The sequence below is a fragment of the Diadema setosum genome, chromosome 21, assembly GCF_964275005.1.
Source record: "Diadema setosum chromosome 21, eeDiaSeto1, whole genome shotgun sequence".
Taxonomy (NCBI): Eukaryota; Metazoa; Echinodermata; class Echinoidea; order Diadematoida; family Diadematidae; genus Diadema; species Diadema setosum.
Genome location: NC_092705.1, coordinates 30,995,019 through 31,109,010, shown reverse-complemented (window position 1 = coordinate 31,109,010; position 113,992 = coordinate 30,995,019). Strand labels below are relative to the sequence as shown.

General features: G+C 38.1%; 5 protein-coding genes across 5 annotated transcripts; 4 read left to right on the top strand and 1 right to left on the bottom strand.

The window, feature by feature from the left end:
* The first annotated feature begins 5,919 nt into the window (after nucleotides 1-5,919).
* Nucleotides 5,920-10,832, top strand: LOC140244491 (arylacetamide deacetylase-like). Its single transcript, XM_072324121.1, has 4 exons — nucleotides 5,920-6,057; nucleotides 8,099-8,339; nucleotides 9,029-9,092; nucleotides 10,028-10,832. The coding sequence occupies exons 1-4, from the start codon at nucleotides 5,920-5,922 to the stop codon at nucleotides 10,830-10,832; spliced, it is 1,248 nt and encodes a 415-aa protein (XP_072180222.1).
* A 4,684-nt stretch (nucleotides 10,833-15,516) lies between these two features.
* On the top strand, nucleotides 15,517-21,395 carry LOC140244490 (neutral cholesterol ester hydrolase 1-like). Its single transcript, XM_072324120.1, has 4 exons — nucleotides 15,517-15,658; nucleotides 18,812-19,048; nucleotides 19,627-19,690; nucleotides 20,588-21,395. Exons 1-4 carry the CDS (start codon nucleotides 15,517-15,519, stop codon nucleotides 21,393-21,395), a joined length of 1,251 nt encoding a protein of 416 aa, XP_072180221.1.
* An 8,135-nt stretch (nucleotides 21,396-29,530) lies between these two features.
* Nucleotides 29,531-35,232, top strand: LOC140244489 (neutral cholesterol ester hydrolase 1-like). Its single transcript, XM_072324119.1, has 4 exons — nucleotides 29,531-29,671; nucleotides 30,745-30,985; nucleotides 31,285-31,348; nucleotides 34,425-35,232. The coding sequence occupies exons 1-4, from the start codon at nucleotides 29,531-29,533 to the stop codon at nucleotides 35,230-35,232; spliced, it is 1,254 nt and encodes a 417-aa protein (XP_072180220.1).
* A 3,963-nt stretch (nucleotides 35,233-39,195) lies between these two features.
* On the bottom strand, nucleotides 39,196-42,534 carry LOC140244656 (arylacetamide deacetylase-like). Its single transcript, XM_072324276.1, has 4 exons — nucleotides 42,385-42,534; nucleotides 41,109-41,355; nucleotides 40,792-40,855; nucleotides 39,196-40,150 (listed from the first exon to the last, which is right to left on the bottom strand). Exons 1-4 carry the CDS (start codon nucleotides 42,532-42,534, stop codon nucleotides 39,355-39,357), a joined length of 1,257 nt encoding a protein of 418 aa, XP_072180377.1. The 3' UTR covers nucleotides 39,196-39,354.
* A 1,890-nt stretch (nucleotides 42,535-44,424) lies between these two features.
* Nucleotides 44,425-80,824, top strand: LOC140244960 (uncharacterized). Its single transcript, XM_072324568.1, has 8 exons — nucleotides 44,425-44,554; nucleotides 47,407-47,569; nucleotides 50,428-50,462; nucleotides 55,087-55,154; nucleotides 74,653-74,758; nucleotides 75,066-75,184; nucleotides 78,230-78,375; nucleotides 80,659-80,824. Exons 1-8 carry the CDS (start codon nucleotides 44,494-44,496, stop codon nucleotides 80,762-80,764), a joined length of 804 nt encoding a protein of 267 aa, XP_072180669.1. The 5' UTR covers nucleotides 44,425-44,493; the 3' UTR covers nucleotides 80,765-80,824.
* Nucleotides 80,825-113,992: the final 33,168 nt, after the last annotated feature.

Genomic DNA, 113,992 nt, shown 5'->3' with positions numbered 1-113,992 from the left:
GTAAATACTTTATGTCGTTAGTAATTTGTTACTTTATAACTTATAAAGTATTCAGTCAATATTCTTGCATCTTGCTATTCTTGGCACAAGTTGTGGTATGTAGGGCTGGGAGTGTAATGATACACATATTTACAGTGAAATAATCATGTGCACCTTTACTTACTATGGGACATTATTATGTTGTGTATTGCTTTTGTGAATTGTATGATGTTTCCCTAACACATGTGTACAGGCCTGTTCAAAGACTGTGATGAATGTTTCCACGCTGTATTTTTTATTTCTTTCTCTCTCTCTCTTTTTTTTTTTGTTTTGTTTTGTGTTTTTTTTTGGGGGGGGGGGCAGTTGAAACAAATCTGAGAACACAAAATACATGCAAAGAAAATTTTTGCCATGATATAGCCATGTCCAAATATTCATTTGAAGGTTTAGCAGGGATTTGTATCTGACCACTTCAGTAATGAAGGAATGTTATGTTTGTTAGCTACAGACCAAATCACAAAGATGGATTCTGAGGGCAATGACAAGCTCATCACAATTTTTTTATTTATAATCAGTGTGTATTGGATAATGATTTAAGCATACAAATTGTCAAGTCAAGATTTGTTTTGAAGGGTATCATTTATTTTTCTCGACTATAATTAAGCACCATCTGTTGATGAGATTAATGTGAATATTGTATAATGCATGTATGATGTAGCTTTAGTGGAAATGTCAAGCTACCTGTACTTGATGGATAACCTGCAACTTCATAATATTTCAAGAGAAACATGACAGCCAAAGTACCATAACAAATATGATCACCATTGCTTTGACATGCTGTTATAGCTTCACTTTTGAGGTTTTTAAAGACAGCTAGGATTTGGACATGACATCACTTGACTGCTTATCTGACAATTGATGTTTTAACAAAAGAAGATTTTTACCAAAATTTGAGATACAAGGTGTTGTAACCCCAGAAACGTTATGCTTTATTGTCAGATAATCTTACAATCTGTTGATCGTTGTACATTATACAACATATAATTACAAGTGCAATTTCTGTTGAGCGAGTGGATTCATATCAAATCTATAAAAATAAATTGTTATCATGTTTGTTGGAATTGATGCACAATCACTAATGTGGAATATTTCAAACGGTACAATGAGTATAATGTTAATTGCTATGAAGGGTGCACGTCACGAGACCGACACCCATGAGTCATATAGCCTACAAGTCGTACAGCTCACAAGTCATACAGCCCACAAGTCATACAGCCCACAAGTCATACAGCCCACAAGTCATACAGCCCATGAGCCGGACACTAAGCCAACAAGGCCCACGAGACCGACACATTAAGCCCCATGTTGTATCTGTCGAACTTGTGGGCTGTTTTTTACCTAGTGTCAAACTCATGAGCTTTATTTGTCTAGTGCTGTACTCGTGGGATGTATGACTCGTGGACCTGTTTTCGGTGTCGACTCGTGGGCTGTATGACTCATGGCTGTCGGTCTCGTGGGATAACCCCAGTATGAAGACTTGCTTTGAGTACCTTTCAATGTCATATCTGTAGTGTGTCTCTCTCTCATTCTTTTTACACTACCTCCTATTGTTATCTGTGACATAAAGTCTGTTTGTTGAAGTGAATGGTAAAGCAAATTCTGGCACAATGTATACACCGTGTACTTGACCAGAACCCAACCTTCACATGTTGACAACCATAGAAGGGATATAAGGCCTACCTTACTACTGTATCTCTTTGAAAAGTTTTGCAGACCAGTGCCCTGTTGCATAAAACCCTTACCACTGGACTTACCGCTCCTTTCTAGCGGTAAGTCTTCAAATTAGCGGTAAAGCTTATAATCCTTGATGCTGATTGGCTGTGACACCTAATTTTGACGGTAGTTACCATTGAAATTCAACGGTAAGTTTTATGCAGTGGGCCACAGATACATGAATTTATTATTGTTTAAGATAGCAATGGATCTTTATGTGAAGGAAAAGTTACTAAGTAGCTCTAGGTTACTGTATAAGCTGTTATTTTCACAAGGGCTTATTCTTTTTTTCTTTTCTTTTTTGCGAATTTTGCAAATTACAGTGGACCGCAAATTTAACAACACGTGAAAATGTCACCATTTGCTAAGGTAATACATGTAGTTCGCTTAAGGTGGCCTCTGTGTCAATTCGTAAAAACAATATCTTGTGAAACTGTTCGTGACCACCTCATTCGCGAAAATATCTGTATGCAAAAGTAACATCATATACAGTACACTTGTGTATGATTGCTCCTCTTTTTGATAAGCCCTGAATATTTTATCTCACTTTCGCATCGTCATTGTTGATATCTGTGCTATATTCAGGATTACCAAGTTTAGAAAAAGACTTTTTGTTCTTCTGATGTACCACAAACCTCAAGAAAATATTTTTGTGCAAAGTGAAAGTGTTGTTGGTCACATGCTAAAGATTGCAGTGTGGGGAACTTCTTCATTAGCCTGTGTATTAGCTGTCATATTTATTATGATGGGTTGAATGTTAATATAGTGATAGTCAAATTTGATAGAAGTATTTCCTATCTTGCCCAGACCTCAGTTTATCAAAACGTTGGATTAAAACATTTTGAAGACTCTGTAGAGATCAGATTGGCTGTAAAAGAGTACCAAAACTTGAATACCTCTAGATTTTTTTTTTTTTTTTTTTTTGTAGATTAGCCAGTCGCAAACCATAAGACATCTTATTTTGAAACTTGAAGGCTTGTTGTTTAATTATTTCAAAATGTATCAAATGCAGCTCACAGTTAATTATTATTTTGGTGGATTTTTGAAATATGTGTGGATTTTCTCCACAGTATATTATAGGCTTCTGAAGAGGCTGCATGCATTCATGTCTACCGGACAGTCTACGATCTGCTGCAACATCTATTCACCCATATTCCATAAGATCATGTTTCTTCTAGTATGTGAATGAATTAATAATTAATCTCAATTTGGTGGAATTTGATTGCAGTGTTGCATGAATAGAATTATAGCTGGAGTCGATTTACCCATGTTAAAGTGTGCAATATTGAAAGCGCACAATAGGCATGAAAGATTTTCCCTTCAATTTTACCAAATTCAACACGTTTGCTCTGCAGCGAGTTTGTCATAGCAGTGTAGGTCACGTGTGTGGGATTCGTAGAAATTGCCTTCGTGTTCGTGCAAAGAAGCAGACGTTAGACTAGGTCCAGGTTTGTGTTCAACAGCGCCATCTTCCGTTCAAAGGGCGTTCATGTTTTGGTGTCAATAGCGCAGGGATTTATGGGCTTGTTCCAATTAAAGTCAATTTGCTTGTTCTATGATCATCTCAAATCTAAGTGTGTGATTCTGTTCATTAATCGATGAATGTCACTGGAAAAAAAAAAGTATATTGAATCTGTTCATGAGTGTGAAAAACACATATTGTATCCATGTCTTCATTGTGTGATCCATTAAATGAAATAATGCAAAGCATGACGTAATATTGACACGATGTGTTTCTTTGTCAGTCCAGTAATTTTCATCAAGGGTATCATGATGAGATGCTATTCAAAAGAGAGGAAGTGATTTTTTTTTTAATTATTATTATTATTACCAAGAAGTTATCTGATAAACGATAGAGGTTGCAATTCTTCTTAGTAGGACCGACATGTTACTATAAACGCAGTAGATTAAAGTGGGTACCGGTCGAGTTCATTCAGCGTGTTCTTTTTCTTTCATTAAGCATACACCTGTATCAGTAGAAATACAAGGAAACTAAATTCTTGGACTAGGATTACGTACTTTTATATATATATATATATATATATATATATATATATATATATATATATATATATATAAAGAAAGTTTGTTATATAACTACATGTATCGATGTTCTTTCTTTGAAAATGTCGCTATTCTTCCTCGTGCTTCTGGGAATTAGAACGTGACGCCAAGACCCAATAACAACCATTTCACATTCATTTTTACACCACCCAAAAAGATTTCCAGCTGACTTCTGCTTCACATTATGATCCCAATATACTTTATACCAAAAAATGGCATTTTCAAAACTTCAGAGACATTTTACAAGACCTATAGATTCTCGACAGGAGTTTTCAAGTCTTGTAACAACAGTTACTCTCCGTTCCTAACTATTAAATCTAAACAACACTTTTTGTTCTCGGAGTATACCAGTATATCATGATAAAAGATGTGCGCTGTGTTCACGTGTGTGTGCGTGTGTGTGTGTGTGTGTGTGTGTGTGTGTGTGTGTGTGTGTGTGTGTGGATGGATGGGTCCTACATAGATGGATAATGATGTAACTTTAAACTCGCTCAAAATTCCACCATCGAAATTCAAGATTATCCCATGCCTTAAAATGTCGTTCCCCTCTATCCCCCCCCCCAAAAAAAAAGAAGAAAAAAAAAAAGACACAGAAACAAACAAACTCACTTGCTACGCCAAAGGGAAGTTTATAAACGTCTGCAGGGTTGAAAGAAATATGCAGCGATCACAACATTCACTCTCCGTAAATATATATATTTTTTCTCACATGTGTGTTCTCGTGAAACAGTGCCATACAATAAATCTCATCGTTAAAAAAGGAAAAGAAAACGAAAATCGAAAGAGCATAGTAAAACCTGATGGCGTCAGAATGCTTATTTATTATAGTGACGCATTTTGATAACAACTTTCTTCTAACCATCTGTCCATTCATCTATTTAATCTTCTAAAGCAATCTTGTTTATCAGTCTGTCGATCAATCTACATATCAATCTTTTGATTAATGTCTATTCAGTTCAATCAGTTAATTTTTATTTTCCTTTTCCATTTCAAAGTAATATAAAAGATATCAGTGTTGGCATAGTTATCTTAATTATTTATGACCATGTACATTACACTGCTGTATGTATTGTACAATCGTTACCATGGTTACGGTAGCAGAGAATTAGATGTGATACAGAGAGAACTGTAAATTCAGAAGATTTCGCAGCGAAAGAATAAAAAACAATAAATGAATTATGATATGGACGAATATCGAAACTGTAATATATTCTCAGGTACAAATATGCCGAAAATTGAATTTTAAAAGTTAAAAAGGTCAGATTTAAGCAGGTCTGAGGTTAAAATGCTGAATGAAAAAACAACAACAACAACAACAAGAATGTCAGTGACAAAGTCGGGCGTATAATGATAATTAGCCAAAGGTAGAAATGTCAGAGGTACAAACAGAAGCAGATGATTATATTAATAATAACAAAATAGCAAATTGAACACCTATGCGCAGTTCATTATTGTATTCACATGTCATCGGCACCACCAATGACAATAGCATGCTATTTGCGGAGTACTTTTAGTTATCAAAGTCCCACAGGAAACGATCCCACATTTTCATCTCCGGCAGGTGTTTTTCCATTTCATTTTTGTTTTGTGGTTTGTTTTATTTTCCTATGTCCGATCATATTATGGTAAACTACCCTTTATAGCAATAACATTGTTGAAATACAGTGCACTCCCGTTATTACGAAGTCCGTGGGACCGGCGGTTTTCTATCGTTATATCGAAATTTCGCCATAGCCGAACATTTGAGTGTATAAAGATGTATAGATGACAATTTTGTGACCTGAATTTTTGCTTCGTTGTAAAGAGAATTTCGTTGTAATCGTGTTTGCTGTAGCGGGAGTGCACTGTATCGTATCACTGAAACAATGGGACAGTTACACACAGACCACGTTACAGTGTATTTGCCAGCCGGCTTCAAATGAGCAGGCGTAACATTATCAAAGCTGTAAATGGGCAACAACTACAGGGCTTTGCTGCTTTCTTTTGTAGATCACCACCCGCTTCCATTTGATAGGTTTGTAAGCAAGGACAATAAGTCAAAACAAAAGAGAAACTACAGTAAACGTGGACAGATAGGCTGGACGACGTCTCGGGTCATACAACATGAAGTCTCCGTGGATTTTATTAGCAATCTCTGGCGCTGCCCTGGCGTTCCTCCTTCGCATCCCCGTGCCCGAGGGCCTGGCGGAGCCATGGAAGTACCGCATGTTGGTGGCTTGCATGTCGATCTCCACCTTAGCAGTAAGTATAAATATGCCCCGCTAGGACCAATCGGAAAAACAATAACCCGAGATGATTGGTATCATTTGGGACGTGGAATCAATATGCCTTGTCAAAATGACTCTGACGTCATTTGAATATCATTGTTGGTCAACTGTGTATGATTTAACAACGAAAGGAAAGTTATATTTGAAGAGAGAATATTCACTCTGCGGTTAAACTTTGTTCCCGCTTAACTCAATCTATACTTCTATCTATCTATCTATCTATCTATCTATCTATCTACCTCCCTATAAGTCCTTCTATTGCATGGGGATTAAAGAAATAATAACCATAGTTATTGTAAGCTGTATAAACTCTCATGGTGACGAATATCAATGGCTAAAGATGAACACAATAATAAGAAATCATCCACGCCAGAGGATGAGAACGCAGGAATAAGATACTGATTAATTCAAGTTCAGTGAAATGTAATTCTGTCTGTTGATGTGTGATCTTACAATTGTATGTCCAGAAAACAAAAGGATCTATTGACGCTTCCGGCGTCCGTTGTATATACTTTAAACCCTATTCTTGTAGGACACAAGACACCTCAATTTGTGTTGTTAAAAAGCACACAATTTCTGCTGTTATAATGATGGCATTGCTATTATTCTTGAGTTGTCTGTGTCCACCTATGCATTTACCCTGTGCATGTACATTGTACTCTGATCACTAGCAGTTTACAAACTGTTTAAACGCGCATTGTTGTTGTGATATCGTCACCTTTGAACTTTGATCACCTTCCTGGCTTACATCCCAAGTCGACCAGCAAATAGACAGCAACGTTGTATTTGTGTGCACGAGAACTATTTTAGTCTGTTTACTCTATTTATGTCCATACATACGATGATATGTTCTTTGGATACAAAGAGTAAAATTCAGACAAAATTTAGACAAAATAACTCCCACGCTTTCAAAGGGAATACTATATAATACACACACACACACACACACACTTATATATATACACACATATATATATATATATATATATATATACACACACACACACATATATAATATATATACAAATAAATTATATATTCATGTATGATATATATAATATATCATACATGTATATAATTATATAATATATTTGTATATACATGTATATTATGTATATTGTGTGTATAATAATTTATATCTATTCATGTGTGTGCACCTGCTTGTGCGTCTGCCTGTGTATCTATGAGTCCATGGAAGAGCGATATTAGTCTCAGCAACAAATGTGAACTACACACACACACACACACGCGCACAAATTCAATATCCTCATTTTCACGGTGGCGTTGTAATTTCTACTTCAGAAGTCAACCTGCCCATGGAGCAGCATTGCACTTTCATGAATCAAAATGAATCAAGCATTGTCCTTTTATATTTCTAGACATAACTATTCAGTATTATATTTTGGATCAAACATTTATCATCTAGTGACTGGTTGAAAGAGCTTCACGTGATTATAGGTATTTACAGATATGCCATGATAGTGTTGGCATGTTTGACACTCCATGAAGTACTATTGCAAAAGTTAATGATGTAACAAAGCAATTCTAAAATTGTGCGCAGCTTTGCACCTTCACTCTGTGAAATGTAACAATAATTTTAACAAAACAACTGTGACATCGCTGCGTCGTACCGTCACTCGTGAAATGTAACCGTTTCTTACAAAACAATTGTGACGTCACAAAGCACTTCCGACTTCGTGCGCTGCAAAGATCTGATGGTCCCTTCACAACATCGCATCCATCACACGACTTCTCGCCTCTCTTTTTTTTCCGTTTTCCCTTTCTTTTGTTCATTTTTTGATCCAAAATACTAAACAAATATATTTTGCCTAATTTCAAATTTCTGGTTAAACTATAGGCCTCGGTACCTCCAAAAGAACTATTCTTTTCGGGGCTGTCTCCCTCGGTTGATAGTTCTTTTGGAGTCACCTCTGCCCATAGTTTTAACCAGAAACTCGCAAGGCAAAGTATATTAATTATGTATACTATCATATTCTTTACGGTCTGCTTTGAAGGGGAAACTTAGTACCTACATCCATCCGGACAACGAAAATGCTTACATCCAGACGGTGAGAGCGGTTCGGGACATGCAGAACTATCCACTGCCTTTCGAAGTCCCGGGTTCAAATATCCGTTCCAAGGTCACGACCTTCGATGGAGTGAGAGTACGTGTCTATGAGACCATCAAAAGAGGAAAGGAATCACTTCCGGGTATGATTTACATCCACGGGGGAGGATTTGCGCTCGGATCGGCAGGTTCGTCATTTATTTCTCATGAATGTTTTCAAGAAAACTTTGAAGTTATGAAAATTTGTCAGATGAATAAGCTGATAACATTATTTCCATCTGCTCTCTTCCGTCTCCATTTCCTTTCCCTTTATAATATAGCTCTATATATAGCTCTATGTTTATTCACGTACGTGGTATGTAACTACAAATGATAATAGCAGGCGTATGTAAAATAATGTACTCATTATGCCAAAAACAAAGAGAGGGGGTATTGATGATTTTCTATGAAATTCCATGATTTGATGAATAACTTCTCACGAGGAGGAATGTTTTACAGAGGGTCTAAAACAGATGGGGGATATTAGTAGTCTGAAGAATCATAGCTCCACCAAATCCATCAACTTGAAAACATCCTTCTGTTTCCCAGTTTTGAACAATGTAGATTGCCGAAAAGATACTTCAAACTCAAAATGATGAAGACTGTCGTTTTGCCGCATTGAGGAAAAGTGTAACATTATAAAATTATGCAAAATGCAACATAGAAATCATTATGTTCTAAAAACTCTTTTATATCGAATCTGAGATTATTTAGCTATCAAACGCTTAGTTTCTTCATTATTAAGCCGCATTGTTATCATTACAAAACAAACCATTTTTATCCTTCTTCATCTTCGATCAAAGCGTTTCGCCGTTTCCTGATTTATTTCGTCCTCCAGATGGCTACGACAGATTTACCCGGTACTTGGCGGAGCGTCTTGATATGTTCGTGATGTCTATTGAGTAAGTTTGTTTGTTTGTTTGTTTTTTACAAGCCACAACTTTTCTAGGAGTGAACCTCCCTCAAAAATAGAATAAGATAAAATAAGTCGACGCGGAACATTTAGAAGTGTACCAACAGGCTGTTTCTCTTAAGTTAACAGATTCAATGATATTTGTATATCCTTGAATTTTTTTTTCTTACTTTATTATCTGGACACCATCAAGCGTGTTCGCTTGCTTTCACAATTTATGCAGTGATCCATTTTATCAAAAAGAAAAAGTGAACAATACAACAGTTTACCACTTGGATGTACTTTATATTTCTGGTTTGTTTAATTGAAGATGTACCTCATGGTTTTATATAATCATCTTTCAACATGGTGAGCCATAATTGATTTAATTTCATGATTTACTATGAGGGGATGTCTACGTTCATTAAGAGGATGAGTATTTTTATTTTCGGTCACATGTACGAGAAGGCCATTAAAGGGACTGTACAGTACTGGTTGAGGTAGGGATTCATGTTTTGAACATTCCTAAGTGAGATAATGAAAAGCCTCTTATGAAATATGAAAGAGCATGTAATTTTAAGAAGGATTCAACGTTTATTTGATGAAAATTGGTTTTCAAATGGCTGAGATATCCCAAAAAGTGCTAATAATAAAAGGCGACATGCCACAACTTTATTAGGATCTCTTTGTTTCACCTTGTTTTTGGATATCTCAGCCATTTCAAAACCGATTTTCATCGAATAAACTTTTGATACCCCTTAGAACTGCATGCTCTTTGACATCTCATAGAGTGGTGTATGAATATCTCACAAAACGTTAAAGCTAAATCTTCACCTCGACCAGAACTGTACACACCCTTTAATTTTGCATCAAGATCTAATTCTTTTCAACTTCGTAAACAGACAGTGTCACTTGACTAGGCCCCCCCCCCCCTTTCCTCCCCAGCTATCGTCTGAGTCCCGAACATCCATTCCCGGCGGGGCTCGAGGACTGCCTGGCGGCCACCAGGTACCTCCTTCGACACGCCTCCGAGTTCGGACTCGACGCCGAACGTATCGGCATCTCTGGCGACAGCGCCGGCGGTCAACTCTCCGCCGTCATCTCGCAGATTATCCATGATGACGATTCAATGCCAGATTTAAAGCTCCAAGTCCTCATCTACCCCGCCACACAGTCGATGGACTTTCAAACGCCGTCATATCAGAGATACGCTGAAGATTTCGGGAACCAGGGAATACTACCTGCTACCCGAGTTGCAGCGTTCTACAGCATGTATCATCTAGGACGAGCAGATCCACTGTACATCCATCAGCTCATTTCAAACCAACACTTAATGGCGTCCTTCAAGGACAGTTCACGGTTAATGCAATATCTCAACCATGACGTCATACCCGAGACGATACGCGCAAAAACGAAATCCTACGTAACCCCCGCGCAGCGGACGGACGCAGGAAATTCGACTCTATGGGAATCCCTTGCGCATCTTTACTTGGACCCGCGATGGACGCCCCTATTCCGCGAGGACATGATTGGTCTCCCGCCAGCTTTTATTGCGACTTGCGGATTTGACTCCATACGAGACGATGGTATATTTTACGCTAAAAGACTGAAAGCGGCTGGGGTCGAGACTAACTGGAAGAACTACGAATCAGGTTTCCATGGTGTTATGTTCATCTCTCATCCTTTCTGGTTCCAGGTTGGAGAAGAGATTACAAAAGACCTTGTCAATTTTGTCAAGGAGAAAATATAATGTAAAGATCATAGTTTACCTTCATGTCTCTCGCAATCTCTGATTCATTGTAACATCTCTGCTCGAAAAATGAAAACAAAGAAAATCAAACTTTCACTTTTCATACTCCCGTAACGCAGATGAAATCCAACTGTTAAGACAAAAAGTCTTGTCCGTCGAAGCTTTACGTCTGACTTTAAAATGAACATTTGATAGCCACATTCAAAGTCTGTAGATGTATTTTGCTTACTCTGATCATTGAGCTATGTTCTTATTAATATCTGCCATTTGGGCAAAATATGTGTGTTTTTCCCTTTTTCATGGTTGATGATTTTATCAACATTAGTCTAAGGTTGGGAAAATGTTAGTGAAAAAAAAAAACCACACACGCATGTTTTAATTGCTATTTAGGAGTTTTCATCACTTTTTCATACCACCAAATTATGATCACCTGTAACCCTAGCCCAAGGGGGTGTGTGTGTGTGTGGGGGGGGGGGGGTGGGGGCACATTGTGCCCCTACCATATTTTCGTTTGCCACTCCTACACCCTTTACTCGATGTCAACCAAATTTGGTGACTTTTCCTAAAATCTTGTTGCGAACATTTTGACATATATAATCTAGCTATGTCCGATATTGCTGGTTGCCATGGCAACCGTAAACTGGCAACCATGTACGTCAGATTTTGCATGATTTTCTGTTCCAATTTCAGTTAACAATATAACAATGGATGAAATGGGGGTTTTCTTGGCTGTAATCTGCTGAAGAACCAAAATGTGAAGTAATTATGGTTGTGAACTACCCTGAAATGCTCTTCTTATTATTTCCTTTATTTTTATATGACATAGGCAACAAACAATAGATATGATAGAAATAATCGAAAATACAGCATTTTCCAAAGACTACCCTTTTATTTTGTGTCATCTTCACACAAGCTTTGCCTGTAATACCATTTGTTTATCATAATATTATCAATCTGCAAACTCAATATTTCAATATTTTGGAAAAATGAAATGTGATACCAATACATATATGTACCCATTCCAAGCAATACATTCTAGGTTTCATATATTTTTTTATTGAATAGCGCCCCCACATGTTGACCTTGAGATATTTCAACCATAACAAATATTGAAGGTTGACTTGCTTTTTCTTTGGGGTAAATATGAAAATAATTGATATAAAATAGAAACATATATACTGGGGATAAAGAAATAAAAAGAAAAAAAACATGATTTTACCGTATTTCCTATATATTTCTCTATATTTTGGTAAATAGCGCCCTCAGTGGATGACCCCGAGAAATTTCAAATGTTGGGTCATGTAGAGTACATCGTATAAGTTGCTTTACCCATGTGCCAAATATGACAGTCATACGCCATATAATAAAGAAGCTATATAGGGTTATCGTGTTATCCTGAAGGTACGTTAATCCGAAAACGCTAAAAGGTTCATAATTCCAAAGATTCAAAAGTACGCACCTTCTTTTCATATTTGGGTTGACGAACTTTTTTTTTTCATTTTTGGATTAATGAACCTTCGGAATAACGAACCTTATTTTATTTTCATTTTCGAAATTACAAACCGGAATATAATGAACCTTTGGAATAATACCACAAAACGTGCAGATTAACAAATTCTCTTTCATTGTCGGATTAACGAACCTTTGGAATAACAACACCTCTTTTTCACTTTCGGAATAAAGAAGCGAATCCAAGATTCGCTAACCTTTGGAAGCTTATAAATCTGATCCCCAAATGCATATCCCGGCTTTCCGATGAGTTCTAAGGAAATCACTGAGTTACAAGCTCTATTTCAACTCAAAATTTAACCTAGATCATAGAGTTGTTGTTGTTGGTGTTTTTTTTTTTTTTAAGAAAAGCGTATATAGGAAAGAATTCAAAGTTATTAACATGTATTTCTTTACTTAAAGTGCAACTCGAAAATAATGAAATGAGAATCATAGGTCTTCTTAAGAATATATACGCTATTAAGCGTGTTCCTGAGTGTTTTTCTACCTTTTGCTATTGAAACTGTATTTTTACAGGACATTTTGTTTCGCTTCTCTAATTAAATGCACATGCATTCATTGCTGCCACCAATAAAATAGTAATAATAATATTGTTCACGAGTAATTGGTCCAGTAAACAATGACATGTAATTAGTTGTTATAAATTTCTCTCGCTTTCATTCATTTGTTTTTAAATTCTGCTTGTTAACACTTAATTTCCTCCTCATCCCCCTTCTTAGTATTTTCCTTTTGTTCGCCTTATGTAAATAAACTAATAGTGAATGCAGAAGCAATTAGTAGCACACAGTTATGAGAAAAGTGTGACATGTCATTCAAAAGTGACTATAAGTCAAGGTTTGGTTATTATAGATATACTGTCATCACTGGATGGCAAGGCTACAACATTCCAGGTGTCACAATGGTGTAAAGATATAAAAGTGAAAATAAATACAATTCCACAAAAAAGTATGTTAAGAAAAGAATACATTCCTCGACTCCCTTGCCTTCTGAAGGGGGGGGGGGGGGGCAGAGGGGGAAAATGAATTCTCTCTGTATTTCTTATTGTAGTTTTTGTTTTTGTTCTTATTTCCATCTTCAGATGAAATATACATAATTTGCAAGAGAAATACATATACGGTATAACAAAAACGGGTAATTGCCCGTTCAGCCATATTTGCAAAATACGATTGTTCTTCCACATAGGGTCCCATATTTATAGCACAAAGATAATACACTTGTTACGACCAAAATCACTCTGAGAATGATCGCACAAAAGATACCATCAACTAATGTTCAGGCGGTTTATTAACATGATATTGTGGGTACAGACTCGTAATCGGTTTTCACAACAGTACAATAATGATCACTAAAACACTTAACAGTTATAAATCGGTAGTACAATCACTTACACGTATTAAGTAATCCTTTGAATATGTCCAGATCTGATGTTCGATGCACAGATGAATGATCCGTGACGCACCAATGAATGATTCCTCCGACGTAATTCCAGAAGCACAGGTTGCATTAATCCACAGTATAAATCCGGGGTAAAGTCCACGATATAGGTCCACAGCGAAACATGCAAAATCCAAATGTTATGACGACCACGTCCAGTTGATGCGTTGAATGATGATTCACTTTATAATGTCCAGCAAGGAATCCAGCCCGTCACAGCTTTGCCGTAATAATGCCCGTTGACACTAAAATATGGAGTCTATCTCCAACGTAGGCAAATTAATTCTCTGCAGGCAAAATGTCTCCCAGGCCTTATCTCCACAAACACAGTTTGTATAGCAGGTCAGCAGGTAACACAGGACTGACTATAACAAGTCGCTTCAGAGCCAGAAGTGACGTAACTCTCAGAGCAGAGGTGTTAGGTACTCTGCCTACCTCAGAATTTCTCCTGCTTATATACTATCCATTTACCCCTTTCTAGTACATTCTGTAATTTTCTCCAACCTGGGGCCACATACCTGAACATACTAGCAAGTCCAAATTCCAGGAATCCTGGATGACTCACTGCCTAATATGTGCATAACATCATTGCCAAAATTAACTACCAATCACATTGGGTTACAAGGGCAGTGCCTCACTCAGCCAGCACTTCCTAGAATTTTCTGGAATGGGTTAAATCATTCTAGATTGAGTGAGCTATAATGTATTTCCTGTCACATGCATACATGTACTGTAGCTACATTGTATACCATGTAGAAAATTCTCCACTGATCTGGTCAGCCTGTATGTACTATATCTATATCATATAGAATGTTCTCCATTAATCTGGTCAACCTGTGTACATACACATTAAAACAACCATGCATACAGCCTTGATACCTGTACATAACTACTTGTGTGTACATTTGTGACACACTGTATACACAAAACATGGGAAATAATAATGCAAAATCAAATACAGGACTGATACAGTGAGTCTTAAATGATTAGAGATAAGTAGAGAATAGAAGAGTATTATCATGAAGGAAAAGGAAAGGGAAAAAAAAAGATTTGCGAACCATGCCGGTCTTCACGAGATACGTGTTGCAGATATCCATACGTGTATGAGAATAACGTATATTTGTTTGAGCAGATGATGGCTTTTTTCAATGAATTGTATGTATCTTGCCACGACGGTGGGCTTGAGAAAGTCAACCTTGGTCGTGGTCCGATTATAAACGCACAAAATTGCGAGGCTCGGTCCCGCAATATTGGACCCAGGCAGAGTCGCCTCTCGGCCCATGCCTTTTGGAGTAAACAGGGACACTTCTGATATTACGAAAGACACCGAATCTTTCGTATATTATTTCTATTCATTTTGTGTCTATGTTGATTTATTCATAGGTGATGTGACACCACTACGGTGCCCATGGTCACGATCCCATCTGTAGGTATGATAATTTGGAGATTTAACGCGATTTGCTTGCAGCCAGACTGGCATCCTTTTCTTTCTTTTTTGTTTGAGTGTCATAGTGTGTTAACGCGATCTACAAACTGTATAAACTCATGTGTGTTAATGGGTCTTTATTTAACGTGGATAACGGACAGAAATAGTTTACTCTTGAACTTTAGAAGTAAACAGAAACATGAAAAGTAAGTAACTTGCTTTTTATATTTGTGGTATAAATACACTCAACTCTACTATGCTGATTTAATGTCCTCGCCAAGTATCGATCCAGCCATAGTAGGTTTCATCCCCATCATGAGATCTTTTTGGGTGTTGTTGGCAATTCTTGCCGCTGCCCTGGCCTTTATTCTCCGTGTCCCCGTACCCGACGGCCTGGCGGAGCCATGGAAGTACCGCATGTTTGTGGCATACTTGTCGATTCCGGTACTAGCCGTAAGTTCATTAACTCCCTCTTGTTTAGTTATGTCAGTTATGTACTTTACTTAACTTTATTTTACTTTATACTTTATTTCTACCAATAAAAGATCATACATGATGAAAGTATACAATTGACAAAATAATGTTCTCTTGGTATAACAATGCGTGAGAAGAACGAATCATATAGAGCATAATACCAAATATGTGTAGGAATGAAGGCTACTGGCATCATGAGAAAAAAAAAAGTATGAATGAATCAAACAACCCAAAATAAGGCTAGGGTATTTCAAAGAGGTAAATTTGTTATTTCCTTCTTTACTGTGAAAAGTTAACACGCCTTTGTAGTACTAATATCATTAAATCTTGTTATTGCTTGATTAAAAGTCCGCAGATATTGAGAACATCAGTCTCAATTATTCTCAAGAACTTACTGAGGCTGATTTTGCAATTGCAGTACTCCTGACGGTTTTGAACAAGGGGCGAAAAGTTTTGAAAGGAAATACTGTACTCGGAAGACTCCTCGGAGTCCTACAAATCTCAGAGAACCATTACTTATGCCCTTTTCTACTCTAACCAGAGGTTTCTTGAAAAATATGAGGATTGCTTGATCCCATTTAGGTTGTTTCTGACAGACTATAGAGATTCAGTTTGATTTCTGTGGACATTTGAATATCTTAATGAGGGTGTATGCAGCCTGCGTATGCGTAAATTTCTTTAAGACATTATTGCATTCACTGGGATTATTGACAGAAGAATTCCATACATGCAAATTGTTAAAGGGATGATATAGTATTGGTTGAGGAGATGATTCAGCTTGTAACATTTTGCAAGATACTTAGAATTCACTCTATACTTAATGTTAAAAAGCTTGCAATGTTCAGACGAATTAAAAGTTTATTTGATGAAAATCGGTTTTAAAATGGCTGAGAAATTAAAAAAATAAAAGTTAAACAAAGCGATCCTAATAAAAGGTTGGTCCCACCGTTTTTTTTTTTTTAGGATCGCTTTGGATATATCAGTCATTTCAAAACCAATTTTCATCTTAAACTCTGAATTCCTCTTAGAATTACATTTATGCTCTTTCATATGCATACGAGATTTCTCATTATCTCACAAAATGGGTGAAAACCCCAACCCTATCTCAACCGATATAATAATAATGATTTAAAAAACACAAAAAAAAAACCCTAAGGGTCTTATTTATCAAGGGTAACCTCTTCAGTGTCGTCACTGCTCTACCAGAGGGACCTGCCATTATTATTACCAAAGCGTTGCCAGGTACCCATTTATACACCTGAGTCGAGAGGGACATCATGGGTGGGTAAAAAACATCTTGTCCAAGGACGCAAGCACTATGTCACAGCGCCCCCTACCAAAACTACACCATCCCTTTAACAATTCATAACGTTTATAAATACTAGTAGATTCCTTAGCGTCCTGACTTTTCAAGAGGAACTTTACGATGATATGAATCTATAAATAAATGCATAGATTAGGAATAAACAAATCTATAATAGACCTACTTGAGTCAAGTATCACCCTAAAATAGGACGAATGCATTCTGAGGCTTATTTTCCTTACAAGTAGCTATTTTAAAATACATCCTGATAACACTTACAGCAAGACAAGTGTTTCAGGTATGTTCGAAACACACACACAAACACACACGCACACACGCATACACGCATACATACGCAGAACTCATTTATAATAATTATACGAATCAGGACTCGATAATAACTTGTTTTTTTCTCTAGTGGCCCATTCGAGGACCTGAAACCTTTGAAATTTCAAATAATTTTGATGTTCAGTGGGAGAAAATGTAGTCGTGCACAATATTAAGGCCCCCATCTCACTAGGAAGGCGACCATGGCAACCATGGCGATCTGTGACGATTTAACAAATCGTGGCGCGATCGCCGTCCGTCTCCATTTTTTGGCCTCCGAGGCGATTTTACACTACGGTTTCTCGACGCTCAACCTGCGCTGTAGGCGATAGTGCCACGATGATAATACGACTCTGTCACGTTGCTGCCGCATTTCCAGGCCGACGAGACGCGCTGGTTCTGCGATCGAACCGACTGTGTTGCGATATTCGTACGCTTTCAAGACCTCGCTACAACAGTGATACGATCGGAGCGACAATGATACGTTTACGCCGGGCTCATGCTACGATCTCAAGCGATCGGGGTATAAAATGGGTTTCATGATTGAATTTCTTCAGGCAGATGTCAGTGTCAAACCAACATGGATATGCAGAATATGATTTTACCCTTTATACATCTTAGCATTCTAGAACACACCAGTTAGAACCTGATGTGAAATTGCACTATTAGTTAAGTCATCCATTCCATTAAAAGGGTAAAATGAGTATATAATATTAAAGAACCGGCTTACAAGCAAACTACAAATCTTATCCTACAATGAGACAATTTTATGAAGATGTATTTGAAAATATTACAACTTAATTTTTATTTTCATGGACTTGCAATGGTATATGACAAACAAACAATTTAATAAACAAAGTAGATACGTGTACTTAGTGTACGTTGAAAAATTAAGTTTATACGTTTTTCTCCATGTCCACCTTCCTGGTCTGTGCATCAATTTCTATCCTTCATGGTTGGTTCCTGTAACGTAATACTGTAAAAAGTGGTAATTTTCATGGGCGATGGGAGCCGCTCTTGATGCGCTTGAGTTACGCTTTGCGCAATGCTACCCCGTCAAAGCTACGAATGCGGAGCTTTTAATGCGCTCGTGAGGCGATGGCGATACGCTCTAAAACCACGGCGATCGGTCGCGACCTCGCTACGGAAGTTTTGGACATGTTCAAAACTTCCGTAACGAGGTCGCCGACCATGGCGATGGTGGCGATCCTCCGCGCTTCTGAACCGATCAAGATACGATGGAGAAGATTTAAAGCGATCAAGCCACGATCCGCCGCGCTTTGTCGATTTTTGATGATCGTAGCGGAATCGCCGTTTAGTGAGATGGGGATATTAGCAACAATTATTGGTGGCAAGTGTAAACTTGTCGCGTACAGTATCCCTTTCTGATGCACTTTATCGCGTCCTGAATCTATGTCAAAGACACCGGAGAGCGACATAAAGGACCGAGTGTTCCATTGATATGGGTAGCTTACATCATCCTTCCGCCTTTCTTCTTGCAGGGAGGACTGAATGCATACTTCCACCCGGATAACGAGAATGCCTACATTCAGGCGGTGAGGGCGGTTCGAAACATCCCCAACTTTCCTCTACCCTCGGAAGTTCCGGGTTCAAACATTAGGTCAAAGGTCACGGACTTCGATGGGGTTCGGGTCCGCGTCTACGAAACTATCGTGAAAGGGAAAAGTCCACTTCCGGGTCTGATCTTCATTCATGGAGGAGGGTTTGCCCTGGGCTCGGCAGGTTTGAATCTCTTTAATTTATAATCTATTATACTGATAAATTCTCATTTTACTGTAGGCCTACCATGTTGAAAATTCATGAAAGATAGCTTAAATGACAGCCCAGTCGTAGTTTATAGGCTTGCTCTACAGTGAAAGGCAATACAGATAGCCAAATGTGATATGAATCCCACTGTAGAAACATTGTGTTATGATTTGATATTGTAAATCATCAAACATGAACTAAAAAACAAAAATGATGATGACGAGGAGGAAAATTTAACGTTCTCAGTTTCATTAATGTCATTAACCATGTTTGTTTCCAGTTAACAGCATTATATCATGCACAAACGTGTGTCATGAAAAAGCTGTCACATTTTTCATGTTCTGGTACTGTTTTTATCGATTCTCTTTCATAGTATGCCATATAGCGTCTTTAAATTGCGAGTAAGCATATTATCATACACATGAATTTGAATACACTGCAACAACATCCATATGATTATCAAAGTTGATTATGATCATAATGGTGATAATATATTTTGATAGATTAATAATCGATCTGTTATTAATACGTGTCCATGTTTCTTCTGTACACAGATAGCTACGATAGGTTCGCCCGGGATCTTGCGGAGCGTCTCGACATGTTCTTGGTGTCTATCGAGTGAGCTCATAGTAGATAAGAATTTTGTCAATACCTTTGTCTAAACAGTAGATAAACCATATCATTACAATATACAATATAGTAAGCAATATGACATTGTGTGTGGATCAATCCACTCAACCTATGTACTTTTGGCGGCGTGAATGACGCTTAACTCGCCATGCCTCCTTTGTTGAAGACGTTCTTCTATACCATCAGTGAAGGATAGAAGAAGAAGAAGAAGAAGAAGAAGAAGAAGAAGAAGAAGAAGAACCAAAATGACTAAATGAATAGATGAATGAGTAAACAAACAAATGAATGAATGAATGGGTAATGAATGAATGAATGAATGAATGAATGAGTGAATGAAAAAAAAAACCGATAAATGAATAAATAAATACTCGAGGGAGAAGATATTAAACTCGAGACTAAATTTGCGGTGAACAAAGCAATAGTGTCAGTGCAAGAATCTTGATGCAAACAAATTGTCAATAACTAGGCCTTCTTAAGTTATCATTGTTCATTAATTGCTGTTTGAAAGTTGACCATTTTTAACATAAACTCCGGTCTTTATTGTGCTTTGTCTAAACGAGTATGTGATACAAAAGTCATCATTGCCTGATGTGACATAAAAGTTACATCACGTACTAAGTACTAACATAACGATATAGCAATGGTTCCTTCAGATGGTTACTGAAAACTGTCTAACGATCCCAGAAAATAAAACTTCACGGGGAAGAAAGGAGAAGATCAATGTGCAAACATGTAAATTTCAATATGCATTTTGGTACAAATTTATCTTGAAAATACCTCTTTCGTACAATTTTCATACAACTTTAATTTTGTGGTAGCAAATCTGTTCATTATTCAATTTGCCTTGAATGTTATCATTCTGGCGTGACATAATTTTCCTCATAGCTATCGTCTGAGTCCCGAACATCCATTCCCGGCGGGACTCGAGGACTGCTTGGCGGCCACCAGGTACCTCCTTCGACACGCCTCCGAGTTCGGACTCGATCCCGAACGTATTGGTATCTCTGGCGACAGTGCCGGCGGTCAACTCTCCGCCGTCATCTCGCAGATTATCCATGATGATGATTCCATGCCGGATTTGAAGCTCCAAGTCCTTGTTTATCCTGCCACGCAGACGATGGACTTTCAAACACCGTCATATCAAAAATATGAAGAGGCTTTCGGGGACCAAGGGATCTTGCCTGCGAAGCGAGTTGCGGCGTTCTGCAGCATGTACCATCAGGGGAGGCTGGACCCAGCTTATATTGGGCAGCTTGTGTCCAACCAGCACTTCAAGGCGTCTTCCGGGAAAAACACACCGTTCCTGAAATACATAAGCCATGACATTATCCCAGAGTCAAAGCGGAAACAAGCGGTAAACTACGTGTCCCCATCGCAGCGCTCAAACGATGTGGGAAACGCAACCTTCTGGAAATTCATTGAGCGTACATACCTGGATCCGCGCTGGGCACCTCTGTTCCGCGAAGACTTGACTGGTCTCCCGCCAGCCTTTATTGCGACTTGCGGATTTGACTCCGTACGAGACGACGGCATATTCTACGCTAAGCGCTTGGAAGCAGCTGGCGTGAAGACTACATGGAAAGACTATGAATCGGGATTCCACGCAGTGATGTACGTTTTGTATCCATTCAAATTTCAGGTTGGGGAGGAGATGATAACGGATTTTGTTACTTTTGTCAAGCATAATATCTAATAGCAGCAAGCGTCTTTGATATTAATATATCGGTGTGTTTGAAAAACAGCAGGAAGAAGACAGATCCAGCTTTTACGAACAGATTCGTGCAACCAAACTCAAATGGTCTTGAGCACTTGATTTAGCTTATGCCATCTTATTCGGCATCATGATCCTCCCGGAGGCAATATTTCTCAATTATTGTCTTTATTATGGCTATGAGGGACAGAAATAATAATTATATAAAACGAAAGCATAAACAAGAATAAGGGCATACGGAGATAAAAGTATTGATATTAAGAATAATGACGTTGACGATTAAAACGCAATCGTTTTGGTATCAAATACAAAAAAAGTATGTACATAATAATATGACGCCTATGTATTCGGAGCTGCCATTCCTTTTAAACTCAGACATTGTGCCGTAATGGCCTAAAGACGATGTACGCAATGTGAAATCATTACGTTGTAGCAATTAAAAAAGACAAACAAAAACAGACAATGGATTTCAGTTTATTTTATGAGCAATTCAACATTGTGTGTGCGTATGGTGAACAGGTTACTCCATGTACATTGTATATGACTTCACTCCCGTACTATGTTCAATAATCTTTATTAACGGTGGACACTTAAAGGGGAAATCCAGTCCAAATAATATTTGGACTGGATTTCCCCTTATTTATATTATAAATGAGTCTGGTAAAAAGAGTAAAATCGAGTAAAAAAGAGTAAAAGTTTGACTAAAATCGGATGAAAAAAAGAAGTTACTACATTTTAAAGTTTTGTTAATTTCTGCAAAACAGTTCAATATTTTTGTTATTGAAGTCTGAAACATGATGTTATTGCTGGTTGAATAACTTCAGAATAGTGATGAGTTAGATATACCAGGATTTGAGCCTCGGGCATAATTGCGTTTGAATGAAAAACTGGAAATTTCAAATTCAAATGGTAAGTTTTGAGGGAATGACGTGCTCACTTTACCATTTGCATATTCATATTGACTGTTCAAGAACTGTTCCCCCGAAAATAGCGAAACTTCAAAATGTCATAACCTCTTTATTTTTCATCCGATTTCGATCAAAATTTTACCGTTAAACTTGTGATACCAGTTACTCTTTGTTATCAGACTAAGTTATATTTGGACTGGATTTCCCCTTTAATAAAGGAATTCTGAAAAAAAAAAAGAAACTACCAGGGAGGGGCCGAAGCAAATTAGCTACATAGGGCCTACTAAGCCATCGCTCAAGACTTGCTTTAAAGTTACATTACTCGTTATTATTGCTGCTATATCCATCAGATCCGGTTTCAGGTGGTGGAGCGCCATCTGTAGTTTTGAAGAGTTTAACAATAAAAAACACGGATACAAAAGGTCTCAAACATCTAAACGTAGTGATCATTCAGGGTTTGAAGTCCTTATGTTCGCCGATCAGAGAGCAAAAAAAAAAAAAAAAAAAAATGTGCGTGAGAAATAGAAAGGGCATTGTGTTGGGAGTGTGTATGGGTTAATTCGCTGCCGAGGTTTGAGGTTTTGAAGGCCTTAGCACTGCTTAGTTGTCGGGTCTGACCAAAGAGATACTAGGTGAGCCCCGTACCTTCTTGGTCTGACCGAGGAGGTGCAAGAAATGGAGTAACAACTGTGTTATTCCCTTTGATCCCATGTTTGATGCGGTCACTAAGTAATATGTGCTAAACTGGAGATGCCTCACAGACATGACAGATAGGAAGACAATTGATTCATGTGGCATTGCATCATGACTCGTCACTCTCAATGGAAGATATGTCTTTATGATGGTAATTACTTTTCGCTGTCTCTTCTTATGAAACATCAGCGGTACATAAAGGTACAGACACAGGGATGTGTGAATAAAAATTCCATAAAAATTGACTTTACATGTTTTTACACTAATCTAACGTATACATGAATAAAGAACTACACTTGAAGATTATACCATATCAGTTTCATTTGTCGGAAGTGATCGGGAAGATGATAAAATCGACTTTCCAGTAAGGGTGCAGTTCATATATTTTTACAACGTACGGCTCAGATTTACACTTTTTGACATAATCCTGGACAGGAGTTACTTTCTTTTTTATATGCCTTATCATTAGCTGAAATTTAATTTCCTTCAATACAAAAACAGCAAAATATAGCCGACATTATGTTAGCGTTCCAAATCAATCATCTCTTTGCTCGGAAAGACGGTGGAATCTAACCCCGATAATCAAAGTGACAAATGCACCTGTGTGATTCTTTTGTACGTCAAAAGAAAACTGACAGCTGTTTGAATGTTAACAGCCAGTTGGAACTCCATTTCTCAAACCTCCTTGGTCTGACTTGGTTCTCTTTCATAAAAGGTAGGCCTAATTCTGTGCTTTCTTACTTCACCGCCACCTGGAATGGGCTGCTTAGGAACTATAGCATAGTGGACATTGACATTGTAGGCGCCAGGTTGAATTGGGGTGAAGATAACTTGACATGTGACCTTGACCTTGGAGGCGTCGCCAACCTGCAGGGTGTCGACGATGATCTTGAATGGGCTGATGGGGATGCGCTGGCTGCGTATCTTCGCGCTAATTTAGCGCTCACCTATACATCTCCTTGGTGGGGAAAGGTGATACACGTGTACCAGTTCAGAGTGACAAGCTTCTTCATTTTGTCTCCCTCTACAAATTAGATTTGTTAAGATCGCAAATGCTGATCTGTAAACATGTCGGAAACAAGGAATCAGTGGGACTCGAACCTGTCATCTACTGCTTTCCGGGCAGCGACACTACCACCAGGCTGTTCCTATTGCCGGCAGTGACACGATGAACATGGAATAAATATCCAAGCTCCGAAATTCCGACATTGAAGAAGTTTGCATCTGAACCTACACCCCTCTGAATAATATCTTTCTTTCATTTAAGTGTACCGGTGTTTTCATTAGAAAGAAGTTTGGAGCTGGCTTTAATAAATTGGCCATCCATTCACAGTTACAAGGATTTGTGTTATATTTCATTTCTAAGCTCAATTGAATGGATTGAATCGAATTATATTTGTAAATAGTATATAAGATTATTAAAAAAAAATCGTTTTATGTAGAAGAAACAACACAAGATAGTTGTCTTGTGAAATTATTCAGTTTTTTTTTTCTAGTTTTTAATTGTGTCTTGGGAGGTTTGTAGATTTAGAGCCACGGTATAATTACTGGTGCATGTCATCAAAGTAACCATACTTTCGAAAACATGCAAGTTCTATTGTTTGCTGGAAAAAAATATGCGAGGTTTACATTAACAATTACTAATATTATTCAGTTGTTTATTACAATGATGATAATTATGTGTAATTTTAGAAACACATCACACTTTAGGCCCCTATATTCACAAGAAACATACTATTTGAACGACAGGAAAACTCGAATTTTGAGGTTTTTCTTGAAAGGGAATTATAACCACACATGTACAGTATTGGCAAACTATGCTCTGTGTGAAATGATTACACGGTAGAAAGTGAAGCAAGCTCAATGTACAACATGACATCATTGCGCACTTATAGTACACTTTGTATTCAACAGTGTGTATAGTTATTATGTGAAGTTAACGTTTTCATTGTAAAGGAAAGGTGTTACAGTTTCTAGAGCGCTACCTTTAGATTTGAAGGATTTGATGTGAGAAAAACATGGTTACCAATTGATAACTCAGCAAATACCTGATGAATTAGCATGATCATATTCATAGTGATGAAAATGAAATGATCACATTTCTTTTCCTGTAAATTGGATTTAAAACCACAATAAATATACGCAATGTTTCTGTGTCTATCATTTCATTTCTTTCTCATTATCTTCAGCATCACCACTATCACTTTCATCTTCATTATCACATTTTTCTTCATCATTACCCTGTCAACATCATCATACATCACCATCATCATCATCATCATCATCATCATCATCATCATCATCATCATATTTCACGTTACTCTTATTCGTACCTATGCACTATACATATGTAAAAAAAAAATGTATTTACAGTGTTTTATATTTGTAGTATTCAAGTTCTCCATTCCGCAAACAATATAATTTTTTGTGTATTATGTAGATAGGTCCCTGGGCTGCCACGTGCTCAAGCTTTTGCTTATAGTGGCAGTCCTTCTTCCGCATAATGTCTCAGATAATTGTTTGGAAAATTGGTAATACGATTTATAATTTGTTAATGAAATTAATTTACACATCGATTTTCCTTCTTTGAATCATGTACTTGTAATCTGCTTACTGATATTCCATGTGATATTACTGAAAATAATTTTGATTTATGTATGAAATTGTGTTGGAAGAAAAATAAATCAAACAAACAAACAAACAAACAAACAAATTCCCGGATGCACGCAGATCAGAGGGCAAAGTATTTGGGTGAGGCAGAGATAAACAGCTCCTATTATACCAAATTATTATTTCTATTCGTACTGCTGCTTGCTTTGTAGTGACTGCCATGATTGAGTAAATCTCTCTTGAATGCGGTACCTTCCATTGCGTCCCTTTAAAACATGAAAATAGCATACAGGCTTTGCACATTGACCACCAGAGTGAAAGTGACCTTCAAGAGCGAATACGTAATTATGACAGCGCCGCACGTAAACGCCGCTGCGCACTGACGGCAAAGGCTAGCGGGCCTCGATCTACGGCGAAGTCAACATAGAACGTGAGTATAATCTGAAATGAAATGTGCTGTTTCAGTTATTTTAGCTGATTATATGCCATTTTGACAGTGCTTGGTATGTGTGATAGTATTAACCATCGTATAGGGTCGAGCTAAACGATAACGTTATAGGTGCAGGGGAGCCAAACTGATGTTTGAACCCACCCATTGCACACATTGCACACAGTATACACCGTAGCAGACGGTTCTACAGAGCAGCCGACGACATGCACATGACATCTCATTTTCTCTGCGGATGCGAACAGCAAGAAATCGTGACTCATAGACGCTATTTTAGGTAATGAGGGAAATCTGAATTTCATAGACATCAATCGCCATGATGTTCTTCTCCGGGTTTACAGAATACGACTGCCTATACGCTCTTGGCGCAGATCACTCGTCGATCTCCATGTATATAATTATCGTCAAGCGCTGTCATTTTTCATCCAATTTTATTTTGATACGTTACTTTGTATACTGCGCTTGCCGCCGGACAGCAAACAGTAAACATAACGTGATGTGAGCATCGTGGGGCGCCGTGGTCTGCTTTCCCGTAGAGTGCCTTTACAGAAAAGGACTCTACTTTCCCTTGCCATATATTAGAGTGTCCTTTACACAGGTGCAGGATAATAGCACGGGTGTCCTTCTCTGAGTATAGGACCCTTGGTTGGCAGCGCCCTTTTCTTCTTATGTGTACAATAGCGAATTACCTAATACTAATTCGGTTCATGGTAAAGATCTGAGTCGGCGACGCAGCGTTTGGCAGAGAGGCGCACGGCGGTGTAACTATGGCTTGCAGGGAAGTTATAGGCTACTATTATAGGGTAACTATTACAGTGCTGCAGATGTCACTTTTTATTGTATTTTGTTTGAAGCTATTATACCGATAATATAATGTTAGGTGCCTAGAATTATAGCTGGTGATATAGGCCTATATGCGTTTGGTAAACATATTAAATTTGAAAATGAAATAATGACTATGTGTTTAGCTCTTTATACTTTTTTTGATATTTTTTCGTGAATGTACGAAGGTATATACAGTATACTGGATATTCTTTCTTGAATTTTTGCATTTTCCCTGCTTTCTTGATTTTAGCCATCAATCAACAGGCAAGGCGATCATTCGCAGTATAATAGCAATGTAATAGATAGGAAGAAGATTGTCCTGAATCTTCTGAAAAGGAATAACTTGTTTTGTATACGGAAAATTAGAGACAATGTGCGCAAAAAAAACAACAACAAAAAACATGGATATTCATAACTATGTAGTCATAACACTTATTGATAACCAAAAAGTCTAAAAGTTTCCAGTAAAACAAACAAACAAACAAACAAACAACGGTGTATTGACGATTTGAAACTTGTGGCCTGGGTTGATAGGTCTATCACGTAACAATCATGCTTCGGCCTTTAGATATGATTATAGCCTATGGGCAATCGAAACAGTCGTCCTTGTCATTGTGATATAGTATGGCGTGTTTTGGTAGTATTCCTTTGCTTAGATTTACACAAAACGCCCGTGTTGGTTTTCATTGCTTTGCTCAAAGGCTTTCAATATTCCATGCCTACGAAGTATTGCATGAATGATATGCCTTTTTAATTTTACATCAGTATCCCATGACTTAACAGAGTAACTAAAACAAAACTTTCTTCTTACAAAACGCCCAATGACTATAAACGGTTTTCATGGCTTTGCTCAAGGGTTTATAATTCCCCTATGTGCGAAGTACTTGAAGGGATCGTATAGTTTTGATTGAGACATAACTTCAGATTTCTCTTTTTTTTTGTGAGATAGTGAAAAACCTTTTGCAAAATATAAAAGAGCATGTGATTCAAAAAGGAACTCAACATTTATTTGATGAAAATCGGTTATGAAATGGCAGAGATATCTAAAACAGAGCAATCCTAATGAAAGGTGGGACCCACCTTTAATCACGAAAGCTTTGTCTTACTTTGTTTTTTGATGTCTCAGCAATTCCAAAACCGATTTTCATCAAAATATAGAATTTGTAATCCTCTCAGGAGGGTATGCATTATTCTATTCTTCCTAAGTGGTTTCTCGGTATCTCACAAAAAGTTTAAAGTCCAATTCTCAGTTACACCAATAATAATTAATGTAACATAATAATAATGATAATAATAATAACAATAATAATAATAATAATAATAATAATAATAATAATAATAATAATAATGATAATAATAATAACAATGATAATAATGATAATGATAATAATTAAAATAATAAGAATATGATGATAATAATAGGTGCATTTATAAGGCGCTTTATACTGGTGATTCGAAGCGCACAAAAAGACTAAAAACAAAATAACATTTACACAATGCAATACTCTATACCATCCCTTTAAAGATATGCCTTTTTAGCTTTACATTTAAGTCATTGTTGAATGACTTTAGAGAGTAACTACACCAATTTGTCCATAGAGAGACACTGATATCTCGATGCCTACTCCAGATTTGTCACAAGCTCGAAACCGTAATAGCTATCTTTAGAATACACGATTAGTTTATGTACATTAATATGATGAGAAAGTAATCCCATTCCTATGCATTAATCCTTTCTCGGCCGGTGAGTCAAATGTGCATACATTTCACTCACTTATATGGACATCTAATATATATTATGGCATGCAGAGTATTAAAGCACGTCAGCTAGTGTTTGCTGTCTGTCGAATCATCATGATCAATTATTAGTTTTAGTTTTGTTCAAATGCTGGTGTTTTTTTTTTTTCGAGATTACTTCCTTATTGCAACATATTGTACTTTAAAGGCCTGCCGCAGGTTATTGGCATGGGTAGCTATATATAACGTAAATATAGATGCCATTTAACAGAGATTTACTAAACTGTAACTGTTCAATTCTTGTCTTCAGCTTCTGTGTTAACTGTTCAATCTCTGTATTCTGCTATAGCCCAAAGAAATAACAGAAGCTTCTCATAATATTTCTCCGCTCCCTTGAGTCCTTGGTATTTCACGATTTTGTTTGTTTGGTGTCGTCAATGTATGAGCAAGATAGAACAATCATGATACGCATGAATACCATTTTACCAGAAAAAAAGTTGATAGTATTGCCGCCTACAGTGTCTGATGAATTTGCAGTGTTTCTCCGTATTTTCTCCACACAAAATGCTTCACAACATAACTATTTGCACACAGATCTATAATTGCCAATGAGTAAACTCAACACAATGTATTGTCATTCTCTATATTATATTATGTCATTCCATTTTCATCATCATAGTGTGTGGTGTGTATGTGTGTTTACATGAAGTACAGTCATGGAGGTTCCTACTTGGATTTTTAACATGTCGTAGAAGTTGAGTTGTTCATGATTAATATGACTCACTGTCAAATCCTGTAATAACAAACGACCCTGGACATTGCTTGAACTCGTTCATTTTCTTCCAGGATTTCCGTGACATTCTGAGGAGGGAGAGTGAAGACGTGATATTGAAACCATGTCAATCTCGTTGATGTTATCGTGTGCTGCAGCCACTGCCCTGGTGGTGCTGGTGAGACGGATACGTGTGCCTGCTGGGATGACTGAGCCTTGGAAATACCGCCTCATGATCAGCCTTTTTGTTCTCCCTCGAATCTTGGTAAGTAGGTTTATATGTCATAATAGATCAAAACTATAAAGATAGCTATGGTAACCTTGAGGGAAAGGGGAGGTGGGTGGAGATCTCGATCGTGGCCTCAATAAAAGGAAACTATAAGATTTAAAAAAAAAATCCTGAGCAAATACTGAGAAGATATCAAAGTCAACTGAATATTACAACAACGATCATTCACATAAAAGAATATGGCATAAACCCTGCTGAAAGAAATGTGTTTGTGGACGATTACTCTGAAGCAGGTGTTCAGCACACATAAATATCTGGTCACCAAATGTTGTATTAAAAAGAGGGGAGGGAGATGGGGAGAATAATTAAATGGTGCATAGTTTTGGGTGGTTTTTTTTAACTTCAGATATTATATGCTTTTGATACTTGACAGTGATTTAATTTAGAGCAACACCAAGTAAGGATTTGCAAGCCACAGAGGTATCGCTACACTACACAAAAGACTTACAATAATTGCAATGTTACAATGGCAGCAATCAAACGCCTACCCATCAAATTCACACGTCAACGTTAATGTGATTAAACATTGTTTTCCTATGTTAGTTAATATTTATGAACTGGGCTGTATGAGAAAAATCTACAAATTTTACTCCGGTTTTTGTTTTCTTGCTATACTGCGCATTTGTTAAACCTTTGGGTTAGTTATCAGGTATGGTTTTTATAAAAGTGAATGGCGATGACTGTTGTGCCTCGTAAAGCGATGAGGTCGTTATGGAAAACTTTGAGATGATTATTTTCACGCTGTTTTGTGGGTCAAACACTAAGTCAGACAGGTCGCGGTATGACTGTGAAGAAAGAGAATGTCACTTGAAAATATATTATAACAAAATGATCTACAAAAATAAAACTTGAAGTTTGATCCAAAAGCAGAAATCGTGCCATGCCGAAAAATGTGTTGAGGTATGTCATTTTGCATCCGTAAACGCCCATCTTTTTGTGGGGGATTCCACGTCTAAATAAATGACATAACCTATTATAATTATAGATATATTCTTCTTTTTGTAACTGTTTTCATTTTGTTTTCGTTTGATAAACACACAACACAACAGGAATATGTTTATGTGCTGCTAAATCGACGAAAGCCGTTCGCGCCCGTGCATGCAAAGCGACTGATATATGAGAGCACTGAGGCACGGCCGAAAGAAACCAGAAAGGGTTCCAATATAAGGTCAAGGGTCACGGACTTCGACGGGGTCAGGGTTAGGCTGTACGAACCAATCAGAAAGAAGAACGGGCTACACCCGGGAATTCTTTTCTTCCACGGCGGTGGTATGGTCTATGGATCGGCAGGTGGGTCAACGAACATCAGCGCTGCCATGACTGCGATAACTTCAAACCTTTTGCTCGCAAGTCAGTGATCTACTGTAGGTTTTAAGTTAATGAAAGATTGATAAAGAGTTCCATCAATGTAATGCCAATGGTTGTTGCCTTAAATGTAGTATTATTTTGTTTCATGTTTGTTTATTTGTTTGTTTGTTTTCCTGACCCAGATCTGTTTATTTACCCATTTTCTCTCCAGTTTATCGTCTCATTTTTTAAATTCATTCTTCTACTTCTTTCCTCGTTTCCTCTTTCTTTTTCCGTCTTAGATTTTTACAACCACTTGACACGTAAAATCGCCGAAGAACTAGACACATTTGTAGCTTCTATTGAGTAAGTAGGCATATCTTTCCTATTTTGTGTCCTTTGAGAGCAATATCAATTGAGTATACCCATTATGTTTCATGTTTCGTCTTTTTGCTTGCCAGTTAAAATGAAATAGTATTGTTGTTCCATGGAAATAAATCTAATTGAATCGAATGATTACAGAACGTCTGGGTATGAAAAGTAATTCTAATTTTAGTTTACAATTGTTTTTTTTTTTTTGGTTTTTTTTTTTTTCAACAGCACATCGATTGACGATGTCAAGCTACATAGTTTGAATAATATGCATGATATAACTTGTGATACTAATCACGGTCTGCAAAAAAAAAAAAAAAAAAAACGGAGGACCCAGTATTGTAATGCAAGACACTTTGAAAATTACGGTTCGTCAAAAGATTGATTATTTCTATGAAACGAAGAAAGTAAAAATTAAAGTCCGTCTCATTCCCTTATTGTATTTCCCGTTAAGCCAGTTAGTATGGGTTACCCAACCCAATTTCAACTGCAAATTGATTTCAATCAGTCATTATTCTAATAGAAGACGTACAAGGACATGGTATTCACTAAATTGGTCAAGGAGGCCATTTATCATTATTATTTTTATTTGATGTTGGATTATAAAGTTCGTAATTATAGAGTGGCGTCACACAAGATGTCAGACAATACAAGATAAGTATCATACCATACCAAAGTATTCCTTGAGAAAAGGTTTCATCCCCAACAATTTGGAGTGTGATGGTCTTAAAGAAAAAAAAAACTTATGTTAGGCAAGAAAGATGCCTGGTCACATACATTATATTTTAAATCAATCGTTTGCTTAGGATCCGCTTCATCATTTTATGATAACTAACTCCATTGTTAAATGTGATTATGAATAGTCCTAATTGTTTGTCATTAGACATACGACCATCGTGTAAAGTAATAGTGCAGCCAATGTAACAACGTTAGTTGTACATTTGGTTTACACAAGTCCATGACACTATATTGTCATTCCTATGCATCCCTATAAAGCAAGTATTGGCACTGGCATAGCCGGGGGGGGGGGGGGGCGGCGATGGGGGCGGTCGCCCCCCCCCCCCCCAAGATTTGGACCGGGGATTTGGGAGGCGGAAAAAAAAATGCGTGTATACTGTATGCATGCACACGAAGCGGGTCTCCTTTGCAACCTTTCATCAAATGAGATCATATTTTTTGAATATTTCACTCAAAGTGTGCACCAGATCGTTGAATTTCAATACAAAATATGCAAAATCGCTCGTGCTTGGGAGGGGGTATCCCCCTCCCAAACCCTCCCCCTCTCTGCCTCTTTCCCTATCTAGTACACTTTTTAGATTTACAAAAAATTATGAATAATTCTGAGCGCACAAGACTTATCACTTATATTCCGAAAACTCAAAGTTCCCTCATGTACAAGGGGAATTTCCCTTTTAATCGACCATTTCCTCTCTCAGTTCCCCCCCCCATCATTTTTTTAATTTTCCAAATATTTCATGAAATTTATGCGTATACGAGATATCTCAATTTCAACCTTAAAAAGGCAAAAGCTCCATCGTACGGGAAGGGTGGAGATAACACTCGCCCACGCCTTCTCCCTGCTCGCCCGCCCCTCCCCCATGCATAGAAGTAGACTGTGGCTACACTTTGAACATAAACAGTTTTCCAAATATGACACAAAATGTGTGCACCAAAACGTTTAACTGCAATCAGAAAATTATACAGAATCTCTTTCCATAGACTTGCTACACTTCTCTTCTGATTGACAAATTTCCAGATATTCCAACAAAAGTGAGCGCCAGCTTGTTGAATTTCAGTTCTAAAAGCTTAAAACTGAAAAAAAAAAAAGCTCCCTTGAATATGGGAGAGGTATCATGCCACCCTTCCATTGTTTAATTGTTACCCACTATAGACTTAGTACATTTTTGGGAATGACAATTTCCGAATTTTCCACAAAAAAGTGTGCTCCAGATCGCTTTATTTCAATTCTAAAAACGCAAAAGCTCTACGAGTGGGAGGGGGAATCCCCCTTCCCTTAAGCTCTACCTTACTAGACTTTGTACATGTACATACACACAGATGATGCACATTCGGAATAAGAGCTGAATTCCGTGATTTTAACACTTCGGTGAAAAAGTATTGCACCAAAAATTTGCACCAGATCACTGAATTTCAGATCTGAAAATGAAAAATCACCTTCGTGTGGGAAGGGATATGTTCCTATCTACACCCTCGTCTTCATGCTTTTTCTGTTTGATTGCTGAACAGACAGCGTTCATGATATTCAGTGTAAGAATTAATACAAGAAGATTATTTAATGACACCATTTTATAGGCAAATTGTTCAATAATAATCTACACTAAACTAATACTGCAACCTTAGGCAAGTGGGACTGTTTCAACTCGTTAAAACACGCAAAAACATGCATCAAATTGCACCATTTGCAACATCAAAATGCAAAAAGTTCTCACCGTGGGAGGGGGGACACCCCCCTCCCACACCCTCCTCTCCACCGTCGCTCGCTCCGCTTGCTCGGGTTCAGTCTTGTTCATGATATTCAGTGAAAAAAAATTAATACAAGAAGTGTATTTAATTATACCATTATTTTTATAGGCAAATTGCTCAATAATAATCTACATCAAAATATACTGCAATCTTAAACAAGTGGGACTGTTTCACGTCGATAAAATGCGGAAAAACATGCATCAAATTGCACCATTTACAACATCAAAATGCAAAAAGTTTTTACCGTGGGAGGGGGGGGGACACCTCCTCCCACACCCTCCCCCCCCCCCCCCCTCGCTCGCTCCGCTCGCTCGGGCTCCGTCGCTTCGCTCCCTCGCAGACTAACCGCCCCCCCCCCCCCCCCATCAAATCCTGGCTACGCCGTTGAGTATTGGTCACAAACACTCGTGATATGGATTTCCTGTCTCTATTTTAAAATTATGTTGTGTTTTTTTTTTTGGGGGGGGGGGGAGGGGGAGGGAGGGTGGGCTCTCTCTCTCCATTTCACTCTCTTTCCCTCTGTCTAGCATGTTCTTTTCGTTTGATTGTTTGATTGTTGTTTTTTTCTCCATTTTAACTTGTTTAGCTATCGCCTAGCACCGGAACACCCTTTTCCTGTCGGGTTCAATGATAATCTTCGCGCTGTAAAATGGTTTCTGAACAACGCGAGGGATTTTGACGTGGACGCGCATCGAGTGTGCGCTGTCGGCGACAGCGCAGGAGGATGCTTCGCAGCGGGCCTTTCGCAGGTCGTTTATGATGACGTCACAATCCCCAACTTCAAATTACAGGTACTCATATATCCAGCCCTGCAGCAGTTGGACTTCAAGACACATTCGTACCAGAAGTACGAAGCGGAGTTCGGCGACGGGGGTTTCCTCTCAAAACTCGATGTCTGTAAGTATGTGTCAATGTACTTACATGGTCTGGTCGACCCTGTGACTACGAGTCGCTCTATGCAAAATGAACACATTTCGCCAAGTGTTCGATCATCTTCTCCGTTCATCCAGTACGTAGATCGGAATTTGATCCCCGAGGAGCTGCGTCTGTCTGGAAAGTATGCGAAGCTGAAAGAAGATATGGAGAAGTGCACAGGATCTGACGAGGTTTGGAATGAAGTCGAAAAGTACTACACAGACCCCCGCTTTTCACCTCTCGTTAGGAGCAACATGCAAGGCCTCCCTAGTGCGATGATTCTAACGTGCGAATTCGATTGTTTACGCGACGACGGGATATTGTATGCGCGAAGACTTGCGGACGCGGGAGTAAGCACTGTATGGAAAAACTACGAGAACGCGTTCCACGGCATTATGTGGTTTGCGACAAGTGGGCGATTCGAAGTTGGCAGGCAAATGTTTGAGGACATGATTGCTTTCATTCAACAAAATATTTAGGCAATACTATAGTATCATTCGCAATTTGTATTCGTTATTAGCTGACATACAATATTATTATCATTGTAATTCATTAGCACAAAATGGTTGAATAATGTCTTACAAAGCCATGTATACTGTTAAGACAATTCTTTTATTGCAATGTCACCAATTGAGGTTTTTTTTTTTTTTCATCTGGTCTTTGATATAGGTGTTACATGCTCCGTGAATTCGCTTCGAAATCGCTATGGAACTTTGATAGCTAACTGATGTTCGTGATCTGTGAATGAGACATGTGAAATGTAAATTGTTTGTGTTGGCAAGCTGCTTGGACAAATGTCGATGACAGGCATGTTTTATATCGTCTTGATTAAGTCATTGTCCAGCATTTTGGTATTCCATGCATGCATGCAGCTGAGATTAAACTCACTTTTTAAGGTGATGATGTTTAGGATGATAATAAAGTTAGTATAGCTAAAAAGTCTTGCTGAATATTTATCAACTTTACAATGTATACTGCAGCTGAACTTGTCTAATTGATCTTGCAATGACATCATCGACACTATCCTTCCTTGTTCATCACAGCACAAAGCAAGGAATGAATGATGCTAAATACTGTTCATCTTGAGTCGTGAAATTATTTAATTATTGAATTCTTTGATGGTTGTATTCATCAAGTGGTTAATAGTCAATGCCTGATATCGAAACATATTTTTGAAGTCGAAATCACCTTTTATTACCAAATAGATACATGAAAAATAGATACATAAATGATTGAATGAATCAACAAATACCTAAAGCGCAATGAAAATAGTGTTTGAACCTTTATTATAGGGATATTATTTTCTTTCTCATGTTTTACGTCTTTCAGTCAGACCTTTAACGCGTCTGGGGTAAATTTTACTTTCATAGTGGCAATATTGTTCAACAAAATTTATAACAGATTCTACGAAAAGTGTTAGATGATTGCTTTGTTTTAAGATTTTTCTGTCTTTCTTCTTTCTGTTGTTATTTTGGTATAATTGATAAGTTATTACTGTAAATTAATTGTGTTAATGTCAGAGACGGGTGTAGTAATGAATGCAAAATGAAACCTTATATCGACGGATACCAGGCTGATAGCAGTGTTGATGGTGGATTGCACTCGGGGAAGATTGGGGGTAGATGAGCGGGACATTATCAACCCACTGGTGTCATCAGTTCACCCTACCTTCTCCAGTTTAATGTTCCCTCCTTCATTCTATCTGTTAAGCGTAGTGCCGCTCTATCAATAACATGAAATGTCTAAGGAGCACAAAGATAATGATTGTGTGCCCATGATAGTCATAATTACCTCAAGTTACATTATTTTATTCTATCAACACTGAAATGTTTAAGTTACAGGTACAGTGACATTGCCATTAGGCAATGCTGAGAACAGTTTACGGGTTGTATTATTGCCAGTGTACTAACATGCGTGTCACTCGGTTTTGTGTAGGAGTGCAATGTTAACGTTCAAAATAGAGTGTGCATGTGTCCGAGTTGCTGTCTCGAACTGTATTCATTTGTATCATTTTATTATGAGGAGTATTCTAACCGATGTTAAAAAAAGTTTTTCAAAAAAAAAATTTCAAGTTCGGTGCTAGTGCTAGTGCTAGTGCTAGCCGCCAAATAACAGCGTTATATCGAGCTCCAACACCGACGGTCAGATTAACGAGGCGATACCGATCAAAATTATCGATCACCAGCACTAGGTGTTGGAATCACAGCACCGCGAGCTCCGCGGGAATTGCGCGACGAAGAAAGTGATGGCGCGTGATTACAGCCAGATATTAAAAGATTTAGCCAAAACTGCTTAGTTTAAGACATATAGTAAGGAAGACGGATTAAAATGCCACAAATTTCATCCATTCCCCAAAATACAACTATCTTAATTTTGCTCCCAGGCTCAGATTTATATAGCCATGTCTGGAGTGTTCGTGTACGTTACGTGGGCAACCACTGCATTAGCATAGACTTTGCACGTAAAACGTGCATCTATTATGGAAGTGAATACGGGTCTCGCACGGCAACGCTAACACCAGCACCGAACTTGAAATGAAGAAAATGATAATCCCTAGGGGCTAGTGTTAGTCAATGGGGAAAAAGCACATAAATCGCTAACACAAACGGCGGAGCTCAGTTCAGCAGACGACATTCGACACCGAGCCCAGCACCAACTACCAGAAATACGTCATAATTTTGAGGTCAACTCCCAACACCGACGTGATTTCAAGTTCGGTTTTATCGCCGGTGCTAGTGCTGAGATAGCACTAGCACTAGCACTAGCACCGAACTTGAAATCACTCAATGAAATGACCATAAATTATGTCCAAATTATACTTGCTGATATAGTTCTTTGATACATGGAATAGAACGACCTGTACGTGTATTTTAAAAGTAGGTATAGTAAATTGATCACTTGCATGAATTCAGAACTAGAATCCGTACTGCACCTTACTAAAATTGACAGAGTTTAGGTTACATGCACGAATAGATACTAAATCGTATTACTAGTAAGAAGGTTGTGGAGTAACGCGATATAAAAATGAGCGTGTTCTCTGTGTTACGATGAGATGACCAAAAACCACCTGAGGAACTGAATTCATATATACCCCACAGTTAATACTTTACTGTTAATACTTTGAGTGATGCATGTATTAGACTTTTCTCCTTTCAATATTTACAATAACTTGGCGTAGTAGTGTTCATAATTTGAGTGACTGAATTGCAAAGGAAGATGATAAACGCGCGTGTCAAGTGCACAATGTTTCACTTTGAGATAATTTTACGTGCAAATTACAGTATAAGTGCGAAAGCGTTTATGACATCTCTCTCATCTTACTCTGACAGGATGTCGATGAGTACATGCAACCTGTGAGGCTCAGGAGGGAAGACTAGTTGTAAAACTATGACAGCTATCAATGGTTCTGCATGCAGTCATTATAAACTAATAAAGTTACCGATCCATGACATTTCAAATTCAAGTGTGTACATTGCATCTCTGTTTGATTTTCTCATCTAACAGGTTTCTCATCCCAATTGCCGCGTTGCTGACGTCATAACGTGACCATACTGCGCCACTTCTGTATATCTGTTACATCTGCTTCCACAAAAACGAACTCAACCTAATGAATTGAAGGGCTCAATATTTCCATTTAAAGGCAAGAACATGGAATAGTCTGGTATAGGACCTGTTGTCCCCATCACCACAAAACCAAATACATTCAGAGAGGCTGATATATCACTATTTTCATTACTATTATCATTATCATAATGATAATAATGATTATTATTATTATCATCACTTTAATTATGTTAATACAAACGTGAATTACTACAAATCGTCATTATTATCATCACTGCTATACCACTTAACTACTACGCTACTTGCATGGACACACTTTATGTTAAATAATGAAGTCTATTATACCAAACGTGAGATTGCAAATTGGAGATTTTGACATCGCATTGTAATAGAACTTCACATCACATCATGGAACCCGCGTGGAGAGTTAGAGAAGTGGATATGTAGAATTAGAGACTTGTCACACGTGAGAAAAAAAAAAATAACCGTTACTGCTATAACTTCATTAACACCTGTAATTGTAATCAACGTTAACCATCAACGCTTCTACAACAGTCGTTACCAGTGTGGCAGTTATTGCATTTGAAATCCAATTTCATTCAAGCTCGGACAGAGCACCTACAGATTGGAATTTTTTGTCTTGAGCTTGAATTGGAATCTCACTGGTTCGTCTATCTTCCCATTATCCTTGGGAAGATGTTCTTATGAGGGAAAGTGAGTCAGTACGCAAAAGGGTGTCCGTGCATTCATGGGTTGGGTCCAATATCTTATACCTGAGTTTGCGAGAATTATTTATAAGACACAGACACAATAGCACAAAGACACACACTAACACACATACATACACGCAAATATGCTAACTGCATTAGTGGCAGCAATCATACCATAAATAAATTGATATGAAAGTTTTTAATAATCCGACCATTGCTCTGAACAACGCAATTTTTACACGCATAAGATTATCGTTCTTTCCCTCCCTCGCATAAAGCTTTTCTTTCAAGAGCAACCGGTAACTTGAAAGCACTTTGCATTTACTCCTAAAGGTTTTCTTTCACGAATTCGATGATGTCATCGATGATAGTATGTCCAAGCTGGAACGGTAACCCTGACAACGACATTACGCCGTGGAAGGCATCTTCGTAATGGACCCATTTCACGGCCACCCTGGCCTCTTCCAAACGATGCTTGTAGAATACACCGTCATCTCGCAAAGCATCAAATCCACATGTGACGATGTATGCTGGTGGGAGTCCGGAAAGGTCTCGCCTCAGCAGGGGCGCGCTGCGCGGATCTAAGAGATTATGCGACATGCGCTCCCAGAGCGCGTCGTTTCCGTCACTGGGATCGGTGCGCGTCTTGTAAAACCGCGGATCGCGAAACTCGGCTGGAAGGATGGTATGATCCACGTAAGTATTCTCCAGCGACTTAGTCTTAAAGTCAGATGACGTGTGGTTATTTCTTAACAGCTGTTCGAAGACGTAAGGATCTACTTCACCAAATTCGGTCAGAGTCACAAAGGTGATGATACTTGAAATTGAGAGTATACCGCCATCGCCGAAATCCGAGGCGTATTTTTGATAGGACGGGGTGTTGAGATCGATTTTCTGCATAGATGGATAGATAAGAACCTGAAGTTTTAGGTTTGGAAGACTGGGATCATCGTTGATTGCTTGTGCTACCGATGCAGAAAGATGACCCCCCGCGCTGTCGCCCCCGATGCCGATGCGACGCTGATCGACGCCGTGCTCCTCGGCGTGCTCCATGAAGAATCGAGTGGCTCTCTCGCAGTCCTCGTATCCGGCAGGAAATGGGTGCTCGGGAGCCAATCGATAACTGTAGTTAATAAAGGAAGAGAAAGATTGGAAACGTGAGGGGAAAGTGATCCACAATGCGACGTGTTTCCCACTTTTGATAAACCACTCCACTGATGAACTGGAATTTATGGCAATCACTGTAATGGCTGTCTGAGTGATGAACGTTTTGTTCTACCTCTTTCATGAATGTCTACTTCTATATAATAGCTGAACTCCACTTTACCGATAATGTCGATAAGTAAGTAATGCCAAGTAGACAATAATCTTGCAAAATTATCATGGCTGGGGTCGACATTTTAGGCAAGAGGAAGGCGTGGCGTTCGGTGGTATGAAACTTGTTTATATTAATTACCTGCACAATAGACAGACGTTGTTGAGCAGCCTTTTCACCTCTTCTATGGGTGCATGGGGATGATGGAAATGTTAGTGACAGGAAGTGATTAAAAAAAAAACCAGATTAGATATAGTTATCACACTTCGCAAGGTGTCTTTTCTTGGTCGTGAATCAAAAGGCATCGCGTGTTTTGTAATAAGTTTTCATTTGAATGGCCTGCTTCTATTTTGATGACATACACTGTACTTCCAGCGACCGACATAAGCTTTCTACAAAAATGACTGCAGTTAATAAGTTAATTGACACAATAATGATTATGAACTTACTTGATAGATACGACCACTGCGTTTAAACCCTCAGCAATCTTCCGAGTCTGCGTGTCGTAGGAATCTATAATGAACAAACAAAATAACAAATTAAACTCATACACCATCCCCTCACAAACCTAACAATCCTGATAAGAAGCAGCGTAATTTCAGAAAATAATATCACATTGCTATACTGTTGTTTCCTTATGGTTTGTTAGGTATAATCCCAACAAGCCATAGTTGCTCATTCCCTATTGTTGTATAATAACAGTGTCGTCGTCGTCGTCGTTGTTGTTGGTGGTGGTGGTGGTTAACCATTACACTATAGATCTCACCTGCGCTCCCGAGCACCATTCCGCCACCGTGGAGGTAGACGAAGCCCGGCTGCTTTTCTTCGCTCCTTCTGATTGGCTCGTAGATGCGCGCGCTAACCCCGTCGAGGTCAAGGACCCTGGATCTTATGTTTGACCCTGCGATTTCAGACCTGGGACTGGGTGCGGCGTATTCCTGGATGTTACGTAATCTCTTGACGTAGAAATTGGGGTAAGGTTCGTCTCGATGAAGCAAATAAGTAGCAGAAATCTAATTGAAAATACAAAGCAGCAATAATAGTGATAGCAATAGGAACATTGGTATTCTAATCATCATCATTATCATCATCAAAGTATTTAATTAGTGTGATGAGACTACGATGTAACTACCATAACTGTTGACGTAATTCACCGATTAATGATCAGAGGAGAATCTCGAGAGCGAAAAATTGATATTAATTTGTGAGGGGCATCAGCAGGCATCGGATGCTGCTTTTCACTTTGTTTTGCATACTTAAAATCTTGTTTTGAACCTTTGATATTCCGAGAAACGACAATACTATTACACTTTAATTAACAATGTAATCAATTATAATTACGTGTGGTAATAATCAGTTACCCCAATGATCATGATTGTTATGATTATCATAATAAGCATATCGATAATGTTTTAAAATTATGCATTATTCCAAACCATTATCAAGCAGAATTAGAAAACCAGATTAGCATTCAATAGGCCCCTACATGCCACACATGACTAAGAAAGTTAAACAGTTTAAGAGAGAATGTAAAGTAACATGTGTATTTATTTTGTATCAAGCTTATCGATATTATGGTTTGTTCACGAGAAAATTGAGAGAGATATAGAGAGAAAAAAAGGAGAGAGAAGATATTATAGACGACTTCGTTGTACTGAAAAAAAAAATCAATTTTGATATCTTTCTTCTCAACATTGGTGAAGCTTAAAATAATATGAATGAGGGAAAAATTGAACATGTTAAAACCTTTGAGTGGGGATCCTACGTATTTTGATTTATATAACTCATTGATTTTCGAAGTAGGAGCGATTTGACTACGAAAGTTTATCCAACCATCAAAAAGGCATTTAAATCTTGTACCAAGTCTGCGTCGTATATACAGCATAATCTATGAATTGGCACCACACTGACACGATGAGCTGTGTACAATAATTAAGCTTCTGATGACATGAGCTCTCGTAAAGCAACCTCGCAGACAATGGATATCGATGCCTTATACAGCCAGCATAGGATACAACTCAATGATAATACCTACAGCTTACCAGCAGCTTTGTCAGGCGAATCGATGTCATGAACAGACGGTATTTCACCGGCTCCGTGATGCCTCGAGGAACCGGCTCGTTCAGGGTGTATGCGCACAGGAATCCCAACAATGCCACAACAATACCGCAAAACATTGCATTACCCTTCATTATGGACCTGCTTTGAAACGTTTTTCACAGGTTGTAAAAAAAAAAAAAAAAAAAAAAAAACCCGAGGCTTTTCTACAAAGTATACAAAGCCAGCCGCGGGACCAGTCAACCGAAGGTGTTCTCAGGCGCAAGCATACTAAGCAGTACTCTTGTATAATACTGGTCGGACAATAATGTGTTTGCCCGTCCGATGCACAGTGTACAGACGAGGGGCACTCAATGGTGTGGTCTTCCAGGGATCGGACCATGGTCTCTACAAATCAAACAACAACTTAGACTTTGACTTAAGCTTAGAAGGGTTCTCATTACTGTGATAAGCCAGTTAGTTCACGTGCACATTGGTATAAATGAACCTTATATTTTTTTCGGTATTATTTACAGCGATAGATGCAAAGAGATACACCACTGTATTTAGATATTCTGATAATAATCATGATCAATGGACATTCCAAAACACGGGTGGAATATTATTTGAACGACTTGCCAGGTATACACTAGTCAGCTTTCTGTAACATTCTCCCTGGGAACAGTGTGTGTGTGTGTGTGTCATGGGGGTAGATCTGTGTTGCAATCATAGAGCTGTATTATACAGCACCTGCTCTATGGTTGCAATCTTGCCTGAAAATCCGTCGTAGTCTAGCAACGGGCACCGTGTATATAATTTCATGCACCTTGCATCCAGGCATTGCACACTCGGGTGCCCTTGTGATACGCACACACACAATGTAAAAAGCGGCTGCAGAAGAACGAAACCGTCACCTGAGGGCAGCCTCCAATATTTTGTAGCACCACCAAAGAGACAGAGGAGAAAAATCTCTGAGCACCACACACATACTAGTGCACTAGTACCAAAGAGATTATACCTATAGAGTAAGTAGTCGCCATACGCGTGCGTACAAATAGTGCGTCCAAAATTGAAGAGGTAGCGCACACTCAGCTCCTGGCACGGTAAGCACTATTTGGGCACCCGTCCCGCTTCATCATGAATATTCATCAGGCAGTAAGATACTGTACTAGTAAATGGCAGAACGCTGGATACGTGTAAAACGTATCGCCGGGAAATGTGAGAATCTCGAAAAATTGCATCAACGGGGAATGTTAAAACGTCTCGCCGGGGGATGGAAAAATGTTCAGTTTTGCCGAGAAATGTAAAAACGCTGCTGGGAAATGAAAAAAATTATGTATTTCCACGGTATTACGGATACATGTAGATGATGAATATTCATGATGAAGCGGGACGGGTGCCCAGATAGTGCTTACCTCCTGGGGCACTGGATCTAAGTCTACGTTCAAGTCATATCTTCTCATATCATATCTGGAATGATATGTTATTCTTCATTACACATTTTTATTTTCAGAATCACAATGTGGTTAATTGTTTAGATATTAGTTTCTACAATGATATCATATCATTTGAACCATTTGGTAGAGTCCAGACCTTTTTGTTGTTCGCAAAATAAACAGTGGGAACTTGGGTGTAGACTAGACAGTACTTGAGCATTATGACGTTTGTTTCGCGTACATTCCCACTCACGCCATAAAATCAAACAACATCAGCACCATTATGACGCTTAAACATGACCATTGTGACGTCACAATAAAACAACGCAAGGTCACTGCGCCGAATATTCAAGTCGAGCGCAGTAAAGAGTGCGCTGCCATCTACTGATTGATAACAATAGTTACTGTACAGGATACGTGCAATGGCGGCTCCCACAACGCGAAATGGCAGCTCCCTCGCGCGGCTGCCTCCCCACTGGACTACGCCCTCTTGTGGTATAATCTCTTTGACTAGTACTCAGTCCCCGTACCACTTGTACAACATAACGTACAGTCGTGGATGGATGCATGCGCTATTCATTCATTGGGTTTTTGCATTGCACTACCTAGCCTTGCGCATTCATTCACACACGTTCTTCGTCGTCTGTAGTTCTAAATACGAATAAAAATTATCGCAATATGGTTGATATCCTTGGACCTCCGATTGCATTTTCCTGCTCATATGATCCATCATACAAAGGTATGTATCATAATGTGCAATGATCTTTGCGTAAACCCTCGCCTAATGGACGAATATCAATTATCGTATACGCGGTAATACGTACAATGGGATATGAACGGCCCCACATACTGTAAATTTTGTTGGCAGTCTGTGACTGCGCTGATATCATATAAATTTTAGCCTAACCATGGTTTGTGTGTCTAGAACTATGCCATAACATCATTGACCTCATTGATGAATAGTGGCATGTCAACTTCGTTTCTTTTTCCTCCAATTTTTCTCGGTCAAATTTTCAGTGACTGAGCAGTCCTCGGAATAAATTTACTATAGGGTCTAGATCTAGGCCTAGTTCAATATTATAATCATTAGGCCTAAGCAAGGCCAAGGGGCCATGTATGTTACTACTCTACAGTAAAGTTTACTCGGTCGTTCTAATATCAAAATGGCTTTAGATCTATATTTTTTCATAATATATTTAAGACCTCTGGCTCTACTACTACAATACTTCTGTCTTCAGACCGGTTCAGTAGCGTAGTACCATACCAGGTACCACCAGAAGTCAGTCCGTACTTTAAATAATCAGTAGGTTTCACTTTCAATCAGAATGTTGTGAATGATAGTAAATTTGTATTAAACATTGACTTGTGATTCTTAGAATGTAACATAAAATGTATCTATAAATCGATAAATGGTCTAGACCTCTAGTCTAGATAAGGCTAACATTACATTTAAGAATCGTAACAGTTTGTGAGTTTTAATATTTTGTTTTCTGTTTTTTTTTTTCTCACTCCGGTCTAGATAAGGCTAACATTACATTTAAGAATCGTAACAGTTTGTGAGTTTTAATATTTTGTTTTCTGTTTTTTTTTTCTCACTCCGGTGGAAAGACATGAATAATCTACAAGTTGTATTGCTATAGTATTTCTATTCTATGTCTCCTGATTTGAGAGACACAAAAGGGGCAAAAACAACAAAAAGGTATATTTTCCAACATGTTAATATTTTATGTCAGAAAAATTGTAATATATATGACACATATTTAGATTTTCTTTTAACCATGCAGTAATGATGACCAGGCTATTGTGAATCAAATAAGTCAACATGCATTTGCATCTCATAGTTTTTATAATCTTATTTTGTATCCTTAATCTTATTTGTGTGTGTGTGGATAGGTGTTGTGTTTGACTATGTTGTGTATGTGTCTCATCAGAACTTTTCCCAAAGAAATAGCTTGTAGCACATTTACCAATTTTTGTCTCTTGCCTGAATAGATTTCTGTAGTGTATTTATAATATGTGCAGTGTGTTCTGCTGAAGCACATGAAATTTGTACACATTTGTACAAGTGAAAACCTAGCTGTATCTCAACTTTTAGAACCATATCTTGGGCATATTAAGGGTTCTAGCTGTTTGAACTATTGAAGCTACTTGAATGCATGGATTAAAGGCACATGGACCCGGTGGTTTAGTCGAATGCGTACACGGGCGCACGGCGCAAGTTTCCTATAGAGACCTACGTATGCCATCGACTCCTTTTTAGCGCTAACGACACTCGTACGCTTTGACCCATTTCCATGAGTCCGAAGAAGTCGGATCCACTGTAGTCAGTGGTCTGATCATACAATGTAGTTCAGCTCATGATTCGACTGAGGGGGATGACAGCTTTAGCAAACTTCTTTTGTGACTCCACACTCAGAAGCACAATAAGCATGCACCCTGGCATCACTACAGACTGCGTGATGCACAGAGAAGACAAAGAAGGCACCGTTACCTACTTGTAGCAACACCTACACGCTTTACTCTTGATGACAGCTCAACTTCGGCAATCTTCATACCAATGCTACTGTGATCGGCAGTATCATTCAAGGCCGCCCCCGCACCCACCGGGTCTATGCGCCTTTAAGTTAGACACATAAGTCTGCATGTTACATTAGGATGCACTTTTCAAAATTCATAAATATGTTTTGAGTCAATATAAACAAAACGTAATATTGACACTGTATAGAGCCATGTAGCCCGTTTGCCACACTGACACGATACAGGTTTGCCTGATTTTAAGAATTCATGCACTGCATTACCTTGAAAACTTGTGGATCATAAGGCATTGCAACTTCACCTTCTGCTCTTGATTCTTATAACAAAGTGTGATGTTATTGTGTATTCAATAACCAAAAGAACTGAAATACTCAGAGTGAAATGAAATGCAAAAATAAAAGAGAGAGAGAGAGGGAGAGAGAAGGCTTGTTACAGATCTATGTATAGTGTTATCCTTGGTTCAGTACAATAAACAATCAAAAACAGAGTGCAACAGAGAAGTCATCGTCATTAATTGAGGTTATTGACCATCCATTAACAACAACAACAAAAACATTGAGATTTTGTTTTTATTCAAATTCATGAAATTCTTCCATCAAGATGTTTTCTTTGCAACTGATTGACAAATTTCCCTACATCGACGTAAATACACACTGAATTGATCAGTGTTTTAGTAGTAGCCAAGATAAAAAAATCAAGGGCATATACTCAGCAGGAATCAAACGTATGACCTCCTGATCACCGGACAGGCGTCATCTCCACTAGACCACCGAGCTTTCGCCCGACAGCAAGTGTTGGTTCTAATCCGTATAGCATGCAGCGGGTACTGCATAATTTTTCAAATTCATGATCTTCTTCCGTCGAGATGTTTTCATTATTTACGTCGATGTAGGGCAATTTGTCAATCAGGTGCAATGATTTTGTTTTTGTTTAATCAAGTGGCCTTGTCTCTGAAGTTATTGAAATAGCAGATCATGTGTTCTTTCCTTCGTTGTTCAGAGTTTTTATGTTGACTAGACACTCAAAATTTTCATTGGTGCTTTTTATTTTCTGCAGTTGAGATCTGTCTCCACGAACAACTTTGGGGCAAGTCAATGACCTTAAGTGACCTCGCCATTGAGACAATGACCATAATGTCACAGCTGGAGGTACTATGTGAGGCTGAGAGTTCTGAGGTAAAGAGATTCAACTTTAAAGTTTTGCATCAAGCTGGTCATCAGTTGGCACTTTTACCAACAATAATGTCCATACTTGTTTATCTTTGTCTTCCAAAATTGTTAGGGTATAAGTTTTATATTGTATTGTATTTTTTTTTTTTTTTTTTTTGGGGGGGGGGGTAAGGATGTAAAGAGAAATGGCTGGACTGCAAAATTAGTAAAGATTTGGTGCTCTAAAGTTTCCTTTTCACATTATTTCAAAAATATTCCAAATGAGAAGTATGGCATCTGATAAACATGATGAAACAAAAATGGCAACAGATTAATAAAAATTTCTGCAACATAGGTATGAGAAAAAGTGAGAGAGTTTACCATTTAGGATTTAAATGGGTAAAATACAAAGTATGACAACCACATAATACAATCTAAGGAGCCACCACAATCATGTGAAGCTTGCAAAGGGAAAAGGTGCACACTTGAAGAGTATCATTCACCATTCACCAAGATGTTTTCTGTTGCATGGGAAATGCTATAAAATAGCATTGAAGTTCAATGCTGAGGAAAGTTGAAGTGGCAATTGAATGGAAACATTTTGGGAAAATGAATTTGTCCCACTTCCATACGTCTTACCCTGGAAAAGATGCAATCCATAGTGTTGTGGAAAAAAAAAAGAGAAAAGTTTCTTGGTTAAGGTTAAACATTTCAAAAATTAAGTTTTATCAAGAAAAGAATAGTAATGTGTTACGCAACGGCTTTCCATGTTTCATGATACAGTAATTGTTGACTTTTGTTGGTATTAAAGCATGTTGCTTCGGTGTTCAGCAGAGACTTGACCCAGGTTTGAAAACTGCCCAAATTTTGCTGTTGTCTGGATTACTCTGCTTGAGAGGATTTACTGAGAATTTAGGTGCTTACCTTGTACTTTTTTTTTCTTGTGAATTATGTTTCTTTATGGTACATTTTTCTTCTTTTTTGTATGCTTAGCAGTAGCAGCAGTATTGTAAACATGGATTTGACTGTCTTGTCCAAAAACATTTTGCAAGAGGCATTCAAGATCACCAACATTCCTTAGGATGACAGTCTAATTTCAACAGCATCAACAAGAACTATAATGACAGAATGATAAGAAAGACATTAAATCAGCTTATTTTAGACTCATCACCTGTAATCCATTGGTGATTTTGTGTGTAGTGTGCAAACAAACAAACTTAAAGTAATTGATATCATCAGTGAGTATTTGATTAACCCTATTAAGAACATAGGCACTTGGTTTATTAAAGTGGTACTTGGTTTATTAGTAGTTATTTGAGTTTGTCTGAAGAATATGAGGTATTCATCAATATCATATGAGCTCCCTCGTGGAGACGTAATGAGCTCCTTTATGGAGACAATATGAGCTCCCTCGTGGAGACTTTATGAGCTCCTTTGTGGAGACAATATGAGCTCCCTCGTGGAGACGATATGAGCTCCCTCGAGGAGACTTGGTATGCATTTAATATTCTTGTTTATATCTCTTTAAGATCTATGTTTGTTTTATGTTATAAGTGCTGTCTGGGGCAAATTATTTGTATAGGGCCCCATTTCTCTCTCTCTTCTTTCAATCTTTAAAATACTGTAACAACAACAAAACTTGGTTTAACTTGTCAAGCTTTTTCATCAGCATTTAGTAATCTATCCATTTGATATCACTTTTTAAACTGTGGATAAAAAATTGAAAAAGTCACTTTTTGACAGCTCTAAAAGTGTATTTTTTTCCCCTCCAGAACAATAACGTTTGTGGGGGATAGCAAACTTTTTCTGCTGGGTTTCTTTTATGTCTAGCGCCACCTTTTGACAGGATTCATACATGTACACTGGTTGTTAATAGGTCAGTGCAGCCATTCAATGTAGGTCTGTGTATGTGTACAGTGTGTTATAGTTCTATGAATTTTTTCAGCCTCTTCTGTGCTGTGCTACATGATAACCATGATCAAATAGCATTTGCTTCAGATCAGTTGAATAACACAATTCTTCATAAAATCCAATTATCAATCTATTTTAAAACCCTGACAGTAGTCTCCATTATGCATAAGACCTAGTAGAAAGATAGATCCTAGCGACCTCCGCGATGTTCATTCAAGCTTAGCGCCAGCGATCTATGCACAACCAATCAGTTATCAGGATGCCATGCACTGACCAATAAGATGACTCCCTCATTGCTAGTGGTGGAGTCTAGCTGCGGCGCTAAATCCAAATATTCGGACACGTTTCTGTTACGTTGAAAGTCGGAAAATCAAGGCCCAGAAAAACGCTGATTTCTTGCCTTTCCTTTGATCATTTAGCTTCGAAATTTCGGCTGATGATAGACAAAACATTAGATTTTAAACAAAATTATGCCAAAAACAGAAATCTGATTGTTTTGACCAATTTTGATGATGTGACTGTAAATTCGTTTTTCTGGGCTCAGCCGTCAGCAACTTTAGGATCCTTTTGTTGTAGCGGGTCACATATTTTTAAATCGCTGCTCCCAATGGTAAACAGTACCTTTAAGTACACATGTCACACACACGAAAAAGTAGATTATGTTTGTACGAGTATTAGATAGTTCATACATCAGTGGCTGCAACCTTGTATTTCAAAATTGATGTGAGACATCTTATTAGGTTTCATGTGATACCACAGAGACTGTGCGTGTTATCTTCTTTGTTACCAACTCCATTGGAAGAGAAATTTGTAATAATATTCACTCATCATTCATAGTTGATCATCTTCACTGAAATTGCACCAAATTCTCATTTGACCTAGATGACAAGTATTGTTAAGTACACAATTCTGTAATGATTTACATCATGTGCAAAGTAATTGTTATGGCTATTGTTAAGAAATAAATCTTGGTCATCTTTGTTCCACAGACTTCATGTAAAGGACAGAAAAGACAGAGGAGGCAGTCATACAGCAATACTTTTGACACTCAGGGTAAGAACTACATGTGGTCGCAAATTACATGGTATCATTGTGAAGTGTTCTGAGTCTGGACTGTTTAATGGAAGGTTACATTTGATTGTGGCAAAGATATCTATCAGATCTCGCTATCTGATGTACATTGTATTTATCACCAACCCGCAGCAACAACAACAACAACAATAACAGCAACAAAAAGAAGTCACAAAATGATATTAGGCCCGTTCACAAACAACGAAAATCGAAATTTCAATCGCGATCCAAATTTCGATTTTTTTTTTCGACCGTTCATACACAGGGAAAAACCGCACTTCGCAGATAGGAAAGAACGATCAGTGGCCAAACTGCGCATGCGCGAATCTTGCATGACCGAAGACTGACCTCACAGTCCCAGTAGAGTTTCGCACGCGTTACGAACGATGGGATTAAAAATACCGATTTCCGAATCTCGATCGCGCTCACACACACGACGCTTGGCAAAATAATCGCGATTATTCTGAAAAATCGCACTAATAGTGCGAGTTGGATCGCGATAAGGATCGCGGTAATTAGTGAGATTTTTCTGTCCACACTGGAAAAAATTTTGAAATTTTGATCGCGATAAGAAAATCGATTTTTAAATCGCACTTTTTCCCTTGTGTGTGAACGGGCCTATTGAATAGTGATTCTTTCAAATTGAAAAGTGCTCTACAGTTAGAGTAATGAATGTGGCAAAAGATCTCGCACTTTAATTTTATTTTTATAGAGTAATAAAAGATAAGCATATTTATAATTCAATTACATTAATTTGTCTATTGCATTCATGTTATCTTATTCTTATGTTTATTTTCTTTTTGTCATAACTGTTATTTAAAGTTAACTTAAATGATTCATGTTAGACAAGTAAGACTGTGCGTTCTTTGGCTGAACAATAAAGTTGGGGTGTTTCTCTTTGTCACAATTTATGATACATGTCCATACAATGTTAAAGGGGATGGCTAGTAGCCGATTAGTGGGAATCAGTGGGAATGCTCCAGGGGATGATTGTTCCAATTCTTGTGGGATTCATTTAAGAGTACATTATATATCTACTGTTGTGTGAAAAATTATTTGCTTCAGAACGGTCTCATATTCAAGAAGTAATGTGCAGATTAATGCCCCGTCACTGACCAGGCATGCTAACCTGGAAACATTAACCCATTGAGGACGGTTTGATTTTGCTACAACACGCATTTCCCATAGACACCTGCCTGAGTATACTCGGGACTCATCCTCAACGGGTTAAACTGCACATTACTTGAATATGAGACCATTCTGAAGCAAATAATTTTTACACAACAATAGATATATAATGTACTCTTAAGTGAATCCCACAAGGATTGGAACAATCATCCCCCAGCATTCCCACTGATTCCCACTGATCAGTTACTAGCCATCCCCTTTAAATTGCAGGGAGGAATTTGTAAAATGTAACCGGGCAACTCTGAACAAGTATCATTCAAGTACCTTCTTTTTGTTACCAAGTCTCTCAGGTCTTCAGTAGGAATGTTTGGCAGTGATTTTAGAGCAAATACAAATTCTGCTATTAAAGTCATGTTCATACGTAGAGGTCTGTGACAGACGTGCAATATCATTCCTTACTGAAAGGCATAAATACAATGTAGTTTGCAGAAAGAGGTGTTATCTTTTCACCATGACACTTCTGTATACGGGAGTGTGAGGTTACATTAAAACTCAGTGGTTAAATTCATTTAAATACAATTTAGATACATACAAATTTATGGGAGTTTGCAAAGAAATAAAAAAAAAGAACATTCCTAATTTATTATTTTTTTACTCTTTTATGGAGACTTTGAAATTGAATCTGTGATTATCTGTCATGGCACCAATGCTAATTTACACAAATCAGAGGAAATGACACTTCTCCTTCACTGTTTAACCCATTGAGGACAATTCTCGAATATACTCGGACAAGTGTATGATGGGAAATGCGTGTTGTAGCAAAATCAGCCCGTCCTCAATGGGTTAATATTCATGTTGATGTATTGATGTTGTTAAATATTTACACTGTATGTTAATGTCTGGTTTTATAAGTCGTGCTGCACATCATGAACAAGATACATAGTGCATTTAATGCATCATCAAAATAAGATTTGGTTCGATTACTTTTTTCCTGTTGTCATTCATATTTCCTATGTCTTCACAAATTCATTTAATGACAGAATATGGTAGTATGTGCTTGTTTAGTCTCAGATCACTTCAAACAAAGTGCCTCATCACATATTGGTACTGGTATAGAACACCTTTTGTACATGGCTATCATATTATTTAGACACTTGTCAAGTCTAGACAGTGTCCTTGCTACTGATTACTGTACAAGTTGTAGATGGAATTTATACTGTCTGGAAGCTTTGAATACAGACAAAAAAGTTCTCATTAATCTGACACACCAATTACAGATCGCTTAGATTCCTCAGAGTGAGGTTACATGATATCAGCAAAGCCATTACTTGGACAATTCTCCTGGCTTGGATGTAAACCCGTTGAAGGCTAGTCTCAAATATACTTGGGCAAGCATCTTTGGGAAATGCTGGTAATTATCAAAATCAGCCTGTCCCCAACGGGTTAAGCAAGGACTATGTGGAGGGAAAATTTGAGAAGTGGCTATTGGTCAGGAGCGGGTTGTGCTCCATTTCCAGGTGAATCAGTGACTTCAATTAAAGTAGGCTGAAGAGGATGCTCCTGGAGAAAGAGGGACAAACCTCCCCCGCTGCATCATTAACTCGCCTAGACTGCATCAGCAATGAATAGAACAAACTCCTGGGGTTAGGTCTGAGGCCAGTTTAGAGTGGTAATAGTGAAGTGTGTCCTAGAGATGAGAAGCAGTGAGCAGGCATTATTATACTCATGTTATGTTCTCCTTGATACCTGTTGAATTGGCTCCTCATTGGTCCCATATGAGAAGATCAGTCATGTCAATTGTGTGTGTCTATCTGGGTCAATCGCCCCTAGCAATGCCTACCAATGTAGCTATTTATGCCAACACATACACACAAACACTAGCTATACACACACACGCCCACGTGCACTCACTTTCTTTAATACTTGTGTAATCTTCTTCCACTTTGGCAGACACGCAACTGTGTGCCACCCTCTCTATCCCTCTGGTTTTCAGTATCACTGCTTAAATGCATGATGTCAAGTCTACAACAACAAATCAAGATGTATTGCAGTATCTTGTGTCCATTTTGATTGACACACCCGAACAAACAAGTTGAAGAAGAAAACTAGTTTTTCCAAGTACCTCTCATATTTGCTCTACCTCCAGAAAATTGTCAGTTATAAGGGAAGAAGTGAAATTGAATTTTTACATTTCAATTAAGGGTACATGTTTATTTTGTGAAGAAAGTATGTTTTGAGAATTTCTGAAAGAATCATGCAGTGCACTGTAGATTCAACAGAATATTGGTGGCTAATGGCATACTTGTATAGTTACTACGGTACACATATTACAGATCTACTCACATAGACATTTTTAATGTCCATATTAGTAGTGGTCATTCCATGAATAGGCTGCAGTTTTTTTTCTCATTTTTTTTTCTCCCGCTGTATTTGACTGAAATAGACATTTTGTAAGTGGGCTGTAGAAAATGTATCAATTGTGAAGGCAATAAAGATTGATGTTGAATTTTGTAAGTGTGCTTGGAATCAGCACAAGAGTACAATTATTTCTAAATAAACCACACTGAATAATAAGTACATACTACATGCCTTAATATTGACCAAATGATGGACTTTGAATTTCATTGTAATCTTCAAATCATGATGCTCTGATTCATTTAAAGGGGATGGCTAGTAACTAATCAGTGGAAATCAGTGGAAATGCTGGGGGTGATTGTTCCAATCCATGTGGGATTCATTTATTAAAGAGTACATTATATATTATATCTATTGTTGTGTGAAAAGTATTAATGCTTCAGAATGGTCTCATATTCAAGTAATGCACAGTTCAATGTTTCCAGGTTAGCATGCCTGTACATGTTGTACAGTGACGGTGATCATCAACGGGCCCTGGAAACATTAAACTGCACATTACTTGAATATGAGACCATTCTTAAGCAAATAATTTTCACACAACAATAGATATATAATGAACTCTTAAATGAATCCCAGGAGAATGGGTACAATCATCCCCCAGCATTCCCACTGATTCCCACTGATCAGTTACTAGCCATCCCCTTTAACCTCTAGATGAATGCCACACTTGCATCATAGCAGCCATGTGTGCATGAGGTGGATGAACTGAGTGATTGATGAACTATAGAGGGCAGTGCAGCATACTGTGTGAGCCTAATCCCTGTACTCTGTGCCTGTCTTTGTTGGTGGGGCATCAAGAAGCATCCACAGGTAGCTAGACTTAGCCAAAAATGAGGAAATGAGGATGTTATTTACCTTTCTTGGCTCACAGCCTTGATAGTGACTTGTCTCCTCATAAAAATAGCCTATTGATGGCAATATGGTCATCATATGAGCGCATAGGGACAATTATTTACACTATGTGTTATGAGCTATATAATTGTAAGCATGGTTATCATGTTATGGTCATTCCAAGCATTGGAGTGTCTGAAAAGTGTTGTTTTTGACCTCCATTCCCCGACAGCATCCCTCCTTCAGGACAGACTAACCAGACTGGTGAAGAAACATCCGGAGGCAAGACCGAGTCTGCAGGTGAGACTATTACCCCTCCCCTCCTCTTCCCTGAGACTTGCTGGATAAGTATTGCAGTGCATTGTGGGAAAATACAAAGATGTAGACTCATTACTCAGAAACTACTCCGTGAGCTCAGATGGATAATAGTAAAGTGAACATGTTTGAAGGTGTTTGTGATTCAGGCGATATTGCGGAATCCTTAACCTGTTGAGGACGGACTGATTTCGCTATGACACAGATTTCCCATACGTAGACATGGGGTTAACCTTTTGAAGACTAGTCATGGGCATATGTGACCCGCTACAACAAAAAGGTCCTAAAGTGGCGCACAGTCGAAGCGGTGAAAATCGAGTTTGAAGTCAGAGCATTAAGATTGGTCAAAACTTACGATTTTCTGATTTTGATATATTATTGGAGTCTAACATGTCTTCTATCATCTGTCAAAATTTTGAAGCAAAATGATCAAAGGAAAGATAAAAAAAAATAGTGTTTTTCTGAGCCATGTATTTTGGCGTTTCAACGAAGCAGAAACTGGTTCGAAAATTTGGATTGAGCGCCACAGATAGGTTCCGCCCCTAACAACGACCAAAGTGATCTCATTGGTCAGTTTGCTGCTTGCTGCTAACCGAAGCGTGAAGCTCGCACACTGCCCAGTCGACTGGTGCATGCCGGTGGGGTGCGCTATGATCAGCCGCTTCTCACATCCTGGTCACTGATTGGTTGGTGAGGAGACCGCCGACGTTGATGTGCTTGAATGAACTCTTCGGGGGTTGCTAGGGCTTACCTTCTATTGTCCAGAGGTGAAAACTGACTTGCGTGTCCCTTGATCGCAATTGCGTGAAAAGGAAGACTTTTAGGGCGCTTTTTTCGAAACGGTGATTTTCCAGACGTCTCGACATGCTCTCTTTTAAACGTCGATATCTCCGCAGCCGATTGTTTTTATAAAATGTGTTATATATCAATTTAAAGCAGAAAGATTAGGGGATTATGTCATGCAATTTTCAAATGATTGACCTCGCCCGACTTTAGGATCATTTTGTTGTAGTGGGTCACATATGTAGACTGGTATTTATGGAAAGTGTGTGTTATAGGAACATCTGCTCATCCTCAATGCTTCAGAGCTGATAAGAACCAGGCATAGATATATTAATTTGCATGTATAGCCAACACATAGGTGTGCACACACATACTCCGACATATACCGGGGGAGGTGATTCAGGTGCCAATGTGTCAATGATGTTGAGATGCTAATGACAACTGAATTTTGTGGGATTTGCTAAATGACTATTAAAGTTTGCACAGTATTGTGTAAGTATGTGATTTGTCAATCATAATTATGTCATAAGATGTAGAAATTCTTTCATTTGGATCATGTAAACAGAATGAAAGTTGGCACCCAAGACAAAACAAAACAAAACAAAACAAAACAAAACAAAACAAAACCAAGGGTGCAGACTCCTCCAAGAGAGTGAGGTTGTGGAACAATGTAATAGAGAAACATGTCACCACTGTAGGGCAAGCAGAGCCAGTGAATGAGCAGTACACTGAGGTTGTGGCAATATTAGTTTAAATGCCAAATATCCTCTTCAAGTTCAGTTACACTCCAAAGCAAAGCTTGAATGACTGTAATATGTTTGTACACTAATCATGTCCTGTTGTGACCAAGTCATTAATACTGTGGAAGATACCCAAGAGTGTACCCTTCGGGGGTGCTCTGTTGCCGGTGGCTGTGGGTATTATTAACATGAGTAGCATGAGATGGTGAGATAGAGTATGTCAGGGGAAAAGACCGAACTCTGACTACAGTTCATTGTAGCGTTCGACAGCTTGTATTCCAGTCGAGTTCAAGGGCAGGCAAGGTCTCAACTGAATACACCACTTTGCCTTGGGCAGGGAGAGAGGACTTGATTAAATCACAGATTCGCGGATGTAGGGAAAAGCTGTACCTATGCTTGCTGCCTGTATTTTTTTTTGTTTTGTTTTGAGGATACATTACATACTTTTTTCTGCCAACCTTCATGTACTAGGCTCTTTGAATGGAACTATGGAAAATACCTGCAGTGTGAATTTCACTTACCCCAGAAAAAAAAAAATCTTATAAATGTTTACATCGATGATTCATGACCTGATATATACAGTATCATTAGTCATCATCAAAGCTTTGTATTGTTACTATGTACCCACTATATTATCATTATAAATACCCCTGTAGCAAATTTTTACAAACCTATGAATTTGGCCATTCTGGGTTGCCAGAACTGGAATATTGCATATGTCAGCATCAAAGTTTTAAAAAGGTTTTTTTGTTTTTTGTTTTTTGGGGACAAAATAACAAGTAGATTCTTTCACAAGCCACATGATATCCCACAAATCTGCAAGTAATACATTGGATCTACATTGTAGATGGTGGTCTGGATTACCACCCTATGTAATCAAATGTTTCTTGGCCCATTTTTAGCTCACCTGAGCCAAAGGCTCAAGTGAGCTATTTGCGATCGCCCTTTGTCCGTCGTCCGTAAACTTTTTACATTTTCATCTTCTTCTTGAAAACCCCAAGATCGATTTTCATCAAACTTGGCAGGTAGCATCCCTAGGGGGTTAGGAACTCAATTTGTTAAAATGGGCACCATGCCCCACCAAGGGGGCCCCCAGGGGGGCCCAAACCCCCCAAAATTAAGGAATCTGTAAAAATCTTCTTCTCTAGAACCAGAAGTGATAGAGCTTAGTTAATACTATGAGTTAGTACATTGATGACTGTAGTTTCAAGTTTGTTCATGGCAGAATCAGGGGTGCCCCCCTTGGGACCCAGGGGAGGGGGTGGGGAGGGGTCCTAATGGGGCCTAAATTGCACATTTTCATCTTCTTCTCGAGAACCCCATAACCCATTTTCACCAAACTTGGCAGGTAGCATCCCTAGGGGGTTAGGATCTCATTTTGTTAAAATGGGCACCATGCCCCACCCAGGGGGCCCCCAGGGGGGCTCAAACCCCCCAAAATGAAGGAATCTTTAAAAATTTTCTCTAAGATAAGCTAAGATAATACTATGAGTGAGTACATTAATGACTGTAGTTTCAAGTTTGTTCATGGCAGATCCAGGGATGCCCCTCTTGGGGGCAGGGGGGGGGGGGTGGGAAGGTCCAAATGGGGGCCTGAATTGTACATTTTCATCTTCTTTCTGAAAACCTCATGATGGATTTTCGTCAAACTTGGCAGGTAGCATCCCTAGGGGGTCAGGATCTCAATTTATCAAAGTGGGCACCATGCCCCACCCAGTGGGCCCCAGGGGGCCCCAATCCCCCCAAATTAAGGAATCTTTAAAAATTTTGGCCCTTATTGTACATTTTCATGTTCTACTTGAGAATGCCTGGTCAAATTTTAATAAAGCTGTGAATAATTTAGATTAGTGACTGCGTAAAAGGTGAACTTGCGATACTCAGGTGAGCGCTAGACCCGCGGGTCTCTTGTTAAGTTTTCATTGAAATTTCATTCAAATTAATGTTTGTTTGTTTTTTTTTTCATTTAAAGCATTTGACATACAGTGTGTGTCATTGCAGAGAGAGACAGAGAGAGAGAGAGAGAAACAAACAACTAAACAAACCAGAATCTCCATTGAATAAGTAGAGTAAATATACAATCATTTGCTCCAGATCGTAGTTATGGACCTCCAACTTATGGAATTCCAACTTTTGTGTGAAGGATTCTGTGTTGAGTTCATTGACAGTCAGAATCTAGTTTATTTGAAAATTTATCCTTACAGGATGCCACTCACAATATATATTCCTACAGACATAAAGGTAAATTTGTATTCAAGAACTTTAATGTACTTAGACAACTATTTGCATACACAAGGTTCAGCAGAAAATGGGGGAAGAGCAGGGAAGGGGAAGTTAATTTGCAAATTAAGATGATGTGGGGGGGGGGGGGAGTTTGTGCTCCTCCCTTTGAGGTTTTGATGGGTAAGAACAAGGTGGAAGCGAAGCGGGGGATGTATCGATCCAAGATTTTAAACTGTCCCCGATAGCTACCCAAATGGCGAATTTTGTTCAGAGAGCTGCGATTGTTGCTGCGGCAAGGAACACTTTGCAGCCACTGAATAAACATTCTTGCGTTTTACTCTGCGGTCATCTCCCTTTTCCAGAGACATCTTTGCCCAAACATTACATCCGCCGATGGATTTATACTCTCAGAAAGTTCAATCTCTCTCTCTTTCTTAAACAGAGGGAGAAGGGAGGAATGAGTTGTCTAATCTCATTACCCTTCAAGCATTTAGATTGGTCTGCATTAAAGGCCTAATCACTGTCAAGTTATTGTCAATCATGTCTGCAGAAAATGGGGGATAGAGGAATTGATAAGATTTTTTTTTTTTTTTTTTTGCATGCAGTTTCGTGTAAGAACAGCAAGATCTCATGTAATCATCGCAATTCAGTATTTGGAAAACATACTCCATGGTCTCTCAAGCATTGTGATATGGACTACTTAACTGATGTTCTCTCTCCTATTTTAAATTGTTCTCTTTGTTGTAGGCAAGTTTTGCTTTTAAACACAAATTGAATCTATCATTCTGCAGTGAGATGTATGCTCAGTTTAGTTTGTTAAGAACCAATGCAATTAACTTTTCAGATTTAGATAGATATCTGATATCCTTGTAGTGATCATAAATGCCAATGAATCTATGAACAAGGAAGAAAAATCATTGTCTTTGCCAGCACTGTTGTTTTGTCTTGTTTTTGTTTTGTTTTTGTTTTTGTTTTTGTTTCTTCTTTTTTTTTTTGGGGGGGGGGGGAACCAAAGCAAATTATTGCACTTGTAATGCTCGCAGAAAATTATGGCAACTTCAATTTGAATTTAAAGATTTTAATCTTGATATATGTGACCTGCTACAACAAAATGATCCTAAAGTCGGGTAAGGTCGATTATTTGAAAATTGCATGATATAATCCTCTAATCTTTCTGCTTTAAATTGATATATAACACATTTTATAAAAATAATCGGCTGCGGAGATACCGATGTTTAAAAGAGAGCATGTCGAGACGTCTGGAAAAGCACTGTTTCGAGAAAAGCGCCCTAAAAGTCTTCCTTTCGATGCAATCACAATCAAGGGACACGCAAGTCAGTTTTCACCTCTAGACAATAGAAGGTAAGCCCTAGCAACCCCCGAAGAGTTCATTCAAGCACATCAGCGTCGGCGGTCTCCTCATCAACCAATCAGTGACCAGGATGTGAGAAGCGGCTGAGCATAGCGCACCCCGCCCGCACGTGCACCAGTCGACTGGGCAGTGTGCGAGCTTCACGCTTCGGTTAGCAGCAAGCAGCAAACTGACCAATGAGATCACTCTGGTCGTTGTTAGGGGCGGAACCTATCTGTGGCACTCAATCCAAATTTTCGAACCAGTTTCTGCTTCATTGAAACACCAAAAAACGTGGCTCAGAAAAACGCTGGTTTTTTATCTTTCCTTTGATCATTTTGCTTCAAAATTTTGACAGATGATAGAAGACATGTTAGACTCCAATACTAATATCAAAATCAGAAAATCGTAAGTTTTGACCAATTTTAATACTCTGACTTCAAACTCGATTTTCACGGCTTCGACAGTGCGCGACTTTAGGACCTTTTTGTTGTATAGCGGGTCACATATGAGCATCCAAGTGTGATGTGGGAACATACTTCTGTGAAAGTCAGCTCTTTCCATTATCAACTTCAGTTACCCCCCCCCCCCCCCTCCCACAAAAAAAAAAAAAAGAGGAATAGAAGGGAAACAAAGGTAAGAGAACAGCAGAATGACATGCAATGGCTTTGCATGAAATTTAGAATGAAATTTTTAGTTTGGGAAAAAAAAAGAGTCTCTCTAAATCACACGTCATGCTCATGGGCATTGTATGAATGACAGACACATCAGTCAAATTAGCTCTTGCTTTCGTTTTTTTCTCTTCTTTTGTCCATCAAAGGCATGTCCTACGGTGTTCTAAATTGACATACAACCGCATATTATATGGGCAATTTGTGAAATTGGTATGGACATCGAGGGAAATGTGGCACCGGCTTTATGCTCGATCAGGAGAGTGAGAATTGTATTCCAGAACAGGAACTGACAGCTTAGGTTTAGTCATGGCTGGGGTTGGTCAGGTGCAAAGCAATTACATTCCCCCATATATCAAGGCTTGACAAACATGGTGGCCCAGTGGCCCAGGCCCAGTAAAATTGATGTTGGGCCACCAAATTTCCACAAAGCTTTATCTTTTGATGGTACAACAGGGCAGCTAAATTTACATTGATTTTTTTTTTTTGTGTATCCATGTACTTCAGCCCACTGCATTTCTTGTTGGGCCACCTGAATCTCAGTTTCAAAGATTTTAGTGGCCCAAACAGGCCACCAGAGAGGGGAAAAAATGTTAACATATTATTTTAAAGATAGGGAGAAAGAAACAGAGAGAGAGAGAGAGAGAGAGGAAGAGAGAGATTGATTTTAATGTCATGGAGCGAGCAAAAGAATTATAGAGCAGAATATGTTTTTGTCCCCAGATACAATTGTAAAACTGTTGTTGCACAAAAAACAACATAGAAACTGTAGAAACATACTAAAGCTTTGATTATCATCGTGTGGTGTGCTGTTGAGTGCTTTCTTCTGAAAACCTGTCTTCAAAATTTACACTGTATGCAAATAAGGGCTGGTGCCACAATGTCACAATGAAGTATAAGGAGATGGATTGTTTGTTATGCTTTTGTCAAAGATATAACAAGACACGATGAAAAGATCTCATACAAATCAGGGATAACTTCATTGATATTTTTGTGAAAATTTCACAGAGTTTGTAAGCATATAGTATTTGCTTTTTTGAGGAAAATGTGGCAAAAAGGCAAGTTTTGATGAAGCAGCTTCTCCCCCATAGGTCTCCTCACAGATCACTGTGGTTAGGTGTTGCGGTGTAGCAGGTGCTTGAGGGACTTGAAATGGGCAGTGAAGGGGTACGGAATTCTCTGGAGGCATACCGCAAGCATTCAAGACTAAGACTTAAGATTCAACTGATGTGCTTACTGCTGTGTGCTGTGAGTTAATTTAGTTATAAATGATAATTTTAGTTGTTTTTTTTTTCTGAAAGTAGACTTGTTTTCTTAATATATTCTTGAGCCCTCTGCACAATTCTCATTTGTTTTCAGGGGTGGATGTCACTTGACTACTCAATGAAAATTATGCCGCGGGTTTTCCCCGAAACCAGCGGAAGTAAGCAGAATAGGCTCTGTTCATCTCTACGTAATGAAAACCTGTGATCAGCTAATGAAATGGCCTGTAAAGCAGGCATTTTCCAAACAGCTGTCCATAATTTGATTTACCAATGTCCAGTTCAGTGTATACTGATCTTCTATACTATCAGTTGATGTTATCATCACACAGGCATGTCAATTTTCTTCTCTCTCTCTCTTTCTCTTTCTCCCTATCTTTCTCTCTCTCTCTCTCTTCACCAGTATGTACTGATAGTTCTTTTCTCCGCATAGCTAGTCTTCGTTCCAGACTTTCATGCTTAACTCTGGCAAGGAACACCAATCAAAAAGGGGAGAACATTTGTATAGGGTGAGGTTTGCAGTAGACCTGCATTGTGAAAATTTAGTCATATAATGCAAGGAAAATTTAGTTAAAGAACTCATGATGAAAAGCACCAATTCACTGTGCTAATCTGAAAATGCCAAGACCATTATCTTTTCAAGTAGTTTCTTGTGTATCACAAGTGGACAGTTTGAACAACCACCTATAGAGTGTAATCAAGGATGGTTTAAAACAGACCTGCCCCACGGAAATGGTGCTGTGCAAAGTGCATGACAACTTTATCAAATCTTGAATGTTTCCATTATAAGCTGACTCTAAACGCCCTGCAGCCTGCAATACATGTTCATATCTACTGTAGATATAGCTCTCAGTTTTTTCCAATATCTGACTCTGTACCTCTGAAATGTGTATTTGGCTTTCTAAGTGCCTAATACACTCAATGAATACAGGGGACCTTCCGGGTCTTTTTCACTGTACTGTTCAACTTTTAGTAAAGGGGTGTGTGATTGAGATTGCATTCTGTTTTGGATATATGGATTCGCATGATAACAAAATGTGCTATTCCTCTTGGTTGTGTTCAATCTTTGAGGACCTCAGATTTATTGCACACATGCAACCACTCATGCATGTACAAAACACACACACACACACACACAACACTAACACATCCACATCCACACAGACTTACTTGTGAAAGAATTAACATGGGGGTCTGTCATGAATAACAAACATGAACCACATTGAGTTTTCATAGCTTTCCAGTGCTGTATTTATTCTTCTTCATCTCCACACTTGATTTCCAGGGGAAATTAGTAACAGATGTAAGGCCTCACTCTACAGTATAGATGAATCCGACTTCAGAGCACTGTAACTTATGGCGACCATTACTGGGGAGCTTCCAAAGAAGCACAAAAGCACTTTCAATGGGTTATGCAATGAGCCAGACCCATGTGCGTTGTTATGTCAGTGCATAAATTATCTTTTTCAAGACTTTTGCTAGGCATACCTGAAGCCCCCTGTTAGAAATTGCAATAAAAAAAAAGAAAAAAAAAAACAGTATCCACACCACATTGGCTATAGCTGTCCACATGCTCTGTTCAAGCTGTCCGTGTATACAAAGGCTCCCTCTTTTGTCCCGATATGAGGAGACAGGAGCTCAGCAGGAAGGCAGTGAACCAGGCCAGTATTATACCTTGGCCTATTGACCCTATGCATTCATTAACTACCTCTGATCTTGGAGGGATGAATGGAACACAGACTCAAATTGTCACTGGCTTTCAGAAATTGGCCCCTGGCATTCCGCTGATTACCAAGTCTAATGGAGGAACAGACCGAGATCTTTGCATTCAATGGAGTTGTGTCCAATTGTGAGTCAGCATTAACATTGCACAATCTGAAGAGATGCCTGCTTACCTTGGAGCGGGTACTTTATGTGTTCCATACAAGATTCTGAAATTCTCATGGACCCACCATTATTACCATCACCAGAGGGTTAAGATTTCCTTCTCTGTCACTACCGAAAAAAACGAAAAAAACACTACCGAAACAAATAACATTATAAGGAAATTGTCATCATATTTAAATGTATGTTATAAGAAAACTTACCAGGAATATATAACAAAATAAAAATGTCATTTGCTTTGTTCATTTTCATTCCAATTGATTATTGTGTAGAATATGCCAAGAGAGTCACATTGCTTTCAGCCTTAATAATACTATAGGGATTTGCCTCTCTCACAAGTACAATAATAATAACAACAACAACAGATAACCACAGGAGTGTGTAGACAATGGCAGACCAGTGATATGCCTTGGACTCCAAGAGTGACTTCTACACTGTAAAACAGCAGGAAGAGCAATACGTACAAAGTGTGCCTGATATAATATGCTCTTTTTGTTATTTTCAATTCATCAAACCACAAAAAATAAGCTTTCAAATGTTATCAAGCCATGTATGGTTTTGGTAGAACCCCTCAAGAGAAAAACATGTATTGAAGAATTGACCCGTTGGGGATGAGTCCCTAGTGTACTCGGGCAAGGGTCTGTGAGAAATGCATGTTGGAGCAAAATCAGCCCATCCTCAACGGGTAAAGCAAAAACCTTTTTCAATTCCTGATTAGAAAAAGCTATCATGGAAAAAAAAATGAAGGTCCTGTTTACCTTTGGGAACAGTGATTTAAAAAATGTTCAAGATATCACTTTTGATGCATATGTGTAGGTCAGTTGTATCACAAAACATCCTACCATATAACATTTTTGCAATAGAGCCTAAAATATAAGGAGATATTTTGGAGCATTAGTGCTGGGTTGTTGTTTCATCTGCAAATGGTAAATTATGCCTTTAGAGTATGAAGTACATGTGTTAGGAAACATGTCAGGGTTACAGTAGGATCACTTGCTGTCCAAGATGTAATTGACTGTTTGATGGGGAATAGATGTGCCATGTTTTTACCCAATCACTCCTAGGTTTCGTAATCCCCATAGCCATTGTACAGGGCTGGCAGAGTTCCTGTGGATAGTGTAATGTAAAAACCGGACATTTTCGTGCAATTAATTTTTGCTTGTTTTTATTTCACGGCTGGTCACAACATGTCATAGCTTACTGCTACCACAGCGGATATGGGCTTTGGCAGTGCGTGAAAGGATAACTGGTGGGCATTACGACAGCAAATTTACTCATGCTACAGGGCTATTAAAATGTACATGAAAATAACTATGGCAAAAGCAATTTATTAAAGAAAGCAATTTCCATGCTGTTATTTGCACAAAGGCGGTTTCATGTCGTGCAAAATTTACAAAAATTTCCTTACTGTGAAAATACCCATTTTTACAGGAATCAGCAGGAAGTTAGCATCTGTTGACTACAGCAGGTTGATAATCAAATGGTCTTGCTGCCCCCAAAAAATGAAGAATAACAAAACATTGATAGATTATTTGTATAGATATTATAGATTTTAATGGAATTTTGTATAATATGCATGTGTAGTCCTCTCCCAATAGGAGGTGTATACCTGTAATTTGTATTTACCCCAGCTTTACAATGCTCTGATGCACTTGTCAGAAGCCAGCACTGGTACACTGTATGTTGTAATTTCCACCAATATTTTACCTTGTAGGAAAGATCCCGGATGCTAGCAGAGTAGATGGTAATGGATTTAAATAAAAATTTGTTCATATTTACAGCAGTCTTGATTTTATTCCATACCCACGTGTACGTCTAAACTTTTGAGATGCATTATTATATGGTATTTTTAGCACTTTCTGGAGAATGTTTTTATAATAGTCTGCATCATACTCAGTTGTTTGAAGGTACAATTTTGAATTATGAACATTGGAAGCAAGTTTTATTTGTTTTCAAGATTCTATACAATGTATTTCTTGGCTGCTTTTGCTCTCGAATAATGAGGGCCAGCCAATTTTAGAAAGAACGTAAAAGCCTTTAGTTTTGATGTGTGCACAACAAGATTTTGTGTTTATGAGTCATTTTTTACCTCTTGGTTTTAGCTTCCATGTTGGTACAACTTTTTTTTCATAATGTGAAGAAAATTTATGCTGGCAATAACGGAGCAGATATTTTCACCTTGACTTACATTTAAAGGCTAGCAAGAATGAAGCCTTATCCAAACTGAATGTCAAAGTTCATGAAAGCTAAGCAAAGTGTCTTTTCCATTAGACAGGCATCAGTTTTCCCCCACAGCGCACATTGTGCACTCGCTTGAAGTTCGACTTCAATTCCAACACACAAATTTGAAATCAAGCCACGTAATGGTTCCAGTCCGATACAGTGATAGTCAGAGGATATCGGCAGCATTGTTTTACAGCGTCTGAATTTAGAAAGAAGGATTATGATTGGGAGAGAAAAAAGACGGGAAGAAGAAGCAAAAAAGGAGGCAAGATTGTCACTTACATGTTCTCAGCCGGGCTGTGCAAAAAGGACTGTGTAGGTGAAGTAGTTTATTGATCAGTGACATTCATAGCTCGTGGGATGCACCTCTCCTGCACCTGCTGGGCCAAAATCACAATCGATGCGTCTTCTTCACTTTCCCTCCGTCAGATCCTTCCGCTCTCTGTTTTTCCCCCAATCAGCACCCTTTCCTCTACATGCAGACTTGAACCTGTCACCTCTGCTGCATTTTGTTGTCTGTTTATATGCTTTATGTGGGTAAAGTGGTAAATTATTCCTTGATGTTTCTGCGATCATTGTACAAGAAGAAGGTAGCTGTCCTTAGATAGAGGTTCTTAGATACATTGTACTTAGTAATGGACCACTAGTATGCATGTTACAGGGATGGAATTTTGGTTTCTTGCTAGGTACAATAGGGTATGATAATTATGACAATCATGATGACCATAAATGACATGCATTTTTGTGCTTCAACATTGAACTTGCCCCAGGCATTATGCAGCATATGTTGTAACCTTCCCCCGATGTGCCTTGGAATGCATTGAAATTACGTACAATAATCTTCTGACCTGGACATCTTTCTTCCTTTTTCTCTTTAACGTTGGAATAGTACTTTGCATTGTCATACGATTGATGTACTACTATCTTCATTTCAGGTGATTCTAAAGTTCAGTTATCAAATACCGATTGTTTAACAAAATCTTCAGACTTCTGTGATGGAAGAAGATCCTAGAGTGGTCTGCCCCAAGGAGAACATAAAGTGATCCACAATCTTGTATACATGTGATCATGATGCATGCATGCAAACAAAACAAAATTCCAGAGACGTACAATAAATTTGAATTGAATTGAATTGGGCAAATTGATTTGAATTGAATTGAATTGAATTGAATTGAATTGAATTGAACTGAAGTAGCCAATGGCTGACTGGCATGTGGCTGACTCATATAATATAAAGATATAGACTCATAAGATATACATGTACATGTAATACCCCTTGAAATGTACACTGTAGGGGCACATTCTCACCAACTTGTCCCAGTTGGCTAGCGGGACAAGATAATCCCTTAGGTCCTAAGATGGAAAGAATGTAAAATAACAACCTGCTGCACATCCTCAAGTTGTGGATTTGTAGTTTCATGTATTCTGTTGACAGTGTGAGAGAAGATGAACTACAATGTGTAGACAGAGCAGAAGCAAAACAAAACACACACCCACACACATACAGAGAAGTGAAAATGCTTCCTTTGAAAGCATGTCCTATTCTTTTTGATAACTAGTATAGGTGATAAGAAATATGTTTCCTTGAAGGTGCCTAGATATTTGATGGATGTCTCTAGATATTTGATGGATGTCTTGTGTTCTGCTAAAAAGAGCAAGGTGCAATTTTATACATGAGTAATGTCACTTTAGAATATGGCAGGTTTGGTCCCCAGAGGTTAAGATACAATGTGGAAAATGGTCACTGTTTCCAAGAACACTCTCATTCATTTTCATGATATCTCCTTAGGCAGGGAAACTTCTTTTATTTTCCTTTTTGAATGTTAGTGCTATATTTGGCTGTCTTTATGCACAAGGGAAAGTGCACGAACTGAATGGATGAAGGGAAATGAAGGAAAGGGGTGACAGGCCTATTCATCTAAGGCAGTCCAAGCTTCTATTATATTCTTTGACTGCCGTCGACTTTTATGGTGATTGCCTGGTCAGAGTAATTTGTACCCTACAGATTGCTACAATCAGTGTTGATGTGTGTACGCATGTCTGCTTTTACGACACAAAGAGAGAAAGAGAAGAAAGAGAAGATAGTGAGGATGGAGTTATGGTCCCCGGATTGACAGAAGGTAGAACTGAGAGATAGAAAAAGAGAAAGAAAGAGTAGAAATAGGCAGATGGAGAAAGGGCATTTATTTTCAATGCCAGCATGGTGTATTCACACACTCCGTTGCTTCAGGTAACCTGATATTGAATGACATTTGCTGTGTGATGTTGTGCGTCGTGTTAGGCAATAAACGTCAATTGGGAAACGGGTAGAAAAATAACGCCGCGGAGACTGAGCAAAACTGACATGTAAACAAGGCAGTCAGCTTCGATACGTCCTGCGAGTTGTAGTGATTGCATCTATCGTTTGGTTTCTAAAACCCAAACACACCGGCGGCAGAATGCAGTCCCAGTAAGATGGAGAAGGGGAGAGAAAAGAGAGGGAGAGAGAGATGAAAACTCAAAAGTCATGTTTCTGAAGGGGAAACACATTAGGAGAGAAATGGAATCGGGAATGAATGTGAAAAGATTTGCTTGAGGTGACAAACGATGAAGAAAAGTCATCTTGATTGCAGCCATGTCTTCTTCTTCTCAGTTATTATCTAGAGTCTTCTTTCCTTCAAGCACATTTCAATCTCATTTTCCAGGAAACCAGTAAGACCCTTTGTATCCAAAGATGCCATACCTTGGACCTCCAGAACCCATGTGATAAACCTGAAGGGGCATGATTATTTTTCACTGTTGTAGACTGACTTTGTATTTCCGTGGCTTGATGATAGCAGGTTCAGACAGAATTGTATCATCGATGAAACAAAGTAGGATAAAATCGCTCCATTTACCACAAAATCTCATTAATTCACACATTTCCTAACAATAATGCTAAAGCTTAGTATTTAGTGCTGAGCATCAGAAGCTTAAAGGTATAGTTTATCATTGGAGCAGTGATTTAAAAAATGTTTCGAGTTTACATTTGATGCATCTGTGTAGGTCAGTTGTGCCACAAAACATCCTACCATATACTAATTTTGCAATAAAGCCTAAAATATAAGGAGATGTCACTATCTTTCTCACTAAACCATAACTGTAGATGGTTTAGTCTAGAAACAATTCTATTTTACATTGTAACTATTCTTCACATTTTGTATATTTAACAATATTTAACATTGATTATAAAGATTAAATTTTTTACATTGGTAGTTTCTCTCCCTAACTCACATTTTAGAACTATTTTGAAGCACCAAAGCTATGTTTTTGTTTCATGTGCAAACGGTAAATAATGCCTTTATTCCATGGCTTGTGGTGAGCTCTGCTTAGTAGCACAACAAACATTTTCTGGTATTTCAATTCTCTGTAATACATCAGATACTGCAACTACTACCACAAACAAAGTAAAGACACCCAATATTTTATTCCTCATTAATAACATCCTGTTTAGTGAATGGTCTACATAGTGTCATGTTGCCAAACATAACATTGCTGTGATGTTGATGATGAAGAAAACAAATTACCTATGGATTAAAGAATTGCTATACCATGATGACATTCACTTTATCGTACACTCTCAGTGCGTGGTATATTTGTTTTATATATCTCTCACAAATTATTTCTCGTCCTCTGATTTGTCAAGGGCATTGGAAGTGACAAAAAATTTAAACCATGAAAATCTTTATGCCATCAGAGTCCAACTATTTCCTTTGGGAAATAGTAAAAAATATATCCCGCTGGCGATCTTGTAAAGTCCTATACCACTCAGAGGCACATACATTTAGTGTACAAACCCGTATGAGACAATATGGATAGCATCCTTCTATTGCTTTGACATAAATACAGTAAGGTTTTTCCTCCACCATGGCGTCTTTGCCACGCAAAAAGACAGGTTAGGTTTTCACATACAAATGAATAATTGTGCAGTGCAGATCATTTTTATACTTTCGATATGTGTGTAAGTTTGTGTGTGAGTTTGTGCATGGAAGAAATTAATTGGGATGATCAGTCAACTGCAAGTTGTAATCAGTGAGTAAATCCCACTTACTTTGCTGTTACTCTTGAAATAATTTGTGAGGAATATAAAACAAATATATGACACCATTGTCCAAAGCACCAGTTAAAGTATGTGCCTTCAATTACTTATCACTTTTTTCTTTAGGGCTGCTCCCCTCAGAAAATAGTGTGTTGAAAGGGTGTGTACAGTTCTGGTCGAGGTGAGGATTTAGCTTTTAACATTTTGCAAGATATTCAGAAACCACTCTATGAGATGTCAAAGAGCATGCAATTCTGAAGGGTATCAAAAGTTTACTTGATGAAAATCAGTTTTGAAATGGCTGAGATATCCAAAAACAAGGTGAAACAAAGAGATCCTAATAAAGTTGTGGCCTGTCGCCTTTTATTATTATCACTTGTTTGGATATCTCGGCCATTTCAAAACCAATTTTCATCAAATAAACGTTACCGGTAATCCTTCTTGAAATTACATGCTCTTTCAAATTTCATAAGAGGTTTCTCATTATCTCACTTAAAAATGTTCAAAACATGAATCCCTTACCTCAATTAGTACTGTTTAAGTCACCTCATGCACATAGTTTTTCCCCAGAACCTTTCAGATGAGTTAAATATTTGTAAACTATACACCAAAGCTACCTTGGCACATAATGACTGGTTTTTCCCAGGCCATTTTCATTTGCAGTAAGGGTTACTCTAAGAATTTGTGAAGGGATTGAGGGAACTTCTGTAATGTGCACTGAATCATGTTGTGCATTGCATCACACTGCTTCTAATGAAGATAAGATCCAAGTACATTGCACTTTAAGAGTTGTCTGGTTGTTATAGTGTACAACTGTATAGGGTGTTTGTTTGTTTGATTTTTGTTGTTGTTGGGGTTGTTTTTTTCTCGCAGTGCTTGCTGAATTTGGCAAGCTTGTGCAGTAGATTTCTTCACAAAGTCTTATACCCAGTGTGTTTTTACTGGTGCATACAGTACATTAGTACAAACACACACTATCAAGTACAAGTACATATCTTCCGTAAGAAAGTATGCAGGCACACGTGAATCAAGTTGCGTGCATTGATATTGCAGAGAGAGCCAATAGCAATTGATGTTGAATTCGTTGTAAGCATACCAGGACACTGGGCCTTCAAATAACATTGACACCTACGAAAAACATTGGATGAAAATCTAATAATCTGTTGTTTAATGTCTGGTATGAATATCAAAAGGGAAATTTTGTCTTTGTTAAACCTCTTCCCTTTGTGTTGTGTGTGCGGTCCTATGTTTTCAGATCATTTGCTTCACAAGGACTTCCATTAGCTTTTACCCTGTAACCCTTTTACAGCCAAGAATTGCACATATTGTTATTCTATCATAGTACCAGTGGTACTTTTTTTTCTCATTATTCTTATCTGTATCATAACTTGCATTTAATATTGGGGTCATTGTTATTAGTGTAATTATCATTGTTATTACTACCATTATCATTATTATTATCATTACTATCACCATCATCATCATTATCATTGGTTATGTTATAGTTATCAATACCATTTCTAGTATCATTATTATTATTGTTGTTATCTTTATATTTCTGACAGCATAAAAGAAGTTCAGACCATGAGGTCAACCAGGTTTTACCACATCCAAGTATATTTGCATCTGACCATACCCCGCTGTGATGTGGAAGCAAAGAGGTTGAGATCTAAGGTAGATTTCTGTATGCAGACGTAGACTTTCCACGCCGTTGCTTTGCAGTACATTATACTACAATCTGCAATCATCAAATCCCTGCCCCTTTTTAGAAGGAAATCACAACTGTTAACCTGTTCCATACTGCATTTTGAAATCCCCATAGGCTTAATATGCAGTACACCAGGTTCCCGTAGGTAACAGGTTAACCCTAACTTTTTTTTTCTTTTCTTTCTTTTCTTTTTGCTATTAAAGGCAACTGAGTCGAAGTCTGCTTCCTTCTCTTCTGACACCAAATTCTGCCTTTGAATGAAATTTGATAGAATGAACTTTAGAAGGAGATAACACGAAACATGAGTCCTTCCCTGCTTATCACATAAGGTGTGCACGTCACTTGATAGTCCCACTTTTCCTGGTGTACCAACATTGCCTGCAGGTAGCTCAAGCAAAAACGGCAGTGAACTACCAAAACGGGTATTAAAGTCCTTACACTCTCCTCGCAAACTTGACCCCCTTTCGGTGTCTGTCCTTTTAACTCCACATCCCCGTTTGTGGCGATTCCCCACCGTTCTCCTCTGTGGCGATGCCCCATCCTCCTGAGGATTGGCCCAAAGTATCGCATTTTCCGGTTGCCATGGGAACGGCTGAGTTGTGGTGTCAGCGGCATGGAGGGAAGTGTCCCCTCAGGTTTGCTGCTGGTTCTATCACCCGAAGGGGATGATGTGAGCTGCGTCTGATTGGTCAAATATCGCCATTTGCTCTGATCCTTGATTAAGTCTAGACTTTGGTTGAATCTCTTGCCGGAAGGGAAGGATTGGCTCGGCAACAGTGGAACATGTGTGTGTCAGAGTGCTTACAATATTTCTTCCTTTTTTTGCTGTTATTTGTTTGTTTGTGGGTTTTTTCATTTTTTTCGTTCATATACAGTAAAGTACAAACATTGTACACCTAGGCAGTGGAACAGTGTACTGGCTCTGATATGGTAAAACTTGTTTTAATTCCTTCATGTGGCTGAACATTTTTAACCCGTTGAGGATGGGTTGATTTTACTACAACACACATTTCCCATAGACACCTGCCTGAGTATACTCAGGACTCGTCTCCAACATGTTATAAGTTCCTGTATCATCTGATGCTTTGGCCATTAGCATTTAGTCTTTTCTATGTCCCTGCCACCCCTTCCTCACCAAATGATAAGCCCCTACTAACTTCACCATAATGCATGAATTTCTAACCCATAACCAGTGACATTAGATAATTTCCTCAAGCTAAAATGAGTTTCCATCAGCAATAATAGGATTGCACAGTACCCATCCCTTTACAGCCTGACTTGAGACATCTATTATTCAGGAAGATAGTAAGGCCCTGGATGTACTTAGGGGAATGCAGGATGAGAACTTGAAAACTGCTTGAAAGTCAGGGACCTCTGTTCAAGGTCTTGGATAAGTACTTTGTGATCTTTGCCTGAGGTTGTAAGGCAAATGAGAGATGTTTTGTTCAATGACACATCACCCCCTTCTCAATTCAACATCATCTCACTCAGACACACTGTGATGTGCATCTCTACATAAGTGTGCCACTGTGCATGTGATTATCTGCAGAATCTGAAGAATATTCTGTGTGAAACATTTGACACTAATGTCATAACGTTATGTATCTGTGAAGAATGATTACATGAACTCATAAAAATTCATATGAGCTACCTCCCTTCAAGCAGTCTCTTTGGCACACACTTAAGGGTGTTTCTTGATTGAAACAGCTCCATCTACTGATGGTACAAGACCAGGTTCCACAGCACACATGAGATAAGAGTTCCTAGAATCCTTGTCTTGACATTTTGAATTGAATTGAATTGAATTCCTTAAACTGCATTGGTCGTACACTCGAGACCCATTGAGCAGTTCCAACACGTTAATTTTTTCATATTTCACTCAATATCTATACATAAACTAAGTAAAAAAAAAAAAAAAAAAGTACAAAATATGACATAAAGCGGGTCATGACTACAAAGTTTGTCAGCCTTTTAAAAGATAAATTCTCTATAACGTGAAATATGATAGAACCGCAAAAGCAAGCGTGTAAACGTGGGTTCCAGGAAAAAATGCCAACGTAAATTTGTTTTGCAATGGGAGATAGGACACAAAGTATTAATGATGAAACTGTTACGAAAGCTAAAATAGCAAGGTACAAAGTGAAGAAGAAGTAAAAGAAAATAGAAATAAAAAGGCAGTTTGACTTTGGGATCAACAGGTTGCTTCGTTTGTCACGTCATTAGTAAATGGTATTGGCAGATACAGTGAAAGGCTCTATTTAGAACTTGTATGTAGAGAGGCACTTTTTTTTTTTACATTTGTTTGTTTCTTTTGTTCATTTTTTAAAAACCATTTAACCCAAGAATTTAGAGTGGTGCATGGCAGCATCGGGTAAAACTAAGACACAGACAGGGCCATGCAAAAACAGTCTTTACCCATTGAGGACGGACTGATTTTGCTATTTAACACACATTACATATAGACACCTGCCCGAGTATTCTTAGGACTCGTCCTCAACAGGCTAATGCATCAACAGTTTATCCAGGGTACATAAGATTAAAGATTGCCAACTCTTATCACCACCACTGGTTTATCTCCTTACAGGAGTACCTTGAAGAGACGGGACTAGCCACTCTGTATCCCAGGGCAACCCACTATATTTCTGGTGTCCCAGTACAAGGTCAAGCTCCCAAGAAGGGTCCTATGGATGGTCAGTACCACATTCTTTTTTCTCTATATCATCATCATCCTGAATATATGATGTACTTTGTGATCATAATGAGAATGTAGTGTAATTCGTTTCAATATCAAAGTGAGCGAATTCCCAACTTGATACAACATGATATATTGTACACACTAAGTGACAGAAGCAAAAAATCTTTTGTTTCTTTCAAGCTAGGTCTTTCTTCATTTTTTTTTTTTTTTTTTTTTTTTTTTGTTGAGGACATCCTTTTCTATGAATAATGCTTCAAGTGTTCAAGGGTTACCAATCAATCAAACTACCCTACCTTCCCCAGGTTACCTCGCACACCTGGCTGTCGTCAACCAGGTCAATGTCCTGTGCAAACAGCTCCATCACGATGTCCAGAAGTTAAACAACCACAAGTATTTGGCCCACCAGGTGGCTCTTCTATATGTGAGTATGATATTCATCATTGTCGTAGGTTCTTGGGAAGAAAATGAAAGAAAACAAACACAGAAAATGACAAAGACATGAGGATATTGAGATGTGAGTTTTCTTCAGTTTGTCTCCCTCTACAAATGAAATTTGTAAGATTGCAACTGCTGATCTATAACTTAACAAACATGTTTTCCGACATTTAATTTGTTGAGGGAGACAAATTGAAGAAACCTCACACCTCAACTTTCACTCCTCTGTCTTTAATCTCATGGTATTGCTTACTTGAGGATATTCTCTGAAATATACAGCGGCCAACAAGTTCTAAGCCCAAACTGTGGTGACACTGGCAAAACTTCTTGAATGTAACTTTGAGAACTCTTCAAGTTTGCTTGTCCATTCAAATTGACAGACAAATTTCTCGAAGTTTCAATTCTCAAAGTTGGGTCACTGGTTCGGAAACACCGCAAACAGGCTGGTTACGTAACAAACTTTGTGCAGTTTTTTTTTTTTTTTTTTTTTTTTTTTTTTTTTTCAGCAAGCATTAGTTTGAGTGTGAGATTTCTTAAGAAGTATTTGTGAAATTTATAGTCACACTAGCAAAATTTCAAGGAGCTAAACTTTACAAAAGTTTGCCTGTGTAACCTTGGTTAATGATGAAAGAATGATTTCTGTTTTCTTTCAAAATTTTTGTATTACTGGTATTGATTCGAGTGAATAATTCCTTTTTTTTAATTGTACTTTTCCTTCGTGGACTCCATGTTTGGTTTTTATTACAGGAGATTCTTGTGTGTAATGTGTTGTAGACATGAGCATGTACATGTACAATATGCATGACCTCACATCACAAAATGAACAAAAACTTAACAGATAAAATTATTTGAATTCTTCCATCAATTGCAATGAGATAAGATGCTTTGAAGTGTAAGGTTCATTAAAGTGCATTGGCTCACACTTTTAAAATGGATTTGAAATCTTGAAATGCATTTTATTCATGAATATTACTGTATGAGCTAAAATTTTCGCAGTGGTTTTATTTTCGCAAATTTTGCGAATCGCCTTTGAACCGCGAAACTAACAATGCGCGAATAAGTAAGTTCAGTTAGATCCTCGCAACCGCAAAATTAACAACACACGAAAATGTCCTCCAAGTAGCAATTCGCGAAAATATCTGTATGCGAAAATTTCAGCTCGTACAGTACTATGTATCAATATTGCCTCTGTCAGCTTTGAAAAGTTAATGCACACTTTCTTGAGCAATAACAGGGAAAAGCAATGTCACAGGGATTTTCAAAAACAGTGAAATAAAACTAATTTCACTGGACTTTATGATACCCTTTCAGACTTCTGAATTAGAGAAATTAGAAGAGGGATGTACGAGGAAAAATTGAAAAAGGTTGACCCAAAACGCATACTTAGGTCACTTTAACTGTGCAATTATCGTTCAGTACAGTAAGCACTTTTTTGACCTTTGCTGATAACTTCTGTGTTAGGACATTCTTTTTTGTTCAGAATGCCAGCGATCCAGCATGTTCGCACCTCCTTGTTGTTGTTTTTGTGTTTTCATCATATCTTGTGATTGAATGCTGGAAATAAATCAAAATTGATGTCAGTGAAAGAAAGAGGATACCAGCCGTAGGCTTCACGTGTTTGTATCATCCATCACAGGGTTAGCTCTAATCCATCCACGGAAATAAAATGAGTTATCTATTTCCCTGTTGGATTCCTGTCTCTGGGTCCATTCCAAGGTCACCACTGATCTAGATTAATGCTGTAATGGGTTGGCTCATCTATCAACCTGCTTTCTGCTCAGATTTCTCTCGGACTGACATACCTCGCCACCCATCATTGCCCTTTCTCTCAGGATTTATCATTTTTTTCTTTGTTTTTTAAAGGCATTATTTACCATTTGCAGATGAAGCAAAAACCCAGCTTTAGTGCCTCAAAATAATTCTAAAATGTGAGTTAGGGATAGAAACAACCAGTGTAAAAATTCCAATCATTACAATAAATGTTAAGTATTGTTACAATACAAAATGTGAACAGTCAGTGATATCTCCTTATATTTCAGGCTTAATGCAAAATGTTTATATGGTGGGATGTCTTGTGATACAACTGCATCAAATATGTGATAACTCGAACATATTTTTTTTTTTTTTAAAATCACTGCTCCCAATAGTAAACTATACCTTTAAGGGCAAGAAGTTATTTCCAGTTATCTCTGGCTTTGGTCTACTGCTTGCACTTTGGCATGGACTAAAGATTTGATCTCTAATCCCAGATTTTACTCTGTATTCATGGGGACATTTTTGTATTTGTTTTTCCACAGTGCATCATGACATCTTTCTTCAGGCTAAGCATGTTCACTGCTGTCTAGAGCATTGCTCAGATAGTTTCCGTGGGCACATTCATCTTTCTATATTACATACAGATGTGCAACCTTCATGTTTGCCCTGCATGTAATATGTAGCTGATATTGTCTCATTATTTCTATGTGTATCATGTGTGTGTGTTTGTGTGGGTGTGCTTGCATGTTTGTATGTGTGTGATGTGTGTATGTGTGTGTGAAGCTGTCTTTATCTCCATGCATTCATACATCTATTAATTTTTTCCATATCTTTATCTCCATTCATCTAGTACAGTATTCATCTGGCTCTTCTTAAGACTTTTCTCTCTCTCAAAATACATGTATACATGTACCTTGCTATCTTATATTCATAATCTGTCTATCTTTCCCTTTTATATTTATAATCTGTCTATCCATTTATCCATTTTCCTATCTTATCTTATTCACTTTTCACTCTATCTGTCCATCCACCTGTTTCAATACCATTTTTTTTTTTGTCTGTCAATCTTTTTATCCTTATGATGTGGAAGAGAAAGAAGAAATAAAGAATAGAGGAGGGGGATAAACATGTACCCTAAGAAATAAAGAATAGAGGAGGGGGATAAACATGTACCCAAAGAAATAAAGAATAGAGGAGGGGGATACACATGTACCCTAAGAAATGTTTTTAAACATTTGTAAGACAGGTTGGTAACTTGTTGTAATTATGTCTGCAGCAATCACTGAACCAGCTAGGAAATGTGAAGGCACTACTGAGCTACCGAAACAACATTGAGGGGATGTTCAAGAAGATGAAGGCAGCCCTGGAGCTAACGGGGGAGGGCGACTCCGTACCCCACCTACCAGATGAGTACAAGACATGGTAAGACTCTCTTCCTGTCATCTGATACTGTATCTTGCTGTATGTGGCATATCACCGTGAGCACACAGAGCTATATTTGGGTTGTTGCGAAGAAATGGGCTTAGTTTTGCCTCAGTGACCCCTCGTCAGCATATCATATTTTCATCATCGTCATCATGTGAGCGTTGCATGGCTGATTAACTACTTCCTTGAGGCCATATGAGTTGGTAAATTGGAGATGCCAAAATTAATAGAGGGATACATGTGAAAATGAGGGCAAAATTTATAGAGTTGTTTGTTTATTTATTTATTTGTTTTGTTTTGTTGTTTTAGTTTTGTTTTGTTTTTTTGCTGCCAATCTGGGATTGTCATAAAGTATTATGTTCTTTCCTGAAAATGTGTTTGTTTTGATTTATTTTCTGTATGTACTTGTTTTTATTTGTTTGTTGCCTAGCTTGCTCTATAAAGAGAGTGGCTGGCATTGTCACAGCATCAATATCAAATTAGTCTCAAGAAAAAATGGGTGCGAAAGCAATTTATGGCTGAACTCAGTATCCTTTCCATTCGTAATTAACGTAAGAAATCAACCTGTTTTCTCATGGGTGTGGTCATTTCACAATTTCTTCCAGAGTGTTGCTTTATCTGATACCTGCAGGCAAGTGACTTAATACAAGGTTCTCCATCCATTACCCAGGGGAGCATGGTCGATCTGGTTTGGAATCTATGGGGATTCCAGAATCTTGTTAGCAAGGGATGAAGAATGGCAGGCTTCTTTTGGCAACCCAACCCAGTTCTCCATAAATTCTGTGTGCAGATTACAGTTTGCCACGGGCACAGTATCAAAAAATTATGTTGTATTACTTGTTATGATATTATTAGATGCATCTTTTTCTCAGAAAATAAAAGGGAATCTTCGAAAATGAAAAGAAAGATACTATTCAGAAATTTGTTTAGCAAGAGTAGTATGTGCAGTGTTACCAATTTTAAACCAATATATGATTTTGTGTGTGTGTGTGTGTCTTCAATTTGTCTTCTTCTTTCTTCAGTTCAGTGCTGAGTATATTTTTCAAAATAAGGAGGTTGTGTCAAAAAACCCTATAGAGCTAGAGAGGTAGAATTCTTGAAATCCATCACCCATTTTCTATCACCATGTCCTTAAGGAGTTGTGGCCATAGATCATGAAGAAAAATTCAAGATGTTGTTAAAAAGAGAATGGCAGGGGGTCCAAATCCATCTTAATGAACAATTGCTCACTTACTTTCCATAAAGACTTCAGAACACAAACAAAAGTAAAACTCACATAGCACATTCACATGAAATGATACATGATTCGTCATAAATTGTCCATATTACACGCTTTGAATAATGTATTTGTGTTCTGTCTCTTAGTGTTGTACATAAGAATTCATCCCTTTTTCACTGTTTTCCATGTTCTTGCGAGATTTTGAACGTGTAATCAGTCTTTTAGAATGCATTTCGAATAGTCTGTTGTGATAACCTAGACTTTTATCATACTTCACAAAACTTAGTGTATTAATGCTTTAAACCCACTTTCAGGAATTCTAGGGAACAACTAAAAATATCTTCTAATGTGCGTGATGATTCTTGAAAGCAGTATCAAGTGACAACCTTTATTCTTGCTATCTTTGTAACTGACCGGAGCTTTCCTTTCCCCGCCCACACTTAAAGTGGTAAGAACCATCAAATGGCATCCAGCCTTTCACATGAGCATGTCTCGGGTTATCTGATCCTTGGGAGGTCATCTTGACTTGATTCTGCAATATTGGGATATCTGCAGCAATGGATGGATGTCATCCAGCTAGTTTAGAGTTCTTCTCCAGTTCATTTGTGAAGAAAGATTTGTGACAACATTTCTCCATCTCTTGCTTTCTTCCTCTACCACCACTTCCTCCTCATTCTCCTACTTTTCCTCCACCTCCCTACTCATCCTTCTCCTTCTCCTTCTCCTCCTCTTCCTTCTCCTCCTCTTCCATCTCCTCCTCTCCTTCCTTCTCCTCCTCTTCTTCCGCCTCCTCTTCTTTCTCCTCTTCCTCCTCCTCCTCATTCTCCTCCTTTTCCTCTTCCTGTTTTTCCTCCTCTTCCTCTTCCATCTCCTCCTCTTCCTCCTCTTCTTTCTCCTTCTCCTTCTTCTTCTCCTCCTCTTCTTCTTCTTCCTCCCCCTCCTTCACCTCTTCCTCTTCTTCTTTTACCTTCTCCTCCTCTTCCTTCACTCCTCCTCTTTCCTCCTCATCCTCCTCCTCCTCCTCCTCCTCCTCCTCTTTCTCTTCTTCCTCCTCCCAACAGGCTGCTTGACTTGACAGTCTCGCTGCGGGAAGCGATGTCATCCTTCAACCCTTCCTTCAACCAGCCTCTCTTGCCAGCCATCAGCTTTCTCCAGCAGACCCACTGAGGGCGCCCCACCCAGCCCTCCATCACTCCGTAGGTGGCTTGAAGAAACATACTTGCAAATTACTGTACTGTGCTTACTCACATGCATTTATGTGCACTCAGTAATCATAGTTATATCGGCTCTTTGAAATGTTTACACTTTCCATTAAGGATAGAAATATGAGCTTAAACAGAAAGTGTTTTACAACATAATTGTCCCAGCTCATGGTAAACTTCTGAGCATTCTGTACTCCCTGCTGTTTAACAGATGCCTGGACAGATAATATTTGCATACTCCAGTACTCAGGCACCATACCACATACATCATCTTGTACACGTTTTGTGCATCAGGCCAGATCCATTGATGTAGTATGATATTGGATTGCTGGAGGCATCTTCTCAGAGAGAAAAAGTAATGATGAATGTGAATTCAGGTTTGTGTGTGTGTGTGTGTGTGTCTGTCTGTCTGTCTGTCTGTCTGTTTGTCTGGCTGTCTCTTGTCCAAGATGAATGTCACACAAACCATAGTGTATGTCTTTGTTTTTGACCGATCAACTTGACACTGTGTTAGCTTTGTTGTTAAGGTGACTCAGAAAGATTTGCATGATGAAAAAGTAGAACAACATACAGGTAAAAAGCATCCATAAAGCAAAGGAATGAAAGGAATTAGCATTTTTTTGGAAAATGATTTTCATTTTATTTCCTGTTGTGACTAATTTAAAATTAGAATCTTTTGCATCAAAACTGTTTAATTTTGAAACAAGCATAATTTGTGATGAGATCGCGGAAGAGCAATACTTTTTCCTGTTTTACTGTTGTTGCTGTTACTCTGGCTACATTGTATCTTGACACCTACGTGGGGCAAATTATTTGTAAAGGGCCCCAATTTTTTTTCTCTCTCTTCTTTTTTTCTTTAAAACAACAACAATAACACCTACATTGTACGTGGTTGTATTTTGATTTTGTGATAAGGCCTTTTAACCCGTTGAGGACGGTTTGATTTTGCGACAACACGCATTTCCCATCTAGACACCTGCCCGAGTATACTCGGGACTCGTCCTCAACGGGTTAAGGGGAGTAGGGATGTAATCCTACATCGTTCTCATCAAGCCATATACCCACATGTACATGTAAGTGTTGTGTTGTTCATTTTGGTATGACACAAAGTGAATACCGGACTAGTACAATGTATATTGTTGATTCTTGTATGTGTGTAACCTTGAGGAAACCCTGATACTATGAGTATCTGCACAGACTTGAAATTTAGTTCTCATCGATAAGACAAAGCCAGAGATGAAACATGTTCTGTATATATTTGTTCCCTTGTAGACGGTAAACTATTATCTTTCAGAATTTTGTTGTGTATATGTTTTGTTATGGTCTTTTATTTATTAAGTGTATGCAATAGTTTCCTTGTGTGTCATTCAATTCAAATCTAATTTCATTACATAGATCAGTGTCACTTGCAAAGTACACACTAGTAGTGCTACATGTGTAACTAGTGCAATATCATACTAAGTACACTTGTATGTATACTTTAACCACATGTGAAATGTATAACATGCAGTTGGTGTATTCCCCTCTCAAAACACCTAATTGGCTTTGAATGCTCTTTAATACAGCTTCAAACTTTTCAAACCATTTCTGATGTACCGTAGTAGCCCAGTGAGTTGAGCACTTTTTCCTTAGCTGGTTAGGCTTGTCTCGTCAAATGTTTGTGGGGAATGTGTATTTACATCAACACTTTGTTCTTTCTTTTGTATTTTGATTTCAAATGAAACTCTGCTAACTCCTTTAGATGCATGATGTGTCAAGAGGTTTCGTAATTCTAAATGTTTTAATTCCCTTGACATTTTATGGACTACAAAATGTTTACTGTCTTTTCATTTAGATCAAGATTGTGGAGTGTTGCCAATCGATCAAAATTGTCTCAAAGACAACTGAAAATCAGTTGACTTTTTGTAGTAGTCGAGTATTTGACTTCCAGCTTATCTACATTCCTAATTTCTGTTCCTTTCAGCTTGTCAATTAGGTAAACCAAGAGGAAATACTGACTGTCACAAAATCAGACACAAAAACAAGAATTTCAGTTGTGACAGACTGACACTTATGCATGGAAATTATTCTTTCTCATCTATTTGTAATGTCATTCAAATCAGCTGCCTATTTTGATTTCTCTGGTTCATTATCTCTTGTGAGCGATTTGATTTGCTTCACTGGTTCACAAAGTGTCTCATCTTGCTGATTTTTGTGGTAATGCACCAATAAAATTCACTATGAATGTCCAAGTTTTGCTTTGTTTTCAATCTATGAATAGGTCCCCCCCCCCCCTTGTTTTTATTTTATGGTGCTTCACTACCGTAGCCCAAGAATTTCCTTCGCCCTTTTTGTGGGGTTACCCGAGAACCGATCAAGGTAAAGCCTCAGACCTGGAAAAAGGTTAGGCAAAGAGCAGATATTTCGCCAGTGAGTAAATCAACATTGAGACATAGTTTCGTTTTGAAATATCACCCAGTGACTCGGTTGTAGTTGTAGGTTACTTGATCAGCTAATATTTTGTGCAGGATTCATAAAATTGTAGTCGGCTGCCATGGACAGGGATGGCAAACTGTACATTTCTGCTTTCAACTTCACAAGCTGTGCTCTTACAATGCATCCATGTAGCACACTGTGCAGGAGCTCGCACAAAAGCCTTGGTTGCCATGGCAACCGCATCACAGCTCTGTGGGACATGTACACACTGTACTTTGAAGTCTCCTCTGGTGAGATGAGGTGTAAGGACCATTGTCATTGTGCCTACATGTTCCGTAGTTACACATATTCCTTAGGGGGACAAAAGTGTTCGGGTTTCTCACATTGATTTACTACGTATTATTAGAAGGGAGTGTGGTATTGTTATGTAGAGGTGGTATGCAGTATCAAAAAAAAAAAAACCTAATTAATGATGAGTTGCATCGTGTCTGCCACTAGCAACAGTCTGTGCTGTCTGTAAGGGTTAAACTTAGGGGTGCCTGAAAGGTAAGAAAACTAATGTGGAGCCATTAGGTATCTCTCCGTGGAGCTGACTTTATGCTCTTTGAGGTATATTTCAAAAATTTACACGAGCACTTCATCGTTTGAATGGACCTCCTTTCATATTAGCATTATGTTGTTCATTCAGAGCTTCAGAAAATAGTTGGTACGAAGCAACTGATGATCTTCAGTGCAGCCTTTGAGATTATTTTCATGTACTCAGACTAAAACAAGTGAAGTGTCTGACTCGTGTAGCAGTGTCTTCATAGTCATAGCCATTATCTTATTTTGTGCTGAGAATGCAGGAAAGTTTATACAGCATTTATAGCACTTGTGTCAGAAAAGAGACAGTGGAGTAGAGTCACTGACATTAGAGTGAAAAATTCTACACAATGTAAAACAAAGTCTGTGTTTGTGCACATTCCGAAGATATACACAAAATTATATGCAAACTAATGAAATTAATACCAATGTATGCAAATTTTTGTAGTTGTTTGCATTTGTTCTGCCTGCACACAAAGGGACACCCACAGGTTTGACTAACAGAAATAATGATTTAAAACCAACCAACAAACTAACAGAAAAAGACAAGAAATTTTGTCCGATTATCATTGAGTGAAAAGGTAGATTTTAAAAAAAAATCAGGCACATCAACCAAAACCCAAACACTTCTGTTTAGATTAACTACACCATTAATTGCCAATAAAACATCATAAAGGTGTACTCTAGTGCAAATACTCTGGAAATAAGTGACATGAATTGGTCAGATAAAGAGGTGCCCTTACTGTAAAGAGTCTGAATGTGCACCTGAAAGGGGGAAAAAAGACCCCCCCCCCCTCCAAAAAAACATAAATAAAATAAATAATAAATAAATAAAAAATAAATAAATAAAAATAAATAAATAAATAAATAAATGAATAAAAAATGCCTGTTGTGTGTATTGTGCAGTATTTATGACCAAACAGATGCATCTGAGCACAGCAGTAATTTGGCACTACTTTATCTGTTGCAAAGAAGATGTCATAGTTCTCTGTCTGACTTTCTCTTTCATGTGTTTTTTGTGGTAACATACATTTCACAGTGATGAAATCACAACTATTAAACCAACTGGTCTGGTAGGGTTTCAGGCATTCACCAGGAGAAGAAGAAATGCAACATTCTTTGAATGCAAGGCTCCGATTCCGTGGGGAAAATAAATGTCTGGCATGATATGTGTATAATTGTATTAGTTTCTATTTGTTACAAGTAATGCAATATGCATAGATTTTTGTGATATAGAATTACACTGTATTGTCACTGTATTTCGTATAGTGTGTATGTATGTGCTTATTCAGGGGTATTTTTGCATTTGGAAGAGAATGAAATAAACATTGTCTTTGTATACATCTTGTTGATAGTGTTTGCATTGATTTTCCTCAGAAAAATTGTCTTGGAAAGTTGCATCAAGACATGTTATTCATAATTGCACATTTTAGATTTGAAGTGAAGAATTTATTCTTTTTAATCAATTCCAGCTTTGTGTGTATGTGTGTGTGTGTGTGTGTGTGTGTGTGTGTGTGTGTGTGTGTGTGCCTGGAACTATTCTGCCAAGGGGCATGAAAATACAATTAGAGTTGAAAAAAAAAAAAAAACATTTTTTGAGACATGGTATTAAACGTTAAGGAAAAAAAAAACTATACAAAGACAAAATGCAAAACTGTACAAGAAATACAAAACTATACATAAACAAATGCAAAATCTAGACGAGAATTAAACAAATGTACGCAAGCCATTTGAACAAGTTCACTCAAATGTATTTTAAGAGAAACAATTTACAAGCGGAACAGTGGAAATGTTATCGAAGTCATCAAGATTGAAAACAGCGAACTAATGAAATGTCGGTAGATTTTGCAAAAGAGTTCTCAAACACGATTGGAATATGAAAATGAGTGTCGTGATGGTTGTATCACCTCAACACTTTCTGACTGACAAAAAAAAAATATGATTTTTTTTTTTCTGCTGTAAAAGAATAAAGCATTTCTGTAGTTATTTCCTTCTGAATCACATCAAAATAATGATGAATCGGATGTACATTTGGATGTGAGACTGGGGCATAATGATTTAAACAAAAACAAACAAACGATACCAAACCGGGAAATCTCAACATTTGTGTACAAACTATATTATCTATGACAGGCCTAGGTTATGAGAAGATGACATCCTCAACTAAGGCACTTAGATATTCATATTGACTGTTGAAGATTTGTGTCTAGAAAAAAATAAAAAAATAAAAAAAAATATATCGATACTTCACAATTCCATCACTTCCCTATAATCTTTATCCGACTTTGATCAAATCTTTTAAAACTTTACTCTTCTTATTCAGACTATGCTTTACCTGGTCCATATCTGTTGATCCTTTAAGTAGTTGCTTCGTTTCTTATTGCGAATTATGAAGACAAACATTACCCACCTTTAAATACACTGTAGAAGCCAACGCACGAACACGTATTGGACCTACACACACTTACACATATACAGTCAACCTCACTGTAATGAATCGAAAAATTGGCTATACATGTCGAAAAAAAAATCTGCCCAGATGGATATCAGCATGTGTTAATTTTGTTGTGTAAGTCCAAAGATTTTCTGCGCTTTCTTTGGATTTGACTTAGGTGAGGTTGACTGTAAATTATATCAAATAAATACATTTTACATCTTTTTCTGTCTTAAAATTCATGATTGACCCCTATTGGAGATTGACTTCAAATGCTGGACATTTTATGATAACCTGTGGACTTCGCTTTGCACGTTTTACCAGTGGCGTATCTAGGGAAAACGGCGCCCTGGGCAAGCGCGAAAATTGCGCCCCTAATTTCTGAAAAAGTGTTCAACCCCAACCCCATCCCGGTAGGGACTTTAAACCAAGTCCACATGATATGCTTTTTCAAGCACTCTAAAGGGTTCTTTTGAGGGTGATTTAAATGTAATGAATTTTGATAAATTTTGGCGAGCGAGCGCAGCGAGCGAGCCGAAAATTTTGGCATTTCAGCCTACAAAACATGGAATTTTTGTCATTTTTTGCTAATCAAATCTTACAATTCCAATCAAGATATAGTGACGACCTTATAGACAACGATTTATACCAACAAATTGCATTAGGAATTTCAAAAGTACTCTAAATTAGTACGCGCGAGTTAGCCGAAATTTGTATAATCCACGTCATCATCACGTTTTGTTCTTATCTCTTTTTTCTTTTTCTTTTTCTTTTTTTTTTTTTTGATAAATTTTTGGCGAGCGAGCGCAGCGAGCGAGCCGAAAATTTTTTTATTTCAGCTTACAAAACATGGAATTCTTGTCAATTTTTGCTTATTAAATCTTACAATTCTAATCAAGATATAGTGACGTCCTTATAGATAACGATTTATACCAACAAACTGAGGACTTATAATACTAGTACTCTAAATTAGTACGAGCGAGTGAGCCGAAATTTGCATATTTCCGCGTCATCATTAAGTTTTGTTCTTATCTTTTTTGATTTGTTTTTTTTTTGCGCCCCCCCCCCCCCATATGTTCGAAACCGTTGGCGTCCTCTCTTGATCCAATCTGCGATCGCTTCAGAGCGAATGAAATTGCAGCCGCTGCTCCGTGTAATATTTTTCTTGCTTAATATAAAATGACATGTGTGAACACAATAGATATTGTCATTATGTGCGCGTCATCGTCACGTTTTGTTCTTATCTTCTTCTTTTCTTTTTTTTTTTTTTTTGATAAATTTTGGCGAGCGAGCGCAGCGAGCGAGCCGAAAATATTTCAGCTTACAAAACATTGAATTCTTGTCATTTTTTGCTTATTTAATCTTACAATCCTAATCAAGATAATAGTGACGGCCTTATAGATAACGATTTATACCAACAAACTGCGGACTTGAGAAAAATACTCTAAATTGTACGAGCGATTGAGCCGAAATTTGCATATTTCCTCGTCATCATTACGTTTTGTTCTTATCTTGCTTGATTTTTTTGCGCCCCCTCCCCCCGCCCGTATGTTCAAAACCGTTGGCGCATTCTTTTGATCCAATTGGCGATCGCTTCAGAACGAAAGAAATTGCAGCCGCTGCTCCGTGAAACATTTTGCTTGCTAAATATAAAATGATATGTGTGAACACAATAGATATTGTCATTTTATCCGCGTCATCATCACGTTTTGTTCTTACTTTCTTTATTTATATAAATTTTGGCGAGCGAACGCAGCGAGCGAGCCGAAAATTTTTGTATTTCAGCTGACAGAACATGGAATTCTTGTGTGAACACAATAAAAATTGTCATTTTGTCCGCGTCATCATCATGTTTTGTTTTTATCTTGTTTGATTTGGTTTTCTGCCCCCCCCCCCAACATTCTCCCTCTCCCCCCCCCCCCCCCTTTCCGGGCGAGTTTTGTTTTTCTTCTTCTTCTTCTTCTTCTTTTCTTTTTTCTTTTTTCTTCTTCTTCGTTTTTTTTTTTTCTTCTTCTTCTTCTTCTTCTTTTTTTTCGTTTTTTTTTCGTTTTTTGCGCCCCCAAGTAGTGGCGCCCTTGGCACGTGCCCCCCTTGCCCCCCCCCCCTAGATACGCCACTGCGTTTTACCAGATATTAGGCCTAAGGATTCATGCCGCTTAAATAGCCCACCAACAAGGTCAAAAACGTGGGCGAGTTTAACATGACAGTTATAGGCCTACGTCTTATCCATGACCCATCGCTGTACTTTATTAGCCATCGTGTAATGTCCTTCATCTGTTGATTAGTCTGTGTCGTCGACCAAGCAGGTGTGTATTTCTTACATGGCCAAAGCTAGAAGGTGAAGCAATAAATGCAGTATACATTACAGTGTACTTGCGTTAGAAAGTATGACTAAGGCGCGGTCAGACTGGCAAAAGATCGAGAAGTTTAAGATCGCGAAGTTTGGGCCATTGGTACGCGCGCAAGCAAGAGTGCGCCGTCCGATGGCTAGTGACTGTGACGTAACAATGCACATCTGTACATGACAATGGCCTCGCGTTTCGGAGGCACCGCCCGCAAACAGATCGAGAAGTTTCGCGGGAAGTTTCGCGGGAAGTTTGCGGTCACACTGGCAAAACTTCGAGATCTTAAAGATCGCGATCTTAAATTTCGCGATCTTTTGCCAGTCTGACCGCGCCTTATGTGTATAAACATGGATTCCCTGCTGGGTGGTGTCTCCACAGTGTGATCAGCGAAAAACACGGGATTGTGCTTGAAGGGATCAAAAATTATGTTAAACTGCCATGAAATTATGTCACATCAAGTCAATCAATTGTGTTGCCTCATCAGCTGACAAGCAAAAAAAAAAAAAAAAAAAAAAAAAGATTGAATTGTTGTGCCCAATCGCATTGTGATGCCCGTTCGCATTGTGATGCCCAATAGTCCTCCCATTTCTTGCTACAATTTGTGGTGCCCGATAAGCTGACAAGCAAGAAAAAAAAGAAGGCCTCATATGTTACGACTCAAACTCAATCTATGCTCCCACCTGAACTGTGGCTCTGAAATTGCCAAAACAAAACAAAACAGAACAAAAATCACAAAAACACGTCTTCACAACTGTTTAGTGTCAATTCTGTCCAAAAATCGGCACACAAACTCACAAACCAACCAAAAAGAGGTACCACAGTACAAAAACAGTCTGGAGATGTCCTTTCTGTAGAAATTATGCCAGAATTAAGCTAAAAACAGTCAAATTATGCCTAGCATTATGCCAGATGCTGAAACGTCTAACATTATGCCAGAAAGCATATGCCAACTCTGGCAACGTTGTGTCTCCAACGTACGCACAAACGAGCACATGACGCGCACACGACAAGCTCTTGAAGCATTCTTTCCGAGAGAATGGGGCAGTGCAGTAACCTAAAAGAAGGTCAGGGGAGAGTGCAGCGGAAGGTCCTCTGGCCTCACTAGAACAAATAAAATGCAACTAATTGAACGATCGCAGCAACTGAGGACGAAACTCCCGCCCATATAATGTTTGTAAGCTATCAGAGAACCAGAGAGATCAGTCGTCTGCTATTAGGCCCACTGCAAACATTCCATTATCATTTACTGGTGTATCTAATTCTGCATTTTGCTTCTGTTTTTTTATGACTGCACGGGAAAGAGATACTGACCGAGAATCAACTCTCGCCAATTGATTCCGAGAGTTCGCATTTATTGATCGTTTATCGTTGGTACGTGCGTATCAGAAAGAGGAATTGACGAAATGATGTAGAGTTTGTGTTTGTCGCGTGCGAGTTTTTTTTTTTTTTTTTTCATCGTTTGAGTGATGTACCACATAAATTGAGACTAGGGAATTTATGCTGAAAGGGGAATGAAGAAAACCCTCCTTCAGGCACACGGGGGGGGGGGGAGATATTGAGAGTCGGCGTTCTCATCAAGAATATCCTAGAAGTTTTCCTTGTAAACAACAACGAAAACACATATGAAAAGATAAAAGCTAAGACAAGGGAGAGACATTTCGAATGCAATACCACATTAGATATCTTTCACATACTTTGAGGCAGACAATGGCACATGTATCATTTCGTTGCATGTTTTTATGTGCAAATTGTGTGTGAATACTTTAGTTTGTGCATATGACGTATTTCGATTTCTTCTTTGCCGTTTGCTTGCGTATGTATGCACATCATGGAAAAGGTGCTTTGGTAGGGAGATCTATATTAGCTTTATACACAAGCTTCGATCGGAAATGTCACTGAAGGAGGTTAGAAAAGGTACAGTAAATGGTATTCCGAAGGTTCATAAATCCGAAGGTGTAATGAGGTCAGTTATTCCGAAGGATTCTCAATCCGAAAATGAGATGAGGTTTGTTATTCCGAAGATTCGTGAATCCGAAAATGAAACAAGGTCCGCAATTCCCAAGGTTCATTAGCACGCACATTTTTGTTTTGTTTTTTCGTACTAACGAAGCTTATTTCATTTTAGGATTGATGGACCCTTGGAATCAACAAACCTTAGTTCATTTTCGGATTAATGAACCTTAGGAATAACGGTTATCTCCCGGTGAAAAGTTCCAGTACGAAGTCGATCGAGTGATTTAGACCCCGTTTACAGTGCGAGGCTCGGCCGCGGCTCGGCCGCGGCCGTGCCCAGCCCCGCTTCAGTGTAAACGCACAAAAGGCCAAATGCGAGCCCGGCCTTTTCTTCGTGTAAACGCAAACTGGGCCAAATGCGCGGCCAATTGCGCGGCCAATTTTAGTCTGGCTTCCAAACCCTCTGCCTGTATCTTTCGCTATTCAGGATATTAACCCCCTCAACGTCGAAAACTAGTATAGTTTAAAGTGGTTTTGTCCTGCAAAGGATTCTTTCCTCCGGCAAAGGCCTTTGCCGAAGGGCGACTTCGTCGCCACGGAATTCATTTGGCAAAGGGTCTGAAAACCAGACAATACCAAATTGCATTTGTTTACAAGCAGAGCGCCACCTATACGACAAAATATTGAAAGGTTTGAATCAAAAGCGCGGCCGAGCCCGGCAGTGTAAACGGACAAAATTGCGGGGCCCGGCCTCGCAATTGAGGCTGGGCTCGGCCGCGGCTCGGCCGCGGCTCGGCCCAGCCCCGCACTGTAAACGGGGTCTTAGCCTCTCTCACGCAGAGCCTGTAGAACCACCTGGATGTATTCCCAACACCTGATATCATCTGATATATATGACATAAGTTATATAAGTATTACATAAGAAGAATCATTGGGGGATCGGTCATTTGCACATGCAGCTTACCTGTGGAATCAGTTGCCTCTAGCTATCCGTTACATTTCGAATGCTGACTGCTGAGTTGCCCCTAAGACTCATTTGTCATAAACATGTATTATACACATATTCGGATATAATACAGTAATATAGGTTTTCCCGGCCAATTTCGCACTTTTGTCAGTCTATTTGATAAAAGGTTCATTCAATTTAGCGAAAATCCTCGTCACTGCACATTCTGTCATTCAAAATTGCAACTTGTGCATTCAATTTAGCATTTCGATCAAGGAAATTCGCACGTGTGTCTTTCGAATTCGTAAAACGGGCATTCAAATTGGCACGTGCTCTTCAGTCATTCAAATTCGCCAGCACTGGCGGAAAGTGGTATTTCAGTCATTCAATTTCGCGTATGGGCAGTCAAATTCCAAACATGTTTATTCAAATTGGCGTAATGTTATTTCTATTTTGAAAAGGTGAGAACCGTGGTTTATACGTAGGGGGTAAATGTGAATTTCTGTTTCATCCACACACTGTTAAGTATATAGGCCTAGCAAAGTTATCTTTGACCCTAAATAATTCAAGTTTGTTGCTCTGTAACGCCCTTCTTCTTTTATACATGTTATCAGAACTATACATGCACCAGTACCATAGATTCACTTTACTTTCTTATGTCCAGTCATGGCAGTACGAGTTAGATACAGGCGTATCTCTCAAGAAGACAGGGAAAGAATCATAGAAGCATTTGAGGGTAATAACCTTGTCAAATAATTGATGGCTAGAGCTGATTCAAGAACTTTATTCATAATGATAATTTACGAAATATAGATAGCACCCATCATATGAAAATAATGAAACATGCAGATGAAAGAAATATATAATTACGGTGTAAATTGAAACCTCCTCTCAATCAATGTCAAAACAAACAAGATTAATGCATCTGTGAATGAAATCGAATGCTATCGAACATTTTAAACACATACACATATTTTGAAAGTACTGTTGCAAAGTAATATCAGCATAAAGAATGAATACGAAAATATGAAATGCTAAGATGCTTGCAAACACTACCTATGATGAATGAAAATGGGGAAAAAAGGAATAAATGCATTAACGTGTCTGCTAAATTGACTGCAGTAAATGCGAAATTGGATGCCCAAGAATGAATTCGAATGAACGAGCGCAGCGTATACGTGATCACGTGACTATATCATGCTAAATTGAATGAACGATTTGCAAAATGGTGCTTGTCTTACGAATTTGAACTGAAAAAGTGCTGATTCGAATGATGTTAAATGTAATTTGAATGCTCCAAAATGAATTTGAATGAAAAGATTATAAAATTGAAATACCAAACATGCCATCCAGGCTAAATTGTGCTAAATTGAATGCACAAATTAGGAATTGGACTGAAAAAAAGTGCGAAATTGGCCGGGAAAACCTATAATTTCATTATGTCCGAATTATGTGTATATGTGTGAATGCGGGTGTTCTGTATATTTGCACTCGCCATATAGTGCTTTGTAGCGATGTTATTTCATATACATGCATGTCATGTTATCACAGATCCCTGGCATATATATATATATATAAATATATATATATATATATATATATATATATATATATATATATATATATATATAATGATATTCCAAACATTCAAGCTCCGTGTATTGGCAGTACTAGAAATAGCAATAATAATGTCACAATAGAGGAATGCATTAAATGCCAATTGCCTTGATTTTAATTCAAAATCCAAATTTTCGGCCCCCCATCTTCAGGAATGAAAGTGCTAATGAATTTTCCCGCCCTTCATTTTCAGGGATGAAAGTGCTAATGAAAATTTATTAGCACTTTCATCAATGACGAAGGGGGAGGCCCCCGAAAAGTCGGATTTTGAATTAAAATCAAGGCAATTGGCATTTAATGCATTCCTCTATTGTGATACAATATGTATATATATATATATATATATATATATATATATATATATATATATATATATATATACATATATATATTATACACTAATAATTCCGTAAAGAGGGGGCGCCTTTACAAAACTAAAGGGGCTCCTCCAGTTTTTTCTTTTTATTCTTTTGTTTCGACAAAAAATAAAGGGGAGGGGCGTGCGTCCGGTGAGGTCCCCCCTGGATCCACCACTGATATTATTTAATAATCGAATTCAAAATTTCGCAGGTACTGTCACCATCAAGCCGTTACCTTACTTGAATATCCAGGAGGTTTAGTTGTTGCTGGATTTCGGCTTCAGTAGTTGTATTTCTGCTGCTAGATGGACAATTTTGCGAGACTTTTTAACAGCATTACCCATTGTGTAGTGAATTCATTCCGACATAGAAAATTCGGGCTGCATGCCTGCGGCACTTCTGTCGAGTTACCGTATGTCAACTTCTGCCAAGCTCACATTAGCCATTGTGATAATGTGGATGGGTGGGTGATTCAGGCTAACCCGGACAGTGTCTTTCTGTCCGTTCAACGACTTCTCTCTCTCTCCCTCTCTCGTCCCATAATTATATATCTCTCTCTGCATTCATCTCTTTCTCTCCCTCTCTTTCCATATATATATATATATATATATATATATATATATATATACAGTCAGACCATTAAGTTATGTTACTCCCGCACGCACTGCGCACGGGGCTGCTTCGTGCGGCTGCGTGCGGTTTCGCACGGGTGCGTGCGGCTCCGTGCCATTTCATACGGCCTCGTGCGGGTGCGTGCGCTTCTGTACGCCCCCGTGCGACCCCGTGCGACCTCGTGCGCCTCCGTGCGGCTGCGTGCCAGTCAGTGCGCCTCCGTGCGGCTGCGTGCCACCGTCGAGTGCGGACCATCTGGCACGCTACCGTGCGAGGTGTTGGCACGGTACCGTGCGTGGTGCTGGCACGCTACCGTGCGAGTCCGTGCGAATCTAGCATCCTGCTAGTCCCGACACGGGACTCTTATCTTTTTTTCACTCTCTCATACGCCCTCATTGGCGGTATACGAAGGCAGTCTAGGCAGTGGACTAGCATCCTGCGTGCGAATCCATTGGAGGCCGTGCGTGCATGCATTGTAAATAATAATATCCCCTTTGTAAGTGTGTGCTCATGACTATGTGTGCGCCTGCGTGTCCATGTCTGTGGATCCGTGTCCATGCCTGTGTGCCTGCAAGCGATCGCGAGAAGACGATACGATGTACACACTGTACAATGTTCAATGAAAGCCCTTATACAAGTCTGTGCAACTGCGTATTACATGTAAACACTCATGCCTGTCCAAAAATGGACGATTTTCTACATTGCAGAGATCACTTGCAATCTTTCTAAGAATATGGAGTACCATCACCGTGTGTACATGTATCTCTCCTTGCAAAGAAATTAGAAAAATTGTGTGGTTGTATTTGTGTCTTTATCACTCGATAACTTGAACAGTGTAGAAATAATCATGGTAATAATGACAATTAACAACAACAGAGAAAAGCTATTGTATAATTACATCAAGGGAACCATTTGTTGATGATGATGATGATGATGTTGATGATCACTCAAAAGGTAATAATAAATGTACATTGTAGATGTTCCATATTGTTACATTATCAGTATGGTGTATTAGTATTTTTACTATTTTTGCCTCTCTTAAAAAAAAAAAAAAAACACACACACACACATTCTTTGTCCTTTCTGATATTCCCCGAAAGCTTTGAAATATATGTAGAGCTTACACATTGTCGTAAGCAGGAGATAAAAAAAAAAAAAACATCGTCGCTGCAGGATAGGTCGGTATATTAACAGTTTCCGTCTCGATAGGTTTGTAATCTTGGCAATATATATATATATATATACATATACATAGATTAAGAAATATAAATATACATTATATATATATATATATATATATATATATATATATATATATATATATATATATATATATATATATATATATATTATATACATATACACAAATATATATAGATATTGATTGAATCGTTTCTTTATTCAAGAAAATGTTTTACATTACACCACCGGTCTAGTTATCCCAAGGTTTCTTTGAAAATGCTGCAAGCATCAAAATATCAAACATCGTAATTTTTATATACAATTTCCCGTGAATGCTAAGCGTATGAGAGAAAGAGATAGAAAAGAACAAAAAACTTCTGCCATATGTCTTGTTTCTCGCTTTATTGCAGCGTATGTCATTGTCGAAGTATAAATGCTATGATAAATGTTGGTAACAACCACATGAGAACTTGCACATTCGATTCCCAACAACCATTAAATCATTGGGGTCCGTAAAAAAGGTTACATAATACATACGAAGCACCTCATTATAATGTATTCGATGGACCGGTGCAGAAAAACTGGCTGTCTGTAATCGGCCTTTGAAAATCTCTATTATGCTCATAATCCCCGACTTTTCAGATGGCGGCTACGAGCGCGTCCAGGGATGTTTTTGTATCAACATTCTGACTATTCATGGAGGTACAATGTAACCTGATACTCTGGCCACCTGGTCTATTCAAAGTATTCTTGCGTAATACACGCGCGTAATTATGTTAGGCTGTGTTTCACCATGATGAATATATATGACCCCGTAGTAGCAATATCGGCTCTTGCGTTGTATGAATGCTATACAGGGATCCTCCATTTGGTTCGTTGGTCAAGTATATAGATTCTTTTAACGATCTTATAAGCAGGCTGTCATTCATAAGTATGACAGAAAAACAAACAACAACTTCAAGCAACATCGAAGTTGAGTTTCGCGAACTAATCTTCCATTTGAGTTAGTTTCTCGGTTTTGTTTCAACAATTTTTATAATGTTGACAAAAGCCTGATGGGATGTTCAATATTCAATTAAATCATTGCACCTTTCTCGCAATCTTTGACAACTAATGATGACTAAACCTGTGAAATCCACGATTTATTTATTCATTTATCTATTTTTTGTATAGAGACGTTTTCTTTTTGAATTTATCTATCATGACTGCCTCCAGATTTCGACCATAATTATATGTCTTAGGTTTCCATGGGATCAATAAAGGAGATCAACGAGCGCATTTGTAGGTTTCCTGTCGGGTTTAATGTTGCAAAGTTTATGTGCAATCACGATTCACTTACAACCCTATATACACCGTAATGTCGGGATGAGATATTGTTCACTACACATCAAGTGAGATTAAATCTTACACAGTGTACTGTGATATGATATATATGATAAAAGTCATCAGCAAACGGGATAGATTATTGTTTTGTCTATGTGTGTGTGTGTGTGTGCGTGTGTGTGTGTGTGAGAGAGAGAGAGACATGAGAAAGGGTGGAGAATATATATATATATATATATATATATAATTATATATTCACTTACAACTATATGATCTTATAAAACACATGTTCAAGTCAGTTGACGGAACATTATTATAAGCTCTTCCGGTCTGCCTATGAAACATCGGAGTCTATGCGATAAGAAGAAAGATTGAGAGATAGAGAGAGAAAAATAAAATAGGCTGGTCTTCTAAATTTTGTTCGATGAATGGTAATCTTAACACACTTTTGCAAACGAAATGAAATATTATACACGGCTAGGTTTGCCTATAATCTGTGTTATGGTGATTTCTTATTAGATTATACATAATAATACGGGCAAAGTATCTTGGATAAGTGATCGCCACCATCGATGAGGATATTCAATCTAGACGACTAATTGAAGATGATGAGAATAAAGAAGACATAGTGGATAGCTGGAAAGGAAAGTAATGTGATGCAATGAGATAAAAATGAAGGAGCACGAATCGAGGCAAATGTATTACAAAGGAAGAGAAAATGGCATATTCGAGTGTTCAAAATGGTTTAACATTATGCGAAGATTTCATAGTCATTTTTTTTCTGTGTGTGTGTGTGTGTGTGTACGTTTGTTTTCTAATTTTACAGTTATGTAATTCAAACTCGTCGACAAAATAAAAGAAAAAAAAGATAGCGCCATGAATATGTTCATAATTCAATCTCAGTTTCCTCTCACTATCACTTCAAAAAAACGTATTCAAATTAGAATGCCCGTAGACAATTCAAATTCGTCTCCATGTGAGAGAGCGTCTTTTCAAACAGGGTCGCAGGTGACCATTCCCGAATTCGACGCAGAAGTTAATTCAATTTAGCAACAACAAAAAAAGGCTGGCCATCGCGTATACTCCAGCAGCTGTAGAAGAAGCCGACATGATCATAGAAGTATGACAAGCACAAGCCACACAGGCTTGAAGGCCTAAAATTATTACATCACTTGAGAAAATAAGGAAAAGGCAATATCTTTGTTGAAATAAACAACATTTCTCCTGGCATTCTTCAATCTCTCATAACAGACTGCTAATTTTGCTGAATTGTTCTTCTCTTATGTCATGAGTGTAAATCAATATTTGTTTAATTGTTTATACAGTACCAGTCATTCCCCGATAAAAGACAAGAAAGAAATGAAGAACTAATCTCATTCAATAAGCATAATGTGTAAAGAAAATGAGCATTTGCTGCAATCGTTTATGAATATGAAAATGCTGCAATGTGCATGAGTGCGCGAAGTCTAATGGAATGAAAAAATGTAGTCCTACCTAAATGCATATATATCCTTATATATATATATATGTTACGCTGGCACGATAAGTGAATAAACCACTTCAATAGCAGCATGAAAACATTTGATTTCATCGATACATGAGATAAGACAAGAACATTTCATGCTTTTATTGCCCAAAATACCTTGCTCCTAAACAAAGTGTTCAATTGAGGCGATGGGTTATCACAGGTCCATCTCTCACAAAATTAATCACTCTTCACAAATTTGGAGCGCTTTCTACGAAGGCAAATGCATTCTATGGACCGGTGCAGAAAAAAAGAGACCGTCTGTAATCGGCCTTTGAACTTCTCTATTATGCTCATAATCCCCGACTTTTCTACAAGCGCGTCCAGGAATGTCTTTATATCAACATCCTGTCTATTCAATAAGGTACAATATAACCTGATACTCTGGCCACCTGGTCTATTCAAAGTATTCTTGCGTAAAACATTCGCATATGTTAGGCTGTGTTTCACCATGATGAAATATATAGGACCCCATAAAGGCAATAACCATCGTATCTTGTGTTGCATGAATGTTATACAGAATATCCTCTATTTGGTTTGTTGGCCAAGTAGATTATTTGAACGACCTGTAAATGACGTAATCAGACTGTCATTCATAGGTATGAGAGAAAGAAAAAAAAAACAACTTCAAGCAACATCGAAGTTGAGTTTCGCAGACCAATCTTTCATTTGAGTTAGTTTCTCGGTTTTGTTTCAGCAATTATCCCTTTCATAATGTTGACAAGAGCCTGATGGGATTTTCAATATTCAAATAAATCATTGCATCTTTCTTGCTTTCTTTGACAACTTATGATAACTAAATCTGAAAAAATCCATGCTATTGCGGTACCTGCCATCCACACAGAAGTTTCTTCTTTTTTTTTTTTTTTTTTTTGTATGAGAAGTTTGCTTTCTGGAATTATCCATTATGTCTGCCTATAGATATGACTTAATGTTTCCATGGGATTTAATAAAAGAGATCAACGAGCACATTTGTGATTCAACAGTAGGGGTTAAATGCTGCCAATTGTATGTACAATGTTATAATTGACTTAAAACTCTACTGCCAAGAAGTATTGCTCATTACGAATCACATGAAATAAGATTTCACATAGTGATAAGACAGAAGTTATTTGTTATAATATTATTATGATGAAAACTCATCACTAACCGGAAAGACTATTGTTTTGTGGAATTTGTATATTTGATAGAACATTTATGAGGTCTTCCGGTCTTCAGGCGAAACACTGGAATCTATAGCGATGAGAAGAAAGATTGAAAGGGAGAGAAAGAGAGAGGGAGAAAAATAGGCTGGTCTTTTAAATGTTGTTTGATGAATGTACATATATTAGATATTGTTGTATATATATATATATATATATATATATATATATATATATAATACAGGCAAAGCATCATCGAGAAGTGATCTTCACTAATGATATTATTCAATCAAAGAATTGGATAACTGGAAAGAGAGGGAGAGAGATCAAAGAGGGTGGGGGGGGGGGAGAAATATGATGGTCTTCTAAATTCTTTTTGATGGATGGTAATCCGATCACACTTTAGCAATCGAAATGTAATGTTACATCCGGTCAGGTTTGCCTATCTATGTTATGGCAATATCTTTTGAGATTGTATATACGGGCAAAATATCTGTATACGTTTGTAGGCGGGAATGAAGTGGATAGCCGGAAAGGAAAGTGATGAAATGTAATGGGAAAGAATAAAGGAGCACTAATCGAAGGAAATGTATCATAAAAGAAAAGTAATGGAAACTTGATTATAAATACTGGCACATTATGCAAAGATTTTGCAGTCGTTTTTCTGTATGTTTTTATTTCAATTTCATAGTTAAGTAATTCATAATCGCCAACAAAAAATAGCTTCCTGAAGATGGCCATTCAGGTTTGTTTTCCCTTCGCTATATGCTATCCCTTCAAATGTAGCATGAACACACTTCAATTTATAGTCCATGGGCCAAGACCCGAAAAATGGGTTGTTGGTACCACCTGAGGTGGCAAAACCTTTTTGGTGTCAGTTTGTTTGTCGGGCAGATATATACTTATCAAGCTATGATAGCATTTCCAAATGAGTAGCTTAGTCATAATTTTTTTTTTTTTTTAACCAATTTGGTCTCGTTTTTATATCCCTATACTTCTGAATCGAAACTAACCGCTATAAAAAGAAGAGCACTGTCTTCCGTACGTCCACAGGTGTTCTGTTGTAAACGCGATGCGCTTAGTCTTTATTCAAGGCAGCGAAGGGAATATCCAAAGGGTTATGATGTCCACAGCTGTCACGCGGTGCGCTTATATAGTCTTCATCTGGACCAATGTACCGTTATCATATCTAAAGTTCCTCATATAAGGGATTATCTATACTATTTTTATACCACCCTCTAAACAAATAAATCAATTTTAAACAAAAATCACTCTGTTTATTTACAATGTTATTCATTATAATGTATTGTAGTGTACCGGTCCATTGTTTTTGCATTATCCTTTTTTGTTGGATGAAAATAAAGCGACATCGGCGTGGTGTTAGCGTTTTCACACTAGCGTTTTTGCCGGAAAATGACAGATAATTGCAAAATACGGTAAAATTCAAGAGGAATCTCTTTTTTTGGTTGTTGTTGTTGTTGTTTTAAGATAAAAGGATATACACTGTATCATAAGCTTTGGATATTCCCTTCGCCGTCTAGAATAAGGACTAAGCGCACCGCGTTTACAACAGAATACCTGTGAACATACCATAGAGCTGCATTTTACAGTTCTACGGAACATACAGAAAACAGTACTCCTGTGCTTATTTTTAAGGATGTGCCTCTCTTAATGATTGCGATTGATGTTCAACTATTTCTTTCACGCAAGCTTGAACAGGAAGAAGCTAAAATTCAGGCAAGGAGACGAGTTTTCTTCCATGAGATACAATCATTAAGACATACATCTATTCCCGAAAGTTGTGTGATTGCTTATGTGCTTAAGAATTGTGTCCATTACATGAATCAGGCACTATACAAAACGGTTGAAATCTACTGAAAGTCGAACTTGTTTTTTTTTTTTTTTTTCATTTCCATTTAAAGCGGGGATAGACTAGAAATTTGTTTGTCTATACTGACAGGAGACATTACATTTTCCAGTACATGCTCCGCATTTAAACAGTCACCATATTTTCGTGGTCAGAATCAGATAATGGACAAATAATATATTATAAAAATGAAAATACGAAACTACGAACACGCCATATGTACAAATATTATGAACTTCAATGAATTAAACTTACTTGTGATATTCTGCATAAAAAACAAGCACGCCGATTAGATAATTTAATAGAATTAATAGAACACACAGCAATATCATGCATGGCGGATCAAATCAAGTTCAATTGGTGAGAAAGCTACATGAAGTTAAAAAGTTGACTTCTTTTCGTTTCTCTTTCAATTCATGAAGACAGAATTACATTGTATATCTAATGAAGAGGATTGTCTCTGTTGCGAACGATCGCTATATATAGCACTGTTAGTCGTCTGCGCAAATCCTAATCCCTAAATACTTAAATTTTTGCTTGATAATGTAATAACCCTGCTTATAACTTTATAAAGGACTCGCAAATTCAAAGTTTCAAAACGTATACTAAAATATTATATTGCACACGGTGTATTTCAAAAAACATTTTGAATGCGTTGTGTGTAAGCATGTTAATAGCATCAATCTGCCTTTTATTTTCCGTACGTAAAGCGCACAGAAACGTAACCAAACGTTACCAAATACAGTGAAATGCATTGTACGGCGTGGTACTATCATTAGAAGTATATCCCATTCCTTTTTACTTTTATTTGCTAGAAGCAGTCGTCAAACCATGCGTCATTTTCGTAGCGACATCATTTAGGAATTAGAATGCATGAAGATAATCGGTACTCATTTATTTTGCGCTACTGACATAGCATTTACATTTTCCAACTTTTATTGACATGCAGTATTACGTTACTGTATGGTTACGATTACGAATGTTGGTTATGAATTCAAAAGACTGGTTTATTAATCGAAATATAAAGGTAATAGCTGTTTTGAAAGTAGTTCGATGCAAATTCAAAACGCAATCGAAATCATCGTCATAGGGGGAACTGATAGCTCTAGAAAACTTGTTGAGGCTAGTAAAGATTGCCGTATGCAATCTTTGTAGAAAGTTTTGACTTAGGCCATCTTTCGAATATTTTGAGAAATTATATAAAGAAAATTATTTGTTTTGATTATGTCAAGAATTAGTTTAACTATCAGTTATGTCTTGTAGATGATACCTCTGTAATCGTAGTCAAAATTCTTTTGAGCGATGAGACGAAAACCAACAAACAAAATGCCGTGTATCATCGCTCGAGATTCCAACATTTGGCGTCACCCGACCAACAATAAGTGACGAATCAAATGGAATATCATGTTGTGGGTTAGCAGACTGTGTTACGATTTTTAAATGTTTCGAGCAGTTGTTTAAAAAAAAAAGAGAAAATGAGGCAAAGTTCAAAAAATTAGAAAAAAGCACGTAAATGCCGGCGATCATGTTTGATAATCAAAGTAAGAGATTATAATCGGCCGTGCGGACTAGTTATATGATTGCCTTATTTACATGTCTGATTTCTGTAAACTATGTTATATTTAAATGTAAGTTCCCTTTCCTCCTTGATAAAAGTTGTGTTGGGTTTTCGCTATAGGCATTTATTAGGAAACACTGTAAAAACGACAACAAATGCGTACTATACATCAAGAGATGACCTATACATACATGAAACACAAAAATTTGTGTACGTTCTGATATAATGCAACTGCTTGTTTGTTAGTTAGTTAGTTAGTTTGTTTGTTTGTTTTGAATTACCATGGTCTTTGTTGAGGGAAAGATGAAGAAAAGTAGTAGAGTGTATTACTCTCAAATCCGGATAATTGCGATAAGTGTGTATCCCCGCCCTTTCTATACAGGTAAACGATTTAAGCTTGGTATGCTATTATAAAAGCCTGCATGTGTCACGCAGAAGAACTGATTCCGCGATCACTTTTAACCTTTCATAAAATTCACGTTTTAAGATAGTAACGACAGCTTGTAGGAGATAGAGTAACTTAGCGTCCCTGACTGTGGTTCTGAAGACAAAAGGGGACTGAAAAATTCTTTTACAAATTAGCAGACGTAATGCCGATCCTCCAACACTGTTGCTCCATTCAGTCACTGATTCTGCTATCAATGGCGAAGAAAGAATACTGGTTGCGTCTTTATCCACCCCTTGATAGCAGGAAGTTTACCTTTCATTGTTTAAGGCTTCGTTGATGCGGGGTTTACTCGGATACAAGGCGTGAACAGTGTCGTCCGAGTTCTTTCATTTGAAATTCCTCAGAATACGCAATTCAATGGGCAATTAGCGCTGCTACTTCGCAAAGCTGTTAGCCAAATTCTTTGCAGACTTGACCTCTCACATGTCAGCTACACGCAATACACGACAAACAGCCATCATTACAAACATTCTGATAAAAAAACAAAAGAAAATGAAGAAGCAAACTTTTGAGTAGCGACACAGCTTTCTGTCCCTTTCTCAGATAGGTCCTACCTCTAAAAAAAATACACAGATGACAAGAGTCAGAATATCCTCAAAAGGGAACACGACCTACATTGTATTTGGGCATTAATAATGTTTATCTTCCGATTTCCCTCCGTGCCGTCGCGGCCCAAACCATCATAAGAAATAGGGCAATAAGTTTTATTAACCAGGGAAACAATAGTATGCATTACATAAATTTGGCGAATTATCACACGAATTGTCGACTTGATAAAAACGAGAATACATGTAATTGACAACTTATAGGCCCTACTATATCTCCAGAGATGAACTTTAAACAGCAAGGCACATACCAGGGAAAGAAAGTTATGATTATTTGAATGAATTCATTAATGAGGCCAATTAATAACCGTTGTAAAAGTACACACTCGCATACAGAGGTTTCAAGTTCGATTATTATGCTCATTGTATTAGCTCATAGATAAAGTATTATAAATTCTGCGTGATCGTTCGTTGGAATTATTTTTTTCAGCGCGATTTGTGCGTCACATCAATCACCACTTCATGAAATGGAGGGCATGTATCAAACGAAACTCGCTGGTCATGCAATCGATAGCCTTGGTCAGCTCACTATTATTGCGTAATTCTAAAGCCCTCACCGCTTGACCGCCGCGCGCACCATGCTTTGTTTTGTCTTCAATGGGGTCAAGAGCAATGCCTCATTAGCATACACCCTAGAAACGGAGGTGGAGTCTCAATCGGGCAAGAACAATAGGTGCGAAACGCAACGCAAAGGTGAGCGTTCGAAAAAAATGTAACCGAAAAAATTGTCTCAGAAAAACTGTGATTTGGGACACTACCTTGTACTCATTTTTACACGCTGAAATTTTCTGTACAAACAGATAAAACATCAAGGAATCAAAATCCGTATAAAAAAAATTCGACCCGAGCACTGCTTCCCCTTCATTTGCGGCTCATTACGGGAAAACTCGCCGTGCGACTTATGACTCATTTTGTCGGAGCGCCACACACGTGATGCGCTCCGTCGGAATGAGTCAAAAGTCGCAAAAAATGAGATCGTAGTTATGCCTATATGTGAATTCTACAGACACTAAGCTTTACACTGATATGTAATACAACTCATTTGGACATCCCTATGGATCATAGAAACGAATATTATCTACGCTTATGATGTCAGTCCATTTTCTAAATAACGGAGAAAATCGCTCTTAAAGTTCGGGCTATGTTCAAGCTAACAACCTGTTTCTTTCACTATAGACGAAACAATACAACAGTCCTGCTTAGCGACGGCGTTTACGCTCAATCGCACGCACTACCGTATACGGTATAGCTTGGATGTGTAAGATGGCAAATGACCCAATCGCAGGACAGGTCTATCATTAACTATTCTAACCAATACGGCAGCCCGAATGTAAACTGAAGTGCGTTTGTGTCCGTGCCGCTGCCGCCGCATGAATGAGTCGGTAAGCGTTGTGTGTCGGCTGCGGTGACTTAGTTGCCGCAAGCTTTTAACTCACAAACAATAGGAAACAGTAGAAAGAAAGAAAGAAAGGCACGCAATGCGTATTACAACAAGCGTCTTTTAGCGAGGGCCTTGATCGCTTCCATTCTCCTCCCATATTGTTGTCAGTGGAAACTAAAGGAGATGCGTTTAGCAAGTACCAATACCTATAGTCCATGGGCCAAGACCCGAAAAATGGGTTGTTGGTACCACTCGAGGTGGCAAAACCTTTTTGGTGTCATTTTGTTTGTCGGACATAGATACGCTTATCAAGCTATGATAGCATTTCCAAATGAGTAGCTTAGTCATAATAAATGAATTTTCAACCAATTTGGTTTCGTTTTTATATCCCTATACTTCTGAATCGAAACTAACCGCTATACAAAGAAGAGCACTGCCTTCTGTATGTCCACATGTGTTCTGTTGTAAACGCAATGCGCTTAGTCTTTATTCAAGGCAGCGAAGGGAATATCCAAAGGGTTATGATGTCCACAGCTGTCACGCGGTGCAATGCACTTAGTCTTTATCTAGAACAATGTACCGTTATCATATCTAAAGTTCCTAATAAAAGGGATTATCTATACTGTTTTTATACCACCCTCTCAACAAATACATCAATTATAAACAAAAATCACTCTGTTCATTTACAACATTATCAATTATAATGTATTGTAGTGTACCGGTACATTGTTTTTGCATAATATTTCATTGTTTGAATGGAAATAAAGCGACATTGGCATGGTATTAGCGTTTTCACCGTAGCGTTTTCAGCGGAAAATGATAAATAATTGCTTAGTTGTTGTTGTTGTTGTTGTTTTTAGATAAAGGGATATACACTGTTTTATAAGCTTTGGATATTCCCTTCGCCGTCTTGAATATTAGACTAAGCGCCGTGGCTATCATAACCCTTGGATATTCCCTTCGCTGCCTTGAATAAAGACTAAGCGCACCGCGTTTACAACAGAACACCTGTGAACATACAGAAGACAGTACTCTTCTTTGTATAGCGGTTGGTCTCGATTCAGAAGTAGAGGGATATAACAACGAGACCAAATTGGTTTAAAATTAATTTACTATGACTAAGCTACTCATTTGGAAATGCTATCATAGCTTGATAGGCATATCTATGCCCGACAAACAAAATGACACCAAAAAGGTATTGCCACCTCAGATGGTACCAATATCTGGCCTGGCCCATGGACTACTAGAGTGAATAGAACCTGAGAACCCATTGTAGGCGGGGATACAAAAGACAGCATCAATAGAGGAAGTTAATGAAGTCAATTAACGATAGTCGTCTTTTCAGATCGTGTTCTTTGCGTGTACTAAAAACCCTCTAATAATGCACATGGTCGTAATGTTGCAGAGCATCAACGACTGCTTTCGTGCCTGCTCTGCTGCAGCTGTATACAGCCGTAACATTCTGAATTCCCGCCATATTAGGCACATTTCCCTTATAGGCGTTGCGTCCACATTATCTATCGCTGTTATCGCGCTTGCCAAAGCTGCACATAATTTATACTATACGTATCAGAAGCAAATGTTGATGTATAGGCCTAACAGCTTCATGTTGTTGTTTTTTTTTTTATAATTATGATTGTATCATATTAATTTGAAATTATAGTGCTTCTTATTCTCGGTCACTTTTATGATACCATAGCATAATAAAGAACCATTAACTTGTAGCTTAAACCTATTTTAATTTTTGTTTGTTATTTATTTTTTTTTACAGAACACCACATTTACAGTTGCAATCTTTCTGCATTTGAGAAGTTGAGTATAGACCGATAGTCATATTTACAATTATATTCGGAATTAATGCTTTAAAGGCCGTCGTTGTATCGTTTTGTATTCACAAATCTTATACTGAAATAAGTGATTGCTTGATTACTTTCGGGTAAAGGAACCACCGGAAAAGGAACGCATTTATATGTTTATTTTTTTTTCTTAACGAACCTAAGCTAATAGCGAACCATATGAATTGTGTGATCTATGAACCTTCAGAATAATCAATAACCCCCCCCCCCCCCCCCAACAAAAGGAAGCATTTCGTAGTGCGTCTCAGTACTCCTGTGTTTGTTTTTAAGGATGTGGCTTCTCTTTATGATTGCGATTGATGTTCAACTATTTCTTTCCCGCAAGCTTGAAAAAGAAGAAGCTAAAATTCAGGCAAGGAGACGAGTTTTCTTCCATAAGATACAATCATTAAGACATACATTTATTCCCAAAAGTTGTGTGATTGCTTATGCGCTAAAGAATTTTGCCCATTATATGTATCAGACACTAAACAAAACAGTTGAAATCTACTGAAAATTGAACTTCATTTCCTTTCTTCTTTTTTTTTTTTTTTTTTTTTTTTTTTGGTGTGTAATTTCATTTCCATTTCAAGCGGGGATAGACGACTAGAAATTAGTTTGTCTATACTGGTGGGAGACATTAGTGTTCCAGTACATACTCCGCATTTAAACAGTTGTCATATTTTCGTAGTCATAATCAGATAATGGACACGTGATATATTATAAAAATGAAAATACAAAACAACGAACACGTCATAGTACAAACATTATTAGCTTCAATGAATTATACTTACCTGAAATATTCTGCATAAAAAAAAAACACGTGTGCCAATTAAACAATATCAAATTAAACAATATCATAGAATTAATAGAACACACAGCGATATCATGCACGGCAGATCAAATCAAGTTCAGTGGGTGAGAAAGCTCATTGAAGTTATAAAGTTGACTTATTTACGTTTTCCTTTCTATTTATGAAAACAGAATTACATTGTATATCTATTGAAGCGGATTGTCTCTGTTGCAAACTATTGCCAAAGATAGCATTGTTAATCTTCTGAGCAAATCCAAATCCTTAAAGTACTGTAATTTTTGCTTGAATTGATAATGTAATAACCCATATGACTTTATAAAGGACTCGCAAATTTAAAGTTTCAAACCGAATACTAAAACATTACATTGTACACGGTCTATTTCAAAAAATCATTTGAATGCGTTGTGTTAGCATTTAATAGCATCAATCTGCCTTTTATTTTCCGTACGTAAAGCGCACAAAAACGTAACCGACATTACCAAATACAGTGGAATGCCTTGTACGGCGTGATATTATCATTAGAAGTATATCCCATTCCTTTTACTTTTCTTTGCTTGAAGCAGTAGTCAAACCATGTGTCATTTTCGAAGCGACATCACTTGGGAATTAGAATGTATGAAGATGATCGTTACTCGTGTATTTCGCGCTATTATTATAGCATTTGCATTTTCCAACTGTTATTGACAGTATTTTGTTACTGTATGCTTACGATTACGAATGTCGGTTATCAATTCAAAAGACTAGTTCATCAATCGAACTATAAAGGTAATAGTTGTGTTGAAAGTAGTTCGGTACAAGTTCAAAACGCAATCGAGGTCATCGTCACAGGGTGAACTAATAGCTCTCTAAAAAACTTGTTTAGGCCGTAAAGATTGGCGTATGCAATCTTTGTAGAAAGTTTTGACTGAGGCCATCTTTTGAGTATTTTGAGAAATTATATGAAGATTTTTTTTTTTTGAATTATGTAAAGAATTAGTTTGATTTTGACTATGAGAATAAAAAGGCGCGGTTACCTCAATCATGTCGTAGTTCGATTAGGCATGATGGGTAAAGTGAATTCATGACTTGTTGAGAGAGAGAGAGAGAAGAGAGAGAGAGAGAGAGAGAGAGAGAGAGGCCAAGCAAGAGGCAATAGGCTACTTGTTCATAATGCCCACCGACAGACACAAACAAGGTATATCACAGCTAGTAGACGCTTATAATTGACCATGTCAGTTACGCCGGGGTCGCTCATAACACACAAAGGGCCTCCATGGAACACGTCAATTTCTATATGTGGGACAGTACAATATTTTCGCGATTTCATGCCGAGTAAAGGAATGATATCCTTATGATTTCTGCTGGCGCGCGCTGCTGACCCATCAAATCATCACGTTACACCTTAGGTATCATCTTATAGCTGGATAATAATTTTCCTTTTACATGGTATGCGTTCGTATATGCCCTACAATGAAAAAGAAGACTCTTTGGGGAATTTTAGACGAGTATGTGAACCCATTATTTCCGGGACATCGGTAATGAATTAGCCATGCACGAAGTCGATGACCTTTCATGTCGCTCTTGGAAAATTTAAACAATATTGCATTCAGGTTTTAACCTTAACCTGTCAAAAAAAAAAAAAAAAAAAAAATCATGTGAAAACGTAATTCAGTGATCATGATCTGCGGGGTCAACTCGAGGTCACCCGTGCGAGAACTTGGATATTCTAGACGGGGTTTTTCGGCTTGCCGACTGACTGGCAATAAGCAAGCAAGGGTTTGAAGCTCCTTGGCGCAAGTAACAAGCCTTTCGTATTGTCGGGAATCGTCTCATTTCACGCTTGCGCTGAAACTGTCGGCCGGGGAATGGCGCATGGACTCGCACGCGGTATACACCTGATACACACGTACCGTGTAAGCACTGCGGGAACCAGGGAGGTGAGATGGGATCATGCGGGAACCAAGCACTGGCGGCACGGGGCCGTGCGAAATCGCACCCAAAAGCCGCACGGGTCCGTGCGCCCGACCCGCACGGGACCGTGCGCCAGACCCGCACGGGTCCGTGCGACAGCGTGCGAGGGAGTATGGATCCGCACGCAGGCGTGCGGATCTGCACGGGGGCGTGCAGATCCGCACGGAGGTGCACGACTACGCACGGGTGCGTACAGGGGCGCACGGAGCCATACGCTCCCGTGCGAGATCGCACGAACCTGCACGCAGCCGCACGAAGCGACCCCGTGCGCAGTGCGTGCGGGAGTAACATAACATAATGGTCTGACTGTATATATATATATATATATATATATACACATTTCTCTCTCTCTCTCCTTTTCTCTTTCTCCCTTTCTATCATTCTCCCTATATTCCACTCTCTTCTTCCATGTCCATTTCATGTTTTCTCCCACCGTTAGTTTAGTTCCGTATTCCATGATCTTGTTTCTCCCCACCCTTAAGTCAGGTTTCAGGTTTTCCGGATTTACTTCTATTTTCCCCACTTTTTTAGAGTTTCGTTTACGTCTGTGTACTTGTTTTGCTGATTCTAATAACCCAGATTGCCATACCCGTATCAAATCACCTTTCTCGGTTATTTTTTCCTGTTTCTTGTTTGTTCCAACATGTTTGTTTTGTTTTATCGCCCCTCCCATTCCCTTCCCCCTTTATTGACATTTAGCTTGTCTCGGCAAATTTCTGCATCGCTTGATCTAATTTGACACAGACACTCGGTAAGGCCACTTCTTAATCGATGACATCGGAGAGGAAAGAAAAAAAGATGTGTTTACAACAAATCGTCATCATTGTCAATACGTCTTCTTACTGTATCTGTCAGTAGCAGAAACACAATACTAAGGATAATAATGTCTTAGGGAATAAAGTGTGTTTTTGTGTGTGTTCCTATGCTTTGTAAATCATGTGTGCATGCACGTGTGTGGGTATGTTTGTAAGCGTTTGTGTAGGTTTATATCGTTTTGCAGCACTTAGAGAGAAACCTAAGTCGACAATCTTTTTTTTTTTTCTTGCATGACTTCAATTCCTCTAAAGAAGAAGGGTACACAGTAACCATGGTTCAGTATATAATCTTTAAAAAGGGAATATATAAATGATTCTTTTTACCTCTCTTTGATATAAATATGCGTCCGACGTTGCTCGAATATGATATTCATGGCCGGGGGAACCAGGGGAGGGGGGGGGGCCCACTTTTTGTGCATCATACAGAGGAATACATAAGGTGTCATCACTTTGCCCCCCCCCCCCCCCCCCCCCATATTTATGACCCGGAAGTACGTAAGTGGCTCTAAAAAAGAATTTGATAGAGATCTTGAAGTGTGAACGCGGTAAGGTTATGAGCTGAAGACCCCCCCCCCCCCTTTTTCTTTTTCTTTTTTTTTTGCTTGTTAGCTCATAAAACTCGGAAGTGCCCCCCCCCCACACACACACACACACACTTTTGAAAACGTTCCGTCGGCCCTGATATTGTCAGCTTGTATGTCTGTCAAACTCGTTTTCGTTTCCACATTTCATACATCGTGACTTGTAACAAACACAATAAACACAACGTGAATTAAGCAATAACGCATGCAGTACAGAGGGAGAGAGTTATACAGTCGTTAAAGTCTAAGAGCATAAGTGGGGGGGGGGGAGGGTGTGGCAAACAATATTATTACTAAATTAATTTTTCGAAAAGTTCGATGGATCTTCAGGATTTCTGTGAGCGAAACCTGAGAAGAAATAAAAACAAAAATAATATCCGGCTTTGTATGTCTTACCTGTCTAATACCTGTCCAGTAACGGGAGTCATTTGTGTGTGTGTGCGTGTGTGTGTGTGTGTGTGTGTGTGTGTGTGTGTTTTCTTTGTTTGTTTGTTTGTTTTGCTTTGTCTTTTCCCCCGCTGGGTAATTTTCCATTGGCCTCCTCTGTATCTTTATTATTGTCATTATTCTGAAATTTCGAGACTTGATTTCCTTTCATGGAAGTGAAGATTATCCGATGATTATCCCTGAATTCAAGATTCTGAATTCCCTGCAGACATTACACAAGAGTCCCCAAGTTCCCATATACCCCGTAATTAAACTTCTTTGGTGACAATGCACTCAGGAATACCATTGAAATCTAACGTATAATTTACGAAACAATAAGCAGTTTATCCTGATCTAACTAACGAGATTAACAAACGACTATCAAAAAAAAAGACAAAAAAAAAAACCAACAACAAATGACCAACTCATCAGTTGACTATAAAATTATGCCTATAGACAAACAATTTAGAGAAGACAAATGTCTATATGCATAATATATCAAATTATTATATGACATAATGTGTCTAAAAATAACGAAACAAAACTGTTTGACATAAACTTGAAAAGATGTTTTTTGTTTATTTCATTCATTCATGAATTCATTTGTCCCACCCTTTGAAAGATTAAATTAGTTTGCTTGTAAACATTATTATACAAACTGCCACTTCTTTCATAAAACGCGATGGAATTTGATTTTTAAGTAGTTGTATTAAAAAGATGAGGGCGCTATGGATAGTAACTGATCGAATTTAATAATATCCCTCGCAGCTGAAATCTGTTGACGGGGTCACAAAAAGTATACGCTCATTATCAGGCGCGAATCAAGGCCGTAACAAGGAGTAAGGCGTGTTAGGTTCTTTCTTACGCCTCTAGCGGACGTATCGCGTAGATCGGGAAGAAACCCAAACTGGCGCCTGTTGAATTACCAGTGCCAAGTCGTACCGATGACAATCCTTTCTACTGTGTGTAAAGGCAGATAATATTGAAGTCCTCTCTTTCCTGAATTTCATAGCGCTCATTAATTAGGTTCTTTCCTCATGCTAGCGCCGGTGCTCGTAGGCTTTAATCTCATCCTAACTATGTCCATGGGCGTGATCCTTGATACTTTGACCACTCCGGATTTGCTGATTTGATTTAGAGAAATTAGATCAGAATTCAGATTGTGACGTCAGCATGTGAAGAACCGAGAGAGGCAGATTCATTAGAAGTTGTCATAACGTATTTATTTAGATCGCCCCTGAGAAATGCTCGAATTCAGTTCATTTTTATCAGACTAAGTTGTTTACAACATATTCCTCGACTGAAAATCGATTTACTCTCTCTTTTTTAAAGATAAAGACAGATTCGCAGACAGTAATAATGAGATCCCTCCACATATGAAAACACATTGCGTGTGATGTAATGGCATGGTTCTACTGTCTACAGTGCTTCTTAGGGACTGTGAGTCATTGGTTTTATAAACATGTATGTCTGTGTTTTGTGTACATCGGATACAAAGCGATTAGATTGATTTCAACGCACTTTTACCATTATGCACACTTGATATTTCTCTCATTGAAATCTTTGTTATAAAGCAATATAACAAGAAAAAAGCATTACGAATAATTTGCATGTAAGAAGTTTATGAACATTCACTTTTGCCTAGTGCATCGCTCGCTGCAAAAAAAAAAAATAAATAAAAAAAATTAATGACTTAAATGGATAGTCAGTCTGTTAAAGACCTCACAGGAAAAAAAAATGACAAAGTATAGTCATTCCTCAAATTCCGCTCAGCCAAATCCCCATCATTATCTTCGAATCTCGCAGAAGTGTATCCAAAAACAGAGATGGAAACAAATAATAATCAGTTAACACAACATCACAAACATTAGTAGACAGTCAAAATCACCAGTCAAAGTGTGTGTACACTCATAATTGCAAACATTAACATCATTCATATCTGCAGCACTCACTAGCAAGCATCTGTTAACACTTATCAGGTTCTCAAGCGATGTCTTTGTTTCCACTTTGGTTTCCTTTTTTCTTTCAGATATGTATTATCTCAAACTTGTCTAGCTTTTTCTATTGTATTTCGCTCTTCTCTGTGTATGATATTAAATCAACACTAGCTTCCCTGAACTTCCTTTTAATTTTATTTTTCTTTATTTTTTTTTTTAGAGCAGGAAGCGTTTCCTCTGACCTGTCAGAGACAGATGATAAGTTATTAAGTATAATCGTTCCTGAATCCTACTCCATCTTGTCCTACACACACATACTTCATTCAAACACAGGCAATCACGCCATAATACACACCATAACATGCCATCTCAAACACCATCACACATACCATCATGCATGTCATCAGACACACCATCACACGTACCATCACACAAATCATCAATACTATCTCACGTATACCTTCACACACAGCATCACAAACACCATCACGCGTACCATCACACACAACATCATACACACCACCACCACACACAACATCAC

Excerpts from the sequence above, each read along its gene's own strand:
- LOC140244491 (XM_072324121.1), top strand. The coding sequence starts at position 5,920 with ATGAAGTCTCCGTGGATTTTATTAGCAATCTCTGGCGCTGCCCTGGCG. Across the intron at positions 6,058-8,098 it reads TGTCGATCTCCACCTTAGCA|GGGAAACTTAGTACCTACAT; the intron begins GTAAGTATAAAT and ends TCTGCTTTGAAG. Across the intron at positions 8,340-9,028 it reads ATTTGCGCTCGGATCGGCAG|ATGGCTACGACAGATTTACC; the intron begins GTTCGTCATTTA and ends TTCGTCCTCCAG.
- LOC140244490 (XM_072324120.1), top strand. The coding sequence starts at position 15,517 with ATGAGATCTTTTTGGGTGTTGTTGGCAATTCTTGCCGCTGCCCTGGCC. Across the intron at positions 15,659-18,811 it reads GATTCCGGTACTAGCCGTAA|GACTGAATGCATACTTCCAC; the intron begins GTTCATTAACTC and ends TCTTGCAGGGAG. Across the intron at positions 19,049-19,626 it reads GTTTGCCCTGGGCTCGGCAG|ATAGCTACGATAGGTTCGCC; the intron begins GTTTGAATCTCT and ends TTCTGTACACAG.
- LOC140244489 (XM_072324119.1), top strand. The coding sequence starts at position 29,531 with ATGTCAATCTCGTTGATGTTATCGTGTGCTGCAGCCACTGCCCTGGTG. Across the intron at positions 29,672-30,744 it reads TTGTTCTCCCTCGAATCTTG|GAATATGTTTATGTGCTGCT; the intron begins GTAAGTAGGTTT and ends ACAACACAACAG. Across the intron at positions 31,349-34,424 it reads ACATTTGTAGCTTCTATTGA|CTATCGCCTAGCACCGGAAC; the intron begins GTAAGTAGGCAT and ends TAACTTGTTTAG.
- LOC140244656 (XM_072324276.1), bottom strand. The coding sequence starts at position 42,534 with ATGAAGGGTAATGCAATGTTTTGCGGTATTGTTGTGGCATTGTTGGGA. Across the intron at positions 41,356-42,384 it reads TTCGCCTGACAAAGCTGCTG|ATTTCTGCTACTTATTTGCT; the intron begins GTAAGCTGTAGG and ends ATTTTCAATTAG. Across the intron at positions 40,151-40,791 it reads GCAGTGGTCGTATCTATCAA|TTATCGATTGGCTCCCGAGC; the intron begins GTAAGTTCATAA and ends TATTAACTACAG.
- LOC140244960 (XM_072324568.1), top strand. The coding sequence starts at position 44,494 with ATGGTTGATATCCTTGGACCTCCGATTGCATTTTCCTGCTCATATGAT. Across the intron at positions 55,155-74,652 it reads AGGCAAGACCGAGTCTGCAG|GAGTACCTTGAAGAGACGGG; the intron begins GTGAGACTATTA and ends ATCTCCTTACAG. Across the intron at positions 74,759-75,065 it reads CAAGAAGGGTCCTATGGATG|GTTACCTCGCACACCTGGCT; the intron begins GTCAGTACCACA and ends TACCTTCCCCAG.